Below are 144179 nucleotides of genomic sequence, written 5' to 3' on the forward strand. Positions count from 1 at the left end.
TGTCTGTAACTCAAGGATTTCCCAGCAGTTTTTTGCAGACATTTTCATTTTACATTGTTCACTCAGGTCCTTCCAAACTTATTACAAAAATTATTTGTTTAAATTGCTCACCCAGGTCCTTCCAACATTAGTATTACAAATTACAAACATTGAACATTACTAGCATCCCTGTGAAATCATCAGCAATTACAGCAGATATGTTTTATACACACGTGTTTAGGAATATGTTAATGGGTTTTCCCTCGATAATATAGACAAATTTTATCTAGAGTTGTGCATATATATTTACTTTTCCATCTGTGTCTAACATATCAAATTCGAACAAATACATGGATCCTAACTAAGGTTCCTAACATCACAGATCACATGAATGTTCATGAAACATAGACAGCATAGTCTACTGGCCTGTAACCTAGCTGCAGTTGGTAAGAGGATGCTTCATAAAAGATAATATAATAATAATATATTAAATCATATAATTTTAACCTAAACTAAATGAGCACAAATGTTTATTTTGCTTCACAAATGTGCATAAATGATGCACAAATGAATGAGACCTGTTTGAAGTGGTTTGAACAAGTTTGGGGGCATTTTGTATTTAAAAAGTGATTGAGCATAAATTAGAATCAGGAAGAGCTTTACTGACAAGTATGTTTGCACATAAAAGAAATTTGTTTGTGTCACAAGCTCCAGTGCACAGAGAGAACAACAATACACAGACAATAAAAATAAAAAATAATATTCGAAATAGAAATCCACATATTTAAATAGAAAAATAAAATAAATTGTATGTACAGAATAGAATAGGATGGAATGTAGGGTGGTAACAAATAAATATAAGGTTATTCACATATTTTTATTGCACAATGGGGGGGAACATTTAACTGGTCATAACGTAGATTGCTTGGGGGACGAAACTGTTCTTGTGCCTGGCTATCCTAGTATTTGGTGCTCTGTAGTGCCAGTCAGATGGCAAAAGTTCAAAAAGGAGATGGCTTGGATGTGAGGGGTCCAGAGTGATTTTCTTAGCTCTTTTCCTTACACTGGATGTATACAGTTCTTGAAGGGTGGGCAGGGGAGCACCAATAATCCATTCAGCAGTCCGAAGCGTTCTGTAGTCTTCTGATGTCTGTTTTTGTAGCTGAGCCAAACCAGACAGTTACTGAAGTGCACAGAACAGACTCAATGATGGCTGAGTAGTACTGTGTTACAGCTCATGCGGCAGGTTGAACTTCCTCAGCTGCAAAGGAAGTACATTCTTTGTTGGGCCTTTTTGACAATGGAGTCAATGTGAATGTCCTTCAAGCCCTGAGAGATGATGGTGCCCAGGATCCTGACTGACTCCGCTGTTGTTATAGTGCTGCTCATGATGGTGAGTGGGAGGAATGCAGGGGTGTTCCTCCTGAAATCCACTATCATATCAACTGTTTTGAGTGTGTTGAGCTCCAGATTGTTAAGATTACACCAGACAGACAGCTGCTCAACCTCTTATCTGTAAGCAGACTCATCACCGCCTTGGATGAGGCTGATGACCGTAGTGTCGTCCGCAAACTTCAGGAGCTTGACAACTGGATCAGTAGAGGTGCAGTCATTAGTGTAAAGTGAGCAGTGGGGAGAGGACACAACCCTGGAGGGCACCAGTGCTGGTGGTATGGCTGTCTGACATGAATTTCCCCAGTTTCACTATCTGTGCCTATCTGTCAGAAAGCTGGTGGTCCAGTGACAGAGCTAGGAAGAGAGAGCTGGGTTAGTTTGGTCTGGAGGAGTGTTAGGATGATGGTGTTGAAGGCCGAACTGAAGTCCACGAACAGGAGCATCACATAAGTCCCTGATTTATCCAGATGCTGTAGGATGAAGTGCAGTCCCATGTTGACTGCATGATCTACCAACCTGTTTGCTCAGTAAGCAAACTGCAGGGGGTTCAGCAAGGGTCCAGTGATGTTTTTCAGATAAGCCAACACCAGTCTTTCAAATGACTTCATGACCACAGACGTTAAAGCAACAGGTCTGTAGTCATTAAGTCCTATTATCTTGGGTTTCTTTGGGCTGGGGATAATGGTGGAACATTTGAAGCAGGCAGGGACTTTGCACAGCTCCAGTGATCTATTGATGATCTGTGAAAAGATGGAGGCCAGCTGATCAGCACAGGTTTTCAGACAGACTGTTGTGACACCATCTGGGCCTGGTGCTTTCCTTCTCTTCAGCTTCAGGAAGACCTGATGCACCATCATCTTCACTGATCTGAAGTGCAGGAGGGAGTGGGGGGGGTGCTGGAGGTGTTAATGGCTGTGTAGAGAGATGTTCAGATCGGGTGAGAGGTGTTAACCAGGAGTTTTTAAATCTATAGTAAAACTCAGTCAGGTTTTCAGCAAGTTGTTGATTCACCTCAGTGCTAGGGGATGGTGTCTTGTAATTTGTAATATCTTTCAGGTCTTTCCACACTGTAGCAAGGTTGTTGGAAGAGAACTGGTTTTCCAGCTTTTTAGCGTAGCTCCTCTTAGCCACCCCAATGTCCTTATTCAGTATGTTTCTGGCCTGATTGTACAAGACTCTGTCCCCATTGCTGTAGGCATCCTTTTTGGCCTGACGAAGATGTCCGAGTTTTGCTGTGTACCATGGCTTATCATTGTTGCATGTTAAATAAGTCCTGGTAGGAATGCAAATGTCTTCTCAGAAACTGATATATGATGTTACAGTCTCTGTGAGCTCATCCAGATCAGTGGCACCAGCTTCAAAAATACTCCAATCAGTGCAGTAGAAACAGGCTTGTAAGTCCTGCTCTGTTTTGCTGGTCCATCTCTTTACTGTCCTTACTACAGGTTTAGCAGATTTAGGTTTTGGCCTGTATGTTGGGAGAAGATGAACCAGGCAGTGGTCAGAGAGTCCTAAAGCAGTTCTGGGAACAGAGCGATATGCATCCTTTATTGTGGTGTAGCAGTGGTCCAAAATATTTTTGTCTCTGGTGGGACATGAAAAGTGCTGTTTGATTTTTGGCAGTTCATGTGAGAGGTTTGCTTTATTTGCTTATTAAGTCCCCAAGAATAATAATAAAAAAGTCTGGGTGTTGTTGCTTGGTGTGTGCAATCTAATCAGCCAGTTGTTGTAGAGCCGAGCTCACTTGCACTTGCGGTGGAATGTAAACACTCAGGAGAATGAACGAGGAAAACTCCCGCAGCAAGTAGAGTGGTTTACAGTTGATGAAGAATGCTTCTAGATTGGGACAGCACATCATGTTCAATGCTGTTACATCAGTACACCATCTTTTGTTGATGTAGAAGCATGTCCCACCACTGTGCAATTTCCCCGATGGTTCTGCGTTGCGATCCGCTCTGAACAGCTGGAAGCCTGTCAGATGAAGCTCGTTGTCGGGAATGGCATCATTCAGCCAGGATTCAGTAAAACACAGAGCAGCAGAGTTTGAAAAATTCTTATTTATCCAGGAGAGCAGAAGTTCTTAATCTATTTTGTTCGGTAGAGAGCAGAGAATTGCCAGATGGATGCTAGGAAGCACCATTCTAAAGCTGCGCTGTCTAAGCTTGACAGGCATGTCGGCTCACTTCCCACTCTTGCGCTTCTTGAAGCATTTAAACAGTGCCGCTGCTCTGCCAACTACAATGTCCAGCAAAACGTCATTGTAATTGACAGTAATTGACGTCACAGTAATTGAAAACCGGTAGAATATTAGGTGTGGTGTGTTCTGCTGAATGTTCAGCAGTTCATCCCTGGTAAAACTGATCATGTTTGCAAAACAAAAAACAGGAAAAACTAACAAAAACAGTACACTGGAGAGCTACACACTCAAGTAGAAGATGGTGCCATAGAAGTAGATGTTTATTTGCATGTACAAATGATGCACAAAAGAACTGACTTGTTTTTTTTTTTGAAAATGTGTGTGGGGGGGCAACTTCACACAAGTCTTTATCCCATAGATTAAAGACATGCAGTGGAAAATTCCAAATTGCAATTTCTGAGTTGCAAACCTGCTGCTGAGGTAAGTCAAATGCAGCATAAACCCCCACTTATTGTACACACAATTGCAATCTCGTGAAATGGCATGATTATTTGTGTGATTTTTTTCATGCATCACAGATGTATTTATGTATCTAAAGTATGGTCTTTAGAGTTCAGTCCTAACAAATGTATCCCAAACAAACACACAGATACAAAATAAACCACCTCCACTCTTCACAACACTCCTCACAATGATATAGCTTTAAGAATGCAAAAGGTGGCTTGCAATGTGTTATTCATTAAAGGTTTGATGTCTCTGTGGCTGGAAGATAATTGGATTATCTCACTGGTTCCTGAAGGCCATTCACATCACTTCCCTGTGATGATCAGCCTTTGTCTTATAGGTCAGAGTTGCTTATAGGAGCTTAAGGGGTGTGCCTCCCAAACCTGCTTGCTGTTCCTAAATCAGGTATCAACTGCTGGACAATCAGTGATGCTGGCATTCCAGGGGAATAATGGAGATGGTAGCTGAGCAAGCACTGAAATGAAACTTGGGAAGTGAACTGTGAACAAGTTCTCTGAGCCCCCAGGTGATCAGTGGTCATGGAGGTGTGAACCCACTTTCTCAGCAGTTGACTAATTAACAAAGGAATATGTAGGGGGACAGGAAGCTGGGACTAAGTATTTTGTGGGTGTGCAATGTCCTGGTAAATTTGCCCTTGTATGGCACCTACACCTACAGGCTTTGGGAAAAATGGATTGAATGGACCAGATGTGAGTGTCTAGAGTGTATCTAGTCTATATGGGATAGGCTATAGTGTCTTTGGAATGAGGATGAAAAGAGATCAATTGAAAATTGGCAAAAAACAGGGACCATCGGGTCTGCCATGGGTTGAGATGCTAGCCTACATGCAAATACTTGATTAGTAAAAATAATGAAAGGGTGTTCAGCTCTCTGCAGCAATTGTCTCAGTTCCTCCAGGGTCAACTTGACCACCATAAGCTCTCTGTCTCTCACATCATCATTTTGCTCAGCTGTGGATAGCTTCCTGGAAAAGAAAGCTACAGGATGTAGGCTTGTCTCCCATGTACTGTGATAACTTAAAGTCCCCCAAGTCCACTATTCTCAGGAGCTCTTGGTTTCACAATTCCACTTGACTATAAACAGTTGTAGAGAGGACATTAGTCACATTTACATTATTTACTGTATAGTGTCACCCAAATGAGGCCATTCCCTCCTGAGCCTGGCTCCTCTCAAGGTTTCTTCATCATATCAATCTGGGGAGATTTTCCTAGCCACCTTTAGCCTCCTCCTGTGCCTAGCCTCAGGCTCACTCATTAGGGATAAATGTTATGAGAAATGCTTTGTGTTTATTGTTTATGTTTATTTTAGAAAAGTAATGGTGTGCTAAAAAAATTACACTTTTCTCCCTTATAATAAAGCTCATTTTCCAGGAGCAATGTAACACCTGATGAATGTTTTTCACATGGGTCTCATACATTGGGGAATACACCAGGACACTGTTAATGAGAGGCCATATGGCATATTCTGGTACTCGTGGCCTGTGGTGGTGCTAAATGTGGTCCTCCACTCGTCATCCTTATAGATCCTCACCAGGTTATATGTGCTCTGGAGCTCAAACATCACATACCTTTCAAGATTCAAGAAGCTTTATTGTCATTTCAACCACATATAGCTGACGCAGTACATAGTGAAATGAATCAACATTTCTCCAGAATCTGGTGCTACATAAACATACAGCAACATAGAGTTCAAACACAAAAAACACCACCACAGAGCTAGGACAGAAGTTTGTCTTTGCACCTAGCTGCACACTGTGCACTTTACATGGCTAACATAGCATACACAAGACAATGCAAAGAAAAAAAAAAAAAATAATAAATACAAGAAAGACAACACAAAAAACACAGGACACTTAGCACCGAAAAAGAAAGAAAAGAACATGTGTAATGGAATGTAAATGAAATAAAATAAGATAAAATGAAATTATGTAAAAAAAAAAATATTGTTCAAAAATACAACAGCAGCGGTTGAGGTAGTGCAAATAGATGCTGGAATATGTAGAGTAGGGTAAGGGTATTTAATTTGGGCATTGGTTAAGGTCTTTGTACTGTGAGCCGGGTGCTGGTTCTTTTGATGCAGTGGTCCAAGCACAAGGAGGACAAGCTCACCAGAAGTTTATGTCATGGAGTTTGAGCCATGGGAGACCCAAAATGATGGGGTGCCTTTTAGACCTGATGGCTGATCAGATGTATGGTTTCATGGTTGAGGACACCTACTTTGAGGTTCAGGGCTGGGGTCTGTGCTGTGATGATGCCTTTGCTTATGGGTAAGCCATTGATGGTTCAGATAGTGAGCAGGGTTATCAGGGGTTCAGTGTGCAGCTGCAGGCAATGGATGTCCCCTTAATCGATAAAGCAGCCTGTTGCTCCGGAGTCAGTCAGTGCTGAAAGGAAATGACAACAGCAGGTAAAACCTTAAATAATCATAGAAAATCTCATAATTTTACAAAATCTTTTGAAGATAAGAATTGGAACACACTCACAGGGTGGGTGCAGGTGCTGGGGAACCTGCTTGGGGTAGAGTGGGGTTGGTTACAGAAATGAAACTGCACTGCACTGCACTACCTGATGAAATTCTGTGTCCCTCCACAGTAAATGCATAGACCCACATGCCTCCTTCTAGCCTTTACAGCCTCACTGACCCTGGCTTACCCATTCTGGTCTCCCATGTTTGAGAGATGGTCAATTCTGTAGCAGATGGTCCAGCTTGATTGCCATGTTGATAAGAGAATAAAAGGTTAGGGGTTTGTCGTGATTAATTCTGTGAGCACAGGGCAAAATGTAGCATTAAGCACTGGTTCATCCCATGTGCTCACAGACAGAAAGAGAAAGAGAGGCTTGAAATTGTGACCTGAATACTTCTTTGGTGCTGACTTGGGTGGTGGTTAGGCAGTGGTTTGTCATAGTCATAGCCATGATGGTTTGAGTTAAATGTTCCACTTGAGCTTGGAGGTCACCAATCAGTCTCTGTTACTTTCTGTTCAGCTGTCCATGTGCCGCAAGAGCCTTATGCCAGCCCAAATCTTCTGCATGTGAGGTGAGGAATTCTTTTAAGTAAGCAGAACATGAAAGTATTATGCAAGTGCCAGACGATTTAATAAGTGAAATGTAATAATCCACAGATTGCAAAAACCAATACAATAACAATGAGCAAAAAAGCAACAACACAGGGAACAGCCTGTCCTAACCATAATCCAGCCAGTTGTTGTAGAGCTGAGCTCACATGTGCTTGCAATGGTCCAAACCATAATCCAAGTATCGAAACGAGTAAAGTCCATACCAGAGTAAACAACAATATACAAAACATGGAGAACATAAATGTAAATGGGGAACAGGTGAGCATGATTAGAAGTCCCATGATTGGGGTGTTCTTTGTTCAGTGCCCGCTCCATAGTGGTATTCATAAGGTTGCATGATGTGACCATATTATGGAATAAACAATTCCACTAAGAAATCAGAGGACAAAATGGACAAGACATTACAGCTAAGTTGCTGCAGTAATCCATGTTTCTTATAATGATTAATGTTAATGGTATATACATGTATAATGGACACAGTACTGTGCATGTGTTTTGGCTAATTCATACCTAGGACATTCATTAATTAATGCATTCCTCTTAAGTAATGGCCTCAGATTCCTCTTCTTAGCTGTCAGGAGTAGAAACCAGTGTGGTCTTCTGCTGATGTAGCCTGTCCATTTCAAGAGTCAATGTTTTGTCATTTCCTTCCTGGCAGCTGAAACCAATTTGTCATTTTCCTCTGACCACTTAACAACAAGGCATTTCCATCCACAGAACAGTTGTTCTCTATAAACTAGATACACTATATTGCCAAAAGTATTCGCTCACCCATCCAAATAATCAGAATCAGGTGTTCCAATCACTTCCATGGCCACAGGTGTATAAAATCAAGCACCTAGGCATGCAGACTGTTTTTACAAACATTTGTGAAAGAATGGGTCGCTCTCAGGAGCTCAGTGAATTCCAGCGTGGAACTGTGATAGGATGCCACCTGTGCAACAAATCCAGTCGTGAAATTTCCTCGCTCCTAAATATTCCACAGTCAACTGTCAGCTGTATGATAAGAACGTGGAAGTGGAACGACAGCAACTCAGCCACGAAGTGGTAGGCCACGTAAACTGACGGAGCGGGGTCAGTGGATGCTGAGGTGCATAGTGCGAAGAGGTCACCAACTTTCTGCAGAGTCAATCGCTACAGACCTCCAAACTTCATCTGGCCTTCAGATTAGCTCAAGAACAGTGCGCAGAGAGCTTCATGGAATGGGTTTCCATGGCCGAGCAGCTGCAGCCAAGCCATACATCACCAAGTGCAATGCAAAGCGTCGGATGCAGTGGTGTAAAGCACTGGACTCTAGAGCAGTGGAGATGCGTTCTCTGGAGTGACGAATCGCGCTTCTCCATCTGGCAATCTGATGGACGAGTCTGGGTTTGGCGGTTGCCAGGAGAACGGTACTTGTCTGACTGCATTGTGCCAAGTGTAAAGTTTGGTGGAGGGGGGATTATGGTGTGGGGTTGTTTTTCAGGAGCTGGGCTTGGCCCCTTAGTTCCAGTGAAAGGAACTCTGAATGCTTCAGCATACCAAGACATTTTGGACAATTCCATGCTCCCAACTTTGTGGGAACAGTTTGGAGCTGGCCCCTTCCTCTTCCAACATGACTGTGCACCAGTGCACAAAGCAAGGTCCATAAAGACATGGATGACAGAGTCTGGTGTGGATGAACTTGACTGGCCTGCACAGAGTCCTGACCTCAACCCGATAGAACACCTTTGGGATGAATTAGAGCGGAGACTGAGAGCCAGGCCTTCTCGTCCAACATCAGTGTGTGACCTCACAAATGCGCTTCTGGAAGAATGGTCAAAAATTCCCATAAACACACTCCTAAACCTTGTGGACAGCCTTCCCAGAAGAGTTGAAGCTGTTATAGCTGCAAAGGGTGGACCGACGTCATATTGAACCCTATGGATTAGGAATGGGATGTCACTTAAGTTCATATGCGAGTCAAGGCAGGTGAGCGAATACTTTTGGCAATATAGTGTATGATAGTGTGTAACATTACAAGATGACCAGTAGTTTCTGAAATAAACCAGCCTTTCTTCTATGAACATCCATACCATAATCCAAATCACAGTAAACATGAACTGAAGCTCTTGGCTTGTATCTGCATGTTTTTTTGCAAAACACTTCTGCCATGTGATTTGCTGATGTGCAGTTGTACAAGTGTTCATAATAAAGTGGGTATTAGTGTATATATACACTATATACATTAGTGTATATATACACTGATTGTTAACAGGGTAGACCTCTGTGTTAGTCCACATATATATATTTATATTTATAATTGCTTTTTAAAATGTCCACTGCAATGGACGGTGGGTCATAACAGATGTAAAATAATGCCATTTGAACAGAATTTGTTGGTTTGTTTTTTTTTATTTCTGGAGCATAAACTTGAAACTTTTATACGTGTATATACACTTTTTATGTGATTACTTACCAACAATCATATTTAACAATTTAACATTTCACAGTTATCCCAGGAGAACAAGTGGTCGCCAGCTGATTACTCAGTTAGTTGTTGTATTTAAAAAAAAATAAATTTTAGAACTCTTTTAAAAGTTTTTAAACTAAACCTTATGTTTCACTACTATATTTTTAACTGCAGTTAAGGAATTCTGGTCTATTTTTAATAGTCTTTTTTCATTTTCATGTCTCAACAACAACCTCTTGCCCTATTAGTGGTACTGCCTCATCCCTGACGTCCCCTGAATTGGATAATAAAATTACTTATATATCTATACCCTGCTGAATAAACATTTTTCATCTCGCTATACAATATATTTAATGCAGCATTTGTCTGAACATGCTGTTTTTGCTAAGCAAAATTGTATCCTGAGAAGCAACAAAGATCATGATCCAAAGCAGCGGGAAATGAGCCGGCATCAGGAATAAGCTGAGGGCACACACACACCATGCTCCCCTGCGTAGCATCCTGTTGGCCAATGTCCAGTCTCTGGAAAACAAGCTTGATAATCTCACTACCAAGGATGCAATCGCTTACCTCTATCATATCCCTGAGCCACCTGGACAGCAGAAATAAGAGTTCAGTGTTTATCACGTTAATTCCCTCTGTACTCATCACCAAGTTGAACATCCTGGGACTTAGCCCGTTGATGGATCTACAACTTCCTCTAAGACAGAACACAAGCATTACAGGTGGGCAAACCTGTGCTCTGTTCTGAGACCACTGCTGTACTCACTGTACACCTATGACTGTGTGGCTACCTCCAGCTCCACCACCATTGTCAAATTAGCTGTTGACACTATTGTGGTGGGCCTGATCTCCGACAATGTTGAGACAACCTACCTAGAGGAGATTAAAAACCTGGAGATATGGTGCCAGGTGAGCAATGTCCTCCTGAACTTCAGCAAGACAAAGGAGTTCATAGTGGACTTCAGCACATAACAATAGAGGAACTACTCTTACTATTGTTGGAAACTTTTTCCTTGTCGAAGCAGAGACCAGGAGAAGTTGGGATATCTTTCAAGCAGAAGTTACTCTTTATTGAGAACTCACTGTGCGTCGCTGTAGTCATCCAAGTCTGACTATAGTTCAGCACTGTAGAATTTATATTTTTCAAGGGGGAGGGATACATAGAGGTGGAGACAATCTAAATAAAGCATGCAAATGCAGTACAGGAATCAGCCCGGTAACAGAATTTCCCCAACCCTGATCTCATCAGCATAACAGTGTCATTCAAATGCATAGGTGCTAATCCAATCAGCCTCACAGTATCACCCAGACCTTCACATTATCATAGAGACAAAGACACAGCCTGGCCTTAAGATTAGCATTCACATTTAACTTGGGACCCTTCCCGGTGGTCAGGAAGTACATAAAGACAGAAGGTTAATGTCTCAGACACCTGTGCTGCCGGACTTGATCTTCTTAGAATGTCATCATCTTTACCTCAAAATGTAAAACCCAATGTACATAACTTTTTCAGTTTATTTACTATTACGTTGGAACCTAGATTTAACATTTTATAAATTTGTAATCCAACAATATCAACGGGAGCCTATTATATTATAAAAATAATTGATTTAATATATGTATTTTTTTTTCTATTCTCTTAGGACAGTCCTAAAAGCCATTTTACTACATGTCATACTGTGTACAACTGTGTATGTTACAAATAAAATTTAAATTTTAATGTAACAGCTTCAACTGTGACTTACTAGTAAGCAAACTAACACAAGAATTAGAAATTCTTAAAATTCTTATTATAAATAAAGTATTCCCCACTGACCCCACACCAAACAATGAATTTTGAAATTAATTTCTAAATGTAAAATTTCATCACCTCTCCCAAATTAGATGGAGAACATTGATGGACAATATTTTCAGATCATGCCACAGATTTTCAGTTAAATTCAGGTCTGGGCTTGGTCATTCCAAAACACAAATAATTTTTTAATTTTAATTAATAACCATTTATTTTTTAGATTTTGCCCTATATTGTTGTACTTTTTGATTTTGCCCTAGACACAAATTTCTGACAGTCTGGAACAGGTGCTCCTCAAGAATTTGCTTGTATTTGGCTTCAGCCATGTTTCCCCTGAATGAAACTAGATTTCCAGTTCTTTCTGCTGAAAGGAATTCCCAGAGCATGATGCTACTACAGTCATGCTTGATGGTACAGATAGTATTACCTGGGTGTTGGGCTATTTTTGGTCTGTTACAAAAAAAATTAAACAATTAGGTGTTAGGCTTCATAATGTCAATATAAGGCCAAAGTGTGGGCAATTTGGCAAAGAAGATCATCATATCATATCTGGACCTTCCCCAAACTGCTACAAAGTTGGAAGCACACAATTGTTTAGATTGTCTTTGAATGCTGTAACACCAGTCTCTGAAGGGCGGGGATCATGCTCTGCTTCAGTATGTTACAGTGCATGTTGGCATTCATGGTTCCTTCAATGAACTGTAGCTCCCCAGTGCCGGCAGCACTCATGCAGGCCCAGACCATGACACTCCCACTACCATGCTTGACTGTAGGCAAGACACACTTGTCTTTGTACTCCTCATCTGGTTGCCGCCACACACGCTTGACACCATCTGAACCAAATAAGTTTATCTTGGTCTCATCGGACCACAGAACATGGTTCCAGTAATCCATGTCCTTAGTCTGCTTGTCTTCAGCAAACTGTATGCGGGCTTTCTTGTGCATCATCTTTAGTAGAGGCTTCCTTGCAGACCAGTTTGATGCAGTGTGCAGCGTATGGTCTGAGCACTGACAGGCTGACCCCCCACCCCTTCAACCTCAGCAGCAATGCTGGCAGCACTCATACGTCTATTTCCCAATGATGCTGATATGATGCTGAGGATATGATGCTGAGCATGTGCACTCAACTTCTTTGGTCGACCATGGCGAGGCCTGTTCTGAGTGGAACCTGTCCTGTAAAACTGCTGTAGGGTCTTGCCCACCGTGCTGCAGCTCAGTTTCAGGGTCTTCTTATAGCCTAGGCCATCTTTATGTAGAGCAACAATTCTTTTTTTCAGATCCTCAGAGAGTTCTTTGCCATGAGGTGCCATATTGAACTTCCAGTGACCAGTATGAGAGAGTGTGAGACCAAATTTAACACACCTGCTCCCCAGGTGAATTTACTCTGTTATACAGGCTGTACACTCACTACTTTACATTGTAGCAGAGTGTCATTTCTTCAGTGTTGTCACATGAAAGATATAATAAAATATTTACAAAAATGTGAGGGGTGTACTCACTTTTGTGAGATGCTGTATGTGTGTATATATATATACATATATATTACATTTTATCTTTTATCTTTATCTTTTTTTCTGTTCTTATTCCTTTTCAAGGGTCAAAATAGCCATGTAAGCATTTCACTGCATATCATACTGTGTAAAATTTGGATTTGATTTGTTATTTTTATATATATATATATATATATATATATATATATATATATATAATGTATGTATATATATACATTTATATACATATCAGAACGAACATTATGAGCACAGACAGTTGAAAGGAATAACACTGATTAGCTCCTCATCATTGCACCTGTTAGTGGGTGGGATACACTAGGCCACAAGTGAACATTTTGTACTCAAAGTTGATGTGTTATAAGTAGGGAAAATGGGCTAGATGATTGGATCAGAGCATCTCCAAAACTGCAGCTCTTGTGGGGTGCTCCCGGTCTGCAGTGGTCAGTATCTATCAGAAGTGAAGGAACAGTGGTACGTTCCAACAGATGAGCTACTGTTGCTCAAATTGCTAAAAAAAAAAAAAAGTTAATGCTGGTTCTGATAGAAAGGTGTCAATGTATGGTGCATCACAGTTTGTTGCACTAACAACTGGCACATGAGTATCAGAACTGGACCACAGAGCAATGCAAGAATGTGGCCTGGTCTGATGAATCATGTTTTCTTTTTTTGGCCAGAAAATGAAAAGATTATCAGATTATCCTCATCCACAAATCTTTGTTCTTCTTTTAATTCATTGCATTTTAACTCTCACATCTTTACAATCTACAGATTATTTATGCCAATTTTCAATATTTGATAACTTAAAGAGCAAAGTAGCACCACTATTTAAATAGGTCATGCCTCCCACCCTGTAACATGGAGTTGGAGGATGACAGAGTGGGATCCATATGTGGAATTTATTGAATGAAAACACAGACAGAAAAATCTGTCTAAATATCTAGAATATCTATCTAAATATCTATAAACAAATCCAAAATGGCAGGCAGGGTCAAAATCACTAGAACATGCAAAGAGTCACATAATCCAAACAAACCAATCCACAGAGCAAAGGTACCAAAACACAACCCAAAATCGTAATCCATACAATGAATACAAGGTCAAACAAGCAAGAGAACAATGGCAATGGAAAGATAATGGCTCAGTAAGTAGTAAAACTAATAATACTTTGCACTGTCTAATGGCATAAGCTTGGTTCAAATATAATTAAACCCTGTTATTGTAATGACTCACCTGAGGCGGAAGGTGTAGAATCCATAAGCAAATTTATTGAAACAGAATCAGCAGGCAAAAACGTGGTCGAAAACTTGGCTAAGAAGCAGAAAACCAGGAAAGCACTCACTAGAAGCAAACAAATCCGAGAAACACAAAACTAGAGCGAAATGGTAATCAAACAGGCAGAATATCATTCACATAAATCCAAATCAGAAACAAAAGGCTTGGTATGTCTACAAGGGGACGATACTTCGCATAGCACAATGTGTGCGCGCTGTGGGGAAACCTGGAAGTGTAATTCATAGGAGTCTCAATATTCAGGAGAGGGCTCCCTCTGGTGTTCTGAATCTTGATGAGACGTGACAGTTATTAGGAGAAGTAATTTTCTGTCAAATAACGTGCTAATTCTGGAATACTGTAATAATGCCTGTTATAATGGGGAAATTGAATGGCTTTCAGTATATTTACTATTTTAAGATGTGAGTAATTTTGAACATAAAATAACAAATAACAGAGATTAGAGATCATAATGATTAATTACAAAGATGTGATTTTGCGTCTTAATCCTCACATCAATCCTTTTATAGTAGTTGTTTAAGGCTTATTAATTCATTTTTTTCTAGATACAGTCTCGACCCCTGGCATTCAAATTTCAGTGGCTTCCACTCTGATATTAACCTGCTCAGACTCATTTTGTAGTTCTGCATGTAACTACCTGTTATTTGCCAGCATTCTGTGACTTTTTTATGGATGAAAGGGAATATGTACTACATTCCGTCTCAACATTCTTTCTGCTTAATTTTTTTTGAAAATGTTTTTTTCAAATCTAGTCTCTGTCAGTGAATTTCTGCTGTAAGTGGGTAAATTAATTGTCCTCTTTTGAATCAGGTGTGTCAACTGTCTCATATCAGTTTGTGTGTGTGTAATTGTAGGGTGATAAGGGAGGAGAGAGGGTCCTGCAAAAGAAGTGGACCACCTTTCTGAAAGCACAGCTCCTCTGCTCATTGCCTGGAGATGGTTTCCCTTTTAACATCATTCAAGACATATTTGTCTTGACACCCAGTAAGGAGGACTGGAAGAGCACTGTGTTCTATGGAGTTTTCACATCTCAATGGTAGGTATTAGCAGTTTGTGACATATGTACCAGATACTTATTTGAACACTTTCACAAATGTGAATATGTAATTAATTTGTGCAATAATGCATTAGTATGAAAAGTAATGAAAAAGATTGCACTTACATTGATCAGGCATAATATTATGACCACTGACATGAAGTGAATAACACTGATTATCTCCTCATCATGGCACCTATTAGTGGGTGGGATATATTAGGCAGCAAGTAAATATTTTGTCCTCAAAGTTGATATGTTAGGAGCAGGATAAATGGGCAAGCATAACGATTTGAGTGAATTTGACACGGGACAAATTGTGATGGCTAGGATTAGAGCATCTCCAATACTGCAGCCCTTGTGGGTTGTTCCCGGTCTGCAGTGGTCAGTATCTATCAAAAGTATTCTTCAAGTCCTGTAAGTTTCTTGGTGGGGCCCATGGAAAGGACTTGAAGGATCTGCTGCTAACATCTTGGTGCCAGATACCACAGCACATCTTCAGGGTATCTAGTGGAGTCCATGCCTCGACGGGTCAGAGTTGTTTTTGCAGCAAAAGGGGGACCAACACAATTTTAGGCAGGTGGCCATAATGTTATGCCTGATCTGTGTATTTTTTGTGTGTCAATAAAGAAAGTAATAGATTAATTTAACTATTTATTAATTTAAGAAAGTTTTACATGTTTAACTGGTACAAACAGCTAAATATGGTTATGTAGCAAAAAACATTGTATTACTATTTATATGTGACTATTTTTATGTATTTAGTTTTGTTCTAGACACTTTGTTAATGTCACTGTGGAATAACAGGTCTGAAGGGTGCCCTGTGCAAATGAAAGTTTACAACACAAGTTCACTTCCATGGCATATCACATTTTATTGACCCATAGCCACTGATGTTCAGTCTGGTTTGGCTTTTGATTCACTGTGTAATACAGGGTGAAACACTGGATAGAAAAATAAATTGCAAGGAGTACACCTTAAGAGACACAAAAGAGAAAACACATTCTGCTTTGCATAGATTCTCTTAGGTCTGTAAATTCACCAAGAATGTTTGGTATTCACCAAGAATACCATGTTCATGTCCTTGTGTATTTTTAAGGTGTGTACTACTATAGGTTATAGGAGTGAAAAATGAATCAAACAGATGTCTATTGTTAAAAGCACTATACAAATAAAGTTGAAAGAAAAATTAAATGGGGGATGAATTTGTGTGTATCTTTGCAGGTATAAAACGGCAGTGGGAAGTTCAGCTGTGTGCACCTTTACTATGAGCCAAGTGGAGGAGGTGTTTAATGGTCGCTATCGGGAGGTTAACAGGGAAACACAGCAGTGGTACACCTATAATCACCCAATTCCAGAACCCAGACCTGGATCGGTATTTAACTTATCAGAAAAATCTTGTTTTAGTTGTGGGTTTTAAACACTTCATACAATCATAATATTTCATTTATAGTCCCCTCTGAAAGTAGTGTGATGACAAGGCCAATGTTTTTCTTATTGCTGTACACTTAAGACATTTGGGATTTAGATTAAAAGATGAATATGAAATGATAGATCAGAATTTCAGATTTAATTTCTCAATTAATAGGAATGTTATTCTTATTAAAAAAGATATATACATCTAGATGATCATTGAAACATGGAAATTGATGACATACCACCCAGTTTTTAGGTGAGCAGAATATTGGAACAGTCTTGGTATTTAGCATTTGTTGCAGATCCTTTACTTTTAATAACTGCATCAAGTTGGAAAACCATTGTCATTAAAATCTGTTGTCTTCTATTCTAATGCATTTCAAGCTTGTACTGCAGCTTTCTGAAGTTTAGATGTGAAACTATAAAAATATATAAATGACACAATCGGTGTGTCATTTATAATCGGAGCACATAATTGTGCAGTGGAAGGAAAATGATAAATCATTTACAAATAAATATCTGAAAGGTGTGGCATACATTTGTATTCACTCCCCCTGAGTCAATACTTAGTAGAACCACCTTTTGCTGCAATTACAGCTACAAAACTTTTGGGGTATGTCTCTACCAGCTTTGCACATCTAGAGAGTGAAATTTTTGCCCATTCTTGTTTGCAAAATAGCTGAAGCTCAGTCAGATTGGATGGATAATGTCTGTGAATGGCAATTTTAAATTCTTCCAACAGATGCTCAGTTGGATTTAGGTCTGGACTTTGACTGGGCCATTCTAACACATGAATATGCTTTGATCTAAGCCATTCCATTGTAGCTCTGGCTGTATGGTTAGGGTCGTTGACCTGGTGAACTCCCACGCCAGTCTCAAGTCTTTTGCAGACTCTAACAGGTTTCCTTTTAAGATTGCCCTGTATTTGGCTCCATCCATCTTCCCATCAACTCTGACCAGCTTCGCTGTCCCTGCTGAAGAAAAGCATCCACACAACATGATGCTGCCACCACCATGTTTCACAGTGGGGATGGTGTATACACGGTGATGTGCAGTGTTAGTTTTCCATCACACAAAGTTATTTGGATTTAGGCCAAAAAAGTTCAATTTTGATATCATCTGATCAGAGTGCTTTCTTCCATATGTTTGCTGTGTCCCCCATATGGCTTGTCGCAAACTGCAAACCGGACTTCTTATGGCTTTCTTTCAACAATGGCTTTCTTCTTGCCACTCTTCCATAAAGACCAGATTTGTGGAGTGCATGACTAATAGCTGTCCTGTGAAGGATTCTCCTAACTGAGCTGTGGGTCTCTGCAGCTCCTCCAATGTCACCATGGGCCTCTTGGCTGCTTCTCTGATTTAATGCTCACCTTGCCCAGCCTTTCAGTTTAGGTGGCTTCATGGTGCTTATTGTTCTCTAACAAACCTCTGAGCCCTTCACAAAACAGCTGTATTTATACTGAGATTTACTGCTAGATTTACTAAGGAGGTGACTTCTGAAGAAAATTGGATCCACTGAATTTTAGTTAGGGTCATCAGGGTAAAGGGGGCTGAATACAAATGTACACCACACTTTGCGGATTTTTATTTGTAAAACATTTTGAAACCCATTCATCATTTTCCTTTCACTTTAGAAATATGTGTCACTTTGTGTTGGTCTATCGCATAAAATCTCAATGAAATACATTTAGGTTTGTGGTTGTAACATGACAAAATGTGGAAAAGCTCAGGGGGTATGAATACTTTCGCAAGGCATTGTATATATTCTCACATGCATCACATAGAGAATTTAATGTTGTACACTCACAGACATTGTATCTAACAGATGCAAAGAAAGATTGTACTCTTGGTCAAGTCACACACACAGAGCATCTACCACATTCTGCAGACTCATTGCAGTATTACTGAAAATTCCATCTGTGCCTTCTTTTTTTTTTAAATAAAAAAGTGCCCTCTAGAAGTAGATATACACAAAATAATCCCATAAAAAAACAGTCAAATCAGTGTACTTCTGCACAGTTTGTTTTGGGGTGTTTCTCCCTTTAGTTGCCTCCTTAGGACGTGAAATGTGTGCTGAAATGGGTTAAGTTTTTGTAATTTACTTGGCCAGTCTAATATATATATAGATATAGATATATATAGATATATAGATATATATATCTAAAACCTTCCACTTCCCCCCACTTAAGTCCTTTGTTGTGCTGCCAGTGTGTTTTGGGTCATGTTCCTGTTGTATGATGCTCTCCCTAATTAGTTTGTATGCATTTCTTTGTAAATTGGCAGTCCATATGTTTCTGTAGACTTCTAAATTCATTCTGCTGTCATCATCAGTTACCTCAATAAATATCAGTCTGTTCCATGCAAGCTCAAGCCATGGCACTGCTTCCACCATGCTTAACAGATCAATTTGTATGTTTTTGATAAGCAAATACTTTCTTTCTTTGGATGTTCAATCACACATGGTAGAGTTTCATTTTGGTTCCAAGATTGCTGATGAGTGTTTTTCATCTTGTGGTATGGCCTCTATATTTCTTTAAACAGTGGATTGTGACACCTTCAACCGTGCTCTGTGGAAGTTGTCAGTGATGTCACTGGCTGTTGTTTTTCGGTTTTTCTTCACAGCTGTCACAATGTTTGTCATCAGCTGTTATTGTTTTCATTGATAACCTATTGGATGTCTGGTTATTGGTATACCAGTGGTTTCAATTTGTTGTATTGGCTATGCCCAATGCATCTGGTCAATTTTCCCCATTTCCCCGCTTCAAAATGACCTTTTAGCACATGAGCAAGTCTCTGTTCTGCATCTGGGCTTAAATGATATCAGAAGGTTTTATACATTTTTATCCTCACAGGCAACTCAGGTGCTTGATTAGTCCCTTGTCATTTCAAGACTGGACTACTGCAATTTTCTCCTAGCAGGTCTACCACTGAGTGCCATTCAGACATGTGGTAGCTTAGTGGTTAAGCCATTGGACCACTGATCAGAAGGTTGTGAGTTAAAATCCCAGGTCCACCAAATGTCCACCTCTGGGCCCTTGAGCAAGGCCCTTAACCCTAAGGTTGCTAAGTTGTATAAAATGACATAAAAATGTAAGTTGCTCTGGATACAGGGTTCTACCAAATGTAAATGTAAACCTCTGCAAATTATCCAAAATACAGATGCAAATGCAGAAGATACATGGAAAATAGGAGATTTGTTTTCAGCCTTCTTAATTTCTCACACCCTCATGTCTATACTCCCTCCACTGGCTTCCAGTAGCTGATTGATGCTTGCCTGACTGATGCTTGCCTACAAAGCCAAAAACAGACTAGCACCAACTTACCTTAAATCACACCCAGCAAGGCAACATGCTCTCTCTAAACCCACAGCGTTGCTTGACTTGTCCCACCATCTTTCAGGGAAAAAGGAAGGAACACATCAAGACTCCTCTGTTCTGGCATGTAAGTGGTGTAATGAACTTCCCTGGGATATCTGAACAGCTGAGTCACTGGCAGTTTTCATAAAACATGTAAAGAGGCATCTATTTATGATATATTTACACTAGGACTAGGAGATACAGATACAGTATGTGTATGTATATACGGGGAGCTGGTCGGTTAGGCTGGAGGATCACTCTTCTGGGTGTACCCCTCCCAGTCTTACAGATACTGTAAGCGGTTGCCTTGATGACGAGAGTTCAAAAGTGAGCTCACCCAGTAAGCAGGAGCCCCATCGATGTTGAGCGGTGGGGGAGGTTCAGTCTCTGTGGCAGTAACATCCTGGCGGAGGCATGCAGATTTCAGCAGGAACATATGGAAGGTGGGGGAGATGCGGTAGGAGGCAGGAAGTTGTAGTCGATAAGACACTGGGTTCACTTGGCAGATGACACAGAAAGGGCCTGAGCTTGTTGGATCTCTTTTGTGATGTTCCATCGAATGGCTTTTCCATCCTTAGTGCCCAGTCAGTAGGTGACAGAGAAGCAAAAACGGGTGAAGAACAGTGCCCATCGGCCTTGTCTAGGAGCCTCTTAGCTTTACCCGGGTATTCAAGGTTACGATGGTCCGTGAGAACTGTAAATGGGTGACAGGCTCTCTCCAGCCAATGCCACCTAACTAACTTCTAATTAAGTAATTTTTCTAATGCCTCCTTAATGGACAGGAGTTCTTGATTACAGATGTCATAATTAGCTTCTGTGGGGTTATCTTGCGGGAAAAATATGCATATGTATAAACTTTCCCTGGGCTTCCATGGTATTTAGAGAGAGTACAGCTATAATTTCACAATTGGAGGCGTCCACCTCAACAATGAAGGGTGCTTCAGGATGGGTGCTGTAGTGGAGCTCTTCTTGAACTGGGTGAATGTGGATTGGCTCTGTTCAGTCCAGCAGAGGTGATGTGGTTTGCCCCTTAGGAGTGACGTCATTGGGTTAGCTATGCTGCTGTAGTTCCTTATGAAACACCAGTAAAAGTTTGTGAACCCCAGGAAGCGCTGCAGCTCTTTGACTGTAGTGGGTTCTGGCCAATCTGCGACCACCCTTACTTTTTGACGTCCATTTTTACCCCTGTGTTGGATATTACATAGCCTTGGAATGTTATGGAGTCTTGGTGAAACCTTGACATACAGCTGGTGTTTTAGCAGTCATGTGAGGACTGTACAAACATGTTCATACGAGGATGAATAGATAAGGATGTCGTCAATATATTTGATAACATAGCTGTGGAGCACATCCCTGAAGATTTCATTTATGAATGACTGAAACACAGCAGGGGCATTGGTGAGTCCATAAGGTATTACTAGGTATTCGTAGTGCCCCCTGGTGGTGTGAAATGCCATTTTCCATTCATCACCCTCCTTATAAGATTGTAAGTGCTGTGTAGATCGAGTTTTGTGAATGTATGAGCCTCCCGGAGTTGTTCTAAGGCTGCTGGTATCAGTAGGAGAGGGTAGGGGTATTGGACTGTCAAGGCATTCAGTCCTTTGTAGTTGATATATGGTCGTAGCCCTCCATCTTTCTTGTCGACAAAGAAGAACAATGTGACTGCCGGAGAAGTGGAAGGTCAGATGTAGCCCATGGCTAGGGATTCCTTGGACTCTGTAGATAGAGAGCGGGTAGAATTATTTTTTTATGGGTGGAATGGCGTTAGGCAGAGGCTCAATAGCGCAGTCCCATGGGTGGTGGGAAAGGGGGGTAGTTGCATGGCCCTTTCCTTACTGAACACTTCTCTTAGATCCCGGTATTCACTTGGTATGGAGACGTTCTCGACGGCTTTCGATGGAGGTTGAGAGACAATGGCTGTGCTCGTACCTTGTGGAAGCAGAGGCTCTGGCAGTGCATTGACCAGCAGATCAGTTCTCCCTCTTTCCAGGGCATGACAGGGTTATGCAGTTGTAGCCAAGGGAAGCCTAAGATGATAGGGTTCAAGGGAGTGGAGATGATGTATGACATTATTTCCTCAAAATGCAATAATCCAACTTGTAATGTGAGCGGGTGGGTTTGTTTGGTGATGAGGCCTCCCCCGATGGGACGGTCATTGATGGCCTTTATTCACGGGGGGGGACATATCACATATCACAGGGTGGAATCTTTAACAGTACCATTTTCTATTATTTTCAATAAACTATCAATAAACTATCAAATAATCAAATACTCAGCTGAAATGAAGGAGATCTCAGTCAGCAGATGAGAAGAAGCAGGTTTATTCAGCCATGCAATCAATCACATGCATTTCTGGGGAGAGCAGCTGGTCTTCCAAAAAACCCCCCCGAAATTCCCTTCTTCTTATACCTCAGATGCCCCATGTCACCTCCTTTTCCAAATTTAAATATTTCTATACTCATTATACTCAATGCATGTATACTCTTAATCCCACCTTCCTTAATTTACATACTTGCTATATTTTCTTATTTGTCCCGATACCGCCCCTAAATTAACACATCCTCCCTTTAATGACATCAATGTTCCTTCTCTCAATGTTTCCTGGAATTTTGACGTGACCTCAACCTTTTGGGTACATGATGTATACAACAATGTGCACATACGCACGTACCGACCTCAATGTTTTCTATGTGTCAAAATTAGATGTGTTTCAATTTCTCAGAAAACCATACTTCCATTTCTAAGTTTAACTCTTTGTGTCTGGAACTAAATGTGCTCCTCTGTTGCTTATTAAGCAATGCTAAAGCTCATAAGATGCCTAGGTTATGTCTAGGTTATGTCTGGATGGCTATTCTCTGAGCTCTGAGAACATTCCTCACCTTGGGGGTGGATGGCTTTTCATGGAAGTTCATGGCTTTTCATGTGTCCTGCACCCCCACAGTAAAAGCACAGATCTCGGTGTATGCGACACTGCCGTTCCTCCCAGGACACCCTGGTAGCCCCTAATTGCCTAAAGTCTGGCTTATCCACTTATGGTCTGTCATAGTCCTCCCGAGTTCGAGGTGTGTGTCGTTGTTGGCGGAGGAGGTTATCCAGCCAATGGCTGTGGTGATATACTCTGACAGTGTGACGTTCGTGCTAGGACAGGCCATTACTGCTTGAAGAGAGGGACATAGTCCTTCTCTGAATACAGTTAGCAGTGCGGGATCATTCCACCCACTGTGGGCTGCCAGTGTGCGGAACTTCACAGCATAATCCGTGGCTGGTTCAGTGCCTCCAGAAGTTGTACGGCGACATCACATCTCCCCGCCAGATACTCAAAAACTTTGCGGATCAGTTCAGAGAAATACATGAAGGAAGACTTAACCTGAGGATCAGTGTCCCATACTGCTGAAGCCCAGTCTATTGCCTTCCCGGTGAGCAGGAATAGGATGAAGGCACATTTGGTAGTCTCTTCCCGGTAAAATGTGGGTTGATGTGTGAAGAAATTCCCACGCTGGCGCAGAAAACCTCGGCAGTGATCTGAGGAGCCGTTGAATTTCTCAGGAGTGCCATATGGATAGACTCACTGTGTATTGGCGTGGGAGGGGTTGGCGGAGCTTGTAGGAGCTGAGTTGCTCCTGATAAGCGTGAATAGTAACTCTTTGGTGGGTCGCCACCGTCTGAAGACTCATGCGCTCTGCTCGATCCAAGACAGGCAAAGTATTCTGTATGTACTCACATGAGTCAAGCGAGGTAGGATATATATCCAGTTTAGTGGTATTAATCCAAAACAGCAGGCAAATATTGTGAACGTGAAAACAGCCAGAAATGTCTAATAAAACAAATAACTAAACCACGAGGCAAACAAATCCAAAAAACACAAGGCAAAGCCTTAAATCCGAAAACGTAAACTGGGTCAAAGACAATACTGGTGAAATGGCATGGAGAAAAGGCTAGGTAAAGTTCAGATAACAATACTTCACGTTCACATGTGGTGAACGCGCTGTTTAAATGTAAAAACCCTGGAAGTGGTGTTCGCAGGTGGTGTCAAAATTCGGGAGAGGGCTCCCTCTGGTGGACAGGTGCTGGTGGTGTCGTTACACCTGAAGTGATGAATCACATTTTCACTTACATCATGTGAATGGCTAAGTGCATGCACGTCACCAGAATGCACTTTGGCAAGAAGGCATTCAAATGTCAAAAAAAGAGGCAAGCATAAATAAATAAATAAATAATAATAATAAAAAAAGCATAAACATGGCAAAGAGTTTAAAGGTCCCAGATATCAGTCTGATGGAGAATCTATAGTATGGAGCATTTCTAGTAAAAAGGTCTAGACGAAAAGGTCAGATCCATGGAGGCCTCTCCTTGCAATTTGCAGGACTTAAAGGATCTGCTGCTAACATTTGGTGTCAGATACTACAGAACACCATCAGAGAACTTGTAGAGTCTATTCCTCGACAGTTCCGAGCTGTCACTGATCATGTCATCTGATGCCAATAGGTTCAAAAATAATAAAGGCCAAAAAAATGTAAACATTCAGGCCTCTAGGAAAAGAGCAACAAATGAAGCCACAGGTGATGTTTTGTCCTTCTGACAATCAGACTGTAAAACTCCTCCCCTGTCTACAGGATAAACAAATAAGTCTTAGAAATTATAAACAATAAAACTGATTTGCATTTCATTTTTATTTACATTTATATTTCTACAGTTACATAACATTAGACTTAATTTTACTTACACTGTTCTTTATTCTCAGTTTATACAGTTTATAAACAATATTTCTATTTTTAGTATATTATTTATGATGTCTTCATAACATAGTACCTTATATTTTTAGACAGCACTTACTATTTTGTAGTCTGGATTTCTAAAACCATATTTTTTTCAAATGTTTATTTGGTATTGTACTAGTACAATATAAGGCTTTATAAAAAAGAAAGTGAGACTTTGGGAGATTTACTAAAGGTTTGAGTGCACTAGGGTGTGTTGTCTCACAAGCAGTGTGGAAAGAAATATGAAATACGAGATCAGTGCCTGGTCTCATAGTAGATGTTGGAGGTACTGTAGTAGCTGTTTTGATGTACTCCCACCTACATTTTCAACTCCTGCAGACTGTCTGAATAGAACTTAGACCTATATTTAAGTCAGGTTGTAGTGTGAAATTTCAGTATTAACTTCTTACTACACGTACATAACTCAAAATGTGCCAAATGTTCTTGTATTATTATTACAATCCACTCTGACGTTTTCCAGTCATGTGCATGGTGATTATTTGCTTACAAGGTCATTTATCACTTATATAAATGCAATATAAATGTTTTTGGTGCAGAATACAGCATCTTCACACTATAACTATGTACTTCAGACAACCCTGCATATATAAATATAAGCTTGATGCTTGAACATTTAACAGTGTAATCTTGTTTTACTACAGGACTGACTGGTGCTGTCTAAACAAACTGATACTGAACTGAACTGATAACACAGAATATTTTATATCCTAAATAATATGCTAATTAATCAAGATTTAGTTTATTTTTTTATATTGTGTAATTATAATTTTTATGTGTATATTGTGTGAAAGTAAAACATGAGTTCATGCTAACCTCTCTTTCTTTATCTCTTTGTAGTGCATCACTAATGCAGCTCGGGCTCAGGGCATCTTCTCCTCACTGCACATGCCGGATAAGGTGCTAAACTTTGTAAAGGATCACTTCTTGATGGATAGTGTGATTCGCAGCCAACCGTTGCTGGTTCAACGAAATGTGCATTATATACAAATCACTGTGCATCATGTCCAGGCTGTACACAGGGCCTACAATGTGCTGTTTTTGGGTACAGGTGAGGGTGTATAAAGAGTTGACTTTAATATAAAACTTTTTTAAATTAATATGGTGGAAACTACTCACTATGGCATATGATGGCATAGGATTTACATAAATATTACTTGTAAAAAAATACAGCCTTAACTGCTAACTGTGTTAATTTATTCACAAATAATGTGCATAATGCATTATGAAGGAGCAATGTAGTAGAAACACTTACAGAGATTATAGCTTAAAATAGCCTGCTACAGCCTGTAGCCTTTAACATGTCACATGTTTTCCAGATGATGGCAGACTACACAAAGCCATCAACTCCAAGGGTAAAACACACATCATTGAGGAGCTGACACTTTTTCTAGAACCACAGCCTGTACAGCACATCATTCTAGATGCCGAAAAGGTATGGAATGATGCAGAGTCACTAAATCAAAAAGCTTAGAGATTATTTTCTTCTGTTGAGATAGCTAGACCTACTTTTCTTGTGTGCCACATCTGTTATTTCCCCTTTGACCTATTTGCATTTGTGTAAGCAAACTTATTTTGATTGTCTTTCTACAAAAGCAAATGATCATATGTGCCAGTGGAGCAGCCACCGTCTCTCTGATCAGCATCTGAGGTTTAATTATGCTCACTGATTTCTTATGTCTCATTTCCTCTGGTTTAGAGTGTGTTGTTTGTGTCCTCTTACTCCACACTGGTGGAGATTCCTGTTGCTAACTGCTCCAACCACAAGAGCTGTGGGGAGTGTATTCTCACAAGAGACCCTTACTGCGGCTGGACAGGAGGGCAGTGTGTGGATGTCAGGCATCATCTAAAGGCACCATATAAAAGGTTAGAAAAGCAGGTACACTCCTAATAGTGATAGACACCAATGATATACCATTAAACCAATATTTTAATCCAACTGTTATGGATACTATTCTTCTTACCTTTACAGTAAAATTTTGCAAGATATAGAAGATGCCAACATAGCCATATGTGATGAGGCCCTGCCCAAGTCCTATTCTGCACAAATTCCATCCACATGTGAGTGAAATCAAGATTCACTCAATATGTGATTCCAATGTTCTATGTACAACTTTTTTTTTTACTCAGCTACTAGGCTCAGTTCATTCAGTTCTAAATGTCACTGATAAAACAACTGCAGAGATCTATGTGCTTTGAATTCAGAAAAAGATTGATGTCACAAATAAGCATACCATGTAATGTGTAGAAGTGTACTTTAAATAAGCAAAGATTTATTAAAAGTAAGCATAAAATTGTAACTATTAAAATTTACTTTAACTCACCCACAGGTGCTCTTCCATGTCAAGTGATCAGAATCCCAGCAAACACATTTCAAGTACTGCCATGTAAGTTGCGCTCTAACCTAGCTGAAAGACGATGGGAGTATAGCAAGGGTGCTGGGCGCTTTCTCTATCCAAGCTCTGATGGGGGGCTGATAGTAGTAGCCCAAACAGACAGAGAGGAATCTTATGAATGTTGGTCAGTAGAAAAGGGCTTTTGGCAGCCTCTGGCCAATTACTGTGTGAAAACAGAGCCACAGCATGAGAGCACCATGCTGATTGGTAGCTCCCACACCCCACTGATGCCCAAGGAGGAGCCAGTGATCCTTCCAGGTGATGCTCGTTCATCACTGATAGAGAACAAAAGTTACTGGAATGAGCTGATTGTGGTATGTATACTGCTGGGCATGTCTTTCCTGGTCTTTCCTTTGATTGTGATCTGCCGAAATAGAAACCGCATGAAAGCCATGTTAAAGCAGAGCGAATGTCCCAACATGCAGCAGAAAAAGGCACGAATGGCAGGAAAACCCACGGAAAGTCTTCCACTGAATGGCAACACTGTCCCATCCTCTGTGGCAGACCACAAGGGCTACCAGACACTGCATGACAACTGCTTCTGCAGTACACCAACACAAGAGTGTTCCTCACCTGAGAACAGCAAAAGTTTCTCAGAATCAGAACAGCGACCATTGCACTTGAAGGACACCCATGTAGAGATATCACCCACCTGCCCAAATCCTCGAGTACGGCTTGGTTCAGAGATCAAAGATTCCATCATTTGAGACTCTAGATACAAATGACACCTTCAGAGACAACTTCAGTGACAATACAGTGACATTGGGAATTGACAACATCACAAGACACATAGCAAAGATTTGTGTTAAATGTTTCATATAATATTTCTATTTTTTTTTTTTGCACTTTGTCTCCCACTTATGTCTTGTTGAGGTCCTCATTTACTCATTGCTTTCAGGGATTACTATCCTAACACTCTCCCTTGCTTATGCCATTTGATGATTAATTTCATCACTGCAGGGTGCCAGAAGGCTATACAGTTCCAGAAGTCTAAGTGTATAGTATTGTAAACCAGCATACATAGTGTAAATGGGTACAATGTAAACAAGCTTTGATTAAAAGCCTCATGATATATATGCAAGGCCTGCATTATCATGGCCAAGGTACACGTTAGTTGTACTATGCAAAACAATGAGAATTTATCAAGAATTGGATTTCTTTTAGAAAAGCTAGCATTAGCAACACACATACAATCAAGTATTATAAGATCATATAAGGTCATGTGGTACAGTAAGATTATATAAGTGCAAACTATGACAGGACATAAGAAGGACATAATAAGGTACAGGCAGGGAATTATGGGAAATGAAGGCAAGAAAGTAAAAAAAAAACATCAAGGACCTAAGGGAGACCAAAATAAATAATATTATACACAGTTAAAGAACTAGTTTGTGGTCCATTGTGCCAAATGTACATAATGTAAATCAGTAGCCTTTTACTGTATTGCAATGGGGCACAAAAGGGTATTATAAAGGACTCAAATAACAAAAAACATCAGTCTAACTTGGTAGAGAATCCTTTGGACTATATTTCTTTGCCATATATACCTTTTAGAAGACATAGATGACTGAACATTCATCCTGTTACTTCAGTTGCTGAACTGATTAGAGCAATGTGTTTAAAAAAATATCTCAGTGGAACTACACCAGATACAAAAATGTACACTGATCAGCCATAACATTATGACCACCTGCCTAATATTGTTGGTCCCATTTTTGCTGCCAAAACAGCCCTGACCTGTTGAGGCATTGACTCCACTAGATCGCTGAAGGTGTGCTGTGGTATCTGGCACCAAGATGTTAGCAGCCGATCCTGTAAATTATGAGGTAGGGACTCCATGGACTTGTTTGTCCAGCACATCCCACAGATGCTTGACTGGATTGAGATCTCAAACACCTCAAACTCATTGCTAAGCTCATCAAAGCATTCCTGAACCATTTTTGCTTTGTGGCAAGGTATATTATCCTGCTGAAAGAGGCCACAGCCATCAGGGAATACTGTTTCCATAAATTGGTGTACAGCATGGTCAGCATCATTGTTTAGGTAGGTGGTATGTGTCAAAGTAACATCCACATGGATGGCAGAACTCAAGGTTTCCCAGCAGAACATTGCCTAAAGCATGACACTGCCTCCGCCGGCTTGCCTTCTTCCCATAGTGCCATGGTGCCATGTGTTCCCCAGGTGATGTCAAAGAAAACGTGATTCATCAGACCAGGCCACCTTCCATTGCATCGTGTTTCAGTTCTGATGCTCACATGCCCATTGTTTGCACTTTTAGCGGTGCACAGGGGTCAGCATGGGCACCCTGACTGGTCTGCAGCTATGCAGCCCTATACGCAACAAACTGTGATGCACTGTTTATTCTGACACCTTTCTATCAGAACCAGCATTAACATCTTCAGCATTTGAGCAACAGTAGCTCATCTGTTAGATCGGACCACACGGGCCAGCCTTTGCTCCCCAGGTGCATCAGTGAGCCTTGGCCACCCATGACCCTGTCGCCGGGTTCACGACTGTTCCTTCCATCGGACCACTTTTGATAGATACTACCCACTGCAGACTGGGAACTCCCCACAAGAGCTGCAGTTTTGAAGATGCTCTGATCCAGTCATCTAGCCATGACAATTTGGACCTTTACAAATCCTTACACTTGCCCATTCTTCCTGTTTCTAACACATCAACCTTAAGGACAAAATATTCACTTGCTGCCTAATATATCCCACCCACAAACAGGTGCCATGATAAGGAGATAATCAGTGTTATTCACTTCACCTGTCAGTGGTCATAATGTTATACCTGATCTGTGTATTTATTTTCATGGTTAAATATGCCTTTTAATTGATTCATGAACATTATGGCCTGAAAATTTAAAAGATGGACATTCAGTTGCAGACCTTTAAACATAATGTACAAACTCAATGTCATTTCTCTTGTAAAAGCATGCAAAAATTTGTGCCATAAACTACAGTGACAGATTTACTGAAAGTATTCCAAAACTTAATTATTTAAGAAAATAAGAAGATTTATTTTTCCTATTTTCCAGTTTATGAATAACATTATTTGGTGTGTTGCAAAAAGTAGCAACCCAGTATATGTGTTACTGTACTACTGATTGACTGGCATTGTGGTTTTGGGTATATGTGTATAAAATATTTTCACAGAATTTTATTGTAAAATGGGTTTGTTGATGTAAAATTGGGCTGTGCTGTAGCTTGAATTTTTAGAGATTTTTTTTCCCCATAATGCCTTCATGGTACATTTTGTGAATGCAAGTTCTTGTTTCATTTGCTATGAAACACATCCTCATAGCTTTTTTTTATGGCTATGCACAATCAAGTGAATAAACATCAGAGCTCACCTGCATGCCTCCAATTATGTGTATGCTTCAACTCAAGAAATGAAAAGTAAAAGAATTCATTGTAGCAAATGCCTTAGAATTGTCACTCATAAAATAGTTCATCTGAAGTACAATAATTGTTTGGTTATTTTTATTTATTTATTAATTTATTTATTTATTTATTTATTTATTTAGATATTTTTAGTTTAAAATAGATTTCTTTTATTTTTAAATACATTTTTCACAACATTTGGAAAGCGGTACAATTTCTGTTATCAGGCATAGTAACATATGTCAATGTCAATTTGACCCCAGGAAAAACAAACACAATTTCAAACATCTAGAAAGATCCTGTTTGTAACAGAACTTCATCATCATCATCGTTAGAACATAAGTAAAGAACACATAACAGTTTTTTAGTTACCAAAACACACCTATGAAAATAAATAAGCAATGTGTCAGGGATTGTTCTATGCTAATGTGAATGTATGTGAATATGTATTTGAGAAATAAATGATCTAGTCACTAAAATGAGTTTGACAGAAAATGAACAACAAAAAATAATGTTTATTTTTCCTACAGCCCACCAGAAAGTAAGGTCCAGCATTTTGGCTGCACTACTGTAGCAACGCTGCTGTGTTTTCTGTCTTCTCTGAAACTGGCTGTTCACTAATATGTGTGAGCAAATTAGGACATAACATTTATATAAGCAAAAAATTATTTATTCCAGTTAGAGCTGTTAGCATAGCTGGGTAGAGTAGCCCAAAGTTCTACTCAAATACAAGAAAAAAGCTATTTATAAAAATATTTAAATAATAATGTTCAATGTTACTTGAGTATGAGTAATAAAGTATCCAATGAAACGACTAGTCAAGTACTGAGTTACTAGTTACTTTGTCTCTAATTCAAATGAAGGTAAAAATTCTGAATCTCTATCTCTTCTCAAAAGTCTGTTCTATTTATATGATATAAAACTATATAAACATACAATCATGTTTCATCTTTGTAGGATTCTCCTTTTGACACAAATGCTGCTCAGTTTGCATAATTTAGTGGAAAATGAACATAAAATGTGCAGACATTTGGAATAAACCTTTCATTTGATGCTAGGTTTGACATAGTACAGTAATCCCCTATTTATTGCAGGGGTTACGTTCCAAAACCACCCGCGATAAACAAAAATCTGCGATACACGGACGCCACCCCCCAATGCTTTTTTTTATTGTTTAAACCATAAATTACCCTCCCACACTCTTTAAACACACACAGAAAACATTTGCAAGCATATAGCGAGATGAATTGTGGGTAAATTCATAGAAATCACATTTATAGTGAGTACTGTATGTATGTATGTTTCTTGCCAGAAGCCTTAGAAGGTGCAGAGCGTTTGGGCGACATAATAGGGCTTGTAGAAAACCATAAAAATACAGCATATACAGAACAAATGAAACACTCAGGACAGTGACATGTGAAGAACTGGGAACTGGAAAGAATTCTGCTTCCCTTTCCCCAACTACAAGCATAGCCAGCAGCCAATCACAACCGTGATTAAATGAATGGGGCATTCCGATTGGCCAAACTCGTTCCTCCAGCCGTACTGTATTTTGATTTTCAGCTTCACCGCACCGCGCTTTCCTAAACAACGCTACGCTGTGTAGTATTTGATATAATATCAACATTTTACTTTATTTTAATTAATGTTTATATTTTGTAATTAATAATTATATTTTTTATTAATAAATTAACTTATTTCAACATAAAAACAATTCACTATAAGGTTTGCGGATACCACGATATACCGGGAAAAAATTTGTTATGTTTCAAATAAAAATCTCTGATATACCAGGACCACGATATATGAACTGCGATATAGCAGGGAATTAGTGTATTTGTCATAAATTTGGTACAGGAGCATACACCTGAAAAATATTTAAATGACCAATTACATAGAAATACATTTAAAAAGAAGAAAAGGTGTCGATGTGTGAGATTTTTATATTACAGTAAAGTTTAAGGGCCCCTAGTGGCAAAAATACCCCAGAATAGAAATTAGCATGACACTTGCAACATGCTTTCATAAGTTGGAGCTAGATTTCCTGTACACTGAGATGTCAACTTGTTCTTGGTGCACATAGCAGGAATCACTTTATGTAACTGTTCTTTTTCTCTATTTGGAGTAATAAAATAAATTGAATATGAGGTCATGGGTGCCTTGAGGCATACTCATTTCTTGCTTTTCTTTGGCCATTATTTGGCCATGGTTCATCTCATCTCATCGAACTGAGCGCACTAAAAAGTGAACCTATATATTATTAATTTCTATTAAACAGTAACAGATGAACAAAGTATATTTTTTATTACTGTTAACTTGAGTAAGATTATAAGTAAGTACTACTAAGTACTAATAAAACTACTCTTAAAAGTACTTTTTTTCTTTCAAAAACTTACTCAAGTAAATGGAACAAAGCAAATGTAGCACCTAACTACCCACCTCTGGTGCATGTTGTGTCTCACTTTTTGCACCCCTAGAATGTTACCACTTATTTAACTTATTTAACACTTGACCTGAATGTATTTAGGAGTTCTTAAGCAGTCACCCACTTCCTGGTTCACTGGGATATAGATATGTGTTGAGACTGAAGCTGAATATATGTACAAATGAAAATAAGACAGATTATGTCATGAATACCTCACCATCTTACAAATATTTATGGGTACCTCCATAAATCTTTTTTTTTTCCCATTAAGGCAACAAGTGTAAAAGTGAAAAGGGGTTAGAGAGTTCAAATTACCTTTAAGGAGCACTTTGGAAAATTCTATGCATAATATAAAATTATACATCATCTTCATGCCAATAAACTATTTTGTGATGTATACAAGAAGGCAAAAATAGTCCTGATTTCAAATGTAATATTTAGTAAAATTATATTCAAAGCTTCTTCTAGAAATCAATCTAAAGACAAAAGAATAATAATTAATAAATCCCTTTTTTCTCTCCAGAGAAAATAAAATGAAATACCCAAATACACTTAGTGCAGGAGTTAGTCAGCCATGTATACACTGAAAGTCTATCCAAATTTATTGGTTATAATAGTTCAGCAAGTCTGGCATATTGTGAGTAAATGTCTTGAAAACTTTGTTGTAAATGTGTATTTTTAATGTTTGTCTTGCTGCCAATGCAAGACAATTGTCTGAAATGTAACTTTTTGTAATGTATGAACTGCCTATTCTGTCACCTTTATTTACACAATGCAAGTGCACTTTAATTATTTATATTAAAAAACCAAACCCCTGAAAATACCAAATTGCTGCTATAAGCACAAAACATAAATATAAATTCAAATTCAAATTCAAAGTAATCCTAAGTAAGTATTGTGTTCTTACTCAACACATTACAGCATCAGCTGAACTACCTCTTGTTTTATTGAAGGTATTACGGTACATTCAGGTGTGATGTCATTACATTGTACAATGCACTCTGTTTACAGAACAGTACAGAGTGTCTACATAATGACTTTTATATATTGTTATTTTTTGTTTTTATTATGCTTTATCCAGATGATTGTCACAGATCACTGTTTTGAATTATTTTTCAAAGCACAGGTTAAGGGTCACAATAAACACCCCACCTGTTCAATCAGGTTTCATTTGTGTAGAATTTTAGAAAAGTTCAGTGATGTTTCACATACGATCATAAAAAGCATACAAGCATCCTGGGAAGAGCCAGGCACAAAAAGAGGTAAAAAGCTTTAGGGTATAAGACACAAACCTGCCACCATGTGGTAGTTACACTGAATTATGCACAATGAACATCATCCAGCTATTCAAATGCTAAAAAAAATGAATAGGTACAGTAATATTTTTGCTATGTATTGTAGTTTTTATTTCTACTCAGAGACTTTATTCCTATTCAACTATTTAATTCACTTAAACTTTTATTTATATAGCACTTTTAACAATGGACAGTGTCACAAAGGAGCTATATAGAAATATGGATATAAAAATTTGAGTTTATCACTAAATAACAAGCCATCAGCAACACTGGCAAGGAAAAAAATCCCTGAGACAGGCAGAGGAATAACTATTGAGTGGAGCCAGACTCGAAGGGGATCCCATCATCTATAATTGCATAAGTAGACCAGGGGTGTCAAACCGGATCCATAAAGGGCTGTGTGGGTGCAGGTTTTCATTCCAACCGAGCAGAAGCCACACCTGATTCCACCGGTTTAATCTGAAAACCTGCACCCACACGACCCTTTGTGGATCCGGTTTGACACGTATGATATAGACAAATAGTGCTAACTGTAATTTGAGTATGAGGATCATTTAAGGTTATCATATAAAAGTGAAGTAAATGTTCAGCGCTGAAGACTTAAGTTTAAGTCTAAAAGTCTTAAGTTTAAAATGTTCTTAGCAATTGCAGCTGTGGAAGAAATTTTAATAGTATATAACTATCTATGAATATTGTTGTTGTAGTTGTTTCTGTTGTGACCTCAGTTTGATTGAATATTCTGTCTGTTTTTGTAAGTTCGTCTCTTACTCTCTTTCTTGAGATGACCCTAAGGTAGAGCTGCAACCTAATATTTCCTCACAGACTAGTTTCACTTCAGCAACATATTGTCTAGAAACCACTAGAGTGTCTCTGTAGCACCTATGCAAACATCGGATTAATAGGCATATCCACAGTAGGTGACTGCTCGCATAAACACATAACATGAAGCGATAAGAACCAGTCCAGTGCACTTGCTAGATAAGCATATTGACCAATGAGATAAGAAATGTAACATTTTGATACAGAACCTGCAACCCACCCTTGGGTCATGCATGCTTGAGGAGAGTGGGTATATAACCAGCAAGAAGTCTAAGTCTTAGAGTTGAGATTTATTTGAGTTGCCACAACAAAGCCAGGGTATTTCATTCTTAACCACAAAGGGCTAGTGTGACTACATGCTTTTATTATCAGCCAAACTGGGGGAACAATTGGCAGTGGCTATAGTGTGAATCCTATTTGGTTGCAATGAAATCCTGCAGTCATAGCCGCCATTTGTGAATAAGACTGAAGACCCCTGTTTAGGCTATTCAAGGAAGAAAATCCAGAGCCATCTTTAGAGTGCCTCTGTAGTACCATCCATAGTAAACTCCTGGTGATTTTTAAGCTATCCTTGTGGGGCCATCCTCCAAGTGGGGAGGAGAAAGAGGAACAGGACACAAATTATTCTGTGTGCTACTGAGGTTTAAGATGATGTATATTGTGTACAGAGTGCAAGCAGGGATTCTGGCAAACGTAGCTAAGACAGCATAACCAAAAAGGAGACGCAGAAGGTAGCACAGACATCAGAGAGCCATGGGACATAAGACAATAAACAAATAACCACACTAATTTCAACTGAGTAATGCATGAGCACAGAGCAACAACATCCAGATATACCAGTCTACCAAAACATTTTAGGCATTTGGCAGATGACCTAATCTAGAGTAAATTAAATTTATCTTGTTTACACAACAGAGCAGTTAGGGGTTAAGAACAAGTCAAGGTTGAAAACATATTTATATAGTCAAGCCTTTTATGAATGTTTTTTTTCCTAAGGTAAAGGAGCAGATCTGGAGGGTTCACAGGCATTGAGTGTGTTTGTGAATGTTATGACCCAGTCTAGGTCTGAAAAAGGTGCCAAGAGTAGCAGTAGCACTTACTTTGTTTATTCTTTATGTCTTTCCTTTTTGTGCTGAAAATGTCATAAGCCAGCCAGGCTTAAATAATAAAAAATGATTTGATCACAGGTGGCCAAAAACCTTTTTAGCTGGGCTGAATCCAAGCGACTCTTGTACTATATCATGAATAGCAAATAATAGCAAGGGCATCCCTTCATCTCACTCTTTTCCCTGACTTAAACAATAGGTCTGAAGCATATACTTCAACGTCTTATAGATCCTTTCTAATGCTCTTTTCTAATGGTAGTACACACTAGATACTTCATGGCGAAGATTCAGACATAACCTTTTGGAACAGTGCAGATGTAAAATTTAAACCTTGGTCTGACTGGATGTATTTTGGCAAACCAAATATGGTACAAAACTTAACAAGTACTCTGATGTTTCACTTCACTGTGTACTGCATCAGCTATATATGGTTGAAGTGACAATAAAGCTTCTTTGACTGACTTTCAGTTAGACTAATGCTGGTCCAGCTCTGCATATTCCCCTGCTTGTCCAAGGCTAAGTTTTTTTTCTTTCAAATACTTAAAATGACATTTTTAATTCTTCTAACAGATATTATGTGTGTAAACATAAAAAACGTTCTGAGAGGAAAAAATGTTTGTAACAAGAAACTTAAACATAGAGTAATATTTTATTGTATTTTTTTAATTTATTTTTTTCCACAGTTTTTTGACATTGATTGATAGTGGATGCAGATGCAAGTGCAGATTGGTGTTTATTTGAGTGAAACACGAAAACAAATACTATGAACATGAAATGAAACTAGATACGCATGGCAAGATCATGAACTCAATTTTGGTTGTGACATACAACATGAATACAAAAGACAACAGCTAGACAATGAGACACATGGAAACCAGATCTTAAATAGTGGCACTTATTAATGATGTCGATGGAACAGGGAGACAGAATAATGCCTATGAGGTTCAGATTTAGATATAGATTGGTTCTAGCCTATGTAGGCATATAACATGCATCTTAAGTCCTTCCAATCAAACCTCTCTTCTACTGCATTTCTATATACAGCCCCATAGTGTACAACACTACACTACACAGTTTTATGATTTCCTACTCCCCAACCTTTTCTAGTGTTTTGCTGCTTAAACTTTCTCTATTTATCTATTTCTCTAACTCCTTACCATTAGCGATTAGGGTACACGTACCTATTAATCTCACCAAATCTACATTAAGACATTTTCAGAGCACAAAACATTAATTTCAGAATTGAATGTTATGTTAAAATTAAATATTAATTTCTAATACAATAATATGTAACTTTATTTCAAATGAATAAAGTATTTATATTACGATATTATTCATTAAATACAAAAAGTCTGGCTGTGCTTAATGGGTACATCTTTTTCTTAAAGTTAGTAAACTATCTCTGTTCTGTAGCACCTGAGCTAAGTCTCTAAAACAGTCTTTTGATTTAACTGTAACTATTTTCCACGTCTAAGTTCCAAGTTATACTATGCAAAATTTTAAACATTAACAACAGCTTTCTAAAATGCTGTTTATGACTTGACAGCTTTCTAAATGGCTTCCAAAGACTGAGAACTACATTCTTAATCTGCTTTATTGCTTCTGCATGTCAACCTTTCTGAAATCTTGATGTTTTTAATTTTCATTCCTTTTTTCATATGGCACCCATCATAGCCAGCACTTTGTACCCCTCCGCAGTTACAACATTTGTGTTTTACACCTTGTTCACACATCCCATATTCATGATCTCCACCCCACCTTGCATATCACTGCTTCCCCTTACAAACACTTAGCAAAACCTTACTTTTGACATTTATAACACCTATGCAGAGGAGGAAAATGTGGCCGAACAACATAAATATTAAAGAATAAATAATACTCTCTCTGGTTGCATTTCTTCACAAAAAATGCTCCCTTACAGAGAGGCTATCCATTTATTTATTTATAACATGTTTCAAATGCTACTAGCTACCAGCCACGCTTTGTGAAAGCACGGTTAAAGTATTCAACATTTCACAGTATTTATGAGAATAAAGGCTTAACATTTTAGTAATCCTTTACATTTTAAACATGGAGTACATAAGGTTAAAAGAGACCCTAAAACTTACTAAGCCAAATTCGTTTTAGGTAATATTTTCAAATCCATTATAAAACAGACAATTCCAATTGTTATTTAATTAAACCAACTGAAATCACTTCATAATGACCTACTCTATGGTCCCAGTGAAGATCAACCCCTTTTACTGAAGAATGTTTTTAAGAATTCCTTTTCAAAGTCACTATATCTGTCAATATAATTGTGCCAGGAGGCTCTTTTTAATCCATTATAAAATGGACATTTCAAAATGTTACTTGATAAAACTGACCCTGTTCTCAGAAGAAAGATCAAGTAATTTTCTTGAGGAATTTTTAAGTAATTCTCCTTCAGATCCATTATATATGTCAATATAATTCTGCCAGTTGGCAAGATTTAATCCATTATAAAATGGAAAATTTTAATTGTTAGTTGATCAAACCATCTCACATCACTTCAGAATAACCTACTCTATGATCATAATAAAGATTAATTAATTTTACTGTGAATTAAAAATTTTTTTTAATAATGCACCATATCTGAATATAATTTATCTAGGAGCTGCAACTCAGGTCATTTGAGAATGACCTACTCTGTTCTCAGAAGACAGATCAAGCAACTCTTCTGACACTATAATTGTGCCAGGAGGCACTTTTTAATCAATTATAAAGTGAACATTTCAAAATGTTATAAGATCAAACCAACTGAGATCAAAAGAATGACCTACTATGTTCTCAAATAAAGACCAAGCAATTTTATTGTGGAATAATGTGGAATCCTCAGTCATATTATCTGACCTTACTTTTACAATCATCTTATATGCTTCCTTTTTCCTTTTGTTCTGGAGTTTCTCCATTCTACTATCCAGAAGGCTGACTCTACAATACCTTTTCACTCCCCCCCAAACATTATTTCTATGAACCCCCCGCCCTTTACTCCTACGTCACCTCCCTCCATCGCATCCAGTCACAACTCAATGTTGCTAACCACCCTGCCTTCCCCTGCTGTTTTAAAACAGACAAAAAAAAATAGTAGTAGCTAGGTTAACGTTTAGTTGCGTTTAGCTTCATCTCCCTCTCACAACCCGACCGACGTTTCCCCCTACATCATTTCTCCGTTACATAAATGACGATTGTTTTGTTTTAAGCAAATAATCAGCACGACGTCGGTCATCTTATTTAGCGTAGCTCTCAGGGTTGTTTCCTGTATTGGAGACTTTTATTTTGACATAGGTTAAAAACGGTTGTTTGAATGTTTTTGTTAGAACACGAGACGTTTTTAATTTTTTTTTATATTTATATTTATTTTACAGTGCAGCAAAAGTCGAAACAAAACCTGCTGTGCGCTGATTCCACTGTGTAGTTTTATCTTGTATGTTTATACGTGCTTGTCTTAGCTCACTTCACTGCAACTCGTCAAGCACTCGTGGCTCTGCTGCTTCTTTTATAGCTGAAGAGGTGCTCCACATGCAGATTTTAGAGCTTGTTAGCCTTGAATCGACAACCGAAATGTACACTATAGTGTACGTTCCTATGTAAATTCTAATGCGATTGGCTGTGCGCGGAAACGAAGCATCACACATCGTTTGTAACGTGTTGGAGGCAGTAAGAAACACACACAAAGTAGTAATTAGCAGTCAAGTGCTTGTTCTATAGTCATATGAAATTTGTTAAGTGATTGAGATGTTTGTCTAGATACAACCTAATTTACAACTTGTAACATCGACGTAAATATATGAATATATCGTAGTTATATTATATGTTCGTATCGTTATTACAGAAATATACCGGCTTGACAGTTCTTCATTGTTAACGCTGCTGTAAATTTTACGTTAGCATTCTAGCAGATAGAGATGTCTGAATGTGGAAGTAGCATCAGGGTCTGGGACTGGAGTAGTCCAGAGTGTCGTGCCCGGATGGATGAGATCTTTTTTCGCCAGCACGACTACATTCATGCAGAAAGTATTGAACATAAAGAGTTCTGGGCTTTCTTTGAGCGCTTTCAACGGTTTAAAGCCAAAAGTGAGATGGTGGGCTCAAAATCTAGCAAAAGTGTGGCAGAGTTACGAATGAATCGTGCAAGTGGCACATTGGATCTTGGGCTCCCAAATGAATACGATGCCCGATACAGGATCAACATATTTGTAAACACCAAAGACGTGGACAATCGTTTCGGAGGCTTGCATGGCAAGCGACACAGGGACTATCCAACCGACCCACCCAGACAGAAGGTCAGAGACTGCCGCATTGGCCTCCTTCATTTTCTAGATTTCACCCAGAAGCAGGGCTTCTGTAAGCTCGTCAAGCTGCAGCGTGAGCAGAAGAGCCTGCCCATCTTCCATTACCGTGACCGGATTGTGGAGCTGGTCCAAGCCCACCCGGTGGTGGTGGTAGCTGGAGACACCGGCTGTGGGAAATCAACACAGGTGCCCCAATACCTGCTGGGATCAGGTTTTAAACATATAGCCTGTACTCAGCCTCGCCGCATTGCGTGCATTTCCCTTGCTAAGAGAGTGAGCTTTGAAAGTCTCAACCAGTATGGTTCCAAGGTGAGAACGAGCTTTTCATATGATTATATTTTAGCAGAACACGATAGTAACATTTTAGCAACTAACCTGACTCATATGGCTATAGAATGTTAAGCGTAACAGGTGCATTAAAATTTGTCACAATTGGAAAATATAATAAAACAATCATCACTAAGTATACTGATACGTTGGGGAAAAAGAGGTTTCAAAATTCGCCAGTACTGCAAAGTTTGCAATCTTATAGTAGTGTTTGGATATAGAATAGTTAGAGTATAGTGCTGGAGTGTTGGTCTAATGTTAGTGTTCGTTATTTTGAATATGTATGTTCTATCCTTTGTATGCCATATTCAGATTGGATGGGGCACTGGTAATCTCCTGTTTGCTAGAAATCTTGCATTCAGACAGCAATAAAATTACTGAAGGTAATTGTCTAGGTGATTGCTCTGTGGATCTATATGGGTGATTCTCACGAAACCACTGAAACACCACGGCACTAATGATTTTAAATAAAAAAAAAGTGTAATTTAGTAATATAAAAAAAGCATCAGAATAAAGACAATACTGTTCTCTACCTTGCACAATGTGTAATTTCAACATGAGAATGAATTATTTTTCTATTTTACTGCATTTTCTGCTGAAATTCTTATTACCGCAACGCGTCCGGCTGTGTCTGAATGTGTGTTATTATTTAATTTAAACAAATTAACATAAAAAATTTTAGAAGAAAAATAAATGGATGTTCTACTAGATTATTCTAGATGACATAAATTTTTTTTACTGAATATTCATGTATAATAATAATGAAAAAAAGGAGGAAAATGATGTGTCCATGCCTGATGTTCTCATCCTCCGCAACACTTTTTGAGGACTGTTTAAACACACATACAGAATGCAAATAAAGTTTGATTATGAGTGATGGAGCACATGGGACAGTTACTTCAAGATGGTGACCAGGTAAGATCATCTTTTTATATCTTTCCAGTTAAATGTTAAATATTCTATTGTCAGAATGTTAACACGACTTTTTGATTATCATTACCAAAACAGGAAGTTTTCTACATTTCGAATATTTTTAGATTTACAATTTTTTTTTATGAAAATGTACTTTATTGAGGTCTTATTATATGCATTGAGAAAAAATTAGTAAAGCCATCATGGCTTCTCTATGGTTAGCAAAACATCCTGAGGCACCTCATCCTCTGCAACACCATTCTCATACACCGCAACCATTTAAGGCCAGTTGTGGTAAAGAGAACTTTAAATATCTCTTATGAATTTAATATTAATTTCAAATTTCCTAAATCTTGATATTTTGCTTTATGATTTGTTTCATTGTAGACAATCAGCAGGTCTGAAAAAAAATCTTTAGCAAAGGTCAGGGTGACAAAGTTCAGGGAAAAATTATACAGAAACCCAGAACTGCTGGAGGAGTACAGAAGAGGGAGGTTAGGAGAGAGAGAGAGGTTAGGTTTGGAGATGTTACAGCAGGTGTAATTAGCAATAAACACCCTACAGTGTTAGGAAATGTACATGAGAGTATACACACACACACACACACACACACTTTAGCCACCACTATAACAGGACTTTGGTGCTGGACTGAGTGTACTGTTCATACTGTGGGAAATTCCCGCCACACTAAGGCATGTAGGTCGTGTGATTCTTAATGTGACAGCAGCCTAATTTGCTGCACAATTTTGTTATAATTTAGTAATTTAATTACATAATAAATAAACAGTTATTTGTTCTTCTGTTAGTAATTTGTTTCTTATTTACTTTACTTTTCACTTCATTTCAAAGACTAAAATTAAGCTCTACCCCACCCCACAACTTCAGGCCCAGTATAGAACACACACACACAGAGTAAGCATCAATTCTATACTATATGATGAAGTATACATAAAATGTTTTCCCCCATGTTATGAGACTAATTTAATGTAATGCTTTCTTTCCGCTTCCAGGAATCAAAAACGAAAACAAACTGGCAAAATAAAGAAAACTGAAGAGCTGACTAAGAAGCAACATGAAAAGAAAAAAAGACAGTGGTCTGTTATTTTTTAGTGCTAAGGTAAAATGGTTCATGTTTTTTAGGTAAACGTTGAAAAGTTGTCCTGTTTATTCCTGTTTTAATGTTTTTCTTAATTTTTTTTTATTTTTGGCTTTTGTATTTTTGAAGCATTACACAATAAAACTGTTTTGAACTTGAATGCATGATTGTGCAAATATTATCTGTTTCTTTCTGCATTATCTCAGACTAGTATAGTTATCATTACCGAAATAATTAACCTCATTACTGAAACCTATATATCATTACCGAAACTCATGTTTATTAGATGTTAATTTAATTAATAGAAATATAGTACTTTGATTTTAAATGCATGTGCAGAATCTTAAAAGTATGTTCTCTCAGGTTTGTCACGTCATTTTGAAAAAATGTCAGGTTTCTTCAAAATATAAAAAAAAAGGTCGTAAATTGTGGACGGTGTTGCGGTAATGAGAGAAATCAGTAGAAATTTTTAAAAACTGTTAAATTAAAAATAAATATTTCAGAACTTGAAGTAACTGTGCATGACTATTAATAATCCATTTTTGAAAATGTATTTGCTTTTCTATCAGTGTTAATGTTTTCACAGTGTTGCGGTAATGAGATTTTTTAGGACTTATTTTTAAATTAATGTTCACAAATACTCCAGACTTTGTTGCTAATGTCTAAAAAAAAAAAAAAAAGTTAATTTAAGCATTTTTAAAATTTTCATGTTTTCATTTTTAAAACCAAGATTTGGTGAGAATCACCCATATGCTTGTACCCAGGGGTCTTTCTAGGATTTGAAAACATCAGGGGCTAATTAGGGAGAGGGGTAAGCAAGAATAACACATTTCACAAGAGCATTTTTATGTAATATTGTTTAATAATAAACACAAATTAACACAAATAGCATGCAACTTCAGAAAATTTCATTCAATCTTTTTTCGGACGACTCCCATCATTTCAGGGTCTTGCTACTAAAAAGGAGTTCATTAAATTCATTACATTTTCTCTCTCACACAGGTATGCCATGCAATATTATCTCTTTTACAGCTTGTGTGTGAAGCAGTGCCACGTAGACCTTTTTTTATTATTATTATTTTACAGTAATCTATAGTATACTTGCACCTCTTATTTCATTCCTCATTTATGCTGGCATTACTGAATGTATTATTCTTTCTTTTTTGCAGCCTCTCTTCTCTTCTTTTATTGTTCTCTCATCTCTCATTCTCTCATCTGTCTTGCTGCTTGTATCTTGTCTACTTCATGCTCTTGGTGACTTTTCTATCCAATTTCTTTGAGGGTGGAATAATCAGAGAGTATCTCCGAGACTTGACTTGAGCAAAATGGTCAATTACCATACTAATATTTATAGTGCTGATAATTCTTTTTTCAACTGACAGAACAGCCAAATTATTGAGTCTGTTCTGGCCCATTATTCACCTAAGCAATGTATGTATTTTCACTTAAATACTGCATTTGTTGTATAATAGAAAGTCATGATGTTCAGACTGTTATGTCTTAGCGCCTTAACAGTTTATATTTTATTTAGATCTATCTTTAGGCTTATTTAATTTAAGGCTTTTGTATGTCTTGGGTCCTATATGTCAGGGGTTTTCAGAATCAAAGACAGTGGGCCTCCTTTTTGACACAACATACATTTGTTAACCTACATTTATCAACTGTATTAACATGAAAAATTAAAAGTTAGGATATTATCTAAATAATAAGATTTGTGTTTTCAGACCATTTTTTTTTATTGCTGTCGCGCTCAAGGGCTGTATGGTGTTTTAGTCACATGGTGTGAAAGCGGCGCTGCACAGACCAATAGGTGTATGACATTAAAGTTTTGCTAGTACGGTTCTAGAGCATATTCAAGCGCACACTCTCGCAGTATTTTGGCGCGCGTGTGTGGAGAGATGTCAGTCAAAATTGCGTACAGTAAACGGCAACAGTGCTCAACTATTATTCTATAACTTGCAAAATCATGGCGAGACAAAGAACACTATTGAGGCTTTGAAAGCACACTTCATCCCTCGACATAACATTTATGCTGAATTCCATGCTTTTAGGAAACTAATTCAAGCACCCAGGGAAAAATGCTGCAATATTTAGCAGCCACATGAGTTTTCATCCAGTCATGATGAAATGTTGCGTGACTAATTAATGGAAAATAAACACTGCTTTTATTACTACTGCAACTGCTTTTGTACCAGTAGAGTTAACTGTGGTTTCTGGATTATCTGCTTCCATCTTACTAAAATATGTGTAGGATACACTCTTAAAAAAAAAACCCTTTTCCACCCTGTTTTTTGTTAAACTGGATACATATTCTTGTCACCCAAAACAAGTTCTTGGCTGCTTACCAGATGCTGTCACTAAGGATGATGTTAACTGCAACACTCCTATCTTTATAAATAAATTCATCACTGCTCTTCTTAAAATAGAATTGAGGGTTGCATCTATGCTTTGAATGCTCTTCTATTCTACTAGTATATGCTCAGTTATTGGTTCATGTAATGCACATTTCTTTGTTCTATGTCTCTTGCTAAGATGGTATGTACAAATGGCATTTTCAAAGGTAAAATATTTCTTCAAATGTTACACCGCTACTCCAGAAATTCAAATGCTTACTTCTGTCCGTTGTAAACACTGTCAGTGAGTAACTTCATCACCTTCTTGAATTAGGCATTATTGAGAGGGTGGATGCATCTTGCTGCTGTATGTGAGTAGACCTGAAAGAGTCAAATGAAGCTGTTATTATGGACAGTTATCCCCTGGTTGCACACTCATGAATTATCATCTATGCAGAGCAACTGTGTTCTACAATTGATTTAGAGAGTGCCTGTTTCGAACTTTTTCCCAATAAAGAAAGGCATAAACCAACTGCATTTATCACCCACAAAAGACAGTTTATGTTCTGTTGTTTAGTCTATGACATAGCTTCAGCAATCTCTGCATTTCAGAAAATGCTAGATACAGTATTACCAAATGTAGCCGGTTCCCTGTGTGATGTGTGATTCTCTGGGCTCACACACTGAGTGAACATAAATTTTATTTAGTGCATCAGTGCATATAGATTTTGTGCTTTGTGGGTCATACAGTGTCTGTGCAAGCCGTTTTTTTTCTAGGCAAGGACTAGCTCAGTGCAATTTTTCATGCTCCAGTTTCTAAAGATGCACAACATTGTTCACTTCTTCAGCTGTTATCATGATGTAACAAATTGATTAAAAATTTTGCCACAGTAGTAGAGTCATTGTATGCTTGCATCAGACAAGGTACTAGGTTAATCTGGGCAGGCTCAGATAAACCTGTTACTGTAACACACTTATTATTCAAAAGTTTTGCCTTGGCTTTATTTGACTCCAGCTTGCCTACCAGTGTTGCTTGTTAAAATCCATGAAGCCAGTAATGAACACATTGTTGCAGTTGCTACAAAGACACCATCAACTGCTGAATGTAAATGTTTAGCAAATGAAAAAGAAGCCTTTGCATTTGTCTGGGCTGCTGGCAAATGGAGAACTTACCTCTAGGATTGTAAATGTCTCCTGCATACTGATCGTTAGTCTTTGATAACATTTCTTTCTTCTAAAGGCACAGACCATGCTTTAATGGGAAAAGCACAAAGGGGTACACGATTACTGTGCTTCAATTATGATGTGACTTACTGCTCTGATTCACAAAGCTATACTGCAGCTTGTCTCTCTTGTTTCTTGTTTGCCAGTTTCTGACAAGGTTCTTTCTGATACTAAACTTGAGTTCATTATATTCTTGTTTTCTCGCTCATATACGTGGTTTTAAAGGGGTGGGTATTTTCCATTCAAAATGTGCATACTGTTAGTGCTGAAACGATTCCTTGAGTAACTTGAGTAATTCGAATACAAAAAAAACAAATTAGTTGCCTCGAAGCTTTGTTTAGTCTATTTACTGTAACTACACACAGAGAAGATTCAGCCCAAAGAAAACGGCAGAAAGTTTTCAAAGTTTGGGATCATTTCAAACTAAAACAGACAGAAAACCATGTACAGTGTGATTACTATAAGACTGAACTGGTGTACCACAACAGTACAAGATCGATACTTCAATATCTCAACCGCGGTGAAGTTAGTTTGATATTCAGACATTAGACAGACATTCATAAGCGGTATTTTAGGGACCATCAACAGATAAAAAAGACATATTTTGGGATAACAAGAGGTGTACCTCGTGGGGCTTTCCACTTAGATTATTTTGGTACTAGCTTTGGGTCACAGGGTCACATGACCTAGAAGGTATTGAAGGAATAGTGATTTTTTTAAATTAAAAAAATTAATAAATAATTACAAATTAATTTACACGATGCATAATTAATACTATCTATTAATTAAATTATTATTAATAAATTAACAAAAGCTGTATGCATTGAACCATGGCATATGTATATTTAAGAAGAAATTAGAATAACTGGGGCACGTAACCGGTTAAGTAACAAGTACCACATTTCAGTCGTACAGAAATTTGTAGACGGTCCCTAAAGTACCGTGTTAATATCTCATTCAAAAACACACAATCCCCGCTTTAAGTCCATGGAGTTGACACAAGCTTCACACTTAGCTTAAAACAATATGAACGTTTGCACTTAGCTTAAATCAATATGATTGCTAGTTGAAATTAAGGCTGGTATAAATATATGTGGATTGTGGCTACATGTAGTGACTATTTATGACTGTAAATCAGTATGGTGGCTAGTTATGATGTCCCTAATTTAGTAAGTTTTGTGAAAGCCTAAGCATCATTCATTTTGATAGCCTCACTCTCTCTCTGTCACTCACACACACACCAGTATGTAGAGAAACATTTAAGAGGGTTTATTCTCCAAATAACTCTAATTTCATTTTACAGAAAAATCTGTTAAGACATTTGATTTGTATGGACTCTTGTTCTTGTTCCAAGTTACCTTCCTGTCCACAAATTTTGCCTCTTACAAAAGCCACAGTCTTCCAGGAAGACAGTAAAGGCTTATGTCATGCTTGAGCTTGTAGTTGGATGAAATGTGAAAGTTAATTTGCACAACATATATGCAATGTTTAGGTGGTATTATTATTATTATTATTATAATAATAATAATAATAATAATAATAATAATAATGTTTTAGGTTGCACTATTTTTACCTTCTTCTGAAGTAATTAAGTTGTTTTTATTTATATATTTGTATTTGCATTTTGAATGTCAACTAAATGCCCTAAATAGGTTTAGATTTTATTTTCATTTTTGTAAATAGGAAACAACTTAGTTGTTCATTTTAAGAGACCTGTCTTATTTTCTCTTGCATATTTAGTATTCCTCTTTAATAAAGAAAAAGTGCTTTTTATCTGATTACTTGATTAATCAATGGAATAATCTGTAGAATACTCAATCAATAGCTGCAGCCCTACATACTGTGTGTTGATTTATGCAAATTTAAATTATTTCGACCAAACAGAAAAAAGAATGAGTTTTCAAATGCTGTTTGCCACTTCTTCATATGCCAAAAAATAAACTTTGGTATAAAGTTGACCTCATATATTTCAAAAACTATTCAGAGTTTAAATAAGTGGCATATATCATTAAAAACGGAAAACTTTCCTTTTTAAAATGTGATTTGATTTGTGCATTTTGATCGAGAAATCTTGATCACATACAAGTTCAACCTTTTCCTCCATGTCAAGCGAGATTGGAGATTCCGCCATGGTTGTTATTCGACGATGATTAGGTCACGTTAAAATTCCCATGATCCAAGTAGAAACCAAGAAATATAAGGTAAATCTTGGTATTGATCCCAAAATAACAACCTTTATTAACATATCTGAATCGCTTATATGGTTAAATGTCTAAAAAATAATGATGTAAAAATTGCTTGCTGTGTACGTGACCCAGTGAACTTCATATTATCATAGTTTTAGAGTCTAAAAGAGTAGTTTAATGTTTATCGTTTATTGTTCTGAAGTTAATATTGTTATTCATACATGTTCAAAGTGTAGTGCATAAAACTGTCATGCCATGTTTTTTTTAAATCTTGAAAATATTCTGTAAAAGTGAAGTGATATTTTAAATGTTAAAAAAATGTATGGAAGTATTATAGTGCTAAAATTCCTGAAAGCAAAATAGAATATTGAGTCACATGAACTGAATAAAAACTTGTCACAAAAAAGAAGAAAAGAATCCTTACAGCATTTACAAAAAAAATACAAACTTCATTATTTTTCAACCTCACAAATTCAGGTTGAAAAAATTCAAGTATTAAAATTCAGATTGAAAAAATTCAGGTATTAAAATTCAGGTATTAATATTCAGGTCAACAAAATGCGAGCCTTCAAATTCAGGTTGAAAAATTCAGGTCTTTACATCCGGGTTATTACAGGAAGAGCAATGGATTGCCGACGTCTCGGGCCTAAAAAGTGCTGCATCCTGCTCCCTGTGCAGTTTACTTCGCGGGGAATGACTTGCCGATTGGAACGCGACTATTGTAATTAACCTGCAGCGTGCGCAAGGCTTGCGGGCTGTGAAGACAGTGGGCCAGGGCGTAGCTAGGGCTAATCATCATCAATAGGGCTCAACCCTGAATGATTTTAATCTAGCCCAGAATGTTTTATCCCAAATTTTGCCACCAGAGTGTAGAGGAATTAAGTAAATGTTGATTGTTTTAGTTGAGCACTGTTGCCGATTACATGATTTTGACTGACCTCTCTCTCTCCCTCACACACACACACACAGGCCAAAATATCGCAAGAGTGTATGTCATACACCTGTCGGTCTGCATAGCGCCACTTTCACACCACGTGACTAAAATACCTTACAACCCTTGAGCGCAACAGCAATAAAAAAACTGTCAGAAAACACAACAATCCTTATTATTCAGATAATAGTCTAACTTTTAATTTTTAATGTTAACACAGTTGATAAAAGTAGGCTAACAAATGTATGTTGTGTTACAAAGGAGGCCCACTGTCTTTGATTCTGAAAACCACTGACATATAGGACCCTTTTTAAAATTATTCCATACCCAAGACGTACAAAAGCCTTAAATTAAATAAGCCTAAAGATAGATCTAAATATAATATAAACTGTTAAAGCACTAAGACATTATTCTAAACATCATGACTTTCAATTATTCAGCTAATGCAGTATTTAAGTTAAAATACATACATGACTTAGGTGAACAATGGGCCAGATGCCATAATTCGGCTGTCCTGTCAATTGAAAAAGAAATTCTCAGCACTATAAATACTAGTATATTAATTGACCATTTTGCTCAAGTCAAGTCTTGGAGATACTCTCTGATGATTCAGCCTTCAACGAAATGGGACAGAAAAGTCACCAAGAGCATACAGTAGACTAGATGCCTGCAGCAAGACAGATGAGAGAATAAGAGAACAAGAAGAGAAGAGAGGCTGTAAAAAAAAAAAGAAACACAGAATAATACATACAGTAGTGGCAGCATAAATGAGGAATGAAATAAGAGGTGCAAGTATAATAAAGATTATTGTAAAATAATAATAATAATAAAGGATCTACACGGCACTGCTTCGCACACAAGCTGTAAAAGAGATAATATTGCATTTGTAAGAGAGAAAATGTCATGAATTTAATGAACTCCTTTTTACTAGCAAGACTTTCAAATGATCGGAGGAGTCAGACAAAAGATTGAATAAAATTTTTATAAAGTTGCATACTATTTGTGTTCATTGGTGTTTATTATTAAACATCCTTATTAAAATCCTAGAAACGCCCCTGCAATGGACCAAGGGGTAAGTTAAATTAGTTTTATTAATTAACAGGGCAGTATGAGTTATTTTACTGTACTGTTAATTTTTTTTTTTTCTTTTTTGTGTCTTCGGCACAATGCTAGTCAATAAGCAAAGTTACGTTCTTTTTTTTTTTAGACTAATATTAGATTAAAATAACTCATACTGCCCTGATAATTAATAAATCTAATGTAACTTACCCCCTGGTCCATTGTCTTGACAGCCCACGATCCCTACGCAATCTCACTCATAGCCATTTCTCCGCTGCAGGTTAATTACAAGAGTCGCGTTCCAATCGGCAAGTGATTCCCTTCTGAGTAAACTGCACAGGGAGCAGGATGCACACTTTAAAGTGCACTGCAACACGGGCCTGAGACATCGGCAATCCATTGCTCTTCTTGTAATAGCCCGGATGTGAAGACCTGAATTTGTCGACCTGAATTTGAAGGCTCGCATTTTCAGGTCGAACTGAATTTGAAGGCTCGACCTGAAAATTAATGCCTGAATTTTTTCAACCTGAATTTTAATACCTGAATTTTTTCAATCTGAATTTTAATACTTAAATTTTTTCAACCTGAATTTGTGAGGTTGAAAAATAATGAAATTTTGTATTTTTTTGTAAATGCTGTAAGGATTTTTTTCATTCAGATGAAATTTCAAAGCAAAAAAATTCAAACTTCGTTTTTTCATGTGATTCAATATGCTATTTTGCTTTCAGGAATTTTGGCACTATTATACTTCCATAAAAATGCAACTTTAATACCTCTTGAAGTGTACATAATTCTTGTTTGTTATTTTATTGCTATGCATATTACAAAAGTATAAAAATGTCATAGAAAAATAAGATAAAAACAAATTGTCTCTGGGTATTTCACTCAGCATTTATTATAAAGGTATACAGTAATCCTCCGCTATATCGCGGTTCATATATATCGTGGTCCCGGTATATAGCAGATTTTTATTTGGAACATAATTAATGTCCCGGTATATAGCGTATTTTCCCGGTACATCGCGGTATCTGCAAACCTTATAGTGAATTGTTTTTATGTTGAAATAATGGAATTTATTAATAAAAATATAATTAATAAATACAAAATATAAACATTAATTGAAAGTGAAGTAAAATGTTAATAAGAACACGTAGCATATCAAAATACAGCACAGCTGGAGGAACGAGTCTGGCCAATCAGAATGCCCCATTTATTTAATTACAGTTGTGATTGGCTGCTGGCTATGCATGCAGTTGGGGAAAGGGAAGAAGAATTCTCCAGCATCCCAATTCTTCGCATGTAACTTTCATTTTGTTCTGTGTACGCTTTTTGTTTTTTTTACGATTTTTCTGCAAGCTTCTGGCAAGAAACATACATACATACAGTACTCACTATAAGTGTAATATTTATACGAATTTACCCCAAATTCATCTTGCTATATGCTTGCAAATGTTTTCTGTGTGTGTTTAAAGATTGTGGGAGGGTAATTTACTGCTTAAACAATAAAAAAAAAGCATTTGGTGGTGGGGTCTGTGTATCGCGGATTTTCGTTCATCTCGGGTGGGTTTGGAACGTAACCCCCGCGATAAATGGGGGATTACTGTATCTTAATTACATGCAGTCATACATTCAAAATAATATCAGAAATGGAAAGAGCAGAAAAAACAAACAAAAAACTGCCAGATTTCATGTTTATATCTCCAAAATAAGAATTTGTAAAAGAAATCGATGAAAATCATTGAAAACAGTTGCTTTTAAGCCTTTTATATCAGAAAATGTTCAGAAATTTCAAATTTCAAAAGATCATATCTCTATGATCTAATCTAGTTATAATAGAGATATTTTCAATGCTTCTGTAAAGCATTTTTCAAGCTCTTTCCGCTTATAATATTATGTTTAATGTGCAAACACTTTTAAAAAATTCGGCCGCAAACAGAACCAGTGAAAGATTTCACTTGCATTTGGTCTTCTTTTCTGTAATGAAAGTCCTGGAAATCAGCAGTTACACAGTTTCTTGAAGCTAACTGTGATACTCTTCATTATGTCATGGAACTGCTAACCTTTGAGTTATTTTAACATTCTCCCTCATCCTGTTAATTGCAAGGATACTTGTGTGCTAAGTCAGAAATTATCACTTTTGAAAAAAGAACGATGAAAACATATACAGACTGTAGACAAGGAGATTGTCCTCCTGACTGCAAATAGGGAGATTGAGTGTGCAAATGCATTCCTTTCTTAAAGCACATTCAAGATTTTCAGGATTTTTTTTCTGCAGGTTAAATGTAAACTTTGCTTATTTACTTACCAGTTGTCAGTCGGAAAAAATGGCATGTTTCTCGCCTTTCACCAACTGTTCTGCCTGTTGTGGATGTTACAAAAACATTTATTTGAACATAGCTTTTCTCATTTAGTTTGTTCTTTTATCTGTTTCTGATTCCTAAAAATTAACCTGTGAATATATCAATTCAGTCTTTTCCTCTGTCTGTTCATGAATTTATTCCATTGTTCTTCAAACTTGAGATAATCTCCATTTCGGTTTGAAAGACTGTTACTTAGTACAAAAGTTATGTGAAAGAACTAATTTGTTATACAACTGAAAGGGAAAATGTATTAGCATTTTTAAAACGTGTATACAGTAATACCTGGCAGATCCGCATCTCAGGATTCGCGGCTTCAATGATCCGCAAACCTGCATTGGAACCTAACTAATTTGCATCCGCAAATTTTTCACAGACCCGCAAAATCCTGCAGAAGTGTTTACGGCTAATTTCATGGCAATTTATACATTTTCATGCTTTTAATGCGAAATTATTAAGAACAATTTAGTTTATTAATTTAGTAATATAAATATAAAAGTAAAATCAATAAAATATCAATATGAATAAAATATAGATGTTATTTTAATGATATCGAATGTCGGCGATATGACGTGCATACAGTACCGCCATTACAACACACTATTGGCTGGAAGGGTTGGAAGTAGCCAATCACAGAGCATTTTACCTAGCTGCTGATTGGCTGGTAGCTACGATGCTTTGTATGTGTGATGTCACGGTTCATCTCCCTGCACCTTGTGCTTGGTTCAGCACACGCATATATTCCCTGAATAAGTGTGATCTCATTGATTTTTTCATTGGTTTTTATATAGACGATACCGTACTCTATTTTCACGTCAAACATTTTTCTTTTTTAAGGGTAATGTATTAAGCTAACTTTTAAATGAAATTAAAGTGTTTTGGGAGCATGATTGTGGTCATATTTAGGGTTTAAACTCTAAAAATAAGCATTTATAGTACAGTATTAGCATTTTAGTGACTGAACATCCGCGAAACCTCATCATTCACCATGGGTCCTGGAATGTAACCTTGTGGATGTGTGAGGTATTACTCTACACGTGGACAAATTTGTTGGTACCCTTTCATTAAATCACACTTCTCTGTCTGGCAATCTGATGTACAAGTCTGGGTTTGGCGGTTGCCGGTTGAACAGTACTTGCCTGACTGCACTCCAAGTGTAAAGTTTGGTGGAGGGGGGATTATGGTGTGGGGTTGTTTTTCAGGCAAGCCAACTCCATATTAAACCCTAAGGATGAAGAATGGGATTTCATTACATTTCATGTGCATGTTAAAGTAGACATCCCAAAACTTTTGGCAATATAGTGTATGTACAGTATCTCACAAAAGTGAGTACACCCTTCACATTTTTGTAAATATTTTATTATATCTTTTCATGTCACAACACTGAAGAAATGACACTCTGCTACAATGTAAAGTAGTGAGTGTACAGCCTGTATAACAGTGTAAATTTGCTGTCCCCTCAAAATAACTCAACACACAGCCATTAATGTCTAAAACGTTGGCAACAAAAGTGAGTACACCCCTAAGTGGAAATGTCCAAATTGGGCCCAATTAGCCATTTACCCTCCCCAGTGTCATGTGACTCATTAGTGTTACAAGGGGAGCAGGTGTGTTAAATTTGGTGTTATCGCTCTCACACCCTCTCATACTGGTCACTGGAAGTTCAAAATGGCACCTCTGACGATCTGAAAAAAAGAATTGTTGCTCTACATAAAGATGGCCTAGGCTATAAGAAGATTGCCAAGACCCTGAAACTGAGCTGCAGCACGGTGGGCAAGACCATACAGCAGTTTTACAGAACAGGTTCCACTCAGAACAGGCCTCGCCATGGTTGACCAAAGAAGTTGAGTGCACATGCTCAGCGTCATATCCGGAGGTTGTCTTTGGGAAATAGACGTATGAGTGCTGCCAGCATTGCTGCAGAGGTTGAAGGGGTGGGGGGTCAGCCTGTCAGTGCTCAGACCATACGCCGCACACTGCATCAAATTGGTCTGCATGGCTGTTGTCCCAGAAGGAAGCCTCTACCAAAGATGATGCACAAGAAAGCCCGCATACAGTTTGCTGAAGACAAGCAGACTAAGGACATGGATTACTGGAACCATGTCCTGTGGTCCGATGAGACCAAGATAAACTTATTTTGTTCAGATGGTGTCAAGCGTGTGTGGTGGCAACCAGGTGAGGAGTACAAAGACAAGTGTGCCTTGCCTACAGTCAAGCATGGTGGTGGGAGTGTCATGGTCTGGGCCTGCATGAGTGCTGCAGGCACTGGGGAGCTACAGTTCATTGAAGGAACCATGAATGCCAACATATACTGTGACATACTGAAGCAGAGCATGATCCCCGCCCTTCGGAGACTGGGCCGCAGGGCAGTATTTCAACATGATAACGACCCCAAATACACCTCCAAGACGACCACTGCCTTGGTGATGGACTGACCAAGCATGTCTCTAGACCTAAACCGTATTGAGCATCTGTGGGGCATCCTCAGACGGAAGGTGGGGGAGCGCAAGATCTCTAACATCTACCAGCTCTGTGATGTCATCATGGAGGAGTGGAAGAGGACTCCAGTGGCAACCTGTGAAGCTCTGGTGAACTCCATGCCCAAGAGGGTTAAGGCAGTGCTGGAAAATAATGGTGGCCACACAAAATATTGACACTTTGGGCCCAATTTGGACAATTCCACTTAGGGGTGTACTCACTTTTGTTGCCAACGGTTTAGACATTAATGGCTGTGTGTTGAGTTATTTTGAGGGGACAGCAAATGTACACTGTTATACAGGCTGTACACTCACTACTTTACATTGTAGCAGAATGTCATTTCTTCAGTCTTGTCACATGAAGAGATAAAATATTTACAAAAATGTGAGGGGTGTACTCACTTTTGTGAGATACTGTATGTATGCATGTATGTACACAATATTGCCAAAAGTATTTGCTCACCTGCCTTGACTCGCATATGAACTTAAGTGACATCCCATTCCTAATCCATAGGGTTCAATATGATGTCGGTCCACCCTTTGCAGCTATAACAGCTTCAACTCTTCTGGGAAGGCTGTCCACAAGGTTTAGGAGTGTGTTTATGGGAATTTTTGACCATTCTTCCAGAAGCGCATTCGTGAGGTCACACACTGATGTTGGCCTGGCTCTCAGTCTCCGCTCTAATTCATCCCAAAGGTGTTCTATCGGGTTGAGGTCAGGACTCTGTGCAGGCCAGTCAAGTTCATCCACACCAGACTCTGTCATCCATGTCTTTATGGACCTTGCTTTGTGCACTGGTGCACAGTCATGTTGGAAGAGGAAGAGGCCAGCTCCAAACTGTTCCCACAAAGCTGGGAGCATGGAATTGTCCAAAATGTCTTGGTATGCTGAAGCATTCAAAGTTCCTTTCACTAGATCAGCCAAGCTGTCATCTGTCCTCATCCTGCTCGACCTTTCTGCAGCACAGTTGGTTAACAAGACTCTCTTGTCCACCCTCAGGTATCTTGGAATTTGTGGAACAGCATGGGAATGGTTTGCTTCCTACCTGTATGGCCGCTCATATCAGGTAACATGGAAGGGATTGACATCTGCACTACGCAGACTCTCTACTGGTGTCCCACAAGGCTCAGTACTTGGTCCTGTTCTTTTCTCCCTCTACACCCACTCTCTTGGCAAAGTTATATCCTCATATGGCTTTTCATACCACTGCTATGCTGATGACACCCAACTTATCTTCTCCTTCCCTCCCTCAGATACTATGGCTTCTGCTCGGATCTCAACATGTCTGGAGGACATTTAATCTTGGATGACAGCCCATTAGCTGAAACTTAATCCCAGCAAAACTGAACTGCTGGTCATCCCAGGTGATTCATCCCCAGCCTAGGATCTTGCATTATCTCTGAACAACTTAATGATTTCCCCTTTAGCCACTGCTCGCAACCTTGGGGTAACCAATCAACTGTCCTTTTCCTCCCATGTTGCTAATGTGACATGCTCATGTCAGTTTCTTCTGTACAACATCAGAAGTATTCGACCATTCCTATCCACACAGGCTACTCAAGTGCTTGTTCAGTCTCTGGTTATTTTGAGACTAGACTACTGCAACTCTTTACTGGCAGGTCTTCCTCTGAATGCAATTCATCCACTGCAAATGATCCAAAATGCAGCTGCACGGCTTGTTTTCAACCTGCCTAAGTTCTCCCACATCACCCCACTGCTGCTTTCCCTCCACTGGCTTCCGGTAGCTGCTTGCATCAGATTCAAAACACTGACGCTTGCTTACAAAGCCAAGAATGGACCAGCACCATCTTATCTCAAAGATCTTATTACTCCTCGCACTGCACCTCGCTACCTCAGGTCCACTAGCACTGCTCGACTGGTCCCACCATCTCTCAGGGTAAAAGGTAGGTATACATCTAGACTCTTCTCTGTTCTGGCACTGAGGTGGTGGGATGAACTTACCCTAGATGTCTATACAGCCGAGTCACTGACCATCTTCAAACGATGTCTGAAGACCAAACTTTTCCTGAAGCACTTAAGCTAGCTTTTTTTTTTTTTTTTTAGCTTTTCCCTGTTTTATTGTATTGTTATATGTTTAAAAAAAAACAACTCAATTTTAGCCTAATAGTATCCTAAGTCTGTAACCTATTGAACCAGTGTTAATATATTCATTGATGGAGACCCAAAGCACTTTTGTATGTCACTTTGGATAAGAGCATCTGCCAAATGCCAGAAATGTAAATGTATTTGTTTGTGTGTGTGTGTGCATGCACATTCAGCTGAGAGAACTTGTCCTGTAGTAGAGTTGGAATGATGGTATTGAATATATCACATAAGTGAGTATATAAATATGTAAAAGTATTAAAGTTCCAGCAACACAGAAAGTCAAAACATTTTAATTTTATACCTCATGAAAAACAGATCAGCCTGTAATTTTCTTAGCAGTGGTCTGAAAAATCATTGGAAATAAAGTCACAGAGTAGATCCTATACAACAGGAAATTATTCCAGGACCCCATCTGGATGGAGATGTAGTGAATATATGAAAATTGTTAACATTCATTTTCAGGAGTTTCTGCAGACACTGTGTATAAAATACCACCATTGCCATTATTGTGGATGAGCTAGCAGCAATAATGTTTTGACAGCATCCAAATATCCCAGTACACCAAACACTCTATGCCCATGGACCTTCCAGATCTGCTCCTTTAACTAAGAAAACTATATATTAAAAGCTTGACTAAAAAAATGCGTCTTCAGCCTAGACTTAAACATTGAGATCCCGAACACTAATTGGAAGTAGATCGGTTGATCGTAGTAGGCGTGGCAGATCATAAAAGACTAAAAGATTGCTCAAGTACTGTGGCGCGAGACCATTTAGTGCTTTATAGGTCATTAACAGAATTTTATAATCAATGCGAAATTTGACTGGGAGCCTAGTGTGGCTAAAATAGGAGTGATGTGTTCATATCTTCTGGTTCTAGTTAGGACTCTAGCTGTTGCATTCTGGACTAACTGGAGCTTGTTTATGCTCCTACTGGAACATCCAGACAGTAAGGCATTACAATAATACAACCTAGAGGTGCACAACGCGAGGCTCTGCATCTCTCCAGAGTCTGCGGATTAGTAGTTATTTACCTGGTCATAGTCAGTTTGTTCATACAAAATACTCTCTGTCTAACTTCATACAGCAGACAAGAACTCTTAGAAATTGGATTACAACAAACAAACATTGGCATTGTGAACTTTCGTTTCTTAACCGCTGAAATCTCCAAATCATTGGGGGCTACAGGCTATCCCCAGCTAGGCGGAAGTGCTCGTAGGCGGCGAAGAGACCGTAAACAAAGGCGGGGGAAGCGCGGAGGGCTACGAGCTAAGCTAAGGCTAACACCACACCGGCTTTCCTTACCCAGCATTTTCCTTGCTAATGTGCAGTCTCTGGTGAATAAGATGGACGAACTTCGTATTGCCAGCAACAAAAGATTAATGGACTGCAACATCTTAATATTCACGGAAACATGGCTGAGCAGCAGTGTTCCTGATAGCGCAATCGAACTAGCTGGACGCTTCATCCTACGAGCGGACAGGACAACAGAAGGCTCTGGGAAGACCAAAGGTGGAGGTTTATGTATTTACGTAAACAAAGCCTGGTGCACAAACTGCACTATCGTGGTGAGTCACTGTTCTGCTGATGTGGAATTCTTAATCATTAAATGTAGACCCTTCTATCTTCCGAGGGAGTTTACTGCAACTATTATAACTGCTGTATACATACCACCGGATGCTAATGCTAAGACTGCTATGAAAGAACTGCATGAAGCTATTAGCAAACAACAGACCGTTTACCCTGAGGCTGCTTTCATTGCTGCGGGGGATTTTAATCACTCTAACTTGAGAACAGTACTCCCAAAATTTTATCAACATGTTGAGTGTCATACAAGAGAAAGCAAAACACTGGATCATGTCTATACAAATATAATCAAGGCATACAGAGTTTTAACCCTCCCCCACCTGGGACAGTCTGATCACCTTTCATTGTTCTTACTCCCCAAATACACTCCGCTCATTACACATGTGAAGCCCTCATTAACATCTATCAGAGTGTGGACTGAAGAGACAGACACTGTACTACAGGACCGATTTCATCATACGGATTGGAGCAGGTTTGCCTCTCAAGCTACTTCTGACTCTCACACGGACATTAATCAATACACCTCTTCTGTTTTGGACTACATCAAAGCCACCATCAACAGTGTAACCACTCAAAAACAAATTATGACATACCCTAATCAGAAGCCATGGATGAATAGGGAAGTTCGTCTCCTGCTCAAGGCCCGGAATGCTGCCTTCAGATCAGGAGATGTACAGGCCTACAGCGCATCCAGAGCCGACCTGAAGAGGGGTATCGACAAGGCCAAGTGGAGCTACAAGCTGAGGATTGAAGAACATTTCAACAACTCTGACCCTCGGCGTATGTGGCAGGGCATCCAAATCATCAGTGACTACAAGCCCGCCCACTCTGCCCCCATATCCACAGAAGTCTCCTTCCTCAACGAGCTAAATAACTTCTATGCTCACTTGATCAAAGCCACCAGGAGACAACCACTACAAGACCACCTGTGAACTACCAGCCCCTCACACTTTCCACCACAGAAATGCTGCCTTAAGCAGGATCCATAATCGTAAAGCTGCTGGCCCCGATGGAGTACCTGGACGTGTGCTGAGGACCTGTGCGGAACAGCTGTCTGAGGTCATGATGGACATCTTCAATCTGTCCTTATCCCAAGCAACAGTGCCAACTTGCTTTAAATCCACCTCCATTGTGCCAGTGCCTAAACATTCCAAACCCACGTGCCTTAATGACTATCGCCCGGTAGCACTTACACCCATAATCATGAAGTGCTTTGAGTGGTTAGTCCTAGCGCATATTAAGACAAGCCTACCACCTTCACTGGACCCTCATCAGTTTGCCTACCATGAGAATAGGAGCATCGAGGATGCTGTCTCTCTAACATTACACACTGTACTGTCTCACCTGGACAACAAGAACACCTATACAAGAATGCTGTTTGTTGATTTCAGCTCGGCATTCAACACAGTCATCCCCTCCAGGCTGATTAGGAAACTTGCTGATCTTGGTATCAACACCTTTCTATGCGGCTGAATACTGGATTTTCTGACCAACAGGCCACAGAATGTAAAATCCAATAACATCATACTGAACACTGGCGTTTCACAAGGCTGTGTACTGAGCCCCTTCCTGTTTTCACTGTACACACATGACTGCAGCCCTGTGCATGGTTCTAATACCATAATAAAGTTTGCAGATGATACAACAGTGATTGGACTCATCAATGACAACGATGAGACAAACTACAGGGAAGAGGTAAAGCACTTGGCCGAGTGGTGTGCCGACAATAACCTGCTCCTGAACACCAGTAAAACCAAGGAGCTCATTGTGGACTTAAGGAGGAGAAGGGGTAACACACACTCCCCTGTGTACATCAATGGGACGATGGTTGAACGTGTTACCAGCTTCAAGTTCCTGGGGGTCCACATCTCTGAGGACTTAACTTGGTTCTCCAACACCTCCAGTCTGCTCAAGAAAGCATCCCAGCGTCTCTTCTTCCTGAGATTACTGAGGAAGAATCACCTCTCTACAGACATAATGAACAATTTCTACCGTTGTGCAGTAGAGAGCATCCTAACCAGCTGTATTACAGTCTGTTACGGGAACTACTCTGTCTCGGACCGTAAATCGATTCAAAGGGTGGTGAAAACCGCCCAACGTATCATTGGGACTCTCCCTGCCATTGAGGACGTCTATAAGAAACGATGTCTGCATAAGGCTCGCAGCATCGTGAAGGACTCCTCTCACCCTGCACATAAACTGTTTTCTCTCCTTCCCTCTGGAAAAAGTTTCAGATGCCTAAAAGCCAAAAGCAGCAGGCTGAGGAACAGTTTTTATCCCACAGTAGTTACCTTGGTGGACTCAGCTTCACTAACCTCCTTACAGGGACAGTAACCTCCCCCCACACACTGATAAACCCAGCAATGATGTAATATATCTCTGTAAATACTCTCTGTACATTCGTTTGTATAGTCTGCACATAGATATGTATATTCATAGAGGTATATAGGTGTGTGTGTATATGTATACTCCCTGCATATCCATCCAGCTGTAAAGTTATTCATATTTATTCATATGTATATTTCATACTATTGCATACACTGTAAATTCATCTATATATAATTTCTGTATATTTCTTATTCCGCACAACATCTCCCTGAGCAGTGCCATCGTTCCAACGTGCCTCAAGACAATGGCCATCGTCCCTGTGCCTAAGAAGTCTACGGTTTCCTGCCTCAATGACTATCGTCCTGTCGCACTCACACCAATCGTGATGAAATGCTTCAAGAGACTCATCATGAGGCACATCAAGACACAGATACCACCCCCACTGGACCCCTTGCAGTTTGCGTATCGTCCTAACTGCTCCACAGACGATGCCATCACCACAACCCTCTATCTGGCCCTCACACACCTGGACTGTAAGGATTCATACGTACAAATGCTGCTCATAGACTGGAGCTTCACAGAGCTGTGTGCTCAGTCCACTGCTGTTCACTCTGCTGACTCACGACTGTGCAGCAGTGCACAGCTCCAACCACATCATCAAGTTCGCCAATGACACGACCGTGGTGGGTCTCATCAACGAGAACGATGAATCAGCATACAGAGAGGAGGTGCAACAACTAACGGTCTGGTGTAAGGTCAACAATCTGTCCGTGAACGTCAACAAGACTAAAGAGATGGTTGTTGACTTCAGGAGAGCACAGAGTGACCATTCTCTGCTGTTTATCGACAGATCTCTGTGGAGATCTTCAAGAGCACCAAATTCCTTGGTGTTCATCTGGCAGAAAACTTCACCTGGTCACTCAACACCAGCTCCATCAGCAAAGAAGCCTAGCAGTGCAAGACCCTTCAGCGGATAGTGAGGACAGCTGAAAAGATCGTTGGAGTCTCTTTCCTCTCTATCACGGACATTTACACTACACGTTGCATCCGTAAAGCAAACAGCATTGTGGATGACCCCCCCCCCCCCCGTACACACAATCTTTCCCTTCCTGCCATCTGGAAAGAGGTACTGAAGCATTCGGCCCTCACAACCAGGCTGTTGAACAGTTTCTCCCCTTAAGCCATCAGGCTCCTCAACACCCAGGACTAAACTGTACAAAAACACTCTCTCTCACACACACACAGGACTGAACTGTACATAACTCTGTCTCTCTCTCTCACTCTCTCTCTCTCTCACTCACACACACACACACACACTCACCTGTGTGAACAGACTTATATTATTCATTACTTATTGCACTACCTCAACCCCTGTTAATATTTCATCTGCTGCTATCTTTATCTATACTTGCACTACCTCAAACGCTTCTACTGCATTTTTTGCACAATACACGTGTCAGGCTGCTATATGTTTCCAATCACATATGTTATTAGTTACCTCATTTCATTTTATTTCATTGCACATGTTCTTTTTCGGCGCTAAGTGTCCTGTTTTTTTTTTTTGTTGTTGTTGCCTTTGCACTTATTGTTTCTGCACTGTCTTGTCGTTGCTCTGTTTGCACCTAGTTGCACACTTTGCACTTTATGTGGCTAAGACACACTTATGTCATAGCTCTCTGTTGTTGTGTTTTTATGTTTGAACTTGTATGTTGTATGTTTATGTAGCACCAGGGTCCTGGAGAAATGTTGTTTCATTTCACTATGTACTGCATCAGCTATATGTGGTTGAAATGACAATAAAAGCTTCTTGAATCTATTTTTTCCCCACTTTGCACGTCGAATGTGCTGATGTGGGAAATAACATTATTGCAACTCGCAAATTAATTAATCAGTAGTTATGATGCACTTTGAACTTGCAAAGAGGGGGTAAGAACCATGGTTGCCAGCTAACTATGATGAGTGATGTGTATTTGCCTCCTTAAACAGCAGTGTGTATGATGGTGTTATAGATTTAAATGAAATACCTGCATATATAGTATAAAACATTTAATTGTAATGCTGTGAATTTGTCACTATGTAAGCACAGGGGAAGAACATATGATTGAGAAGGCTACCCCAACTTGACCGCGTATAAATTTAAAGTTAAAACACAGTCAGCTTTTAATTAGGACGAAATAGTCACAATCACATTCATAAGATTCTTACACACATTAGACATTCATATGCCTGAATTTGCCTGACTTTGGATAAACACAGTTGGGTGTTGGGTGTCTGGATAAAAATTATTTACTGTGATTTTACTCAGTCTGATTTGCACCCAAACATATCAGATGTCAGCATTTGTTGTTAGCATTGTTATGCTGATGGGTAAATAGCATATTCACACAAGTGAATATGAATCTAAAATGAATCTAAAAAGTCTGAATTAAAGATACATGTAATATAGTTTATATAGTATAGATTTCTCTCCCAACGGTACCAAATAAAGATTTTATATGATTTTATTTTATAGTCTGCAATATTTCTTGCCTCTTGTTTTATAAATGTAATCTATACACAATAAACTGTAAAAATGAAGGTGTTGGCATAAAGCTGCGTGGGACAGATCACAGAGTGGCAAATCCAGTATAGTCTAATTATTTATCCAGTGTTTTATGTCACTATCGGCTAAATACTGACTTGTAGTGTTAGTTAGTTAGTGTAATTTTCTTTGTTAATGACAACAATGTCATTCCTACCAGTATATAATATTTCATCTCAAAACTTTCTAGTCAGATGATTAATATATTGAAGTTGAAGCTTGGTGTTCTTTATGCCTGTTTTTTCCTCAGGTTGGTTACCAGATCCGCTTTGAGAGCAGGCGCACATCAATCACTAAACTCCTGTTCCTGACTGAAGGTCTGCTCCTCAGGCAGATACAGCATGATCCTTTGTTATCCCAGTACAATGTAGTGATTGTGGATGAGGTTCATGAAAGACACCTGCATTGTGACTTCCTGTTGGGTGTGCTCCACTCCTTGCTTCACCAGCGGCCAGACCTGCACTTAGTTCTTATGTCTGCCACCATCAACATCAAACTCTTCTCCAGCTACTTCAACAATGCACCTGTGCTGCAGGTGCCAGGTAGATTATTCCCCATTCAGGTAAGGAAAAATAAAATCTGAATTTTCTGTTATTTTTGTAAAACGGCTTAGCTCAGACAGCTGTAATATGAATGACAGGTTAATATTAACGTTAATATATTAATATTATTGTAATAGATTATTGCTTCTATAGTAACAGCTCATACACAGGGGCTTGTATATTGGATGTGCCACATAATCTTCACGACAGAGGAGTTGTCCAAGGGCTTGAAAACATGATAATTAAGGGGAACCAATAGTTTATTTATAAACAGATAAATACAGATTTTGACAGGAATCTAAAGCTAATTTTATTTAATTTTAAAATGTTTATAGAATATCTTTTTCCCTCACTACTGCGCACCACATGCATTCAAATGCAGCTAATTATGCCAATACTCAAGCTTTAATGAAAATACAAATAGGTATGGGTGTAATTCTTTTTTATTATTATTATTATTATTGTAAAAAAGTACCATGCAGGCTTTAGGCTCAAATGACATTTTTCTGTATATGGAGAGTGATGATAAAACACTACTGTGAATAAATAAAAAATAAATCCCCAGCTTTCCTTACTGAGGCAGATACTGAGTGGATCAGGACATAACTAGTTACTATTTGGTTTCCATAAGAAGGATATTCATGTGTCTTCATTTAGGTGATATACCAGCCCATCCCTCAAAAAGAACAGGTGTCCCACCTGGAGAAGCTGGACCCAAGACCATACCTACGTGTGCTGCAGGCCGTTGACCAACGCTATCCCCCTGAGGAACGAGGCGATCTTCTGATTTTCCTTAGTGGTACAGCTGAAATCTCCACTATCATGGAGGCATGCCAAACCTATGCTGCACACACCAGTCGTTGGATCGTGCTGCCTCTGCACAGCACATTGTCACTGGCACAGCAGGATAAGGTAAATCACAATTAAGAAGGTTCAAAGAGGTACAGTTATTAAACAGTACAGTACGGTACAGTGTCTCAAACAGATGTTTTTGGTAAAGGTCACGATAAAGTGGGCCCCTCTTATCTTTGGATTATAGATTCCAGTCACCCATCAGATGCATGAAGCATGGATTGTAGCAGACACAATAAACTGTACCTAGTGTACATACCAGTGATAAAGATTTGTAAATTAGGCACAATAAGACTAAGGTAATAATAGCCAATAATAAAATTATAATAATAAAAGTTATGTGAATTTGGTCAGTCTCGCTCGCTCGCTTGCTCACTCTCAATTATCTATTTGCACTATATTTAGACCACTTCATTTTCTTCTTTTTCTTTTTCTTGTGATGAAAAGAATATTAACAACTAAAGTAATTGACAACTTCTCTCCAACATCATGGTGCTATTTTTGTTCTTTGGAGCCATTATTAAGCAAGTGTTACTTGAAATGAAGCACTGTGATGCCTGAGATTTGATCGGATAACTGAGATGGCTACTAAGTGACTAATGGCAGGGTAGCAAATGTAAGATTAATGTCCTGGGTTAATAAAGGGTTTTACTGTATTTTTAGCAGAATAGCATTGTTTTTAAGCAGTGAAATCTTTAAAGTCTTTATTTCCTTTGTACAAGTTATGTAATGTCATAATATGTAATATTTTACATTACCTGGGAAATAGTAGATTTGTAAAATAATAGATTCTGTGACAATCTATCCACATACTACTCATAACAGCCAAGGGTAAAGTATTTGGATTTTTTAATGCAGTATGTATTCAGCATTGGGTTTCCTACTCTAAAATGCTTTCTGTCTGTGAGTGAGTGTGCAAGTAAGTAAGTGTGTGTGTGTGTGTATGCAGGCATGTTCCCCTGTGATAGACTGCCATACTATTCAAAACTATGCTCATGCTATGTTTCTGGAATAAGCTGTGTATTTTGGGGTGATTCTGCTGATATTAAAACTGATACTGAAGTGAAATGAATTAATGAACTTTTGTTTCCAAGGTATTTGACATTGCTCCCCCTGGGTTGAGAAAATGTATCATTTCCACCAACATAGCTGAAACCTCAGTGACCATTGATGGGGTGCGCTTTGTTGTTGACTCAGGTACAGTAATTTCACTAAAGAAAAGAGCAAACTCTGCAGTTTTACTATTGTTAGATTTCAATCCACCATTTAGTAAATGTATATTTTTTTTGTTGTTTTTTCTGTACCATGTGATCTGTAGGCAAAGTGAAGGAAATGACTTTTGACCCAAAAGCCAAGATGCAGAGACTTCAGGAGTATTGGATTAGTCGTGCCAGTTCTGAGCAGAGAAAAGGTCGTGCAGGTCGAACAGGTCCAGGAGTGTGCTATCGGCTCTATGCTGAGTCAGACTATGAGGCCTTTGCCCCATACCCTATTCCTGAGATCCATCGAGTGGCTCTAGACATGTTAGTGCTACAGGTACTCAAGTTCTCTAATACTTCTTCTTTCAGCTCAACCAAGCTAGCATTTAATGTAGTGCTAGATCATAACGAAAAGCATGAAAGAATGCTGCAGTAATGGAATAGCAAGGCCAGGACTGGATGTCATAAAGAAAGAGTGAGCAACATCAACCGCTATGTACATTAACTAAAGCACAGAAACTGAGATTGTAAACCTCCCATTATCAAAACCTAAACAAATAAACACAAGACAAATATGACTGATGTACAGCTAAAGAAATCATAGCACATAAGCATGGAAGTTGGTTTTAAATACTTTGATTACTGGACTGAAATAATAATAAAAATCGAAAAGCTCCTTTTTTCCTGGGTTACAGCCAGAGTACCTTGTGTTTGATCTGCATTTGAGGTGAAGTTGCTACTAATAATTCCCTGTCTATAACTGCTAAATATGACCAGAAATTTCCTCTCAGTTACCAGTTCCTTCCTTGATAAACAAGTTACATGATATCAACATTTCCATCTCTGATTTTAAATTAGATAATAGCAGTATTGGTTTTAGATCATCATACACACTGTACTTTGAAATCTATAAAACTATAAATCTATAAAACTGACTACACTAATCACTGTTTTGAGAAGTCAATCATCCAGATCAATATTTTTTCCACTTTGCATGATGGTTGTCCCGAGTTGGATATTTGTGTTATTAAAACTTGCAAATGACCACTTATAGGCCACTACAAGTGTGTTCCTGAGCATAACATCTGAAATAGTGAGTTATGGGCTATGCTTTTATTTGTTAGATGTTCTTTCATGTTGTGCATTATTGAAAACTAAAAACAATTCTGTTAACTGTGTCTTATAGAATGTTCTCATGTTTAATATCTCTTTGGACAATTAAACTCAAATATTTGGTTGTACTCTTGCACCTTTACCACATAGATATGATAATGTTATCTACTATAAAACTACATTTGTAAGGAAGTTGGTTTTTATTTCCTATAATTTTTGTGTTGGGTGACAGGATGGCACCATGGGTAATGTTGTATTATCAAATCTTCATTATCCTTGGGTTACTAATTGTGTGGAGCGAAAACAAAAGTGTGCAAGGTACAACAGAAATGCTTTCTTTGTGCAGATGAAGAGTATGGGTCTGGGAGACCCTTGTTCTTTTAACTTCATAGACCCTCCTGCAGCATTTAGCATTCAGACGTCTGTGAGTTATCTAAAGGAACAAGGTGCACTAAATGCTCAAGGAGAGCTCACCCCCATTGGCAATCTGCTGGCCAAGCTACCAGTGGATGTGGTTATTGGTATGAGATAATTAAATGTCATTTGATTTTGATCTTTGTTCTGAGATTTGTTTTTTAATATAGCATAAATTTTAGTATGAGCTAGAGATATATGTAATAAGAGTAATCCCATAACTATCTGCTGCTATTTGCTATCTAATTACATTTTAAAATGTAATTCAACACTCGCCCACTTTACCATGATTTTTTGTAATAAACTTTGTACTAAACTTTTTAGTTTTTTCCAAAAATACAAACAAATTAGTAATGTACAATTACTATGAATATTTTTATGAATGCTGTAAATGTTATCAAACTACAATTAAGCATAATTAAGTGTGCTTTCATGTGTATTTGTTAGGTAAAATGCTAGCTCTAGGTTCACTGTTCAACTTGGTGGAGCCAGTGTTGACTGTAGCTGCAGCACTGAGTGTTCAGTCACCATTTCTGCGTAGTACTCAGCACAACCCAGATTGCACCACTGCATGCCAAACCTTGCAAAGTGACCTGGGAGACCCCTTCACATTGCTCAGTACCTTCAATGCGTGGGTTCAGGTCAGCCAGCTATATGCATTTAGGTTAAATGTAATTTTTGTGATGCTTTAAAATGGTTACAGGCATTGCACCAAAGTCACTGATGAACAGTTTACTTTTTGTGCATGTTTCTCCCCTCTGTAGGTGAAAGGGGATAGTGGAGGACGCTCCAAAAAGTGGTGCAAAAGAAGAGGACTAGAGGAACAGAGACTGTATGAGATAGCCAACCTGAGAAAACAGTTCAAGGTAAGCATCAGAAAAGTACATACATTAAGTCTACAAGTAAAGGAGACAGAAATTGTAATTGTGGTCTTAATGTTGGTGCACTTAGCTTTATGTGTAAACTGAATATTGCCTTATTTGCACTGACAGTTAAATATGCTTTATACATTATGTACCATCGTTGCAGGGCCTGTTAAGGAGTCATGGGCTGGTGGAGCCTGAGTCATACTATGTGGCTGAGAACCAGGCCCAGCGCAGGAAGAGGCTGACTGAAAATCAGAGACTGCACCAGCTGAAGAGGGAGCATGAGTTAACGGAGAACAGTCGCAGGAAAGTGTTGTATCTGGAGAAAGGCCTGGAGCAAGGTTTGTCGTCTGACTCAGATGAGGAGGCAGCAGGGTCAAGCAAAAAGGACAAAGACTCTGCAGCACAAGATTTAGACATACAGGTGCTTAACTTTTGATGAAGCATCAGAAATCTAGAGACTAGGCTTCATTACGTTTTCTCTTTTAAATGTAATATTTCTGTTGTTCAACAAATGGGTAGCAAAGACGTCTACAAAAGCCTGTCAAACATGTTAGGCACAATCCTGAGGGTGTTAGCATGCTAAACAAACAAAGCTATAAATACAGATTGCATGCTGAGGACAAGCTGATACAGAGAAGCAAATGCCTTGTGCTTGTCGCTGGCCACTTTGTATTGATTTATTTATTTATTTTGTTTGTTTATTTTTTTAAAATAATTTTTATCTAAATCACAAAACCTGCTATTTTAACAGGTGCGTAGACTTTTTTTATATCCATTGTAGATGATGTGGTGTATGAATAACGGCGTGAATTTCCTGCCAATTCTGACTTTCAGTATTTAGTATTTTAGTAATTTAGTATTTTTAGAATTAATTTTTTTGTTGTTTTGTTTACAAACAAACTGTACATGCTACAGTTTTACAAAATTCTACTTAAATTCTTGTCGCAGGAAGTGAAGTTCAAACTGCGGCATGATGTATGCAAACTTAAAGGAGATGTATATGCCAGTGCAACGCTGTCCACCCAGCAACAGGCTCTTTTCAGACTGGTGCTGTGCCGTGGCTTGTACCCACAGCTGGCCCTGCCTGATGAACATAACTCTTCCCGCAAAGATTCAGAGCAGGCAGACATACACACACCACACACATGCTACACATTCACACAAAAAAAATAAGCTGGATATGGTCAGTCTTGGTTCTGGAGACACATTCCCACATTTTTGCTAAGAAATTATGTATCTCTATAATATTAAATATATAACAAGAATGTTTTTTGTTTAGGTGTTCCACACTCGTAACAAGCAAGGTGTTGTGATTCACCCCACCAGTGTTTTTGCCAGTAATTTGGATTTGCTGCACATCCCTCAATATGAGTCCAGTAAGTTACATGCATTTCTTAAGCAATTGGTATTCAGAATAAATGTCTCAACAACATCTTCTCATGCTCATATTCTCTTTTCCTTCTTTTACTATGCATTTTCCCCCTGTTTCTAGGTGCTGAGGGGCAGAGTAATGGGCATCAGTTACTGGCGTTTGTAACTCTGCTTGAAACTAACAAGCCATATTTGTCAAACTGTGTTCGGGTACCAGCCTTGCAGGTTAGAGGAATAACACTAGCAGGTTGTATGACTTGCAGACTAAAGTGTAAAACAATAATTTTATTAAATGTAGCAATTTATTGGAATGGCCAAGTCACAGTCCAGACCACAACCATGGCTTTCCTACGTCTTGTGTTTTGTGCTTCACGGAAACGTGGCTGTGTAATCTTATACCGGAATCTGCGCTACAACTGGGTGGATTTAATCTTTTTAGAGCGGACAGACACGGAGCTTTCCGGCAAAACGAAAGGTGGTGGAATCTGTTTCTATATTAACAACAGCTGGTGCAACGATGTGAAAGTACTGTCTCAACTCTGTTCCCCGGACCTGGAGGCCTTCACCACTAACTGTAAGCCCTTTACTCTCCCTGTGAATTCTCCTCATTCATTCTCGTCTGTGTTTACATCCTGCCGCAGGGCAATATGCGCGAAGTGCAGCACGCACTGGCTGATGAGATTTGTGGAAAGGACAAACCCAGATGCCTTGGTTATTGTCCTAGGAGACTTTAACAAAGGTAATCTCTCCCACGAACTGCCCAAATACAAACAGTTTATTAAGTGCCCGACAAGAGAGGGGAACGTAATCGACCATTGCTACACCACCATCAGCTGTGCTTATCGTGCTGTTCCCCGTGCTGCACTGGGCCATTCCGACCACATCATGGTGCATTTGATTCCTGCATACAGGCAGAAACTCAAACTCTGCAAACCTGTTGTGAGGACATCAAAGAAGTGGACCAGTGATGCTGTGGGGGAACTACAGGGGTGTTTGGATTGTACAGACTGGGACATTTTTAGATCTGCCACCAACAGTCTGGATGAGTATACAGATACTGTGACATCCTACATTAACTTCTGTGAGGACAGCGTCGTTTCATCACGCACCAGGGTTAGTTATAACAATGACAAACCCTGGTTCACAGCTAAACTCAGACAGCTTAGGTCGGAGAAAGAGGCCGCATTCAGAAGTGGGGACAAAGGAAAATACAAGGAGGCTAAGTACAGATTTAGCGAGGAGGTGAGAAGAGCTAAATCAGAGCATGGTGAAAGAATGAAACAGCAATTCCGAACCAACAACTCTGCCTCTGTCTGGAAAGGGCTTAATGTTATCACCAACTACAAGCCTAATCCAAATACATAGTGAAATGAAACAACGTTTCTCCAGGAACTGGTGCTACATAAACATACAACATAAAGATCAAACACAAAAAACAACAACACAGAGCTAGGACAGAAGTTTGTCTTAGCCACATAAAGTGCACAGTGTGCAGCTGGGTGCAAACAGAGCATAGACAAGACAGTGCAAAGAAAAATAAATAAATAAATAAATAAATACAAGAAAGACAACACAAAAACACAGGAAAGAAAAGAAAAGGAAAAAGAAAGAAAAGAACATGTGTAATGGAATGTAAGTGAAATAAAACAAGATAAAATGAAATTATGTAAAAATATTGTGCAAAAATGCAACAGCAGCGGTTGAGGTAGTGCAAATTGAAATAAACATAAATATAACTATAGCAGCAGATGACAGGTTGAGGTAGTGCAATAAGTAATGAACAATATAAATTGTGTGTGTGTCCACACAGGCAAGAGAGAGAGTGTGTGTGTATATGTGTGTGAAAGAGACAGAGTTGTATACAGTTCAGTCCAGAGTGTGTGTGTGTGTGAGAGAAGAGAGTGTTGAACCGTTCATTCCTGGGTGTTGAGGAGCCTGATGGCTTGAGGAAAGAAACTGTACACAGTCTGGTTGTGAAGGCCCCAATGCTCCGGTACCTCTTTCCAGATGGCAGGAGGGTGAAGTGTGTGTATGAGGGGTGTGTGGGGTCATCCACAATGCTGTTAGCTTTGCGGATGCAGCGTGCAGTGTAAATGTCTGTGATGAGGGAAGAGAGACTCCGATGATCATCTCAGCTGTCCTCACTATCCGATGAAGGGTCTTGCGATCCAACACGGTGCAGTTCCCAAACCAGGCAGTGATGCAGCTGCTCAGGATACTCTCAATGGTCCCTCTGTAGAATACAGTCAGGATAGGGGAAGGGAGATGGGCTTTCCTCAGCCTCTTCAGGAAGTAGAGGCACTGCTGGGCTTTCTTGCTGATGGAGCTGGTGTTGAGTGACCAGGTGAAGTTCTCCGCCAGATGAACACCAAGGAATTTGGTACTCTTGACGATCTCCACTGAGGATCCATCGATGAACAGCAGAGAATGAAGTCAACAACCATCTCTTTAGTCTTGTCGACATTCAGGGAGAGGTTGTTGGCTCTGCACCAGGCTGTTAGATGTTGCACCTCCTCTCTGTATACTGACTCGTCGTTCTTACTGATGAGACCCACCACGGTCGTGTCATCGGCGAACTTGATGATGTGGTTGGATCTGTGCATTGCTGCACAGTCGTGAGTCAGCAGAGTGAACAGCAATGGACTGAGCACACAGCTCTGAGGAGCTCCAGTGCTCAGTGTGGTGGTGCTGGAGATGCTGTTCCCGATCCAGACTGACTGAGGTCTTCCAGTCAGGAAATCCAGGATCCAGTTGCAGAGAGAGGTGTTCAGGCCAAGCAGGCTCAGCTTCTCAGTCAGCTTCTGAGGGATGATTGTGTTGAATGCTGAACTGAAATCTATGAACAGCATTCGAACGTAGGTGTCCTAACAGTCCAGGTGTGTGAGGGTTGTGGTGATGGCATCGTCCATGGAGCGGTTAGGACGATACGCAAACTGCAAGGGGTCCAGTGAGGGTGGTAGCAGTGACTTGATGTGCCTCATGACGAGCCTCTTGAAGCATTTCATCACGATTGGTGTGAGTGCGACGGGACGATAATCATTGAGGCAGGAAACTGTAGACTTCTTAGGCACAGGGATGATGGTTGTTGTCTTGAGGCACGTTGGGATGATGGAGCTGCTCAGTGAGATGTTGAAGATGTCAGTGAAGACATCTGCTAGCTGCTCTGCACACTCCCTGAGCACTCTGCCAGGAATGTTGTCTGGTCCAGCAGACTTCCGTGGGTTAACTCTGCATAGAGTTCTCTTCAAGTCAGCCGTGGTGAGACAGAGCACTGGGTCATTAGGAGGAGGGATGGTCTTCTTCGCTGTTGTGTTCTGTGCCTCAAACAAAGCGTAGAAGTCGTTCAGCACATCTGGAAGGGAGGCGTCACTGTCACAGGCAGGTGAAGTTGTCCTGTAGTTGGTGATCGCCTGAATGCCCTGCCACATGCGCCGGGAGTCTCTGCTGTCCTGGAAGTGGCCATGGATTCTCTGGGCGTGTGCACGCTTCGCCTTTCACAGGACTTAATGATTACAGACCCATCGCCTTGACTTCTGTGGTCATGAAGTATTTTGAGCGCCTCATGCTGTCCTACCTCAAGCACATTACAGACCCTTTCCTGGATCCACTACAGTTCGCCTACAGAGCCAACAGATCTGTAGATGACGCTGTGAACATGGCCCTCCATTTCATCCTCCAACACCTAGACTCCCCAGGATCCTATGCCAGGATACTGTTTGTGGACTTCAGCTCTGCGTTTAATGCGTTTGTCCCAGCTCTACTTAGAGACAAGCTCTCCCAGCTGAATGTGCCTGACTCCATGTGCAGTTGGATCATGGACTTCCTGACAGAGAGATGGCAGTTTGTGAGGCTGGGTAAGCATGTCTCTGACTGCCGGAACATCAGCACTGGATCCCCCCAAGGCTGTGTCCTTTCTCCCCTGCTATTCTCCCTGTATACTAACGGCTGCACATCTGGTCACCAGTCTGTCAAACTCCTGAAGTTTGCTGATGACACCACCCTCATCGGCCTCATCTGTGATGGGGTTGAGTCTGCCTACAGGAGTGAGATGGATCATCTGGTGTCATGGTGCAGCATGAACAATCTGGAGCTCAACTCTCTCAAGACAGTGGAGATAATAGTGGATTTCAGGAAGGACCCAGCCCCCCAAGGTCATCCTTTATGACTCTCTGGTTATGTCTGTCGAGTCCTTCCACTTTCTGGGCACCACCATCAACCAGGAGCTCAAGTGGGAGCAGAACATCAGCTCCCTCACCATGAAGGCTCAGCAGAGGATGTATTTCCTGTGGCAGCTGAAGAACTTTCTCCTTCCTGAGAAGATGCTGGTGAACTTCTACACTGCCATTATCAAATCTATCCTCACATCCTCCATCACAGTCTGGTTTGCTGCAGCTACAGCCAGGGACAAGGCCAAGCTTCAGCGTGTCATCCACTGCTGAGAAGGTGATCGGCTGCATTCTCCCATCTGACAAGAGGCTCCGGTCCATCAGGACCAGGACCTCACGCCACAAGAACAGTGTCTTCCCCACTGCAGTCAGCCTGCTGAATAGTGCCTCACTTACCCCCAGATGACCCCCTCCCACCCCGGACATTCACTTCCACATTCTAAATTGCACTACTGTTCATTCAAACTCACACTTGTACACAATACTCACACTTTTGTATGCAATACTTATGTCATTTTACATTGTGTACATACCTTATTCACTTTCATCTTTTACATTTTTCTATTGCACTAATTTTTATACAAGTCACCTTATACAGTATTTATTTAACTTATTTATCTGTGTATATGTTTGCACCTGACACCAAGACACAAATTCCTAGTACTGTAAAGTGCTCCTTGCTGACCCTTTGCTGTACCTGGCAATAAAACTTTTTCTGATTGATTTTTCTGTTTCTGAGGATCATAAAAGAGCTGTGCATAAAAGCATACCCTCAAACATCAATCAATTAACTGAAGCAACATTGTAGAGAACAGGCCAGAATTTCACAAAAACTCCTACAGAGTTTACCTCAATTTATTGTTGCTTTTGGTTCTGTTTGTTACTGAATTACAGAGTCTACATATTTTTTCCAACCTGGTTTCTGAATCATAATTTACTTTTCAGTGTAAACTTTTTTTTTTGGGTCACTCTATTGCCATAAACATTGTTTATTCCCTAACTATCTCTCTCCAGGTTTTGCTTCTGGTGGCAAACTCTGTAGACAGCAATGCAGACTGCACACGGCTAGTTGTGGATGGCTGGCTAGAGCTGGTTATAAGTGATAATGTGTCTGCTCTCAAAGTGCTGTCCTCTGCTCTGAAGATGAGGGACAAATGGGACAATCTGCTACAGGCCAAGTTGAGCCAGTCAGGTTTGAGATCTACTGCAGTTCTGGGGCTTGCTGACGCAATACCAAACCATTATGAGACAGAGAAAGTTGAAGAAGGACTTGGACGCTTTCTACTCTATACTGAGGTAATGGGTCTTCCGGTGCTGGATACATGTTGTTTACATTTATTTCAGATTGCTGGACAGTTTTCTTATCCGTATACTGGTTGGGATTTGTAAATCTTGTGGAAAAAAAGCTTGGGCACACTACCTCGTATTCCAGTTAAATTAAGAAGAATATTTAACATAGAAGTCTCTTGCCAGGTGAGTTACAGTCTGAGAAGGCTTACCCCACTACAGACTCAGAACCTATATGTCGGACCACAGCTGAATATGGAGGTTTCCCTCCCTCCACTCTTCCCTGAGATGAAAACTGAACCAGATTCTGTCAAAGGAGGTCTTCGTATCACCAGCTACTTCACCTATAATTGCCTCTGTGTAAGTGATCTCTTTAATGGCTTTGTAAGGTACTTAAGTACATCTGTGCAGAAATGGCAATGAATGAATAATATTACAAAAAAGTGTAGTATGCTTTGTGATAGAACTGTATATATTTGTCCAGTACTGACTGAAATTTAAATTTTAATTAAATTAACATGGATGAATGAAAATCATAATAGAGGAAAGGCATGCTAGGTTTTAGTGACATAAATGTGAAAATCATCAAGTGGCAAAAAAAGTTATATGTTTCAAAGCAACTCTTTGAGGGATAAATCATTTTACAGAATGCCTACCTTTTCAAGAATTTTAATTATCATATCCAAAAACAAACAGGCACTTGATTGCTCTTTCATAAGGATCTTTTTTTTTTTTTTTGGATTTCCCTTCAATATGGCCCTAATGCTAGACTCACACTTTGTCTAAAATATCACTCACACATTTGCTATTTACAGTCATCTATATCATTATCCATCTGCACTTTGAAGTGCCATTTTGCTGCATTTGACCAGAAAGCATAGCTCTGTTTAATTCAGAATTCATCCTGCTACATCTATTAGCAGTCATATCATCAATAAACACAACTGACTTCAGTTCCATTGACAGCCATACAAGGCTATGCCATAACACTGCCTCTACTAAGTTTCATAGATCATATGATGTGCTTTGGATAATGAGCCCTACCTTTCTTTCATACTGTTTTCTTCCCATCATTGTGGTGTTTAATTTAATTTAATTTAACCTTGGGTTCACCTGTTCAAAGAACCTTGTTGAGTGTTAGATGCACCTACGTCCTTGAGTGTTTTTAACTTGGTTAGATCTTGTGAAACAGTTTCTCTTCACCAAGAAAATTCTGCAGTCACCCATTTTACAGTAGTTGTCCTCTGTGGTCTTCAGGCATTTTGGTTTTGCTGATCTCACCAGTGCATTCCTTTTTGAGAATGTACCACATTGTTGATATAGCCACTCATAGTTTCAAAGTTTCAATTCTATGTTTCTAGGTAACTGTCCTGCTTCTTTTAAGCCTCTGAGTGACTATCGAGTGACTATGTAAAAATGTAATTCCTAAACAGTTAATGGAATGTTTTTGTTAAAGCACTGAATTAAAGCTGAAAGTCTACACTTCAGTCACCCAGTGATTTAATTAATTTCAAATCCATTGTGGTGATGTACAGAAGCAAAATTGCAAAAGATTGTCACAAATACTTATAGATCCAACTTCATTACTCAGTCTGTTAATAGATTATTATATAGGGCATCAATGTTTGGAGACCCTTGGCTGAATTCAAACACTTGCTAGTGAGCACTCTGGAAAGACATCCCCATAATCTGCCATTTCATAAACATTGTAAACTTATCGTAACAATTTAAAGTTTCCCTAAAGTACAAAAATGTATTAAAATGTTAAATGTGATTTCCTGTATTAAATACACCACTAACAGTTGTGGGTTAATTGGTTGTCAACCATCAGTGTTTATTTTAGTTTACATTATAGATGAGATTTAGCCATTCCTATTACTTTGGTACATACATTGGAAGTAGTGTACAGTGGATTGGCTGTGCATTGGATTTACAATACACCATGGATTGTAATCTAGTGACTTGCATTGACCAATGCATTATTTAGCCACTTTTGAATGATGTCTCTCTTGTTTGCATGTACTATAAAGGACTCCAAAGATTTGTACAGTGAGTGTTTGCGAACATTTTGGACATGCCCTTATTGTGACCTGCACATGCCCTTCACCCCTCTGGAGCAAATGCAGCATGAGATCACCTGTAGGCCACTAGAGGAACTGCAGATTGAGGAAGGTAAGACAGGCTGCTTTGTGATTGAGGCTAAACAGATATATAAGTACACTAAATCTATATTGTGTTAATTGTTATTTCTCATTGTAATTATATAAAGTTTCTGCATTTTTATGGCAGACTTTAATCAGAGTTATTTTTCATCCACAGAGCCTGACACAGTAAAATCTGGATCCTTGTCTAATTTGACTAGACTCTACCATTGTAATATCTGTAAGAAAGACTTCACCATAACCTCCACCGAAATACTTAAGCACAAGCGTCAACACCAGTCCTGAGTTTTTCTACCCCTGTGCACACAACTACTTTTTAATGCAGAACGGGTTTTTTTTGTTGCTTTTTTAAGAAGAAATTCATGAAAGATTCTTGTAAAATATAGGTATATGTATTTCTGAAACATATAGCTATATGTGTGTGTAAAAATAGATGCATATTTGTGGATCACAATCCTTTGAGAGGCACAATCCTCTCCATTTCTTTTTTAAACTAAAAATTGTTTGGAAATGTTTTACATGTGCTTTCTTGATCAACATTGAATGTTGTGTCTGTAACCATTTCCACTATATGTAACACTCAAAAGTACTGAACATTTTCACAGCAGGTGGCAAAAGTTAGTAACTTAAGCTGAGTCAACTTTCAAAAACTTTGATGGACGCTACAGATGCAAGTCTATTGTCAGTGAAAGCTCATATTTTGAGGAATCTTTTGAGGGCTAAGAAGCAATTCCCAAACCCCAATTGTACTTAATACTAGAATTTGATAGAGTTCAAAATATTTCTGACCAGTTACTGCAAGCCTGTAATCCTTTTTACCTATAGAAATTATGATCATCTGCCTGAAGATACAAGTCATAGATCGTGTGATTCAAATATTGTATGTATCATTAAAATATAGAATGAGGGTTTAATTAAGGATAGAAACCCACAATATGTAACACATCAAAGCAGCACATTGGCACAGAGTTAGAGAAGTCAGACAGCACAGGAATAAAAACCTGTCTCCAAAAATAATTAGAATAAATATTTCATTAAATAAATAAACATTTTTTTCTCGTTAATGATTTTTTAAACTAGTCAATACATATTAAAATATGCACATTGGCAGAAAAAATGACCCAAAAAGTAAGTACTTGTGTACATAGTTACTTTAAAACTATGTTATTGATTAATCAAATCAAAAGGCACATTTATCAAGATGAAATAATAGGGCAAAATTGAAGGGCAAAATCAACTATGAAAAGCTCAAGGACTAGTTATCAGTAAGACTGGTGATGGTCTACAACTTGGATAGGTAAAGGTGTTAGTAGGTGGGTATGTGATTTGTACCATTGTTTTCTTGTAATCTATTACAGCTTAAGCATTTTACTTAACCATAAAGTGCTTCCAATCAAGAGTTGATGCATAATTATACTGATTCATTAAGTGGGGGTGCTATTGTAGCATTGTCTCTAGTTTCATTTCAAAATAACTCCACAGCATGCATTGCATCATACTGATCTTACTGTCTCGGATAGAGTGCCTCAAAGTCTGTAATAAGGTTTGTGTGATCAGCAGCAGAAGAAAAAATAATTGGGATGGGGGTTTAAAATAGCAGCTTGTTCACAAATATTTTAAAGCCATGTCCCCTCAGATATACAGTATACGCTATGAGGTTCAGTCTGTGATCACAGGCAGTGTTTGATTTGATTTGTCTAAATTCTTTACTGTGAATAGCATTTTTGTACATTGTATTCAGTTGCAAAAAGACCAAGCTTCCATATAATACATTTATATTTTCAAATAACAGACATATTTATATTTGAATATAATATAAGATCATACTGGAACAATCCCTGCATAAATGGTTTGGTTTTATAGGACTGATAATCAGCTTAAATTATATATTACTATATCTCTAAAAAGGTCACTTTGCAATTGATTACAGTGACAAATTAGTGATATTGTACAGAATTGCACTAAAATTGGCCAAACATTTCCTGGGATGGGCTTCTGTATACACCATGAGTGTATGCAAATGAGTGATCATTTCTTCATGTGCAGATACTGACTTTACTGAACTTACTGAACAATTTCAACTTTTTCAACAATATTTCCTGTTCTCTATGACAGGCCTTCATTTTCCATTGCCCCTGTTCTTATCAACAGAGTACTAATAAAAGTATAAATTTTCATTATATTATTAATTACTTTATTTGTAGGATTTTGTAATCTGCACATCAAAGCAAATGTTGATCACTCTAATGTTGGTAGTTATTTTGCAATTTCAAAATAGGTTTGGTTTCTGACATTAAAAAACAATTCCACTTTTCTGAAATTTGTGTGCATTTGTGCATTGCAATGATCCTAGATATAAGTAACCTTACAATCATTGTAATATCAAATCATAATTCTTTATGAACAGTATTCTCATAATTGTCCTTTTCTGAAAATGCTCCAAAAACACAAAGTCAGTATGCAATGCCCCTTTTTTTTAAAATCTCTTTCTATGTTTTTTCTCTCTAACCTGTTTTCCTGTCTGGAACATTGAGGCAAAACTGTAAAGAGGTAAAAAGGGAGCATGTCCATAAATTATATATATAATAGAGAGAGAGATAACAAATATTTCTCATTGTCAAGGAAAGATAGATATACATTTTTGTAATGTAATTTTGCCTTGTATTGTCTTCATAAAAAAACAAAAAAAAAAACTTTACACATTGGTGTTTTCAGCATTCACCTTCTATATGCCTGAACAACAGTCAGTCAGAGCTGAGAAAAGCTGGCGGTGGGAGCCATCTTCCTGTGTTGTCATCACTCTGAAGAGCACAATGCTAAATTCCCAGTGCATTGTGTGATGGCACCACCATTAAGGGTCCTGGTACAAACGGAATGCAGCAGAGGATTGTAGGGAGAGACGTCTTGCTCTACAGCTATTCTTTAGATGAGAAAAATTGTTCTCCCAACCTCTCCCTGGCCTGATAACCTCCCAAAGCCAGCTCTCATCGCACAGCCTTGTGCTTTCCACCACAGCAGCCACATCTTTCCCCACAGCGCAGGCATGCTCGCAGAGGCAGGTAGCAGCACATGCAGGGCACAAAGAGTGACAGTGCCAGCAGTGCCATCCAGCCGGCACAGCAGAGTGGGTGTGGCCTACGCCCCAGCGAGTCTTCACAGGAACATGGCTCCCAAAACTCTCCTTCAGAATCTGACATGCAGTGGTAAAGCAGGCTCTCAGCACACCATACACACGTCCACTGGCGTAGGCAGTGTAGAGCTGGATCCGGTGCATCCCGGCAGCGGCCACGTCCGTTCTCTGAGGCACTAAAGACAGAGCGACAGTACACACATCGTGATGAGCATGAGGACGAGCCTTGTGGGCATGGGCTGTCATCATCGGGTGAGATGGCATCCCCCCCCCCACTGGTCCCACTGCCCCCTCTTTTGCGAGTCCGAGAGCGGGGTGTGGCAAGTGAAGTATGGATGCAGCATGGTGAGGGTGAGCTTTTGCCTGTCTCCTGTGGGGAGCCACTTACAGGAGATGCTCCAGACATGGCATTTGGCATACAGGTTGGTGAGGAGGAGTGGCGCCGAGAACCTTTGGTGTCCAGCATAACATTGACCTCACAGCCTGTAGTTCCCACACTGGCTAGTTCTTTCTCAAAGTGCACCACACACAGTTCTGACTTGTCTGATCCACTTCCTACCATGACACCTCCTGTCAAGCCCCCAACTTTGGTCCGTGTTGCCCCAGCACGTCGGTAGTCCTCATAACCACGTGAGCCCCATAAATCTTTGCATGGATCAATACTGCGTAAGTCACCTTCTTCCAGCAAGGACACAGTAGGGGACAGTGGGGACAAGGGCGAAGAGGTTGTGGGTGCTAGAGGGGAGGTTGGGGGAGCAGGAGGAGGAGGAGGAGGGGCTGGGGGGTTCAATACAGCTGATACTTGGGAAAGCTGGTGCTGGCAGGACCGCCTATGGACCTGGAGAAAAGCAAGTGATGGCAGGAAGAAATTGAGAGCCTTAAATGAGGGCATAAATATCTCTACAGCTGATATATTTTTAACACAGAAAGGCAGTGCTTACTTCATATTTATAAATGAGTTTATATTGCATGATGCTTTGGCTAATTGTAGTAACTAATGTGTAAGTACTAATTGGCTAACTGATATATCTGCAATATTGTCTGTATCTGTCTTTTATTATCCATATTTACTCTAAATAATGTAATAGACCGGTAAAATAAATGAAATACCTGTCCAGGGGTCTGAGAAGTGATGGCATGCCCTTCCCCATACCCAAATTCCTCTGCAGCAGAGTGGACAAAGCAAGTGGAGGACTCACTAGTGACTATGGTGATGGGCTTGGGTAACATCTCCTTTCTGCTGTTGGAGGATGACTCACTGCCTGTGTGAGACTGATACAGACTGCAAGTTATCAAACATGCTGGACCTAGTGTAGGATGTCCAATGTCCGACTCACAGAGAGATGTTAATTGGGCTGCAGTGTCACTCTTAGAATGTATGATGGACGGCCCACTGGCCAACACATCTCTTAAGAATAAGCACACATTCATAATGATCAGCTACAGCTGTCAGGGTATATATCCTGCTACAATATGTTATTAAATTCACTATACTGGAGCTTTCATATAATATTGTTGACTCTCAGGTATGAGAGTATATTGTAGTCTAATCTGGCCCACTTTGAAAAACGTTCGGACAACTCCGTGCTAGTATTAATGGTAACAAGATGTCTTGTGTCACAAGAAGTCTTACAAGTAGTAATGTCATGCAGTCCATTTCAACATACGATGCAGGAAAAGGCATCATCCCAGATGATTTTTACAGTTCAAAACAGTTATAAAAATAAGCTAGTGTTTGTTGGCACCTGAATGGTGAATTTGGACACAATCAAGATTTACATTTATTAGCAAGAATGAATGTACAAATTCATTGGGATATTTTTAGAGTTCTAATTATATAATCTATTTGACCAAAAGTATGTGAACACCTGATTATTAAAGATCCTATTCCAAAACCTTGGCATTAATATTGAGTGCCCCCCTTTGCTGTTATTAAAGCATTTAATAGATTTTGGACCAGCCACCTAAGCACAATAGGTTAGGCACTGGTGTTCAGCAAGAAGGCCTGGCTTGAATTGGTGGAACCAGTGTTCCAATTCATCCTAAAGGTGTTCAGTGGGGTTGAGGTTCGGCTCTGTGTAGGACACTCAAAACCTTCCACAAAAACCTTGGCAAGCCACGCATTGTTAGACCTCAATTTGGGCACTTTGATTCAGTAAAAAAAAAAATCTTACTGTTAAAGCATACAAATATATATTTGTATGTATAGACAATTGTGTGTTTCCAGCTTTGTGGCAACAATTTGGTGAAGACCCTCATATTTTTGTTAGTTGCAGGTGGCCATATAGAGTATTTACACAATGCCAATTAAGTAATTAGTTATGATGAAGAGATATAGTTAAATAAATTCTGCATTAGCAATAAAATCTACAAGATGTCAATCTTTTTTACATATTGGCAAAGTAAATATGCATTTTAAGAAAAGATTTGAGGTAATCTATGGAGGTTACAGAACTGCATAGGTGACGGTTAATGACATTCATGATCTGCTATGAAAAATATATAATTATATAATAATATGTAAAAGTTCTACTTAATTTATATTTGTAACTGGTCTAGTCACTATATATATATACATAGTACTGTGCAAAGGTTTTGAGGCTTTTTATGATCTAACAAAATGAAAAGTAAATGAACAGAAGAAACATCCAAATCAATATTTGGTGTGGCCACTGTTTGCCTACAAAACAGCATCAATTCTTCTAGGTACACTTGCACACAGTTTTTGAAGGAACTCAGCAGGTAGTGTGTTCCAAACATCTTGGAGAAATAACCACAGATCTTCTGTGAATGTAGCCTCAAATCCTTCTGTCTCTTCATGTAATCCCAGATAGACTTGATGATGCTGAGATTGGGGCTCTGTGGGGGCCAAACCATCACTTCCAGGACTCCTTGTTCTTCTCTACGAAGAACAAAGATAGTTCTTAATGACATTGGTTGTATGTTTGTGGTTGTTGTCCTGAGGCAGAATAAAGTTGGGGCCAATCAAACACCTCCCTGATGGTATTGCATGATGGAAAAGTATCTGCCTGTATTTCACAGCACTGACGTCACCATTAATCCTGATTAAAGCTTCAATTCCCTTTGCAGAAATATAGCCCCACACTTGCAAGGAACCACCATCATGCTTCACTGTTTCCTGCAGACCCTCAATACTGTAATGCTCTATAGTTCTTCTGCAAACGACGTGCCTCCTGCAACAGCCAAATATTTGAAATTTTAGCTGATCAGTCCAAAGCACCTGCTGCCATTTTTCAGCACCCCAGTTCCTATGTTTTCATGCGGAGTTGAATCGCTTAGGCTTTTTTTCCACATCAGATGTATGGCTTTTTGGCTGCAATTCTTCCATGAAAATCACTTCTGGCCAGACTTCTCCAGACAGTATGTGAGTGTACCTGGGTCCAAATGTTTTCTGCCAGTTCTTAATGTCAATGATAGATGACATCTGATGTTGAAGGGAACTAAGCATGATATGTCTTTCATCTGCTGTATTACATTTCCTTGGGAGACTACTGTGTCTATGGTCCTCAACATTGCCCATTTCTTTGTGTTTCTTTAAAATAGCTTGAACAGTACATCTTGAAATCCCAGTCTGCTTTAAAATCTTTGCCTGGGAGAGACCTTGCTCATGCAGTATAACTATCTTGTGTCTTGTTGCTGTGCTCAGTCTTGCCATGGTGTATAACCTGTGACAATGAAACTGTCTTCCACAACCTCACCATAGTAGCAGAGTGTTATAGGTACATAAAATAATAGTTTGAAATAGTTTCCATTTTTCTACCCTACCCCACAGTTGTTGTCACATCCTGAGTGTGGCCACCAGAACTTGTCAGATATTCTTGCAGCTTTTTTAATCTTGCCATAGTTCTTGGCAGCCTCCCTGATAAGTTTTCATTGTGTACTTTTGTCAGTTTTAGAGGGACCGTCTGTTCTTTATAATATCAATGTAGTGCCCAATTTTCTCCACTTGATGATGCCCTTCACAGTGTTCAACTGTATATCTCTTTTTTGTTCTTTTGTACTCCTGATCTGTACCTTATGACAAAGATCCTATACATGTTTTGTTATGAAAATTTTACAGTAACATCTCGTCTTTATTTGGGGTTAATTAAAATCATTGATGACAGATGTATGATAATTGCTTTTTAACATGAGTTTATTGTGATTACATAATGAACATATGCACATGCCTCATTATACACACGTGCAGTTTTTCCCCTATAAGATTTCTGTTTGTTTTTCATGTGAATTTTGTTGGTTGCTATGGCACATTAACTGTGGACATAAACACATAAACTCTTGGTTTCATTTTTTAACATCTTATAACCTGCTATTTAAATGTCTGTGAATACTTTTTTTTTTAAATATCCACTGCATATCTAATAAAAAAATAATGTTCAGTCTTCAGTGTAACTCCCAAGAGAAACAATTAGTAAGTCAACTAATCACAATTTCAATCACTGAGGTTTATCTGCTTTAGTATTGGTAGAGTAGGTGAAATACAAGAGCTTGTTTTGTCCTCGTACTGTGTTTTAAGCATGACTTAGTTAACAGCAATAAAAGTCATGAGGTGATAAACAGACTCACTGTTTGACCATCATCTTCAGTGTCTCCTTCTTCTGGTGTGGAGGAAGAAGGAGAATCAAAGCCTTAAATGCAAGTTATTGAAAAATGAGATTTAGATTTTCTCTTGCAAAAAATGTCAGTAAAATGCAGTTCTCACAAAGATTGCATATCTTTCACAAGATAAACTAAAGAAATGTAATCAGAATTTTCCACAAGACAAAGGTATTGTCAGCAAAAAAGGATTTTTGAAAACCTATCAGTGTCATTGTTTTATGGCTCCTGGGTTCTTGGCATACCTTTGTCCAGCCTGTCAAGGACAATTTGAAGACCCTTCTCAAAAGAAATGGCATCAGCTGGACTCTGGAAGGTCAGGCCAAACTTCCTCTCCTCCACACGCCAGTGATGGAAGATGGGGTTCACCTTGTTGTAGATCAGACCCTTTTGAATGGAACATTCAAGCACGGGCTACATAAAAAGAGAAGGGTCAGTGTAGGTCTGTGAATAAGTTGGCACATTGACGTCAAATATATTCTCTAAACTGCAGACAGAAAGGCATAAGTCAGAGTCCTGTGAAAAAATGGTGAGTCAGTTGAAGACAGGCATGAACACACACGCACACACTCACTGCTCGATCGCGCAGCCGCTCTCCACGTATGACATACTCCTTCTGCCCTTGGCTTTCAGAACTCCTCCCTTTACAGATGACAACGTGGCTGAGGCCGCCACCTCCAAGGGGCACCCAGCCACCACTAGAATCGTCACGTGTCATCACCACTGCTCGGACACGCACGCTGTAAGGGAGGTGTGAGGTGTCAGGACACAGGCTAATAGAGCATCAGACATCAGAAGTACTCAAATACAAAAACTCCTAAACACCTACATTACATGTGACAAACACAACCAACATTATCCACCCACCTTAATATACGGGTACACACACACACCAAAATATCAAACAAACACAGTTCTACTGAAGTGCCAGCAAAACAGCAGGAAACTACATACAGTTTGGGTGAAAAAGAATAATAAATGTAATAATAGTCTTGACATTTTTTGCTTAGTAAAGATTTTTACTTTTTATTAACCTAGTAAAACAGGCACTATTATAAACACATACACTCACAGATCACTTTATTAGGAACATCTGTACACCTACAGATTTAGGTAATTATCTAATCAGCTAATCTTGTAGCAGCCGTGCAATGCATATAATCACTAGTATCAGAATTGGGAAAAAATGCTAGCTCAGTGACTTTGACTGTGGTATGATTGTTGGTGCCAGATGGGTTGGTTTGAGTATTTCAGTAAATGCTGATCTCCTGGGATTTTCATGCACTCAGAAGGGTGCAAAAAAGAAACAATTTCCATTGAGAAGCAGAGGATGGCCATTCTCAACAGAGAATGGCCAGACTGCTTTAAACTGACAAAAAGGGTACAGTTACTCATTTAACCACTCTGTACTATTATGAGAAGAAAAGCATCTCAGAATGTACAACAGATCAAACCTTTAGGCAGATGGGCTACAAGTCCATGTCAGATTCCACTTCTCTCAGCCAAGAATAGAAAGTTGAAAGGATCACCAAAACTGGACTGTTGAAAATGGGAAAAAAATGTAGCCTGGTCCAATTAATCTCAATTTCTGATGAGGCATACAGAATTTGGCACCAACAGCATGAATCCATGAACCGACCCTGCCTTGTGTCAACAGTCCAGGCTGGTGGAGGTGCTCTAATGGTGTGGGGACTACACACTTTGAGCCCATTAATACCAATAATCATTTGAATGTCACAGCCTATTTGAGCATTGAATGACCATGTGCATTCCTTAATGGGCACAATTTTCACAATTTCCAGCATGAAACTGGTTTCATGAACATGACAATGAGTTCAATGTTCTTCAGTGGCCCTCTCATTCACCAAGAGAAGTCAACAGAACACCTTGGGGATGTGGTAGATTGGGAGATTTACAGCATGAAAGTGGACATGAAAAATCTGAAGGAATTGCATAAAGCAATAGTGTGAACATGGACAAGAATTTCAAAGAAATGTTTCAATAAAAAATTGAGACTATTTTGAGAGTGTGCAAAGAGAGGCTCTACCTAAGTATTAGTTTTCTCAATAAAATGCTCAGTGAGAATATAATATAAATGATGATTTGTCTAATCTATGTTTTAAAACATTTTCCATTTATACCCATTCTATAGTCAGCTTTAGGCTGATAGACTTAAAACTTGCCGGCGAGAGATACTGTTATATCAATGGAAGGAAGGCATGGCAAGTTTTAGTGAATGATCACGTGAGAGAGGGAAACGTATTCTCCTTTACACTATAGGAAACTCGACTTATTCATAGGAGGTACTTCTTTTTAATATTGTTTGATGCTTACTGTAAATCGAGATAGGACATAATTGTTGAATGCATTAATATGAAAGAGCTTTGTTCAAATTAGATCGATTAAGACAATTAATGGCAACAGTGAAACTGCGGTTAATAACAACAAATAAATTTCGAGACAAGGTAAGATGCCTCAGCCTTGTGACCTAGAGGGAGAAAGAGCAATCCACTGAGCATTTCTCTCCGAGATATATCAATGAACGCGCCCATTAGCCATACGAGGCCCGTGGTATGTGAGCACAGCCATAATGCCGCTATATTTTTCGACATCAGTATGCCCATTTTAAGACATGCCATAATAAACGCTGAGGATTACACACACACACACACACATATACACACACACGCACACACATTTTTTTATTTAAACATTCGTCGATATTCTGTGTTGCTAATTATTTTCAGACATTACGTTCTTCTCTCTCCCACCTACTGCCAGCTCACATCCGCACTCAATCCAACACCGCCACAAGCAGTTTTATGAATGAAATACAATAAAAGTGGCGGATTAAGTGATATGCGATCTGCTACATAAGTGTATAAAACGCAATTGTTAATAAAAGATGAGTGGGTGCGAGAAGGAATGGATGAAGCAAGTGCTGGGTTGGGGGAGGGGGCGATATGAGGGAAGGAAGAAGAGGAGGGGGATGAGGAAGAGGGGGAGAGAGAAAATCGCATTTCATTCATAAAGTTTGGCTTTAAAAACCATAATGAAACTCGAGGCGCGTTGATAAAAATCATAAGGAAGTCCCTTTCTTCCTTTCTATCTGGCTACATAGGTGAATACGAGCAGCAACGTAATAAAGGTCGGGAAAACGCCATATTTTGGAATTATTTTCCCGGTACGTCTACACATTCCGTGACATATTTCATTGCTAGGTGAACTGTGCAAAAAAAATCTGAACGTAAACATGCCATTGCGTATTCTGAAGAAAGACCTCTTGGTCTGGCGTTTTCAGTAAAAGATTTTTATACTATGGTTCAGACAAATGTATTTAAATTATCTACGTATACTGTCGCAGATGTATTTAGAAAATACTGTACACTGTTAATAGCTAAATTACATGTTTTTAACTATATCTGTATCAGCTATAATCGGATTTCGTGGTCGTATGACCTTAGAGGTGGTAAAAATGGAAAAGAAAATCTGTTCCACAGCCCATCGGTTTAGTCTTCTCTAATGTTTGGTCAAATAAAATGTAAGGACTTACTCGCCCTCCATGGCTTGGTGCTGCTTGCCGCTTCGAGCTGGCTGCCCCCGGTCTCCTGTCTTTTTTATTTCCCTTCTCACCAGAACACACACGCACGCTTACTCTCGCTCTCTCTTGCTCTTTCACTCTCTCTCATACATATACACATGCACTCCCCCACCCAAAAAATGTATGTAAACGCAACTATCTTAAACGCATCTATCTTAAACGCCCTCGATGTTTTCATTTTCTTTTCTTTTTTTGTGTGTCGACCTTTATATTTTTTGGTGTATTAGGATAGGGCTGGAGATGGAGCAGCCATGTTCCGTTGATTATAGCGGCAGCATCGTCTCTCTCTCTCTCTCTCTCTCTCTCTCTCTCTCTCTCCCTCACTCCCTCACTCCCTCCCTGTTCCTTTCTCTTGTTTTCCTTGTACGCTACCTGCCGTGTTTCCTTCTGAACATCGCAGCACCAGAACAATACTTCACTCACCAATCTCAGCGGGTGACATCTAGTTCAAATGCCAATTATACAAATCAGTTCGCGATACATTTGCCTTGTACCTATACGCCGTAAGTCGTTTGCCATAACCAAACGTTGTGCTTCTAAGTCCTGCTCCAAGGTCTCTTGACACACTAACGTGGAACGTTTAGACGTGAGACAACAACTAAAATTAAAAATAGATGGTATATGTAACATTGCCTTTGCATAGATTAACCAACTGATTTGTGAGAATGCTGTACGTAGCAAATAAATATTAAAATATTTTATACTGTTGACGGCAAAGACACTATCCTAGACATTAGTGATGCTGTTCAGTACCTTGGAAAGCTCCTTTGAGGCTGCCATTGTATCCGACGCAGCACCAGTGGAGCCACGACTGAATTGTTACTTGTTTCTATTGAGTTATCCACCCATTCATGTACAAATTCCATTCATTTTTACTGAGTGTAAAAGCACATAACCTGCCACTGATGAACATCCACTGAATATTAGAAAGGTTTTCATTTAAATAGTTTTTTTATTCATCTAATTAAATTAATGTAAAATACAACAATTCTATTTTACATATTTAACAAATGGACTACATATAACATAGTATTTATGGTGTGTTCATCGAAACAGGTATGTACATGGATTATAATAGACTAGGATGAGAGCATGGAAAACACATCAAAGAGAAACTATGGTCAAAAATACATGACCTAAACATGAAACAAGCTGTCGCTTTGGGTTTACTAAAATTACAGAAAGGAAACAGGAAACAAGGTTGGGTACAGCGAGATCACTAGGATACACAAAGATTTAAATACCCTAACATACATCAAAAAGAAAACTGAAAATCAATCATAAAACAAGAAGAAAACAGGAAGTGACACGACAGGGGCAGAGACAGAAAAGGCTGCCATATCAGCCTTTGCATGCTGCTTGGCCTGTAAGGTCACCACGTTGGCCTCAGGGTGGAACAGGGCTTGGAACCTGGTTTGGGAGGTCGCCACATTGGCCTCGGCATGGAACAGGGTTTGAGAGAGGAACAAGGCCTGAAAGACTGCCACACCAGCCTCAGCAAACAGCATGCAGTCGGGTCTGTGAGGTCGTCACTTGGCCTCTAAGTTCAACTTGGCTTGGGAGGCTGCCATGTTGTCCTTGGCATTCAGCTTGGCTTAGGAGGCTGCCATGTCAGCCTTGGCTTGGAACAAAGCAAACCTGGCTTGGGAGGCCACTGCTTTGGCCTTGGTGTGGAGCAGGGCTTCGAACCCGTCTTGAGAGACTGTAATGTCAGCCTTTGTGTGGAACAGGGCTTGGATCTCTGCACTGGAGGCCTCTGGGGAGAGCTCTTGAGCATTGGAGGTCACTCTGTTGGCCTCTGGGAAGAGTTCTTGAGCTTTGGAGACCTCCACGTAAGCCTCTGGAGGAAGCTTGGCATTGGTGGGCATCAGTGTGGAACAGGGCTTGGAACCTGGCTTTGGAGATTACCATGCCAGCCTTGGCAAGGAACAGGGCTTGAAACTTGGCTTGGAACCTGGATTGGGAAGCTGTCACATTGGCCTTGGCATGGAATAGGGCCTGGAACAGGGCTTGCAATCTGGCTTGGAGGCCATTACATCGGCCTCAGTGTGGAACAGGGCTTGGAGTTATGTGCTGGAGGCCATCCTGTCAGCCTCTTGAGAGATCTCTGTACACGAGGCCACTCTGTTGGCCTCGTTATTGAATGGGGTTTGAAACTTCAGTGAGATGATGAAGATACAACACTTTATTCTCAGGACACAACACACAAGGGTTTAAATACCCTTAGGACATCAAATATGAACTGAAAATAGGTGAATTCAATCATGAAACAAAAAGGATGTGACAACAGGAGTGAAGACAGGACAAGAATCAAAACAAAGACATGTGGCAATGTAAACAAACAGAACAAGGCAGAACAAATCACATGCAGAACTGATTGTAAAGATTTTGGGACACAAGGTCTACAGATATCTAGTTTCGAAAAGCAGGCAGAAAGATGAGTAACAGAAATAACTTGCAAATAAACTTCCAGAAACCTCTTAGTAAAATAGGGCAAAATCTGTGAATAAGGTTCTTTGTAAGGTGGTTGCTAATTTTTCCGGACAGGTTAACTATGTCATCTAAGGTTACCTAACCTTAAGAATTATTTAGTCTTAATGTGATTTTAGTGACAAACATAAAATGATTCTGCAGTAGGCCTATTTTTGTAACATTCACTGAAAAACTAAAAATACTCACTTGCCACTTTTTAGGAAGCTCTCCACACCAGCCCATTCATGCAAGTATCTAATCAACCAACCAGGCTGCAGCAGTGCAATGCATTGGCTGAGTGTGTAACTGCAGTTGTTCAGGTGTTTCTAAAAAGTGGACAATGACTTCAATGGCTTTATTTTTAATTGGTTTCTGGACAGTACCTACAGTATATAAAATATTTCTTGATTTCTGAAGCCATTATTATGACCTTTTACAGAACTTTAAAAAGCTTTGAACATTTACATTTAAGGCATTTAGCAGACACCCTTGTCCAGAGGGACATACAAATGTGCTTTGCAAAAGTCTCTATCAATGAATACAGCACCACTGGTTCACTAGGTTATAAACATAGGATACCATCAACCTAAAACTCTTAGGAGGATATTTTAAATTAAATACATAAAACAGGGAAAAATAAGTGCTATTTTAAGTGTTTCAGGAAGAGGTAGGTTTTCACCCATCATTTGAAGATGGCCAGTGACTCAGCTGATCAGCCATCCAGAGGAAGTTCATTCCACCACCTTGGTGCCAGAACAGAAAAGTACAGCAAGAGTACAGAAAGAGTACAGCAGTGGGGTGATGTGTGAGAACTTAAGCAGGTTGAAAACAAGTCATGCACCAGTTTACTTGGAAAGTCATGAGGAAACCATGATTCATTTCGACACTGGTGTTTTGGCCATGTATGCAATTTATTTTGATTGTCATACAAAAAATGGCCTGCTTTACTAAGACTTCCTTGATCCTTGTGTCAAAACAACTCAATATGTGGAACACAAATCAACAAATATTATGTTGACTTCACAAAATATGTCATTCAACTATATTCGGCGTAGTGCTGCAAAGAGATGAACAGTCATATTGTGCATATATTTTGGAGTCCAAGCAGGAAATTCATATACCAAGAAAAAAGAAGGTGGAGGGCCTACATCAAGCTGAGCCATCACAATTTATTATGCTAAATACCTACCATGATCAGCAGTTCAGTGGCCCCTAGGAAGACATTAGTGAGCATTCTGGAAGCATTAATAAAGCTACATCAAGCACTCCACCATCCTCATTGTCTGTGTTGACTTTGTTTTCAGCTTCACTCCTAGAAACCCCTCATAGCTTAGCTTCATAGTGGATTTTTCATTCTGTATTCCTTTACCCCCAAAAAAGCTGTACCAAAAGAAGCTTATTAAGAACTCCCAGAAACAGTTCAACCTGTGAAAAAGGCAGACCATTACATGAAATACAATAAGACGCCTGTGACAACTGATGCTACCATCCATGTGCCACAAACAATTACACTGATGTCACAGCCTGAAACCACAGATGAAACCACAACATTCAGATGATGAAATTAAACATTGTAAAGAAATTACTTATAGGCTTGTAAAACATCTGCATGTTGTAGGTGCTTATGTATATTTTCTTTAAGTCTTCAATTAGTCTTATAAAATTACTTGGATTAATATTCAGGGCTTCAGTTATTATTAAAATAATTAAAGATATTTGAAATGTTATTTATTAATTAATTTTACCAATATTCTTTCCAATAGTCTTCTGAAGGTTTGGAGATATTCAACAGTAGCTTGGTTCAACACAATGGCATTTACTGAGCAAATAAATCAGCAAACACAAACTTGTAGCAATGTATAATAGAACTTTTAGTGAACCTGCATGGGGAGATATTGTGTGTGTGTGTGTGTGTGTGTGTGTGTTGAATTGATATGTGAATGCACATGAACAGAGGGGTGCACTAACACTTGGTCTGAGAACAAAAGGGGCACATTCATGCCCACTCATCCATGCACATAGGAGAATTAAACTAAATGCTGGGAAATTTAAACTGAAAGTTTCCACTGTGCATGGATGACTGTTATTGACTTGGGTGTAATAAACTAGATTTATTTCAGAGATCAAACAGGAAAAATGGTAGCATTAGTGTAAGATCACAGGCAAAAGGGGAGATGCAAGGAGAGCCAAAAAGAAGAGAAAATCAAAGCAGTGCTGTGTACACTGGATATATCATGAGAAACAGTATACAGTTAAATCAAATTCAGGTTACAAAATAATAAATCACTTTACTAGAAATAGAATCAAACTATAACAGATATAAAAATCAACACTCACTTTCAAGATTACAAGATCAGTGTCCGTGAATGAAGAAGATGGATGATGCAATTTAGGCCTTCCCTGATTGAACAGGAGCATACCACATCATAGTGAGTATAGAAAGAAGTACACATCAGGCCTTGGTGTATTCAGGGTGCAACCAGGCCACTGCCCACAAAAGCCTGATGCAATGCAGTGCATTAGGAAATGCACAACTGGTGAAGGTGAGGTTTGTGCTGGGATGTTCATGAATATCTGCTGGTACTAGTAACAATTAAATTCTGAGAGAAAAGCATGAAGTGAAGGTAGTGGTTAGTCCTTGCCTCACACATTCACTAATTCTTGGGACGTATTGGCCAAGGTTTCAGGCATTAGTGAGGAAAATGTTTGTGGATGGGTCTGCAGTAGCTAAGCATGGTCTGGAACATGGCTTGGGTGCTGGAGCTGTCAACATCAGCTCTGTGTCAGGGGAACAGAGGGGTGAGGAGGGCTCCACCCCTCCAGCCTGGGCAGGGATTCCCCTCAGGGATTTTTCCTTGCAGCAGTTGCACAGCAAATACCTGAGGCACACCAGAGTAATTGATGGTCTGCCATTGGAGTGCTAAACCACCTATACTTTCCTGTTATTATGAATAGGATGAGCCAAATTGAACTTCTGTTCCATGCAGCTCATGATAAAAATTAAATCGTCTCATTGCCCCTTCTATTGGCTGGGTATTTGTGGCAGTGTTTGCAGGTGCTGTGTGGTATGTCACGAATGTCTTCTGGTGAATCTGCTAGAATAGACTCTATGAGGGAAATAATTTTTTGTTGGTCCTATGGATTATACAATTTACAGACAAGCTGGTTGATCCATTAAAATGCAAATCAAACATGATTTTTAAGTTCAGTCAAGATGATGAATGGAATTAGGATAAGTGACTCAAGTCCATGTTATTTGCAGTACAAGAGGCCCCACATGCCTTCATGGGTTTTCTCCCATTTAAAATATTACACAAGCAGAACCCTTGTAGTGTCCTAGACATCATTTTCCACCAATAAAAATGAAATTTAGTATATTCTTGACCTGAGACCAAACATCCACACTTTGCACAGGAGAATTTCTGTGATCAGATTCAAGCCCCAGCACTCCAAGCTGCCACTGTTGGGCCCTTAAGCAAGGAAAGTTCTCCAGGGGTGGTTGTGTGCAGTCACCCATACTGGATGCCTGATCACAAAAAATGTGGTTCATGAGAAACTCGAGGTTTTGTGCAACATTGCACAGTGACTGGAGCAGCCCGGTGTTGTTGGTGCCAAGACTAGCACATCAGTGCGCTTTTGTGTGGAATTTTAAAAAATCAGTGTGGTATCTAAATTTAATGCATATCCGATGCCTTGATGAACTGTCCAATTATTTTGGCATGTGATAGAATTTTCTTTTGGGTTCACTTTGGAGAGGAAGTCTGATTCACACTGCTCCTGCTACCTCTGAGCTGATATCAGGGAAGAATAATGCCAAAAGAACCACGCCGTGTCTGTGTCAGTGTAGCAATGCTCTTCAAAGTTTATTGAGACAGACAGGAAGTATTTAAACAACCAAAAGATGTGGTCTTTTTCATTATCTACTGTATGTGCAACAAAAGGCAATATCCATGGGTAACAAAATGAGTTCAACAATAGGCATTAAAGGTATAAACAGAGGTGGTGGCAGAGGTCTCTACAGGTGGGCTAATGACAAAAGACATTCTTCATAGGTAACAAAGGCATTAACAATGGACATCAAAGATGTGAACAGAGGAGGTGACATATCTATACAGGTGGGCTGATTATGGAGTATCTGTGCTCAACACATTTTATTCAATCAAAACTAAGAATTCCTTGGTCTTAAACAAAGGATACTGTGGTCATAATTTGAGATCAAAGACAAAAGACATCACAAAATTAGCATAGACCATGCCAAGATATATGCAAAATTGATATAAATGCCCTCGTAGGTCCCAGTGGACCTGTGCACACTCTTAAGGAACATTAAAGATCTCACTACTCTCTGGACTGCCCCACAACCCCAACCTCAAACAACAGTAACCTTCTAAGGCCAGGCATGCTAGAGGGCAGAGGGTAGTCAGTCCGAGCAATAAACAAGATGTCTGCTGCATTATTGTTGTCTATGGGAAACAATGACCACTGACTACTGTGGGAAACAAATTTTCTTGTGTTCTCGCAGAGGAAGGCTCACTAACCTGTTCGGTAAAGGTCGTATACAGATTGCCCCCACACTGCTGCTGAGACATAAGACTACTTATACAGGAGCACAAGGTCCCTATTAAAATATGACAAGCAATGGCTGAGTTAATTTATCAGGACCACAACATGAACAAATTCAAGAATGACCAAGCAGTGTCTAGCAGAATAAATTTAGAATTTCTATATTCTGTGAGATGATCAGATGTGTGCAAGCTAATACATTTTTTGTGTTGGATGCTGTCCTTTTAAGGATGCTGATTTGAGGTTATGCCTAGGTAAAAGGAGGAAGATGTCACGTTGTTCAAATTAAGACTTCATTAAAGGTTGTGGTGATTCTAGTTGAAAAACCTAACCTAAAACTATTTTCCCATTGTGGTGAACAATACCTTTGTTATTATAAATGTTATGATGTTCTTGATGTTAACATTATAAATTGCAATTTGGAATTATACAGTTGTTCAGTGCTGTTGAGACATCTAATGTTTATGGCAAATGTTGGATTATTCTTGCAGTATAAGTTGCATTTGGTTGGTTTTATTTATTTATTAATAAACATAATGTGTAAGATTTAAGGTTTACAAAGAGACATTTGTCCATTTTTTAGGTTTATTAATGTGAGGACGTGCGAAATAACTTAGATGTTAATTGTTTATTTTGATTTTTTTTTTACAGTTTGACTACACACACACCCTCAGACCAACTGAATCTGAATGGTGTGAGTTCTGCACAAGGGAAATTTAACTCAAACTAAACATTTACTTCTCAGTATTATCTTAATTGGTAACATTAAAGTCAAACATGCAGAATTAGGAATACTAACAACAACATGGACAAAGATTCAGAGATGATTATTATTCCCAATCAACACCACCAACAACAACAAAGTCTCAAGCTTCAATGAGGAGATGCAAAAGATTTAGTGAAATGCTTGATGACAGGTTACTACAGCTACAGTTACTACTACTATGAACTGTAACCAACCCAAAGAGGTGGATATGAAACTTGCTGCTTTGGACAAAGCTGTTATTTGGTTTTGTGAGGTTCACAACATGTACCATAAAACATTAGAAGATGATGGTGACCTTGATGTTTCTAAAGGTTATTTACCCTCAGTCCTGTGTGATGTTCAGTCTTGATCTGGCATGAGGACTTTAAGCAATCAATGGAGGAGTCAAACATAGAGACTTAAAATGCACTTGATGTCCAGGAGGAAAAAACAGTGCTATAGGCCTACTATCTACCCAGCTTCATGAGCTACACAATCTCAGACAGAATGAAAGGGAAGAGTTTTTCGTGCATATAGCTCAAAAGGGAGAATGTCTGTGAACAGAGTTCAAGTTTAAGCGAATTGGAAGTAGATGGACTGAAAACCTTATTGAAACTTAAAGAAGCCGAGATGGAGGAAACCCATTGAATGGTTAACAGCAATAAATTTAGATTTCTCGACACCTGTCCAGGTAACCCAAGTATTAATTTTCGTCCATCACTCTCAGCAATGAACGAGAATTCTATATGCCAATTCCTTGAGCTATCAAAGCAACAGTATCAGTCACACATTGATTCTATGCATCTACCACCTGTTGACATCATTAAGTTTGAAGGAGAACCTTTGAAGTATTGGCAGTTCATGAGATTGAACTGACAGTGCCAGACAAAGAGAAACTCAATTGGCTTTATCAATACACTGTTGGTCAAGCTACACTGTTGTACAACCTTAACTCTAGCCTGAGCTATGGCTATTATGAAGTTTTTCAGCAAGCCATATGCAATATCAAGTGTTGACAAGGTGCTAAATTACAAGGACATTAAAGATAACATGCAGTTGCAAAGCTATGGAGATGTTCTGTGGGGACACCCACCCTCCCTCCCCCATGTTCCGCTTTTTTTGTATCTGCCCAAAAAGCCTCGCCAGATTTGTCGTTTGTTATTTGTTTGTTGTTTGGTCAGGCACTGCTTTGTTTCCAGGTTCCCATTTTATCATTACATTTTGTTAATCACATTGTATTTATCCAGTGTCCTGTATTAGTCTTGCTTTGAGTTTTGTTAATAAAACCATGCTTTAATTTCTTCTGCATGTGGGTCTGATAAACTGCATGCTGGAGATCGTGACTACCATGGAGATCCAGGTTCACTCCCCGCTTCGGATGGTGTCTCCCAAACATTACAGAATGACTGACCACTTTGCTGATCGCCCAGTTAGATTCTTGTTTTCTAAGGACTTGTCATGGATTGGCAATGGCCCAGGAACATTGGTGAGGACATCCGTTTGACCATCTGCTTGTTGGCCTTTGTCTGCACCGCTCCACTCTTTAGCGATTTAGCGGTGGATGCTTCCTTTCCCTGTTTCTGCAGGGATGTGCCTCCATTTCTGTTTCAGCCTAGGACATACACTCTACTTATGGTTCCATGGAAGACAAGCTTGGCACCAGGTTTGGTGGAGGCCACTTCCCTTTTTAATGGACCCTACTGGAAACATGGCTCTGCCGTCTTGCCAGCCGAGGACACTACTCCACTTCATGGTTCCAAGGAGGACATCGCTCTGCCTCCAAAGCTCAGCTGAGAAGCTTCAGAAGCCACGCCTTAAAGGGGGTCTATGTCAGGAGCTACTGGGACTGTTCCTTGCCAGACCACCAGGGTGTTGGCAGGTGAGTCATCATAGCCTGTTTTTTGTTTGTGTAGTCCCCACATGTTTTGTGCCATGCCCCTCCTATTGTTCCACTTTCTTGCAATGTCACCTGTTCCCCATTTACCCTGATGTTTTGTCCTATAAATCAGCCTTTTGTCTTTGTCAGTCATTATTGTTTGTTGTTCGTTTGTCTTTTGGTCAGACCCTGTTATGTTTCCAGGTTCCCATGTTATCGTTACATTTTGTTAATCACTTTTTATTTGTCCAGTGTGTATTAGTCTTGTTCTGAGTTTTGTTAATAAAACAGTGCTTTAATTTATCCTGCAGGTCTGATAAACTGTTTGCGGGAGATCATGACGACCACGGAGATCCAGGTTCGATCTCCGTTTTAGTTGGTGTTTCGCAATCGTTACAGTATTTGTTACAAATTGTGGCGAGTTCTAAATCAAGACCAGTTTCAGTAAGAAAAGGCAAGCATTCGCAACAGACTTGGCTATAAATGATTGTACCACATCATCCACACCAAAGACAGTATCAGGATTTAAGTGTCCAAAGTGCACTGAAGGACATTTATTGAACCAGTTTCAAGTGTTTAGTTCACACAAGAGCATTTAACCTTTGTTCAACAAAAGAAGCTCTGCTTGAACTGTTTCATGAAAGGTCATTGAAGCACAGTCTGTACTCGCAGATGGGTTTGGAGCTCCAACAAGCAGAATTAGCCATTCTCAATTACATACAAATCACAGTTTTCAAATCTTCTCAAGCTTAAACCCTTTGAGGATGACTAACAAATGCCCCAATTTCCTTCAAGGCTAAACACCTAGTGATCGTACCTAACAATCATCAATTTACCCAGCTGATTATTAGCCACTACCATGTCCAGCTGAGCCATGCAGGTCAAGAACGAGTATTTGGAGAAATCTGCCAACGTTTGTGGATCCTAAAGGAGCTAAGCTACAAACCCAGGAAATGGCAGACCTACCTGGCTCTAGAATGACCTCCGTTCACTCATGTGGGCATAGACTATTTTGGGCCATTCTTGGTTAAGAAGGTGAGCAGCAGTTCAAAAGATGTTTGTTACTTCTTGTTCTTGTTACTACAAGATCCACTTGCGCATACACTTGATACTGACTCCTTTATCAATGCTTATAGCAGTTTATTGCTAGGAGAGGCCCACCCACTGAGATACAATCAGATAATGGGAACAATTTTGTGGGTAGATCACAAGAACTGCGAAAAGCCATCAGTGATCAGAATTAGTGAAATATATTATTTGCTGCAGAACAATGTAAAATGGATCTTCAATCTACCCACTGCCTCCTACATGGGTGGTGTTTGGGAGCAACAAATTCGTAGTTCTTTCCATACTGATCGCTGTTCTGTTAGATAAGGCTTCAGATGAGGAGTTTGTCAGCACTTCTTTGATCTGTTGACTGTATTGTTAATGTTAGACCAATTACTAAACCCTCTGATGACCCATCAGATCTTCTACCACTCACACCAAATCATCTATTGTTACTCCATTCTAGTCAAACTCTACCTCTAGGAGCCTTTTAGCATTTACCAACACAATTACAATATCTGGTAGACATCTTTTGGTCTAGATGGCTAAAGGAGTACTTACCTACACTACAGCAATGCCAATTCTTATTTATGTCTATCTATGTGCAGACAGGCTTGTGCATACCATAGAAGTGAAAACAAAGACAGGAATCTTTAACCTTTAATCTTTCTCCTAGGAGCCAGGTTGCTGAATTTGTTTTTGAGCTTTTATAGGAGATATCACCTGACCTTTGTTGGAATGACCTGTGTGGATCATTGGGAATAGGATGTTGCCTGCTTTAAATGCTGTGGTGATAGTTGAAAAAAATAAGCTAAAATAACTTTTCATGGTGAGCAATATTGCTGTTATTATAAATATTCTGAAATATATTTCCTTTGATAAGATTTTAGTGGCAGTGCTTGCACTCTCTTTTGCACAGGGAAAGGCTTCAACCCATTTTGACAACTTATCAACGATAAGCTGTAGATATTTTAGATTTCTCATGAGTGGCATGTTTGTGAGGTTAATCTGTAAAGCTAGGGAAGAAGGCTGAAGAGGAGGTAATGTGTCATGTTTGGCAGTTTTACCCTGGACATTAGCTCTAGCACAGATCAAACGTGCATAAAGTAGCAGAATGCAGAATTGTTTGATGTTATTCATGTTTTTTGCCATTTCTTGTGCGTCATTTTCATGGTATTTCACATGCCACACCAAGAGGGTGATTAATATCTGCAATTGTATTCAGTCATGAATAAAGCTTTAAATGTCATTCCTTCTGTGGAAGCTTTCAAAGGAACTCTTTTGATGGTAGCCAAGTACACCATAAGCAAATGGCATATTATAAACTGTTAAGACAGTATCCAGGATGAGCACTATACCATTAAACCACTACTGCTGAGACCACTAAAGCTATGAAACAATCCCCAGCAGAACCAAAAGCAAAGGTAAATAGCAAGGTGTACTCTACCCATGCATATACAAAGCTCCAGAAACATCATTGCCAGCTTCAACTTTGTCACCTCTCCCTGTACAAATAATCACACACTTCAGGTAGGAAACTTCAGACCATTAACCTTAAACAGTCACCAGTGTCACTAAAGCACAAAAACCAGGTACCACTGCTAAACCTCTCCCTTTTGCCCCAAGCTGCAATAGCATGTCAAAAAGAAAAACAGCTAGTAGCACCCCTAGTCACTAGTCTTCTATCATTTCCAAAGCAGTAAGGATGAAGCTATAAGCCATGAGGCAAGGTAAATCTATGGTGTCAGCAGTAGTTTTTCATTTCCTCCCACCTTCCAAAACATGCCAGTAGATTGGCTAAGATAAATTGGCCCTAAGTCTAAATAAGTGAGCAAGCTTAGATCAAAAAGACAGTGTTAGTAAATTAAATGAAATTTCCATGCCTATGCAGGGTCTGGTGGGCTCCCAGATGTAGCCCTTCACTGCTTAACAATACCAGAATAACTGTGTTTAGCAGTTAAGTGCAAACGTTTACATACTGTACCTGTTGAACAACACAGAAAATTCATTGGCTCTAAATAAAGCCACAGGTACACTCAGTTAACTCATAATTATGAAATTTGGTCAAGCAGGAGTCACATTAAAAGAGTATTCTTGGTTTATGAAAAATTCTAGCATTCTGACAAATTAAATATTAAATCAATCTGCCTCTAATACATTTGAAGTTATTTTTGATGTTAACAAAATAGTTGCCCAAATTGATTTCATAAGAAATTTCACAAAACTGATAAAACACTTCTATTGCTTATCTTAGGTGTACATAAGCTTTTGGCCTCAACTGTACAACTGGATAAACTAGGTATTGCTCACAAACTGGCTAATACCATGCATACTATCATGCTCTGGAAAGACCACAGAATTGCAGCCAAATAGACAGAGGTCCATGAAGAAAACTTACAGAATGCAACCTTTCAGCAAAGTAAACTAACACAAACAGCCAGGACACTGATAAATTACTTTGGTACAAGACTCTGAATGCCCTTGAGTGAACTAGATATATCTGTAGAAAGACCTGAGGATGACAGTTTACAGACATTCCCCATCCAACTCGATAAAGCTTGAGAGGATCTGCCATTAAAAATATGAGAAACTGGCCAAATTCAAGCGTGCTTGCAGAGACTTGCCAAAGAAAACTTTAGTTGTAATTACAACTACTTTTTGCTTAAGCAAAATATATCTTACTTAGGCTCACTATGCCTTTATTAAATCAGATGAATGTATAGTGTTTACCTCTAAATAAAGGTTTCACTAATGTATGTCATAGTTCTTAAATGCAGTGACTAATACATTTTTGTAAGTTTATTCTTCATAATTTTCACAATACTTTGTGTCCATTACAGAAAAAACAGCTGCATTCTTAGGCCAGGCCATTAATGGGTACAAAAAATGACCAATTAAAAAGCACCTGCAAACTTTCACAGCAATCCTATTTCAGTTGCTAGGATACAAAGCATGAGCATCTAAATGTGCAGTAATTCTGCAAACACTCAGAGACCTACAACGAACAGGTCAACAGGTTTTTGGCTTTTAATGAAATTTAACTTGCACACATTAATCAGAACTCTGTTTGCCCTATAGTCGCCTTCATAGTTGCTAACCTAAAAAATAACTGCCAACTTGAAGGTGTTTAATTTTCTTTGTCCAGAGTGATAAAACTGTGCGGAAGTCTCACAAAAACTTTATTAAAGACACGTTTCACCCCACAATGAGCACACACAACTGTCTGATTCCCTTGTCAGCTTATCCCAGGCACAAGTGAATAATAAATGATAAAATGTGTGTCCTTAATAGCACCAGTCCTGGGAAACCCCTCTTTTCCACATAACACATTCTTGGTGTTTAAATTGTAAATATTCAAATCCCATTGAATTATAATGAATCCATCTAATGTAAGTGTGTTGGTAGCATTTAAGGGGTTCATATGTAACGAAGTTACACAATCATCTCAAGCTGTCTTGCATATTCAATGACTTGTTGGGCCAATTCTGTTGAAGGAATAGTTACTTCCTCTGTCCGCTGTTGCTGTGGGCTGAAAGAGTAGTAACCGTCAGGGCTCTGAGTCCAGCCTCTCTATAGGAGAAAACACAAGGCACAGATCATTGGACAATTCAAGCACCAACATAGAAGAGATAATGGGGGGAAAAAAACATTTTATTTGAAAAGGGAAATAAAAATACCCGAATAATGTCAGAAAAGTTTTTAGGTTTTGAAGCAATCTGATCATTTTAACAATGCAATTTGATAAACACTCCAAAGAAATTCTACTGTAAACTTTACAGCATATACTTACCTTCTTAGCATATTCTGTCATCTTTTTTGGTGAGGAGAAGAAAAGCACCCTTGTTGCCTCACTGAACTGAATCTGTTCATATGCCTTCTCTATGCAACCTGCAATCTCATCACTTAAAGAGTAGAAGTTGTCAATTATTTAGTGAACATTTTAAGGTCTTAATTTAGATTAAATACAACTTTTAATATGTGTATTTGGAAACATATATTCATATTCTCATATTCCTGAGTAAAAAGGTCAATGTGTATTTGCTCGTTTTATTTTAATCCCAGTTTAGAAACTCCAAATTCCTTAAATTCCTGCTGCAACATGCCTAATCCAGTTTAAAAAGACCTGGATTCTCTGTGGAATGCAGAGCATATCATCCATAATACTATGATTGCTTAGGCAAGAATGAAGTAAAACCATAATGTCTAATAACAAATCTGAAAATACAGTGAGGGAAAAAATTTTGATCCCCTGCTGATTTTGTACGTTTGCCCACTGACAAAGAAATGATCAGTCTGTAATTTTAAGGGTAGGTGTATTTGAACAGTGAGAGGCAGAATAACAAAAATAAATCCAGAAAAATGCATTTCAGAAAAGTTATACATTGATTTGCATTTTAATGAGTGAAATAAGTATTTGATCCCCTATCAATCAGAAAGATTTCTGGCTCCCAGGTGTCTTTTATACAGGTAACGAGCTGAGATTACAGCAGGAGCACTCTTGGGGAGTGCTCTTAATCTCAGCTCGTTAACTGTATGAAAGACACCTGTCCACAGAAGGAAGCAATCAATCAGATTCCAAACTCTCCATCATGGCCAAGACCAAAGAGCTGTCCATGGATGTCAGGGACAAGATTGTAGACCTACACAAGGCTGGAATGAGCTACAAGACCATCGCCAAGCAGCTTGGTGAGAAGGTGACAACAGTTGGTGTGATTATTCCCAAATGGAAGAAACACAAAAGGACTGTCAATCTTCCTCGGTCTGGGGCTCCACGCAAGATCTCACCTCATGGAGTTTCAATGATCATAAGAACAGTGAGGAATCAGCCCAGAATTACACTGGAGGATTTTGTCAATGATCTCAAGGCAGCTGAGACCATAGTCACCAAGAAAACAATTGGTAACACTACGCCGTGAAAGACTGAAAGGTCCCCCTGCTAAAGAAAGCACATGTACAGGCTCATCTGAAGTTTGCCAGTGAACATCTGAATAATTCAGAGGAGAACTGGGTGAAAGTGTTGTGGTCAAATGAGACCAATATCCAGCTGTTTGGCATCAACTGAACTCGCTGTGTTTGGAGGAGGAGGAATGCTGCCTATGACTCCAAGAAGACCATCCCCACCGTCAAACATGGAGGTGGAAACATTATGCTTTGGGGGTGTTTTTCTGCTAAGGGGACAGGACAACTGCACCGCATCAAAGGGAAGATGGACGGAGCCATGTACCGTCAAATCTTGAGTGAGAACCTCCTTCCCTCAGCCAGGGCATTGAAAATGGGTCGTGGATGGATATTCCAGCCTGACAATGACCCAAAACACACGGCCAAGGCAAGAAAGGAGTGGTTCAAAAAGAAGCACATTAAGGTCCTGTAGTGGCCTAGCCAGTCTCCAGACCTTAATCCCATAGAAAATCTGTGGAAGGGTCAGTCACAAAACCTTAAAGACTTGGAGAGGATCTGCAAAGAGGAGCGGGCCCAAATTCCTTGAGATGTGAGCAAATCTGGTGGCCAGCTACAAGAAATGTCTGACGTCTGTGATTGCCAACAAGGGTTTGCCACCAAGTACTAAGTCATGTTTTGCAAAGGGGTCAAATACTTATTTCACTCAATAAAATGCAAATCAATGTATAACTTTTTTGAAGTGTTTTTCTGGATTTTTTTTGTTGTTAGTCTGTCTCTCACTGTTCAGATAAACCTACCATTAAAATTACAGACTGATCATTTCTTTGTCAGTGGGCAAACGTACAAAATCAGCAGGAGATCAAATAATTTTTTCCCCTCACTGTATATGAAAATTAATGAGGGTTTTCATATAGCTGCAGTGACCAGTAATAAATCACAATACATATATTTTCCATGTTCCCTGTTAGTATTGGTATGACACTAATGTAGTTATTTCTAATTTGTTAACCTCTTAGGAGGAAATCATTTATAAAGTTCAGTCGATACATGTCAGCAATACATACCGGATAGTATCAAGCAGAATGTCTATGAAGAAGGTATAGCTCTCAGCAGGAATATTCCCTTTTGCAAGAAAAACTTTGTTGTAGCTGCCCTCCATCAAGTACTATAGCAGAAACAAAAAAATATAGCAAATATAGCCCTTTGCCAGTTACCCTATCTAGCAGTCATTCATTCAGAAACTACCTATAACAATCAGATTAAGGGTATTATTGGATCTCAACAAATCAATTAATTAATGTTAAAATTGAATTAATTAATTATTTTAATCCAATAATCAGGGGTCTCATTTTTCATAGCTTGCTTAGAACAGTCTAAATTTGTGAGAAAAGACATCAGTATGCACAAGGCAATTGGCATTTATCACATGCGGGTATGCACAGTCGTGTGCAATGAACACTAAAAAAATCCCATTCAAAAGCCTGCTCAAGGCACTGCTTGTTAAGACAATGCTGAGCATATCAAAAGGTCTAAAAAATTTACCAACAAGGTAGGGATACTCGAGTGCAAAGTAAAATAAAATAAAACAGCTTGAAGTGAATGGAATATATGTGAAAATTAAGTGAATGGAAGGGAATAAATATGTGAAAATTCCTTATTATTGATGTTTTTTGGGAAATATACTGCCATGTAAGATACAATATATTGCCAAAAGTATTCGCTCACCCATCCAAATAATCAGAATCAGGTGTTCCAATCACTTCCATGGCCACAGGTGTATAAAATCAAGCACCTAGGCATGCAGACTGTTTTTACAAACATTTGTGAAAGAATGGGTCGCTCTCAGGAGCTCAGTGAATTCCAGCGTGGAACTGTGATAGGATGCCACCTGTGCAACAAATCCAGTCGTGAAATTTCCTCGCTCCTAAATATTCCACAGTCAACTGTCAGCTGTATTATAAGAACGTGGAAGTGTTTGGGAACGACAGCAACTCAGCCACGAAGTGGTAGGCCACGTAAACTGACGGAGCGGGGTCAGCGGATGCTGAGGCGCATAGTGCGAAGAGGTGGCCAACTTTCTGCAGAGTCAATCGCTACAGACCTCCAAACTTCATGTGGCCTTAGATTAGCTCAAGAACAGTGCGCAGAGAGCTTCATGGAATGGGTTTCCATGGCCGAGCAGCTGCATCCAAGCCATACATCACCAAGTGCAATGCAAAGCGTCGGATGCAGTGGTGTAAAGCACGCCGCCACTGGACTCTAGAGCAGTGGAGACGCGTTCTCTGGAGTGACGAATCACGCTTCTCCATCTGGCAATCTGATGGACGAGTCTGGGTTTGGCGGTTGCCAAGAGAACGGTACTTGTCTGACTGCATTGTGCCAAATGTAAAGTTTGGTGGAGGGGGGATTATGGTGTGGGGTTGTTTTTCAGGAGCTGGGCTTGGCCCCTTAGTTCCAGTGAGAGGAACTCTGAATGCTTCAGCATACCAAGACATTTTGGACAATTCCATGCTCCCAACTTTGTGGGAACAGTTTGGAGCTGGCCCCTTCCTCTTCCAAAATGACTGTGCACCAGTGCACAAAGCAAGGTCCATAAAGACATGGATGACAGAGTCTGGTGTGGATGAACTTGACTGGCCTGCACAGAGTCCTGACCTCAACCCGATAGAACACCTTTGGGATGAATTAGAGCCAGGCCTTCTCGTCCAACATCAGTGTGTGACCTCACAAATGCGCTTCTGGAAGAATGGTCAAAAATTCCCATAAACACACTCCTAAACCTTGTGGACAGCCTTCCCAGAAGAGTTGAAGCTGTTATAGCTGCAAAGGGTGGACCGATGTCATATTGAACCCTATGGATTAGGAATGGGATGTCACATAAGTTCATATGCGAGTCAAGGCAGGTGAGCGAATACTTTTGGCAATATAGTGTAAATATAAATGCATACAAGGCATATTATATGGCTCAAAGGTGCTTGGAAAGTTCAAGTTCTTCCTGGAATTTGTCCTTGAAACTGTACATCTGGCTTAAAAACTCTAAAACAGCTCCCAAGTGGCACAACAGAAAAGCTTTCGCCCTATAATCCAGAGATCAAGTTGAATCCCGATGAAACCAAGAGAGCGCAAAATAGCCCTGCTCTTAAGGTGGCATATTAGAGTAAAACAGTACTGAGCAAACAAAATTATCTAATGATCCACTAATTACTCTTGATGATGGAATGTGGTGATTAATCTATGTCACCTTTCTGCCATTTAAAGTGAACTTAGACAGTAATTATTCTGTTAATTAGGATGATGTGACAATAAGTAGGATGAGTTGAGACCTAACTATAAGTGATTACACTTTTGTACCACTAGGGGTTCCTGTATATGGCCCGTCAGGAGCATGAGTAATGGTATAGAATTCATGAATGAATGAATAAAAAATAAATTTCTGTGAGTAGAAAGCTGCCCAGAGTGCATTAAATACCACTGGCAAATGTACAGTTCACTCTTTTAATGGCAACTAAGTTATTCCCTCCTTTTTAAAAAAAAAAAAAACAACATGATCCAGAAACTACATATGAATCTACATTCATCACCAAAAACAGCCAAAAATACAAGACACTATGTATGCCTAGAGGCAGTATAAAGGTGACAAACATTTAGAAAAAGACCTGATTATAGACTGCCTCAGAAAGAAGTTTTTACCATTTTCAGATTAAATGTAAATAAATGCATCAATAGAATTACTGCTAAACTTCATATACCTGCTCTAATGAAACTGGGTGTCTGATGTAGACATTGGTCTGGATGTCTTTAGCACTCAGCCTCTCCAGCTCTGTGTGAAACTCAGACACTCTATTCTGTGAGAGCAGGAATAGCAGATTTAGGCCCAGCAGTTGATGGATGTAGGCTGACTCTGGCAGCTCATCCCTGTATGCGGCAGAACAGTTAACAGAAGAGAAGGCATTACAAACCTTCAATTTTATTTTTTAAAAAGCTGTCAAAATAGAAACTAACAAATTAGCTAAATTGATGACTATTCCACCAACACCAGATTTACGGACTTGTTTTGAAATTATTAACTAAAAGATGCCTACTACACGTATTATAGACTGTCTTTGGCTCCTGATTCATACATTCAATCTTGAATTATCATGAAATAATTAAGTCTAATTTTCATCTTTTTTGTGTGTTTATTAATTTATATAAACAATTGCAGAAAATATCAATTTTGTGTATTTGTAATTTCAGTAATAAAAATATACATTTTGCAACTGTCCCTACATTCTGGTCAACTCTGTTACTTCTGTTATAAAAAGGCATAAAAATCTTTAAAGTATTCATAGAAAAAGCATGTGTGACTTGCACCAAGTTGTGTCAGTTCCTCTGGTGGGAAACTTTTTTTTTTTAAGGATATGCCAATAGTAGAATAATTATTTGTCAAATCTGTCATTGTGATATTGCAGTGAATCCATTATTTACTTTTTAGAAACAATAATGTGAAAATCCATGCCACGTGGTAAATGGTGAAAAATGTCAACTGTTATTGTCAACTCTGTTAGTGGGTTTAAAAGTTTTAATGATAACAGAGTTGACAGTCAAATGTTCCCAATCACATTTAAGCATTTTGCCTTATTTTACCTTTTTTATGGATGCTTGGTCAACTCTGTTTTAAGGTTTTGCTTTAAAAAAAAATTGTGTGTTTTATTGTTAACAATTGATCAGAACTGATAAGCCTAACTAGTACTCGTACTATATGAAACATTACAGAACTTCATTAATTTTTAAAGCTACCATATTGGCAACTTCTCAGTTGTGTGTTAATTTTTTACTCCAAAACAAAAAGTCTATATCTTATTAGACTTAAAGATGATTTAATTGATGGAGACAGAACGGAATGGAAGACTTAAGAGTCTTAAATTGTTACATTTGTTAACTGTATATATTTTACCCAACTTGTCTAACAGAGTTGACAGATTTTTCGATCAGTACTTTGAAGTTATTTGAAGTGTGTTCTATGAAAATAAAATAAAAGTTTAACAAAAAAAAAGGTTCCTATTCTTTTTTTTTCTAGTCAAAATGTACCCGTAATTCTGGAATTAGTCATATACTAGTTTAAGCTAATAAGGGCATCTGGATGTCCAACCATTAAGGGAATTGAGGGATGAACACACATTCTAGTAGGTGTAAAGTTTTCTTTGCTAAGCTACAAATAACTGGTGTATATAAATTAACATTTACATAGTTTAAGTTAGAAGTCATAGTAATAACTTGTCTGTGTTTTCTATTGTTCTACATTATTAACCCAGAAATACAAAAATTCAGATATCTGGATAGGTAAACGAATTAATGTAATTTTTGTTAGCAGAATATTTAAGTATTTGTGCTGATTTACCAGTAATTAGCCGACAAGTTAAATCAGCTGTGTTAAATAATCTAGAAAATATGTTATGTAATAAATTCCAAATCCATGAATGATAAATTACTTGTAATCAAAATAATAACACTTCAGCTGAGCCATGTAGCGTTCAAAGGAGGGAATGTCTTTCTTTAGGATACTCCATAAAGCTCCAATTTCCAGCACATCGCCTGCAAAACAAAACACGAGGTCAGACATAATGATGCAGAACACCTACTAAATTCAGCGTTGTCCTTTACGCTCAACAATACTCACGGGCTAAAATCAGCTGTTGTTTAGCGAGTTTGGTCCCGGTGGTTGGTAAAAAATTCAACTCCAGAAGCGAAATCTACAAAGAAACAATTAAAACGTTCAAGATACATACCACAAAATGTGATTTCCTCTGTAATTTTGTTACTTGTCTTTTTAAGAAATCTTAGTTCTTTGAGCAATAACGAATAATGCACTTAAAATAATTAGTTGATGGAATGAATGAATGAATATAAATCAACCAACCACATTAGACTAATAGATTGGGCTTAATAATAAATTAACAATAAGTGCTGACAAACAGTATATATGTTATGTTAGTTACTTAAGCTAAATTGGCAGGCTAAATCGAAATAACTAGCTTGCTAGCACACTCGCGCCTTCAATCACTATGTTCATATCTTCATTTTCACTTACATTTGCCTAGCATTCAACACAGAGTTAAAAAGAATACCTTGAGCTTGCTCAGTATTTCCCCGCATTTGTTTAAATTTGGATTTTTCTTATTCCATTCGGCTTTCAAGGTTTCATACAGCCCAACACTCTCTTTCAACACAGACGCCATAGTGATTCTGCAAAATGTACGACACGGGCGCGCACTAATACGGCATGCAACTGTCGTGAAATATTGTTAATGGGAAAGAGTTTTTTTTTTTACCCATAGATGGCGCCATATATCTAACAAATAACATGCCAAGATTTACTCACTACTGTGTTCCAGGAAAAGTTGCAATTCTCCACCTACTCTTGGTAAAAGCCACAACCTATCAACTTGAAATTTCAACTCGTCGGATTATGTTCTCAGATACCAGTTCCTTCCCTGTTTACAGAGTGACGTAAATTTTTTTAAATTACTTTATATTAATTTTGGCATCACATTAGTTGTAGAGACACGGGATATGGCTAAGTCTATACCACTGGCCACACTACTCGCTGCTGTGAAAAAGCAGGGGTGTATCATTAGAGTTATTACTACCAAACAACATCTCCACCCACTTCCACCCCCCAAATTTTGTTGTTATAAGTTAGGAGGCCCGAGAAGCCGATTGCTACATGTGGCGTCCAATTTGCATAATCGCGCGCGCACACACACACATTATATTGTGCTTTACGACGCTGGCCAATCTGTACTGCGCATGTGTGTGATTTTACGACATTACAGTTTCTGAAGTAGATTTTTTCCCGTCTTTTTACTGAAAACGTGTACTTGTATCTAAATATATATCTTTACATATTTAGATTTTTTTCCGGCACGGGTCGGGTAATGTCAACAACACATTATAACATTATATTAGTGTCACGGATCGAGTAGTAACAATTACTAGTATTATAACAACAGTATTATAAATACCCAAAACTGCCGTAAATAGTTTCGTCTTACTTCAGACAGGAAGTAGACGTATTTCCGCACATGCGCGGTGCAAATCATGTTTCCGGTCTGGACGAAGTAGTATGTTCGCGAGAACATAAAAAAAGATTAAATGTTAACATTTTATCAGACGTTAAAATCTTTCGCAGCATTTGTTGCAAAAACAAAATGTTGCAAAAAAGATGCGAGGTGAAATACGCTCAAAATATACGTTTTGTGTTCGCGCTGGACATTTGTTAATTTAAATTGCAGCAGAAATCTTTCATTCTAAGTATAAATGTCTACACTGAAGCACACCGTTTTAGATCAGTCTCATGTACTACATTCAAATAACTAGATAATGTTCAAAATGTAACGCAAAATGTTTCCATAGCTCCTCAAGAAGTTATAGCTAATCCCATAATATAGTTTTCCCATATGATCTACTTAATTTACTTTTTAGCCCAATGTCTCTTTTTCCCATATGTGTAAAACAGTGTTACAGGTCTATTCCAAATATTTCTCACATTATTAGTTGTTCTGACCGGACATCCATAGTTATTTGTATCAGTAATTTCCTTCGTAATTGTAATTTGCCTTGTTTGTTTAAGGGGTTAAATCATGTGAGAAATATTATTTTCCAGCACACAATTTTTCTGGTACACTTAACTTCTCATGTTGTAAATGTACAGCATATTTAATAACATTATGTTAACATGAATACCCAAGGACTGTCCATCTAACTGTCTGCCCGTAGTTCATTTTCATCCAAACACACTACTGGAGCCAGGAGGGATATACACTTTTTAGAGCTATTTGATCATTAATCCACATTGAGAGAACATGCCTTAATTCTTTGTTTTGTCTATTAAGAGCAATATTTATGGCTGGAAGCAGTGCAAAAGGAATTTACAAAATTTATTCTTAACCTTTATATATATTTTTATAGCATGTAGCATGAAATTAATGTCCAGCATAAAATGCACTATACACATTGGTTCTGTACAGAACAATGCTGTTGTTTGAATGGACAAATGAAGAGATTGAGATTCAGTGCCCTGGCAGAAACATGATAAAACAGTGTCACACACAGAAGACAGTAAACAATGTGTGATTATATAGATCACACATTATACAAATTAGTCTATTCCAGAGTACAAAATTGTTGTTGTGGTGTATATGTTTCTATGGACCTAAACATTGAAGACCACCCACTTTGAATATAAAATTGGAAATAATAATAAAAGAATTCTCAATCAGTTAAATGGATGTTTAGACCACCACACTCAATCCTATTCATAATAACAGTTTTTAACATTATTTTTTATGTTATGATAGTATCGCATGTAATCCACATGTAAACACTGGTGCGAATCCATTTAATCCCCAAATATTCATAAAGTTCACATAGTGCTCCTCTACTATCAAACAACAGCAACAGGATTCCTTCAGCTGCTGTGCATGTTAAAAGTTTGGTTTATAAGCCACACTTCCTGTTGCAAGTTGCAGGTGCTATAACTATGAATCATGCGCATGTAACCATTCCACACCTTAGAACATAAATGTGAAGTTAGGACCACATTGCATGGTGTATAATGGAAATATACCACATTTCCACTTTGTGCAGTTTAATTTGTTAATTGATTTTGTAGCAATAGCATCACCTAAATATAGCAAATTTGGCTTGAATTTGATGAATCACCTAGGATATTAAACTTTATTAAGATGCCCCATATGCCTAGCAAATCAGCTAAAATTGTCCTATAGACATTCTTTGTGTTCAGCCAAGGATTAACAGTAAAAAGAAATTTCACTATTACCATTTAAACCAATTGTGCCCCCCAGTGACCAAACAGAGTAAGTTGCATGGCTTACTAGAAGAACCTAGAAGTTTCATGACCTTGCTCAGGTTTAACCCTGTTAAATGCTGGCTGAATGTGGTCATGGTTTATAAATACTTGGGTCACCATCAAAGGCCATATTAGCACAGATATGAAAATTTCAGCATAGTCTGTCTTATGGTTCCTAGGAAAACCTTACCCAACCCACTGTACATGATCATGTGTCAAATGTTTAATGCAAATAGATGCAACCAATAATGAGTTGTTGTTTTTTTTAAAGTAAATTAGACTCCACCTCACAAGAACAGCAGGTTTCCTTTCCTTACTTAGCAGAAGTCACACCTGAGTCTAATGAAAGCCAAGATCAGTTGATTAAACAGGTGGAATCAGATGTAGCTCCTGCTTGATTGGAATAAAAACCGGCAGCCACACTGGCCCTTTGCGGATAGGATTGGACATCCCTGCTATAAATAAAGCACCTCAGGTATCCCCGTATAGCCTTATAGATGAAAACAAGATTTTTGATGTTCGTTGCGACAAACTTTGATGTTGGCTTGATGAAGCAAGTAGTCATAATGTCCGATGCTTTTTGGAGACGGGTGGAGAGATTGGATGGCAATATATTTGGTGGAGAGCAGACAGACAGGCGAGTGGATCAATAGGGCACCAATACTTTTGGAGGAGGGTGGATATGTCACCAGAACACACGTCACGAAGTTCCCCTCAATGTGCTGAGCAATTTGATATGTCACATATGTATGTTGGTGTAATTTTGAAATTCTGCTTATTCTGGGGGTGTGGCACGCATGTGACATCACGTGACATCACCCGGACACATGTCACACAGTTCCCCACAATGTGCTGAGCATTTTGCTATGTCATATGTGTATGTTGGGGTAATGTTGAAATTCTATTTATTTTGGGGGCATGGCGCGGACGTGACGTCACGTGACGTCATCCAGACACACGTCATGTAGTTCCCCTCCTTGTGCTGAAGGTTTTGATATGTCACGTGTATGTTGGAGTAATTTTGCAATTCCGCTTATTTTGGAGGCGTGGTGCACACGTGACGTCACCCAACACACGTCACAAAGTTCTCTTTATTGTTCTGACAGTGTGTTGAGGTACACACGTCACAAAGTTCTCTTTATTGTTCTGACTGTGTGTTGAGGTAATTTTGCGATATAGCTAAATTTGGGGCGTGGCACGCACATGATGTCACGTGACATCACCCAACACACGTCACGCAGTTCCCCTCATTGTTCTGAGTGTTTTGATATGTCACATTTTGTATGTTGGGGTAGTTTTGTGATTTTGCCAATTTTTGGGCCGGGCTATACCGGAAAACCGAAATTCCGATCGGATCCAAAATCCACGGCTTCATCCTGCCCAAGATTCTAAAGGAGCTGGCCGAGTTTGGTGTCGATATCTCAAAAGCCCGCCGAGTTATACACCTCCAAAGTTTTGAATGGAATGCTATCTGGAAAAAGGGCAATTTGGGCTTCCGTACTGTGAATTCCGATCGCTTAGAAAAGTAATATCACACTTCTCCGGACCAGGCCCAACAAACATGCCAAGTTTGGTGCATGTAGCTCGAAAGCTCTAGGAGGAGTTACTCTTGATAATTAATTGTCGAAGGAGAATAATAACTAGAATGTTGCATTTCCAGAAGACAATGCGAGTGTGATTGCGAATATGTTGCTTAAACTATTGCAAGACATGCATTAATGTTAGCATTAGCATCAACATTAGCATTAGCATCGGCGCTAGCATTAGCATTAACCTTAGCGCTAGCATTAATATTAGCATTAGCATTAATGTTAGCATTAGCTTTTGCATTGACATTAGCGTTAGCATTGGCATTAGCATCAACATTAGCATTATCGTTAGCGTTAGCATCAACATTAGCGTTAGCATTAATGTTAGCGTTAGAATCAACTTTAGCATTAATGTTAGCATTAGCGTTAGCATTAACGTTAGCATTAACGCTAGCATTAGCATCAACATTAGCGCTAGCATTAGCATTAATGTTAGCATTAGCATTGGCATTAATGTTCGCGTTAGCGCTAGCATTAGCATTAGCATCAACATTAGCATGAGCATTAACCTTATCATTAGCCTTAACATGAGCATTTAACATAGGGTGCCAATACTTTTGTGACGTCAAAACTTTTGGAACTCTCCACCATTTATAATGGAGGTCTATGGGACAAAATTCCACTTTGAGCTTCCATACCGGGAATACCGGAATTCCAATCGCTTATAAAAGTCATAGCACATCTTTCCCGAACAAGCCGCACGATTTGACACCTCATTCGTGGGTCTACGACAAACGGTGCGGGACTAGTTAGCGAACAAAATTTGTACAGAAGAAGAATTATAATAATAATAATAATAAGTATGAGGAATAATAATAGTGATGCTTTGCATAGCAAGCACCACTAATAATAATAAGTATGAGGAATAGTAATAGTGATGCTTTGCATAGCAAGCACCACTAATAATATTAAATATGAGGAATAGTAAGCACCACTAATAATAATAATAATAATAAGTATGAGGAATAGTAATAGCAATGCTTTGCATAGCAAGCACCACTAATAATAATAATAATAATAATAATAATAAGTATGAGGAATAGTAATAGTGATGCTTTGCATAGCAAGCACCACTAATAATAATAATAATAAGTATGAGGAATAGTAATAGTGATGCTTTGCATAGCAAGCACCACTAATAATAAGTATGAGGAATAGTAATAGCGATGCTTTGCATAGCAAGCACCACTAATAATAATAATAATAATAATAATAAGTATGAGGAATAGTAATAGTGATGCTTTGCATAGCAAGCACCATTAATAATAATAATAATAAGTATGAGGAATAGTAATAGTGATGCTTTGCATAGCAAGCACCACTAATAATAATAATAAGTATGAGGAATAGTAATAGTGATGCTTTGCAAAGCAAGCACCACTAATAATAATATCTAGACATGTACATTTCCTGAAGAAAATGTGAGTGGTGCTTGCTATGGCAAAACTCCTCCATGATGCATTTCCCCTCATTGTGCTGAACGGTTTGATATGTCACATGTGTATATTGCCCTAATTTTGCGATTTCCCATAATTCCTGGGGGTGTCATCTGACGTCACGTGACGTCATTTTGACACACGTCACTCAATTCCCCTCATTGGATTGAGTGTTCTGATATGTCACATGTGTATGTAGCTGTAATTTTGCAATTTCCCATAATTCCTGTGGGTGGGAGTCACGTGACGTGATGTGACATCAACCAGACACACGTCACTCACTTCCCCTCATTGTGCTGAGCGGTTTGATATATCACATGTGTATGTTGCAGTAACATTAGCATCAACGTTAGCATTAGCATTAATGTTAGCATTAGCTTTTGCATTGACATTAGCATCAACATTAGGATTATCGTTAGCATTAGCATCAACGTTAGCATTAATGTTAGCATTAGCTTTTGCATTGACGTTAGCATTAGCGTTAGCATTAGCATCAACATTAGGATTATCGTTAGCAGTAGCATCAACATTAGCATTAGCGCTAGCATTAGCGCTAGCGTTAGCATTAACCTTAGCATTAGCGCTAGCATGAGAATTAACCTTATCATTAGCCTTAACATGAGCATTAAACATAGAGTGCCAATACTTTTGTGATGTCAAAACTTTTGGAACCCTCCACCATTTATAATGGAGGTCTATGGGAAAAAATTCCACTTTGAGCTTCCGTACCAGGAATACCGGAATTCCGATCGCTTATAAAAGTCATAGCACATCTTTCCCGAACAAGTCGCATGATTTGACACCTCATTCGTGGGTCTACGACAAACGGTGCGGGACTAGTTAGCGGACAAAATTTGTACGGAAGAAGATTTATAATAATAATAATAAGTATGAGGAATAGTAATAGTGATGCTTTGCATAGCAAGCACCACTAATAATAATAATAATAATAAATAGTGACGATAACAAGAGTAATAACTAATAACTAGAATGTTGCATTTCCAGAAGAAAATGCGAGTGTGATTGCGAATATGTTGCTTAAACTATTGCAAGACATGCTCAAATAATTTTTAAAAAACTTCTTCCCTCACTCTAGCTGACGTCACACACACAGTAGCGGTCTGAAGTCTGTGAAAAATCCATTTAAAATAAACTATAATACTTATCAGCATGAAAAGTAATAGCACACCTAAGCAGCATTTTAGCGTTGGAAGCATGTTTCTTGCTATTACCGTTTAAGCGATATGTTGCTTAAACTATTGCAAGAATTTCTGAAATAATATATAAATACAACCCTGAGCGGGTCTAGAACCCCGGTCTCCACCATGAGAGGCGAACGCGCGAACAAAGTACCAAAAGGGATGAAAGCCATAACCCGTAAGTTAACTTATTAAGATGAGGTTTACATCACAGCACGTAGCACTAAGGTCCATTATGAATATAAAAGCTATACATGCTTAAACTATTGCAAGTCATTCTCAAATAATATATACAAACTAAAGTCACAGTTAAAATATGAAGTCTAAACGAACTAGTGTGTGCGCTATGCTTAAATATCCGTATGAAACCCAGGAAGTGAAGCATAGCTAAAGTTTAATGTAGTATGAGTAGTCTGAGTAGTAGTATTTACCAACACCGCTTTGCCTGCACCTTTACGGCATGTTTACGGCACCTACCGAAAATCTCAGAGAAAAACCGAACTGAACGGAAACCAGGAAGTGAAGTCCGTGAAAAATGCATTTACAAATTAATATAAAATAAACTATAATACTTATCAGCATGAAAAGTAATAGCACACATAAGCACAACATGTGCAACATTTTAGCACTGGAACCATTTTTCTAGCTATTACCGTTTAGGACTAGTAATGTTTTACATGCTTGTTTACGGCAACTGCCGAAAATCTCAGAGACAAACCGAACTGTGCATGCTCTCCTTAAATGTCCGTGCGGAAACCAGGAAGTGAGGTCCATAACAAATGCATTTAAAATTAATATTAAATAAACTACAATACTTATCAGCATGAAAAGTAATAGCACACTTAAGCACAACATAATCAACATTTTAGCGTTGGAACCATATTTTAGCTATTACCGTTTAGGACTAGTAGCGAGTCCAGGAACCAGAATAATAATAATAATAATAATAATAATAATAATAAATAGTGACGATAACAATAATAATAATAAGAAGGAGAATAAATAGTGACAATAACAATATTGAGGATAACAAGAGTGCGATTGCTTATGCAATCACACTAACTAGGAGTAAAACCACTGTACAAAAGCACACACCATCTATATGCAGCAGCAATGACATCATGATTTTTTTCAATAGAAAAATTGACAATATCAGGCAAAAAATTCAGACTATTAATTTAAAACCAAACTATTTGATAGATAATCCTGTACTATATCTGATCACTGCTAAGAATACTTTACTCCCCTTCAAGAGCCTGATTTAATTTCACTAATATAATCTTTAAAATTTTCAACCTGCATATTAGATCCCTGACCCACATTTTCTTAAACAGATATTACCAGTAGCTACCAAACCCCTTCTAAAAATGATAAATTCTTCCCTTAGCACTGGCTATGTGCCTAAATCTTTTGAACTAGCAGTTATCAAACCCCTGATTAAAAAAAACAGACCTCAGCCCCTGTCAGCAGTCCAACTATAGGCCAACATCAAACCTGCCCTTTATCTACAAGATCCTAGAAATGGCTGTAGCAAGATCCTAGAAATGGTATGTTCATACCTACATAGCCCTCATCATAGCATAGAAACAGCACTGGTTTTAGTGGTAAATGACCTGTTACTGGCCTCTGATCTGGGTTGTGTCTACTTGCTGGTGTTACTCGATCTTAATGCAGCTTTTGTCACCATTGACCACACTATTCTACTTGATAATCTTGAAAATGTTGTTGGTGTTAAAGGAGCAGCCCTCTCCCGGCTCAGGTCTAATTTGACTGATCGTTATCAGTTCATAGATCTAAATGGTGACTTCTCCATACCAAGGTTATGTTTGGTGTTCCACTAGGTTCTGCCTTAGGCCCACTGCTATTCTCCTTATATATGCTACCCTATGTTGCAATTATTCATAAACATGGTATTAGCTTCCACTGTTATACAGATGACACACAAAACTATTATCAGAATGTTTCCCGATCAGAAGCCATGGGTGGATAAATCCGCGCGATGCCAAGGTCCCGATCCACTGCGTACAACATGGGGCTCGCCAGTGGAAACATGGACGAGTATAAGGCTGCATCCTACAGCGTGCGCAGAGTGGTGAAGGAGGGGAAGCGGTGCTACAGAAAGAAACTAGAGTCACAATTTCATCAAAGTGGCTCTAGGAGTCTGTGGCAGGGACTAAGGACAATAAAGGACTACATAAAACCATCTTCCAGAACAGTGAATGCAGATGCTTCTCTGGCAGACAAGCTGAACATCTTTTACGCTCGCTTCAAGGCTGCAGCTCACAGTGCTAATGGCATTAGCAGCGCTAACAGCGTGATAAGCAGCACGCACACGCAGAACGCCAGAGAGGAAAACACGTTCATCATCTCGGAGCACAACACAAGAAAGGCATTCAGGAGAGTGAATACCATTGTTCCTGTCCCCAAGAAACCCCAGCCCACCTGACTCAACGACTACCGCCCAGTAGCCCTGATCTGTGATGAAGTGCTTCGAAAGTCTAATCAGAGACATCACTTCTTCCCTACCTGACACCCTGGATCTGCTATACTGTCAGGTCCTGGCCGAGCCTGATGCTGTTTACAATTGCGTAGATCAAATTCACATGTGCAGGAGACAATTATGCCTGCATTATAGCAACTGTAACATGGCAAAGGAATTTCCCACTGGGATTAATAAAGTTCTTTAAATCTTGAATCTTGTGGTCAAATCCCTAATTAACTCGAGAAAAATGGTTCTCTGAATGGGAGAAAACATACTCTACTTAGGGTTCAACCTGAGATCGATTCAAGGTGCACAGATCTAAAATCAGATGCAGCCCACTGTCCCTCTTGGTTTCTGCTCCTGGAGATCTGGGCCTTCGGGTCTTTGTCAGGCAGAATTTGAGAAAATTATTTTCCTCATAGTCATCTTTCCCCAAACAAACAAGCCTGCCCCTGAGTGCACAGCCCAGCCCCCCTATCTTTGCAAGGGTGGTACTAGTTGAAGACAGTGGCAGTGAAGAATTAATTCTTTGAACACTGCCGATTGATGTTTAGCGTCCTGATACCTGTCACCAATGGAATGAATGGCACCACCAAACAGGCCTTGAAGGAAATTGGGGTGTACAGGACAAAGACCTTGTCTGTGGGCCGGCGGAGCCCAGCCACAGCCTCAGAGGCTAATCCCTCGCCCTTATTAAGGCCCCTCAGCAGGTCAGTCTAGTAGGCCTGCAAATGTGCCATGGTTTGGAGAGATGCAACAGCCTTGCCTATGAAGGCAAAGGTGACTCTACTTGGCCTGGAGGGCAAAGCGAGTTCTCTCTAAGACACCGCCAATGAGGTGGAGAAATAGTTCGCAAGCATCTCTTCCACCAAGGTCCTCTTTTGGCTTATGAGAAACTGTGTTTTGTGCTTCTAAGTCCAGAACAATTCTTTTGGAGTTGGAGGAGCAGGCAAGATAAAGGGGAGTACCCACCTAAAGCTCAGCTTCCACCAACTCCACCTGCAAGCCCCATGAATGAAGCCTATGCAATGCCTCAGCTGATGGCGAAAACAAAGCCAGTTGGGAGACGAGCATCTTAAGTGAGAGGCTCTGGCAATGTATGCAGCCATCTCCCTTGAGAGCTGAAGTTGCATGCTCCAGTCCCAAACAAACACAAAGACCGTGTGAGTCATTCTTTGTTGAAAAGTGGGGGCACAGCAGCACACATATTTTATATTGTTTGCTCAATATTGTATTCTTTTTCACTCAAACAGTAATATGTCAAAGAGCAGGCACAGTCACCTGGTATTGCCTCCTGAGACCCAAGAATAAAAGTGTCAACTTTTTTTTTGTTTGTTTGTTTTCTGTGATTTCATTTCTTTTTGGTTTTATTTTTTAAAATTAATTTTTATTTTTAATTTTACTGCATGTACACCACAGGTCCATTTTAGTCGATTTTAGGAAATAAAAAATGAACATAGCAAAAAAATATATTTTTCTGGATTGTTTCACTTGCTTGCTATTGCAAGGAAGATATTATATATTCCATTATTTGAACTGCATAGTCCTTATATATGTCTAAATCAGCCTTTTTTCTCACGGTCAAGTAATGTCCAGCTGTAAGGAACTACTGAGACAATTTCCAGACCTCCAGAGGGGGTGTTCCTTGTTTGTCATGTGATGATGTAATGGATTTTGGACTGAAATGCCAAAGATGGGCATTTGGAATGTAAAAAAAATAAAAAGATTTTACTTAATTTTCTTTTTTTCTCCATTGCTGCAGTGTTTTTCATGGCTAAGAGGTTTTGTGTAAAAAAAAAAAAAAAAGCAAAATATTCTAGGGAGAGAAAACTACTACTTACCAGTCATCTTTTAAGAAAATAACATTGGACTTCTTACAAAATGCCACTGTATGAGATATTTATTTTATCTGGGAAAATTAAGTACACTGACACCTGCTGGCTAAAAAATGAAATGACTTGTTTATTAAAATGCTGTTATGAAATACAATTTAAATGTTGGAAGTGTAGAAGGCTCCAGCAAACGTAAGGTTTTCAATTGCCTAAGAATATCCTCTTTTTACATTGGATTACTGCACCTTGGATTGCTCTTGAAGTTTTATATATAGTTTATAAATAAACTCAAGCATATGTCTCAACATTGAAGCAGTATTGAATTTCCTGTAAGGACATCCTAACAAAGTGACACAAACTGTGGACACCAAAGAAGTTGAAGAAGAAGAAGTGACTTAAATAAGATGTTCAGCAAAGCCAAGCAAACACTGATGATCCATATCAGAGGCTTGCGGACAATGATGGGGAATGGACTTAAGGATTTAACCCTTTTTACCAGTACACTGGTGTTACAGTACAACAAATCGAATTATTGGAAATTTTTAGTTGGAAATCAGAATAAACAAATAAATGATTTTATTGCCGCAAGCCTGAAATAAAATAAGTCAGGAAGCCAGTAAGTGGTTTTCAGTGTGAGAAGTTTTATCTGTGTTTGGATAACCTTACACAGAATTTTAGTTTTAACCTTTGACAACCATACTGAGTTAAAGTAAGACTTGAGGACAAACAAAATCTGTATGTTTTGATGAAAGAAAAGGTTAAGTGTCTCTTTCAGAGGCAAACTTAGAGTCCTAACTAGAAACAAAGAAATATCCAGAACCTTTACTGGATTGTTGATTGCTTTAGGGCATATATTGTAGGAGTTATAGCTCTGGGAATGCTACAGTGACAAGATGAGATATAATGGGTATGATTGTTTTTGAATTGTATTATTTTTATGGCAGGTTTTCTCAGAGCCCTGTTGAAAGTCATCAAAAACTTACAGATGCCTAGACAGACTATTCCAAACCTACCTACCTATTAGACCAAACTTCTCTTTACCATGCATAAATGGCAGAGCACCACCAGGTTCTCTTCAGAATTAGACATATGGAAACATAACTAACTAAATACTGCGAGGGCAAAGATCTTCCTGCTTTCAACTTGTTTGCCACAAGTTTCTTGGGTCTGCATTTAAATGATACCATTTTCTTTTTCTTTTTCATCATCAATTTTGCACTGCCTTTTGAACTTTCTTGTTGCAGTTAATCTTTTCGAAGACAGAAGCAGAGAAAATCCATATCTGATCTTCTTAATATTCAGCCTGGATTAAGCCATATTACAAACACTAATTATGGCATTCAGCTTGTCCAGTGTGTTAGCTACAAGATGTTTAATCATTCTTTTCCGTCATTAGCAATAGTTTTACCTGTGATTAATGTATTTTACTTTGCTCTCTGATGGATAGAAAAATATCAGCAAAAATCAAGGGGAAGGTGTACAAGACAGTGGTGAGAACGGCCATGCTGTATGGTTTAGAGACAGTGTCACTGAGGAAGAGACAGGAGTCAGAGCTGGAGGTAGCAGAGCTGAAGATGTTGAGGTTCCCTTTGGGAGTGACAAGGTTGGACAGGATTAGGAATGAGTACATCAGGGGGACAGCTCATGTTGGACATTTGGGGGACAAAGTTAGGGAGGCCAGATTAAGATGGGTTGGACATGTTCAGAGGAGGGAGAGTGAGTATATTGGTAGGAGAGTGTTGGAGCTGCCAGGCAGGAGGCAAAGAGGAAGGCCAAAGAGAAGGTATATGGATGTAAAAAAAAAAAAGGATAAAGTGCTGTGAAAAGGTTTTTGCCCCCTTTCTGTTTTTTTTAATTTTTTTCCATATTTGTCACACTTAAAAGATTCAGATCATCAAACAAATTTTAATATTACAGGATAATGTATATATAAGGATAATGCAAGCAAATACAAAATGCAGTTTTAAAATAATTATTTCATTTATTAAGGGAAAAAAGCTGTCCAAACCTGCTTGGCATTACATGAAAAAGTAATTGCCCCTAAATCTAATAACTGGTTGTGCCACCCTTTGAAGCAACAACTGCAATCAAGCGTTTGCGATAACTGGCAATGAGTCTTTCACATCGCTGTGGAGGAATTTTGGCCCACTCTTCTTTGCAAAATTGTTTTAATTGAACCACATTGGAGGGTTTCGAGCATGAATGGACTGTTTAAGGTCATGCCACAGCATCTCAATCAGATTTATGTCCAGACTTTGACTTAGCCACTCCAAAACCTTAATTTTGTTCTTCCTGAGCCATTCAGAGGTCGACTTGCTGGTGTGTTTGGGATCATTGTCCTGCTGCATAACCCAAGTGCGCTTGAGGTCACAAACTGACGGCCGGACATTCTCCTTCAGGAGTGCAGAATTCATGGTTCCATCAAATATGGCAAGTTGTCCAGGTCCTGAAGCCGCAAAGCAGCCCCAGACCAACACACTACAACCGCCATGTTTGACTGTTGGTATGATGTTCTTTTTATGAAATGTTGTGTTGGTTTTACGCCAGGAACACACACCTTCCAAAAACTTTTGTCTCATCAATCCACAGAATATTTGCCCAAAAGTCTTGGGGATAAATATTTTTTGGCAAACGTGAGATGAGCCTTTATGTTCTTTTTGGTCAGCAATGGCTTTTGCCTTGGAACTCTCCCATGGATGCCGTTTTTGCCCAGTCTCTTTCTTGCTGTTGAATCATGAACACCGACCTTAATTGAGGCAAGTGAGGCCTGCAATACTTTAGATGTTGCGCTCTTGGAGTAATTTTGGTAGGCCAGCCACTCCTGGGAGGGTTCACCACTGTTCCAAGTTTTCTCCATTTGTGGATAATGGCTCTGACCGTGGTTTGCTGGAGTCCCAAAGCCGTAGAAATGGCTTCATAACCCCTTCCAGACTGATGCATGTCAACTATTTTGTTTCTCATCTGTTCTTGAATTCCTTTAGATCGCGGCATGATGTGTTGCACTTTAAGCATGCTTCACTTCGTCAGACAGGTTCTATTTGGTTCTATTTCTATTATGATTTCTTGATTCAACAGGTCTGGCAGTAATCAGGCCTGGGTGTGTCTAGTGAAATTTAACTCAGCTTTCTAAAATAATGTGGTTAATCAGAGTTCTTTCATGATTTAACAGGAGGGGGCAATTACTTTTTTCATATAGGGCCAGGTAAGTTTGGACAGTTTTTTTCCCTTAATTAAAGAAAGAATCATTTAAAAACTGCATTTTGTATTTACTTGCATTATCTTTGTGTAATATTAAATTTTGTTTGATGATCTGAATCTTTTAAGTGTGACAAATATGCAAAAAAAAAAAAAAACAGTAAGGGGGCAAAAACCCTTTACAGCACTGTATGAAGCTAGTGGGTGCAAGTGTTGAGGATGCAGAAGGTAAGGTTAGGTGAAGAGAGATGATTCGCTGTGATGACCCCTGAAGGGAAAAGCCAAAAGAAGAAGAAGAAGAAGAAGAAGAAGAAGAAGAATTTGCTCTCTGATGGAGAAAACTGCTGCATTAGAGATGCACATCCAGACACTAGAGTGAGAGTGAGACCAGTGTATTGCTCACTTCTTGCAGCAAAGAATATAGTCTGAGAACAGGCTTAGTTAATCTGTGTCTATCTGGAGCAAAAGCCAGGGTGCAGACAGGCAGGCTAAACCAACTGTCTGCTAGCTACAATGAGTTCACTCAGGTTCCACAATATTGAGACTGTGTCTGTTCCCCAAGATAAACAAAAATGTAGAAACCTTTAGACAATTTGTTTCGTAACCTAATTAGCATAAAATTAGATCATAGTGAATGCACCACCTTTGATCCGAAGCTAAGACTGTTACATACTAGATTTCTTACATCTAAAACAACTACCATAATGAAACTATTACTCATTAGGAGCTTTATGCACTGTGTTTGAAAGAGACATGGATTAAACCAAATGAGTATTAGATAATCCTGTAGATAATTATAAATAACTATTTCTGATCAGTGCTTAGAATGCTTTACTCCCCTTCAAGCGCCTGATTTAATTTCACTAATTTCTTCTTCAAAACCTTCAACCTGAATACTAATACCAGTGGCTATGGAACCCCTTCTAAAAATGATAAATTCTTCCCTTACCACTGGCTATGTGCCTAAATCTTTTAAACTAGCGGTTATCAAACTCTTGATTAAAAAACCTGACCTCGACCCCTGTCAGCTGTCCAACTATAGGCCAATATCAAACCTGCCCTTTATCTCCAAGATCCTAGAAAAGGCTGTAGCACAGCAGTTATGTCCATACCATACATACATAACATTCATGAAATGTATCAGTCAGGATTTAGCCCTCATCATAGCACAGACACAGCACTGATTAAAGTGGTAAATGACCTGTCATTGGCCTCTGATCAGGGTTGTGACTCCTTGCTGGTGTTACTCGACCTTAGTGCAGCTTCTGACACCACTGACCACACTATTTTACTTTTTCTAACCCTAGGCTAGAAAATGTTGGTGTTAAAGGAACAGCCATCTCCTGGCTCAGGTCTCATTTGACTGATTGTTATCAGTTTATAGATCGAAATGGTGACTTCTCTATGCAAATCAAGGTTATGTTTGGTGTTCCACAAGGTTCTGTCTTAGGCCCACTGCTTTTCCCCTTATATACGCTAACCCTTGGTGCAATTATTCATAAACTTATGGTCTTAGCTTCCACTGTTATACAGATGACACACATCTATATGTTTCAGCTAAGTCAGATGAGAGACAACAGCTTATTAAGACTGAAGAATGTATAAAGGACATTAGACAGAGGATGCTTACTAACTTCCTCCTGCTTGACAAGACAAGTGTCAAGTGTGCATTCTAGGCCACATGCAGCCAGAAGTAAGCTTTCTGATTACAAAGTAAATCTGGATGGTCTTTCTGTTTCATCATGTCCAGCAGTAAATCTTGGTGTGATTACTGACTCTGGTCTTTCATTTGAAGCTCATATAGATAATATCTCTAGGGTAGCCTTCTTCATCTCAGAAATATTGCTAAGATAAGAAATATGATGTCAATTTATGATGCAGAAAAACTAGTTCATGCTTTTGTTATTGTAATGCCTTACTGCCTGGATGCTTCAGTAGGAGCATAAACAAGCTCCAGTTAGTTCAGAAAGGTCTAACTAGAACCAGAAGATATGAACACATCACTCCTATATTAGCCACACTGCACTGGCTCCCAGTCAAATTTCGCATTGATTATAAAATATTATTACTGACCTATAAAGCACTAAATGGTCTCACGCCACAGTACCTGAGTGATCTTTTGATTTATGATCTGCCATGCCTACTCCGATCAAAAAGGTTCAGGTTATATAGTAGTACCTTAAGTAGCAAAGGCTGCAGAAGGGGGCAGAGCTTTCTCTTACAAAGCCCCACCCACAGTTATGGAACAGCCTTCCAATTAGTGTCCGGGATTCAGACCCAGTCTCAATGTTTAAGTCCAGGCTGAGGACGCATTTGTTTAGTCAAGCATTCAATATATAGTTTTTCTTAGCAGATCTGGAAGGTTTATAGAGAGCATAGAGTGTTTGGTGTACTGGGATGTTTGGATGCTGTCATCTTACCACCCTGGCAAGTTGCTCAGGTTTGCTGTGAAGTGGTTGGACGCTTTATGTCCCAGGAAGCCTGTTGTAGAAAGGACATTATTTACATTTACAATTTACTGTCCAGTGTCACCCAAATGAGGACGGGTCCCCTTCTGAGCCTGGTACCTCTCAAGGTTTCTTCCTCATATCATCCCAGGGAGTTTTTTCTTGCCACTGTCACTTCAGGCTTGCTCATTAGGAATAAAATAGAAATAAAATAGTAACTTAACTTTAAACTTTATAATTTTGTTTCTTTATGTTTCTCTATTTCTGTAGAGATGCTTTGAGACAATGTCCATTGTTACAAGCGCTATACAAATAAAATTGAATTGAATTGAGTATGTAGCATTAAATGAAGCTAGTCTGCCCAGATTTTAGGTATATCAGCCTCGCGTTACAGTTAGGGGAGGATGTTTCACAAAAAAACGATTTTTTTTGGTTCCACTAACTGCTATTTACAGCCCCACAGGGTCACTCTGTCAATTTGTGGGTTTCATATAACGAAACAAGTTATAAGAACTTTAATTCCCAAACCTTGCAATGACCCCAAAATTCTTGATCATTTTAAACCCACAAATAACTACTAAACACCAGCTACAAAACTGTATTAAACTGGATTAAAAATACTATAAAATTGTTGATAATAATTGTTGTTATTATTATTATTATTATTATTATTATTATTATTATTATCTTAAATTGTATGTGTTTCATCTATACACTATACTCGGCATTATTCATAACAGTAGAATGTTATGCATTAATTTTATGATAGAACGTTAGCTTTGCGGGATTTGCGTTTTTCTGGCACTCAAGTTTCATGTTATGTTCTTGCGCTTGCGCAGTGGCTTGATTTGCGCTGTAACTCGGTCAGTGAAGGCGGACAAGTACGTTTACTGTTTTAGGTTTTTATAATGAATATGTTTTGTATAAATTATGCTAGTCTTTCCTATGGAGTATGTAGTAGTGGTCGCGAATGATTCTTTTGCTTGCAGCAGTGGAAAAAGGTTTTAACGGTAGTCGGCTACGTAGCCAGTTAGCAAACACTAATGAAAATGACTTTTGTATTAGCTAGCTAGCCAGTTGTCAGCGTTTGCAAATGTCAAGTGTAGTATAATATTATTGTCTACGTTGATCTTTACTTAATTCGCATATAGTTACCGTCCAACCCCATTTTTTTCGACACTCACCTTTTAATCGCTGCATGCGCGATGCCCACTCTTCCTCAGAACAATTTAAAAGAACAGCTCGAGCGGCACAGCAATGTAGCCGTACGAACCAAGTCTCTGGCCAAATCAAAGCCCGGGTAAGTACTTGAGATAATAGAGAAAAAAATATAATCTCTATGACCATGATTTTGGCATGGATGTTGGTACCAGAAGGGCTGGTTTGAGTATTTCAGAAATTACTGATCTTCTGTGGTTTAAACATAACAGTTTGTAAATTATGCAAAATCTTACCTAAAGACAATGCCTAGTTAACAAAGCTCAGAAAGAAAATGGCCTGGGTTTTATATAGTCTTCAGCTGTTCAGTTTCACAGAGTCTGTGTGCCTCAGATTCTTGTTCTTGGCTGACTGGAGTGAAACCTGATGTGCTCTACTGCTGTTGTAGTGCATTCATGCCTTTCTGTTGTAGTCCACATGCCTTTCACAGTTGTAAAGAGTGCTTATTTGTCTTAATGTACACTTCTTGGCAGCTCAGACTAATTTGCTCATTCAACAAGGTTTGTCAGCTGACCCTCTACTAAGGGAATGTTGTTTTTTTTTTGTTTTTCACACCATTCTGTGCAAACTGTAGAGACTGTTGTGTGGAAATCCCAGGATGTCAGTAGTTGAAATACTCAAACCAGCCCTTTGATACCAACATCCATGTCATGATTAAAGTTACAGTCATCACCCAAACTATTCTTAAGCAATTTTTGTAGTGTGGGAGGGAGCATTATCTTGCTGAAAGAGACCATTTCCATTAGGGAATACCTGTCTCATGAAGTAGCGTATTTGGCCTGCAGCACTGTTTAGGTAGGTGATACGTCTCAAAGTAATATCTATATGAATGCTAGGACCCAAGGTTTCCCAGCAGAATATTGCCCAGAGCATCATGCTGTCTCCACCGGCTTGCCTTCTTTCTATAGTGCAATCCATATTTTTCCCAGATAAGCAATGTGCATGCACAGGCTGTCCACCTGATGTAAAAAACGATCATCAGACCAGGTCACCGTTTTCAATTACTCCATGCTTCAGTTTTGATGCTCTGGTGCCCATGTAGGCCCTTTTGGCAGTGGACGGGGTCATGGTCACTCTGACTGGTATGCATGTATGTAGCCCAGTATGCTTCAAACTTCACTGTATTCTGCTAAAAATAAAGAGATCACTTAAATCATACATTGGATCTTAATGAAAAAAATATTCAAGGGGCCAATGGGAATTAATTAGGTCAATCCATTGAGGGCTGGATTCAAAATCAAACTATAAAAAAAACAAATAGTTGCAAGCAACGAAGATCGGGTCCAAGCAACGGTGCCATCGCCACCCAGGCGCACCAGGCACAGTGGGTACATGCATATAAAGAGGAAATACCAAAAGGACAAAAGTGACAATTTAGGTCTAATAAAACTGATCACAACAATGTACACTGATTCTGATTGACACTGATTCTGATTGACACTGACTCTCCCTTTAAACTATATCACAATAGCAGTTATTATTCTATAAAAATTGTGAATGTTAAGCCATATTAAAAAAAAATAAAGGGGAAAGAGTATGGTAATTGGCTTGATCTAGTGGATATAGTTTAGTACTGCAAGAGTCAGGCCAAAACCATGTCAAGTCAAAGGGCCGATAAATGTGAAATGCTGGTGTGAGTTGTGCGAGCATCACACAATAATGCAAATAAGCAAACTAGCTCACAACCACTTGCTCTCTCTATGTAAGATACACTATATTGCCAAAAGTATTCGCTCACCCATCCAAATAATCAGAATCAGGTGTTCCAATCACTTCCATGGCCACAGGTGTATAAAATCAAGCACCTAGGCATGCAGACTGTTTTTACAAACATTTGTGAAAGAATGGGTCGCTCTCAGGAGCTCAGTGAATTCGAACGTGGAACTGTGATAGGATGCCACCTGTGCAACAAATCCAGTCGTGAAATTTCCTCGCTCCTAAATATTCCACAGTCAACTGTCAGCTGTATTATAAGAACGTGGAAGTGTTTGGGAACGACAGCAACTCAGCCACGAAGTGGTAGGCCACGTAAACTGATGGAGCGGGGTCAGCGGATGCTGAGGCGCATAGTGCGAAGAGGTCGCCAACTTTCTGCAGAGTCAATCGCTACAGACCTCCAAAGTTCATGTGGCCTTCAGATTAGCTCAAGAACAGTGCGCAGAGAGCTTCATGGAATGGGTTTCCATGGCCGAGCAGCTGCATCCAAGCCATGCTGAATGCTTCAGCATACCAAGACATTTTGGACAATTCCATGCTCCCAACTTTGTGGGAACAGTTTGGAGCTGGCCCCTTCCTCTTCCAACATGACTGTGCACCAGTGACCAAAGCAAGGTCCATAAAGACATGGATGACAGAGTCAGGTGTGGATGAACTTGACTGGCCTGCACAGAGTCCTGACCTCAACCCGATAGAACACCTTTGGGATGAATTAGAGCGGAGACTGAGAGCCAGGCCTTCTCGTCCAACATCAGTGTGTGACCTCACAAATGCGCTTCTGGAAGAATGGTCAAAAATTCCCATAATCACACTCCTAAACCTTGTGGACAGCCTTCCCAGAAGAGTTGAAGCTGTTATAGCTGCAAAGGGTGGACCAATGTCATATTGAACCCTATGGATTAGGAATGGGATGTCACTTAAGTTCATATGCGAGTCAAGGCAGGTGAGTGAATACTTTTGGCAATATAGTGTATTTTGAAACAAGTGGAATTTCCACTCTTTGGTTTATAAGAAAATTAATCTCCTTATATTTTGTCCTTATTTAAATCCTCACCATAGCAAAATCATTCAGAATATCACAAATTCCTTCAGTTTCACATCAGCCATGTCTTGACATTATTCTGACTGATTCTGAATCAAATAACATGAAAGTAAGGGACAAATCATTAGAGATTTCTAAAAGTGACACACTTCCTGCTGCCAGTTGGTGGCACTATGACTGAGACTCACAGTAGTCGTGTCCCTGTGATCAGCTTTCTTCTCTTAACATTAAGTTGAGGTTTGATGTACATCACTCGATGTTCACAGAAGATATCAGCCACTTCCTGTTTCCTTTTATTCGCCATAAATTTAAGGGCTCCTCACGGCTGAACTGTTTGAGATATCAAGAATCCCTTCACAGTTTTAGATCCTCAATGTATTCAGATCATATTGGACCCTGTTTGGTCAAAAATATATAAATCCCCTAGGAGGATTATATAAAATTCCATTGGGTGCGTTTTTCAAACATCTCAAAATAACTGACTAACTGTTAAGCAGATCCCATGACAGGTGGATGAACGCCATTTAGCTGAGATGTTTACCGAGTCTCATGCATATACATGCAAGTGAATATGAGCACTGCAGCTAGATTTCTGACACAGTTCCAGGGGGTGCTGTGAATGCCCTGTGCCATGCCCAGGGGACCAGCCACACTGGCCTTTTGCAGTGCACTCATTTGCACTCTCTATGTGAAAGATTTTGGAACATTAGGCCTTTCCACTCGTAAGATATGACATTAGAGATTTCAAAAAGTGACGCACTTCCTACTGCCAGTTAGTGGCTCTGTGACCGAAACTCATAGCTGTCATATCCATGTGATCAGCTTTCTACTCGTAACATAATTCTAAGGTTTACCTAAGATCCTAAGATCACTTAATGTACACAGAATTTATTAGCCACTTCCTGTTTCCTTTTATTTGCCATAAGTTTAAGGGCTCCTCAAGGCTGAACTGTTTGAGATGTCAAAAATCCCTTCGCAATTTTGCGTTATAAATGTCTTGAGATCATATTAGTTTGGGTTGGTGGCAGTTGTATCAATTCACTAGGAGGAGTATATTAAATTCCATTGGGTGCGTTTTGTATACAACTCAAAGTAACTGACTTCCTGTGGATTACACTCAATGACATGAAAGTGAAAGAGGAAGTTGTTCAGCTCAGTGAGATCTAAGTGTGTACCGCTAAGTGTGATCTAAATGAGTTTTTGAGTTAAGACCTCCAAAAGGGCCCGGATGATTGAAAAAAAACCATAATAATAAAAAAAAAAATCCTTAGAAGAACAATAGGGCCCTCCACACTACTAGTGCTTGGGCCCTAATAATGCACAAGCATAAGGATCTGAGTGACTTTTAAAAATGCCAAAATTGTGATGGATAAATGGCATGTCTTGTATTTTCCAGGGATGCAGTGGTTAGTACCTTCCAAAAGAAGGCACAACATAAGGGAAACCTTACTGTGGTAAAGATGGTGGTTAGATGGTTGATTAGCTGGGTGGTTTTAATGTTATGGCTGATGTGTATAATATCTATGTATGTAAAGATAATTTCCGTTTGCTTACTTCATTCCTAGGGCTTTTTACTTTAAAAAAACGTCTAAATCAAGCAGTGCCAAAGATGAAGTTACTCTAAAGGTAATTAGTGAAAATCTCTTTACAAAATTATGTTCCTCAAAAAACCCTCTTTGTTTAATATTTCCAGAAAGTCAGAGAGAAATCATTCATGACTTCTTTACATCTTCTTTAGCTTTTTGACAGGGCCAAGACACAGACCTTTAACTCAGTAGACAACCCATTTGCAGTAAGCAAATCTAGTTTTGTTGAGCCTTCCTTCAGCAGATTGCATAAACCACAAAATAACAGACTCACAGGCACCAGTGGAAGCACAGCTGTAGGTGTACGTGATGATTACAACTTGTCTGCTATTCCCTTGGATGACTGGGACCACTTTGATGATTTTGAAACTCCAGTCAAGGGAGAAGGAGCAGGACCAGACTTGTCAAATAAAGGTGATGGAGTTAGATTTGCAACACTGAGAATGGAGATCTGTCATTAGTAGAATCTTTTGGAATGTCAGACAAAACTTGTTTTTTTTCCACAGATATTTGTGCTATTGATCAGGGTAGTGCCAAGTTAAGACATATTGATGGTGAATACCCCATAAATACAACAGAACACCAAATTTCTATTAAAGACAAGTCACTGCTAAGTGGCTGTCAAAAAAAGAGCACTGCTACTGCAATTAAGCATCCTGAAGCAAGTAAGAGGAATTTCAACTGTTCAAAAGGTCAGTGTCTCTTTATTCATGATGCGTTATAGGCCCTGTCCACACAAACGCAGGTATTTTTGAAACCAGCTTTTGAAAGCTTTTTTTATGTGGTTTGCCCGTTCGTCCACATGCAAACGCAGCATCAGGTCACTGAAACCTAACATTTTTGAAAAGTCCTGCCAGGGTGAAGTTTTTCAAAAACTCCGGTTTCAGTGTTATCGTGTAGACAGGGAAACCGGAGATTTTTGGCTTGTGAACGGGGTTGCCAGATTGGACTGAAGATTTCCAGCCCAACTACAGCTTAAAACCTGGACATTTAAAAATAAATACCAGCCCAAAATGCATACTGTTATAACTAATACAGTAACAGTTATAACAGTTAATAACTTTGTGATATCAGTTTAACGAGTAGAACGATTACCCGCTAATCAAGACTGAAGCCTGATTGGACAGGACTCTCCTGAATCTTATTGGCTAAACTGAACCATATAATTAAAACATCAGCATTACATATTACACTTTATTGTAAAGTTCGTTTGAATAGACAATTAATAAAATATCATGTTAATAGTCAAAAATAAAAACCCGCCAGTTGCATCAAAAATCAGCCCAGATTTTATCAACCCGCCCAATGCACTTTTTCCCGGTGAGACGTGACCAAAAGAAGCCCAATTGGGCCAAAGCTCGCCCAATCTGGCAACACTGCTTGTGAAGTCGGATGTCTTTACGGTTGAGATTATATTACCAACTGTTGGTTTGGCATGCTCTTGACAGTGCTTCAGACCACGTTTTTGCCTTTTCATGTGGACGAGATTTTTTTTAAAAGCGGAAAAACTCCTTTTTTAAAAATACCCGTGTACGTGTGGACTAGGCCATAGTTTGTGTGCTTACATCTTTATCACTTTAATTAATTATAATTCAGTATTTTTATAAAGTGAGGAAAGTGCAACTTTCTTCTGCATTTTGAATGTAATGAAATTTGGTCATGGATTCTATACAGGAATAGTGGGCTTGTGCTTTTGTGAAGGATCAGAAATTCAGTTGATGCATAGCAGAGCTTTAAATAGCAGGGTCTTCAAACAGTGCTAAAGATTTTTGTCTAAAATCCTTATACTTTTCCTTGAAATTCCAGTCAATCTTTAAATTGAACTAGCACACACTCTCAAAAACCTGTTAATATGTAATCACTTTGAAATATATTTGTCAAGGTATAATTTTTTTTTTTTTTTTCACATTCCCGATTCAATTTGCACATTTTTGCAGCAAATCCATCAGAAAAATCTCCATTGTTGGAGGTGACAAAAACTCTTGTTCAGATTTTATGGGAAAAAAACCTGTCATTTCAGTGTTCCAGCCTTGAAGATAAATTTATTCTTCTAATCCTCCTGTTGTTGGTGTCATTAATTATGTGCCTAAATCTGTTTATCTCTTCAGGGTTTGATGATGCCCTTTTTGGTGTTATGGAATCTATTTGTTGTCTGGTTGAAACAATACCTGAACATGAGCTTATGTCCCTGACTTGTGGCACAGAATTGCTTTTATTGAGAGCTCACAGGTAAAAAGAATAAGTACTAGTTTTACCTTTGTTGTTAGCATTTATTAAGTTAGTCTTACTTAAACTACATAAATCAACACAGTTGAATGCAGTTTGTAACAGCATTAAATTCATGATGATTTCCCTAGGAAAAGGATTGTTGCTGATGCTGCATTGTTGGAAAAGTGGCAATCAGACAGAGGATCCAATCCTCATGAAACAAGTTCTGCTGTCACAACTGAAGGCGACTGTTCATCTTCACATGTTCAGCTCAGTAAATCCAATGATTCTGTTATGTTATTGGATTACAAGTTTAGTACCTTGAAAGATTCAGATTGCATTAACAATGATGTGGTTCAAGGAGACGACTTTAGCCGGAATCCTTCCCTAATTCAGACAGTAAATGAACATAAGGAAAAGCTATCAGGTCAGAACAATGGTAATGGAAACAGTCAATCAGAAGAATGTTCCTTGAGTCTGTGCTTCAGTCAGTCAAATTGTCAGGCTATGAATCAAGAGAAAATGATGCATTTAAGCTCTTCTCCAAATACAGTGGATGTGAACAGCAGTGTGTTAGTTGGTGGGGCTAGTTTACAAAATTGCAAAGAATCTAATGACGTGATTGACTTCTGCATTGATGATTTTGACATTGATTACTTCAGTGAGAATGATATCCCAGATTATTGTGACGAACCTGCAGCTTTGTCTGGGTCTGGGAGTTCCAGTGCACTACCACAGTTTTGTGAAAGAGGACACTCAAACTCCTGTGATAAAAAGAGTGTTGGCACTCCAACTGCTGTCATGAAACTTACTGAACCATGGTTGCCTGGTTAGTAGTGATAAGCTACATACATGTTAAATTTTTTTTTTTTGCTGTCCTTTGTGGTCATATTTATCTGTAGTGCTAAGAGAATATAGTGTGTTTCTATAGATGTTACATCCAGAAATCCAGCACATGACCGCTTCTGTGGCTTCAACTTTCCCCACTCTCCTGAGATGATGAAGATTTTCCACAAGAAGTTTGGTCTTCATCAGTTCAGATTCAATCAGCTAGAAGCCATCAATGCTACTCTGCTCAGAGAGGACACATTTGTGCTTATGCCTACAGGTTTGAATTCAGCATGAGGTGTTAGTATGAATATACACTGAACAAAATTATAAACGCAACACTTGTTTTTGCCACCATTTTTCATGAGCTGAACTCAAAGATCTAAGACTTTTTCTCTGTACACAAAAGGCCAATTTCTCTGAAATATTGTTCACAAATCTGTCTAAATCTGTGTTAGTGAGCACTTCTCCTTTGCCGAGGTAATCCACCCACCTCTCAGGTGTGGCATATCAAGATGCTGATTAGACAGCATTATTATTGCACAGGTGTGCCTTAGGCTGGCCACAATAAAAGGCCACTCTAAAATGTGCAGTTTTATCACACAGCACAATGCCACAGATGTCTCAGGTTTTGAGGGAGCAGTGCAATTGGCGTGATGACTGCAGGAATGTAAACCAGAGCTGTTGCCTGTGAATTGAATGTTCATTTCTCTACCATAAGCGGTCTCCAAAGGCGTTTCAGAGAATTTGGCAGTACATCCAACCGGCCTCACAACCACGGACCACGTGTAACCACACCAGCCCAGGACCTCGACATCCAGCATCTTCACCTCCAAGATCGTCTGAGACCAGCCACCCGGACAGCTGCTGCAACAGTCGGTTTGCATAACCAAAGAATTTCTGCACAAACTGTCAGAAACCGTCTCAGGGAAGCTCATCTGCATGCTCATTGTCCTCATCGGGGTCTCGACCTGACTGCAGTTCGTCATCGTAACTGACTTGAGTGGGCAAATGCTCACATTCGATGGCGTCTGGCACTTTGGAGAGGTGTTCTATTCACGGATGAATCCCGGTTTTCACTGTACAGGGCATATGGTAGACAGCGTGTATGGCATCGTGTGGGTGAGCGGTTTGCTGATGTTAATGTTGTGGATCGAGTGGCCCATGGTGGCGGTGGGGTTATGGTATGGGTAGGCGTATGTTATGGACAACAAACACAGGTGCATTTTATTGATGGCATTTTGAATGCACAGAGATACCGTGACGAGATCCTGAGGCCCATTGTTGTGCCATTCATCCACGACCATCACCACGTTGCAGCATTATAATGCACGGCCCCATGTTGCAAGGATCTGTACACAATTCCTGGAAGCTGAAAACATCCCAGTTCTTGCATGGCCAGCATACTCACCGGACATGTCACCCATTGAGCATGTTTGGGATGCTCTGGATCGGCGTATATGACAGCATGTTCCAGTTCCTGCCAATATCCAGCAAGTTCGCACAGCCATTGAAGAGGAGTGGACCAACATTCCACAGGCCACAATCAACAACCTGATCAACTCTATGCGAAGGAGATGTGTTGCACTGCGTGAGGCAAATGGTGGTCACACCAGATACTGACTAGTTTTCGGACTATTCCCCCACCCCCCAATCCCCCGACCCCCCAAATACAGTAAAACTGCACATTTTAGAGTGGCCTTTTATTGTGGCCAGCCTAAGGCACACCTGTGCAATAATCATGCTGTCTAATCAGCATCTTGATATGCCATACCTGTGAGGTGGATGAATTATCTTGGCAAAGGAGAAGTGCTCACTAACACAGATTTGTGAACAATATTTGAGAGAAATAGGCCTTTTGTGTACATAGAAAAAGTCTTAGATCTTTGAGTTCAGCTCATGAAAAATGGGGGCAAAAACAAAAGTATTGCGTTTATAATTTTGTTCAGTGTATATCTGCTTTATATTAGCATCCAATTGTATGTATTAAAAGTAGTAATCCTTAACAACCTCTGCAGACAACTGCCTCTGCCAAGTTTAAGAACTTTTAGTGGAAGAATTATAAAATATATAAGAACAATGATTTAAAAAGTATGTGAGTACTTTAGGTGTATTTTTATTTGCATGTAAAAATTCAGTAAACGGGAACAAAGTTGTTTCAACCTCCATTTACAGGAGGGGGTAAAAGCCTTTGCTATCAGCTGCCTGCCTGTGTTTCTCCTGGAGTGACTGTGGTGATATCTCCACTTCGTTCGCTTATTGTGGATCAGATCCAAAAGCTTACAACTTTAGATGTAAACTTCTTTGACATTCTGCTTAATAAATTCAATACTAGATGTTTTGTAAAGGTGTTGTAACCTGAAGAATTCTTTTTTTGTTTGTTTGCTTTAGGTCCCTGCCACTAGTTTATCTGGGGGAAAAAGTGACTATGAAGCTGGACAAATCTACATGCAGCTTTCTAAGAATGATCCAGTCATCAAACTGCTTTATGCCACTCCTGAAAAGGTTCATTTTAGTGTTTATGTACATTTTTACTTGCTAAGAAGCACTAGCTTTCTAGTCTTTTAACATTAACATGTTGCTGTGAACATATGGCCACACTCTTTTAATGTTTTTAATGCTTATTTTATGCTTCTCTCTGTCTGCATATGTGTGTTATGCATATGTGCACACATGCCACAAGATCTGTGCAAGTGGGAGGATGATCAGTGCACTGCAGAATCTGTATGAGCGAAGTCTGCTTGCCCGTTTTGTCATCGATGAGGCACACTGTGTCAGTCAGGTAGATAATATACATTTTGCACAATACTCATTTATTGATTACATGAGTAATCAATAAATATTACATGCTGTGCATACATTGTGGTGGTAGTGGTAGATCACTGGTTATTGGACTTCTGATCAAAAGGTTGAGTTCAAATCTCACCACCACCAAGCTTCCACTAATGGGCCTTTGAGCAAGTACCTTTAACCCTAAACTGCTCATTTATATCAAAAAAAGAAATGTCATAAATGTAAATAAGGGTGTCTACACCCTTGTGTTTATGTTTAATCCTATGCTATTTGTAGTGGGGACATGATTTCAGGCCAGACTATAAGCGGATGCATGAACTGCGCCAGAGGTTTCCCAAAGTTCCTATAATGGCACTGACTGCCACAGCCACACCTCGGGTCCAGAAGGACATCCTTAACCAGTTGGCCATGACTCGACCACAAGTGTAAGTCTCGCCATTCAGTCAAATTTTATTTACATTATTCTTTTACCAACATTGTTTTAAAAAAAAAAAAAAACTACCCGCATCTGGACAGCAATAAAATGACTACAGGAGGAGTGCTTTTCTAGTGCACTGTTTTTTCTGGGAACCTGGATGTTTACATGACACACAAACCCCTGGGAAAAATTATGGAATCACCACACTTGGAAGATGTTCACTCAGCTTTTTTACTTTATAGCAAACAAACAAATCACATATGACACAAAGTTGTGTTCAATAGTTTAACATTCTAGCTTTGTGAAACATGCATAAAAATAATCTATTTATTTATTTATTGTTGTTGTTGTTGTTGTTGTTGATAATAATAATAATAATAATAATAATAATAATAATAATAATATTATTAATGGTATGTATTTTTCCAAATCAAGTAAAGGAAAAAAATATGGAATCATCTTTTAATTTCCAGTTCGAAAGCAAATACCTAGACAAGTCTAAAAATACTTTGGTTACTTTGGGTTTAAAATACTATTTTTAGACAAGTCTAAAAATTAGTCAGCAGTTAAAAGGGAGTGCTTGCAAACCTTAAGCTTTTGGACTTGGTTAGTTTAAAAAATGGAAACATGGCTCCAACAAGAGAGTTGTCAGTTGAAAAAATGGAAAGGATTATAAAATTCTTTCAACAAGTAATTTCATTATGGAGTGTGGCCAAGGAATTGGGTTGCTCCCAGTCAGTTGTGTCTAAACTTTTGTGCAATTTTAAACTCACAGGGAAGATTATAAAAGGAAATGTACAAGCAGGCTAAGAAAGATGACAAAGTGTCAGGATAGAAAACTCAAAGCAACAACCCTTGAAAATGAAAACATGGGAGAACTGTGAGAATACATATAGACATGCCAAACAAAAACCAGCAGTAACACCAAAACAAAAGAGAACAAGTTTACATTGGGCTAAAGAGAAGCAATCATGGTATGTGGATGATTGGATAAAAGTGATATTCATTGGTGAATCACAAATCTGCATTGGTCAAGGAGATGATGCTGGAACTTTTGTCTGGTGCTGAAAATGAAATGCCATTAATAATAAAAAGACAAAGTTTGTGAATTTTTTATGTATGTTTCACAAAGCTTTACATGTAACATTCTAACTTTCTATGTATAATATGAATAGATAGTTGATGTAGTGTGTGAAGTCATGTGTGACCACCTAGGCAAAGTATATGGCTGATTGCCTCTTCTTTGTATCTGCATAGGACTAAAATAGACATTGCTGAATTTGGTTTTATAAATAAATAAACAGCAAGTAATTTTGCATTTTGTCAAATGACACAGTATGCCACCAACATGGTCAAACTGAATGTAAATAAAAATCAGAGTAGTATGTCTGAAATAGGAAACTACTCAAGGACCCCATGAAAATGTAATCCCATCCGAACGGGCCTCTAGATTTAGACCCCTAATGAGCATACCGGTGGAATGGAAAAACTCCCTGAGATGACCAAAAAGGGTTTTTTGAGAGGAACTGGGCTCTAGGAAATCCATCCTTGTTGTGTTACAATGGGATAGTGGTCAGTAATCTCCCCTGGTTGTAAAATATTGTCAAATTGTTCTTAATGTCTTGTAAGAATTTTAATTCTACATTCTACGTGTGAATTCTACATTCACAACATTTAGCAGATGCCTTAATCCAGAGTGAGTTACAGTGCTTTGTAGACTCTATCAAAAATGCATCCTAATGCTAGTCCATTAAACCAGGAACTATGAGTACTATCAGTCTAGAAACACTTCTGGGGAGAAGATTACTAAAACGTAAAAAAATAAATGAATGAAAAAAAACCAAACAAATAAATAAAACATAAACATAAAAGGATCAGCTGTCAAGAGGAAGTGGTTTTACCATCTATGTGCCTGGACTGACAAGAGTTTGTCTGTCAATCCCACTGTTTGCCCCTACCCTAGATTCTCGATGAGCTTCAACAGACACAATCTCAAATATTCTGTATTACCTAAAAGCCCAAAGAAAGTTGAGGAGGACTGTATTAACTGGATCAAGAAATATTATCCATGTGAGTATCATGCATTTCAGAAACTTAGTAGGATGTAATAGTAATTTTTTCTATTTTATGTCTTGCAACTCTAAGTTAACTTCTTCACACACAGATGACTCAGGAATTGTATACTGCCTGTCACGCAATGACTGTGACAGCATGGCAGATAGACTTCAGAGGGCAGGCATTGCAGCACTAGCATACCACGCTGGAATAAATGACCATGACCGAGAGTATGTCCAAAACAAATGGATCAACCAGGATGGTTGCCAAGTAATGGTCTTTTGAAAACCTTTTAATCACATCTTCTAAGTTGATGTAATTTATCATGAGTTATTTTAATGGCTATCTAGACATAATTGTGTAATTTTCTGTCATAGCTAATCACATAGCTTTTTTTTATTTGACAACAAGCACTATTCTCAATAATAACTGAATTTAAAAATTTAAATGTGAAATGGAAGTTGGTTCAGAAATTAAAATTAAATTAACTAAAGGACACAATTACCTTTATTTAGAAATTGGCAAATAAACTAAAAGAAATAAAATAGATCTTGTCTGAAATCAAAATTTCAAAAATTAAATAAAAGCTTGGTAGACCTGTTTAAACAAATGAGAGAGAGTGCATTACTGTAGTCTCCTCCACACTATGTGGGTTAGGGCCTTAAAACTACTTGTTTATTTATAGAATTAAATTGTTTTGAATTGGCAAAATTCTGACTAGGCGCCCTTACAGCAACATGATTGCAGTCATTTTCTCAGATATCTCTACATTTGCAAAATTGATGCAAGTTGTACTTTATTAAGGACGGTGGCCTCTTCTCTCATCATGTTAGGAGCTATGATGTAACAGTTTCCCAATTTAATTATGCCATCTAATAAGGTTAACATGATGAAGCTTCTGGATGGGTGAGGTATCCATGACTCGTACCTGTAACGACCTGTAATGAACAGGTATTGCACATTGTTCTCATTAAACCTGGGACTAACTGTACAAAGTTCCAAGAGAATGGCTCTAAAAATTGCCATACACAATGAATTATTCTGTCTATTTATATCTATACCTACCTAGTAATATAGTGCGAATGTGAAAAGTTAGTTCACAGCTGCCTGTATGTACATGCAATACTGATATATTGTTCAGAGAGGGCATTTAAAAGACTACAAATGGAGCAATATATATTGATACATAGAAACAGGCTAACTGCCCTAGCTATACAAATAAATATATATTAAACACACATGTAGTTTATTTAAAGTGGTCATTTATGTTTTTGGCTGTAATTCTCTCCACAGAGTTGCTAATTCCTGCTGTTTTTGAGTATGGGTCAAAGCTTTCATAAATATGCACACTTAATTTCCAGGCATTTATGTCTTTATAATCCAGACGTCTGCTTGGAAGCTTTTTTTTTTTTTTTTACTATGCATCTATTAAGCAGACATGCTTACATAGTAAATGTGCCTCTAAATGACTAATATTTATAATATAATTTATTAATACATATCCTGTATAGGTCATATGTGCCACTATTGCGTTTGGCATGGGCATTGACAAGCCTGATGTACGTTATGTGATCCATGCCAGCCTACCAAAGTCAGTGGAGGGCTACTACCAAGAATCAGGCAGAGCTGGCCGGGATGGAGAAATCTCCCACTGCATTCTCTTCTATTCTTACACAGATGTGATTCGCATCAAAAGACTAATAGCTAGTATGTATACTTACACTTTTAGTTGAATTGTTCTTGTCTTTATTTAATTAGGTCTTACTCTATTTTAAGTGTGTAAGCATTTGGGGCCTTATGTATGTATAACTTTGTATAGGTATAACCGAAACATGTATGCACAAAGCTTGGAAAGTGTATAAACATGTATAAACATTAAATGTACATGTAAGATGATCCTCACATTCAGAGATCAGAACCAACAGGAAATTGTGCACATTAGCACATATGCCTTTTTGTATTAATTATGTGTTGTATTAATTAAGGTTTATATATGATAATACACAAAGTTTTGTGCTCACATAACACACTCACCAACCATTTTATTAGTTATACCTGCACATTTATGTAATTATCTAATCAGCCAACCATGTAGCAGCAATGAGAATGAGAACATTACCTTGACCATTGTAAAGTGCTGACACCTAAGACTGTTACATATCATCCCCTAAAAAAACCTCCACATCACATCAATGATTATACATTTTTCTCTGTTAAACCACACATTTAAAAATGTAATCTGATTATTATTATTCTTGTGTTATGGTGAATCTACCACATAAGTGTCTGTGTATTATGAGCTATTACTATAGAAACAGTAACTTATTTATAAACACATAATTTGTTGAAGTCAATTAGTCAAGTCACTGTTGTATAAAATTAATCCACACCTTCT

At 38.9% G+C, this 144179-nt stretch overlaps 5 protein-coding genes across 10 annotated transcripts in view; 3 read left to right on the forward strand and 2 right to left on the reverse strand.

Moving 5' to 3' along the window:
* The window catches only part of sema4ba (sema domain, immunoglobulin domain (Ig), transmembrane domain (TM) and short cytoplasmic domain, (semaphorin) 4Ba), a 150119-nt gene extending 119539 nt beyond the window's left edge, over positions 1-30580 (forward strand). For both annotated transcript variants that reach the window (XM_058388235.1, XM_058388236.1), the window contains exons 9-15: positions 14994-15175; positions 16397-16547; positions 25560-25770; positions 26039-26154; positions 26419-26585; positions 26692-26780; positions 27050-30580. In XM_058388235.1, coding sequence (XP_058244218.1) covers positions 14994-15175; positions 16397-16547; positions 25560-25770; positions 26039-26154; positions 26419-26585; positions 26692-26780; positions 27050-27822 — 1689 coding nt within the window. In that variant the 3' untranslated portion in view covers positions 27823-30580. The remainder of the gene's footprint in view (positions 1-14993; positions 15176-16396; positions 16548-25559; positions 25771-26038; positions 26155-26418; positions 26586-26691; positions 26781-27049) is intronic.
* Positions 30581-39249: 8669 nt separating this feature from the next.
* Positions 39250-80181, forward strand: dhx34 (DEAH (Asp-Glu-Ala-His) box polypeptide 34). Its single transcript, XM_058387212.1, has 16 exons — positions 39250-40771; positions 64215-64526; positions 65164-65418; positions 66453-66555; positions 66677-66894; positions 68017-68191; positions 68532-68725; positions 68849-68950; positions 69114-69374; positions 69902-70075; positions 70233-70329; positions 70446-70549; positions 75505-75786; positions 75964-76137; positions 77808-77949; positions 78097-80181. Exons 1-16 carry the CDS (start codon positions 40076-40078, stop codon positions 78222-78224), a joined length of 3417 nt encoding a protein of 1138 aa, XP_058243195.1. The 5' UTR covers positions 39250-40075; the 3' UTR covers positions 78225-80181.
* spred3 (sprouty related EVH1 domain containing 3) lies at positions 79766-89829 on the reverse strand. Of its 5 annotated transcripts, none has more exons than XM_058387215.1 (6): positions 89711-89829; positions 86261-86426; positions 85932-86100; positions 85657-85718; positions 82180-82351; positions 79766-81907 (listed from the first exon to the last, which is right to left on the reverse strand). In XM_058387215.1, exons 3-6 carry the CDS (start codon positions 85983-85985, stop codon positions 80924-80926), a joined length of 1272 nt encoding a protein of 423 aa, XP_058243198.1. In that variant the 5' UTR covers positions 85986-86100; positions 86261-86426; positions 89711-89829; the 3' UTR covers positions 79766-80923. The 5 variants fall into 5 exon arrangements, with proteins under 5 accessions (XP_058243198.1, XP_058243199.1, XP_058243197.1 ...); XM_058387216.1 differs by having other exon boundaries at positions 86253-86426; XM_058387214.1 differs by lacking the exon at positions 89711-89829 and adding an exon at positions 89240-89582 and having other exon boundaries at positions 82180-82341; positions 85657-85688.
* Positions 89830-102997: 13168 nt separating this feature from the next.
* psmd8 (proteasome 26S subunit, non-ATPase 8) lies at positions 102998-111157 on the reverse strand. The gene is made up of 7 exons (XM_058387292.1): positions 110997-111157; positions 110549-110621; positions 110361-110463; positions 108639-108804; positions 105954-106054; positions 103781-103892; positions 102998-103560 (listed from the first exon to the last, which is right to left on the reverse strand). Exons 1-7 carry the CDS (start codon positions 111105-111107, stop codon positions 103423-103425), a joined length of 804 nt encoding a protein of 267 aa, XP_058243275.1. The 5' UTR covers positions 111108-111157; the 3' UTR covers positions 102998-103422.
* A 17598-nt stretch (positions 111158-128755) lies between these two features.
* The window catches only part of blm (BLM RecQ like helicase), a 22099-nt gene continuing 6675 nt past the window's right edge, over positions 128756-144179 (forward strand). The window contains exons 1-14 of the mRNA XM_058387511.1: positions 128756-129220; positions 133462-133522; positions 133635-133896; positions 133989-134174; positions 135591-135711; positions 135840-136519; positions 136622-136798; positions 138694-138812; positions 138910-139023; positions 139202-139300; positions 139588-139736; positions 141693-141799; positions 141894-142054; positions 143296-143491. Of these exons, the coding sequence (XP_058243494.1) occupies positions 129126-129220; positions 133462-133522; positions 133635-133896; positions 133989-134174; positions 135591-135711; positions 135840-136519; positions 136622-136798; positions 138694-138812; positions 138910-139023; positions 139202-139300; positions 139588-139736; positions 141693-141799; positions 141894-142054; positions 143296-143491 (2527 nt within the window). The 5' untranslated portion in view covers positions 128756-129125. The remainder of the gene's footprint in view (positions 129221-133461; positions 133523-133634; positions 133897-133988; positions 134175-135590; positions 135712-135839; positions 136520-136621; positions 136799-138693; positions 138813-138909; positions 139024-139201; positions 139301-139587; positions 139737-141692; positions 141800-141893; positions 142055-143295; positions 143492-144179) is intronic.

This window comes from Hemibagrus wyckioides, linkage group LG04 (assembly GCF_019097595.1).
Source record: "Hemibagrus wyckioides isolate EC202008001 linkage group LG04, SWU_Hwy_1.0, whole genome shotgun sequence".
Classification (NCBI taxonomy): domain Eukaryota; kingdom Metazoa; phylum Chordata; class Actinopteri; order Siluriformes; family Bagridae; genus Hemibagrus; species Hemibagrus wyckioides.

Excerpts from the sequence above, each read along its gene's own strand:
- dhx34 (XM_058387212.1), top strand. The coding sequence starts at position 40,076 with ATGTCTGAATGTGGAAGTAGCATCAGGGTCTGGGACTGGAGTAGTCCA. Across the intron at positions 68,726-68,848 it reads CCTTCAATGCGTGGGTTCAG|GTGAAAGGGGATAGTGGAGG; the intron begins GTCAGCCAGCTA and ends TCCCCTCTGTAG. Across the intron at positions 70,330-70,445 it reads CATCCCTCAATATGAGTCCA|GTGCTGAGGGGCAGAGTAAT; the intron begins GTAAGTTACATG and ends CCCTGTTTCTAG.
- spred3 (XM_058387213.1), bottom strand. Across the intron at positions 86,101-86,260 it reads AGCGGCTGCGCGATCGAGCA|CCCGTGCTTGAATGTTCCAT; the intron begins GTGAGTGTGTGC and ends CTTTTTATGTAG. Across the intron at positions 82,342-85,656 it reads CTGAAGATGATGGTCAAACA|TCTCACACAGGCAGTGAGTC; the intron begins GTGAGTCTGTTT and ends AGTCTGTATCAG.
- psmd8 (XM_058387292.1), bottom strand. The coding sequence starts at position 111,107 with ATGGCGTCTGTGTTGAAAGAGAGTGTTGGGCTGTATGAAACCTTGAAA. Across the intron at positions 110,622-110,996 it reads AAATACTGAGCAAGCTCAAG|ATTTCGCTTCTGGAGTTGAA; the intron begins GTATTCTTTTTA and ends GTTTCTTTGTAG. Across the intron at positions 108,805-110,360 it reads TGTTATTATTTTGATTACAA|GGATGAGCTGCCAGAGTCAG; the intron begins GTAATTTATCAT and ends TGCCGCATACAG.